The sequence below is a fragment of the Eretmochelys imbricata genome, chromosome 5 (genome assembly GCF_965152235.1).
Source record: "Eretmochelys imbricata isolate rEreImb1 chromosome 5, rEreImb1.hap1, whole genome shotgun sequence".
Taxonomy (NCBI): domain Eukaryota; kingdom Metazoa; phylum Chordata; order Testudines; family Cheloniidae; genus Eretmochelys; species Eretmochelys imbricata.
This window is the reverse complement of record NC_135576.1, coordinates 87937135-88081313: the sequence shown is the minus strand read 5'-3', so window position 1 is coordinate 88081313 and position 144179 is coordinate 87937135. Positions and strand designations below refer to the sequence as shown.

Sequence of the window (144179 nt, the reverse complement as noted above, 5' to 3'; positions counted from 1 at the left end):
AAACTCCCATTGAACTCAATGAAGCCAGAATTTCCCCACACTATTTAGTTTTTTTTTCCAAAGCAAACACATCACAACACCTTCCCCTCACACACACACATGAAAACTGAAAGTTTTCAGTTATTTGAAATTTTAGGCCCTTAACTGCCCTTTTACATGCTAATTAAGTATACTGGGTTCCATTTCTGCTATATTTCTTTCTAGCTACCCAAGCCAGTGTTGTATTACCACACTATGGTGATATGGGAGGTTTGTCATTAAACACAACCTGCATTATGCCCTGCTTTCCTCCCTCCCATGCCTTTACATTTTAATAAAGCAGCACAGAGTAGCAGTACTGCACAAGTGCCACGACCCTAGACCTGAACACTTGTCTTCACTACTGCTGCCACGGGTATTGGGGTAGGTCCTTTTGATTAGCAGTTTGGTAATGGTAGTTAAGGGGACTAAGAAGAAAATCAGTATTTAGAACTGGGCTGCTTTGCTCTAGATAGCTCATTATTTCAAAGAAGGGGAAAAAATTATCCTAGTCACCACTACAGAGCCTACCCATGGGGGGAAGTAAAAATTTTAGCATTGAAGACTCAGAGTATGGTGCAGGAATTGGGGTAAATGCCCAAAGAGCAAAAAGAGGTAGTGGTGAGAAATTATCATGAACAGAAGTCAGCTCTAACTTTGAGGACTGCTCTACATCTAAAACTTGGGTCAAACTAGCTTCATCATCAGGATTATGAAAAATTTCATACCCTGCACAACAGAGTTAAGTTAACCTAATCTCCACTGGAGATACAGGGCCTGTCTTCACGACAGGGGTAAATCGACCTAAGTTATGCTAGTCCAGCTACGTGAATAATGACGTAGCTTAGGTTGACTTACCCCGGTGTCTTTACTGCACTGTGTCAATGAGAGACTCTCTCCAGTCAACTTCCCTTAGTCTTCTCAGAGAGCTGGAGTACCACGGTTGACTGGAGAGTTCTCTGCCATTGATTTAGCGGGTCATAACTAGACCTGCAAAATCGATCCCTGCTTCACTAGATCCGCAAAATTGATCTCCCTGTAGTGAAGATCCCACAGTTAAGTCGATGGAAGAATTATTCCATTGACCTAACTACATCGAGTCTCAAGTGGAGGTAGCAAGTGTCTACACTATAGCAGAATAACTGTGGCACAACCATTATATCGTGTAGGGTCTGCCAGAGCTGTACACATTCACCAGTTTTATAAAGTGGCTCTTAAACAGTTAAGTAATCACTGCACAAAGGTATTTTAAAGTTAGCTAACTTGGGGTAGAATCATACTGCAGACAAGGCAGCTTGTAATTTCATGCAATTTGGCATGTCAAATTAAAGACTATGGGGCAACTTGGAGTTAATGTGACCTACTACCTAGTATGAAAGCTACATGCTGGCTTTGCTGCACTAGGATTTTACCTCAATTAGCTAACTCATCACTACAAAAAAGTGTGTTCTGAAGTCATGTGGTTGTGTTGTCTTCAGGGGCGGTGGGCAGGAATTACACAGGCTCAGATCAGCCAGTCATATGACACGTTTTGGATCATGATTTGTGTTTTCTATTAAGCAATCTCTAGAGGGTTTTTTTGGTGCCAACAATTAGAATTGTTATATGGAACTTTTTTCAGGTTTCAGAGTAACAGCCGTGTTAGTCTGTCTTTGCAAAAAGAAAAGGAGTACTTGTGGCACCTTAGAGACTAACCAATTTATTTGAGCATGAGCTTTCGTGAGCTACAGCTCACTTCATTGGATGCATGTAGCTCACGAAAGCTCATACTCAAATAAATTGGTTAGTCTCTAAGGTGCCACAAGTACTCCTTTTCTTTTATATGGAACTATAATTTATAGTTCTTCCCAAGTTCACTTCATTGTAAAACATGGAATCCAAGGATAAGGAATATATCATGTACATTGGGTAGGAATTTACTATATTCCACTTCAGATTCAATAAAGAGAACCCACTTGCACAGTTTAAGTGGTTGTCCTACCTTTCATATTTGCAGCTAAAACTGAAATATTACATCTTTTGTACATTAGTCTTCCCACTAAATTATTTCTTTAGTATTATCTTACAATGTTTTTGAGTGAGAGCTATTTAAAAAACCTCACTCCACTTCTGGGAAAGTCTTATGAAATCAAAGAGATGAAATCAGGAGAGTTATTATAGCAGTTACTCTAAAAAACCTACATAAAATTGAGAGAACAATACATATTTGCTATACATTTTAAAAACCAAACATCCTGTAGATTCCTACAGCGGAAGTCTCCCTTGAGTTCTATGGGACTGTTAAAAGAGCAGATAAAAACCAAACAGCACTATGAAAATTCGACTGGACTTTTCCCATGGGAAAAAAAGACTGAAGGTAAATTAAAAATAAAATCTTGATTACAAGCACAGAGACAAAACAGAACTTTTCTATTCCACTTTCATACCATAAAAATAGAATATAAACAGTGTAAAAAAACAGATATTTTCTGTTGGCTGCATCTTAGAACTCATGGAAAGTATTCGGAGAATCTCCTCTTCATATTTGTCTTCATCTGAAAGGAAGAATGAAACAAGTGGCTCTTTCAATGGTGAACCTGCACATCTTCTGGTTTTATTAAAAAAACTTGAGTCCTTGGAATGCATTTCTGCTGGGCAGTCAGTAGCACAGGGTGTTTAAAGGAGCTGTTTATGAATAGCTGCTAATACTGAACATTCACAAGATAAAAGAGTCTGAGCTTTTCCAGTCCTCACTATCATTCAGTCTGTAAACTCTAAATAGCTGGCAGAAGTCAAATTCTTTAACTGCAGGTCATCCAATTTACTAGCTTTGGCAACACAGAAATTTTGGATAAGAAGCTAACTCCTGTTTTATTTTGCAAGTCACATAATATTTGGTGTTTTTCTTAAGGCCTTAGCTGCTGGAATCAAACAATTGCATGAGAATCTCAGCTTTCATTAAAAAGAAAATAAAAATAAGCTTCTAACCCTCGTTACAGGGGGAAAAAAAAAATCTTAAAAACATTGAGCGTGTGCTTTAAAGGCACAGAAACTAGAACCCAAATTTTGGCTTAAAAAAAAACTTCTCATGATATTTTGTGACCTGACTCATGATTTTTGAATATCTGGAACTGGCATTAGTGCACACTATTGAAATTACAGTGATGGTGATAGTGCCCTCTTTTGAGAATAGTTACTAAACAGGTTCATCTTCCAAGACTTAAGACATTAAGTTTCCTGTTTCTAATGCTTACATTAAGTTTGTTTGCAGCCTAGAGCTTTAGAGCCTGTTTATGTTAAGGAGGAGGATGGAAGATTATGCATCTACTACCCCATTCTCTTAAGCAAATGTACTTACCACAACCATCTTGAAACATTTGTGGGATACAATGCAAAGTCCCATAAACACATTTGCATAGGGAACAATCTTTCTGTAGCCAGTTTCCATGGAGAACAGCACCACAGTCTCTGTTAAGAACAACAGATTTCAGATTTTAAAGGCGATCCCATTGGAACAAAATAGACCATTTTCATCAGTTCCTTTACCTTTTCCGTTCATCAAAGTCACAGTATCGCCCAGTGAAATGTTTTGGACATGCGCAAAAACTGCCTAGGATACAGGTTCCTCCATTTTTGCAGCAGTGTCTATTTAACTTCTTGCCTGGGGTTTTGAAAAAATAAATTGTTACACTTATTTGCATGCCTATCAGCATTTGACAGCTAAATGGGGATCCCTTTCACCTGCACTGAAATACATGGAACTAGACAGACAGTGAGAAATAGGTATTTTGTAAAGAATTAGAAGAAGTGTCCCTTCAACAAGAGATTACTTGAGTTTTGGACACCTATATCTTAGTACCAACACAGACTAGGAACCAAAGCAGCCCTTCAGTCCCATAATTTTCTCATGTTATTGTCTACCACACACTGAAATCAAAGAGGGGGAAAAAAACCTAGGTCGACAAAGTTGTTTTTAGTAAAATCAATCCCAATCCACAGTGATCAGGAAAACTTTACTAGCATGTGACTAGTATAATTTGGCAATGATATGGGGAAGGCCTTTTAGTATCTTTTCAGGTAAAGCTACAGCTAAAGGAAGAAGTGTCGAGAGATTTATTAAATGAGAAATTAGTGCCTTGCAGAAATTTTAAAGACTACTATGGAAAAACTATATTGGACTCATTTATTTATGCTTTTTCATCATCAAGAACAATTGTATGGCCTAATGCAGAGCAAAATATTTTCAAGATGCAGCAAGTAAATTTAATTTCCCACCCTACGCCCACTATTTAAAATGTATTTATTTAACTTAAGCCAATAGAGGATGCATGCATAGCAATCTCAATAGTTGGGGTCTGGAACAAAAGATTTTTAAAAAGACTCAATTAGCCTTGGGCAAATACTGTGAAGTGGTTACTCACTGGAATTGCATTGGCCAGTGATCATGCCTTTGTTGTAGGCTTTCCAAGGGCATCCTAGTAAATGAGTTTTTAGGCAGAAAGGTTTGCAGAAACATTGGATTTTACTTGGCTATTGGAGAACAATCAAAGAAAGTTCATCTTCCATGAGCATTCACATCAGAAATGTGACTTTAAAGAATAGAAACACAGGGAATAGAAACATATAGAGTGACTTAGGTGGCCCATGCCCAGATATGGGCTACAGACCAAGATTTATTTGTTTAATGTCTTTAATAAGTACTTGAGTGCACATAGACAGTTAGCAAAACAGAGCAGAGGTAATTTTCAAGTTAGTTATTCATTATGATTATTCACCCAGCACTCTCCTCACTATTCATACGGTAGAAAGACTGGTGCAGGTGCAGTTTTCCTAATTATACATAATGCAATAACTTACTGTCTGTGAGGCCAATAAAAGGTACACGAGATTGCAGCTCTGAAAAGCCATTTGTTTCATTAATGGTCTTCGGGGAAAAATCAAAATATCTCAGAGGTAGTTGTGTTCCAAGAACAGCCAGATTTGTCCTGTGCTTTGGGTTCCTTTCTTCATGCTCTTAATTTGCATATAGAGAAATACATTTATATAGTATAAGAATCAAAGGTAATATTTTAAAGACCCCTTTTGCCATTCAACCAATAAGATAAATCTCTTACCAGTTCCCAGTTCCAGCTTAACGGTGTCAGAAAACAGAGCCAAAATGAAAACCAATCTAAAGCAGATAGAGAACTCAGCTTAGTTGTAAAGAGGAAACAAAACTACAGTTTGAGAGAAGGGGGGAAAGGGGGTGGGGGAAGGGAGGGAAAAAACCAAACACATAATGCAGGTAAATATTCAGTTATTAAAATTTCAGCTCTCAAGTAAGTCTTAAGTAATTACTGCCAAGTGGAAAAAAATAAAGAAAACCTTTTTTTCTTTAAGATAAGAAAGAGTCAGTCAAAAAGTAGACTGTTGCAAAAATGATGTTCTCAATGTTTCTAACCTAGTTGGGACCCTCTTGCTCATTATCCTTCTGCCTCAGGAGACAAATGCTGTAAAAATAACTTCAGTATTCCACCAACAACTTAACAGGCACCTTCATTTACTGGCTGGGACCATCATCCACAGAGAAACCTTGGAAGCAACTTTCTTTGTTTTGTCTGGTCGAAACAAGCAGAGAACTGTTGGTGTTACTTCAGCTTTTCCTTGTAACAGCTCAATCAATAAACAATTGAAAGTCAATTATCACCTGTCTACCTCTCCTCCACACACTGATATCCCCACTAGAGCTCACCTAAACAGACAACAGAACTGAGCTTGTTGCTATCAATGAATACTGCCCCAGTTCTCCAGGCTCCACTGGTTCTGCAATGATTCCTATAGGCTGATGTAACTCCATTGGCTTGAGTGGAGTTAGTTGTTATTTACCCCTGTGTAAGCAGAGCTGGGCCCAATATCTTTTAGAAGGGCCAGCAGACAGACCCCTCAGGTGAATGCATATGACTCGTCTACTATTGTATGCAGCGTTGTAGCTGTGGTGGGCTCAGGATATTAGAGAGACAAGGCGGGTGAGGTAATATCTTTTGTTGGACCAACTTCTGTTGGTGAGAGACAAGCCACTGAGCTTACATACAGCTCTTCTTCAGGTCACAGAGCTCCATGTAAGCTCAAAAGCTTGTCTCACTCACCAACAGAAGTAGGTCCAATAAAATATATTATCTCACCCAACTAGTTTCACTTGCTGTTAAGTTACATGCTCACTGTGCACTGGTAAATGACTACACAGGGGCAAGGCAATGGAGAATCAAGGCTGGAAGTCTTGCTTCCACTAGGGAAATTTTTGCAAAGTTTCATACTGTTACTAATGATGGCCCAGGTCCACCAATGTTAGCAATGGTGGGAGCGCTCACGTTGATGGAGCATAACTGGTGTTAGTACTTTAAGTATTGCGTCATCTAACCTTGTTCGGAACAAATCTAACTGAATGTTTGCAAAATTTCCCTAGTGTAGTGTGGTCTTTGAAAAAAATCAACCAACTCTTTTCTCATGTGCAAAATTTTGTGAGCATTTTGTAAAATAACTTTCAAGTTAACTTTTGAACATGTAGCCCTGCATATTTAGATATAAATTGTTGTTTACTAAAATTTAGCTTCAGGCATTAACATGTATCCTGGAATGTCTCTTTGTTCCCCTGTCTTGATATGAAACAAAAAGAAATATACAGAGTACAAACCTTGTTTCTTCTAGAACATAGTAGAGGAAACATTTTCAAGTTGTAGGGTGCTGTGTAGCACTTCTTTGCATAGTTCCTCCCCGCCTTTCTTCTTTTAGTTTCTTGGTGTTAAATTGAACTGGCAGCATTACAGGCCATTTTAAATCAATGCTCTCAGAACTGCAAGAAGTGTGAAGCTGCCAGTGAAGAGTCAATGAGGAAGCAGTGATAGTAGTTATCAGCTCCTCCACATAAATATCCTGAGCATTAGAGCTGGGTGAACCTTCCAAGTCTGATTAAAAAGGGATTAATGAATTTTTTTGTAAGAGAACCAATTTGTGTGGGTTTATAAACCATAAAGTTTGAAGAGGTTTGTATTTAAATGAACCCAGTTTTCCACTGGGCAAATATTATTGCAAACCTTTAGGCAAGACCTGGGTTTGACAAATTCATAGTTTTTCATGGGTTTGCTCCATTTAATTAGTTTGCAAGCACTAGAAGGGGCTCAAGCTCAAATGCTAGACCCAAAATCTGACCAAAGGGAAACAGATGTATTATTATTTGTACAGTGCTGAAAGCATGGTAGGGACTTTACATGCAGTTATGAAGACAAGGGCGTTGATTCTCATTTCATTGATGTTAGCGTGATGGAGTTTCTACTGAGAGGAGAATGAGGCCCCTTGGGTTGGATCCTTGGCTGGTGTAAATTGGTGTGGTTCCAAAGATTTCAATGGCACTATTCTGATTTACACCAGTTGAGAATCTGATTCATAGTCTTTAATTACATATTTAGAAATTAAACCAGGTCTTCAGATGGTGTAAACTGGCACTATTCTGCTGAGGTCAATGGAGCAATGCAAGTTTACACTAGATGAGGATCTAACCCAATATTTTTCTGTAGGATCCCTGCCTCATCAAGTGTGCAGGTTAAACAGAGTGCAGTGAATGAGTCAGGGACATGGGAACTACACAGCCATTCTGCAAATCTATGTCTTATTTTGGCCAGATTCTTTTTTTGCAATTGCCAGGGTGTAAATCCGGACATAACTCTAATGGGCCTCAAAATGCAGAGACCTCAGAAACATCTGAACTCCTGGGAAGTGGAAAGGCCTAACTGGTGGAAACGTAAGATGGGAGTGAAAAAAATCTTGAAGCAAGAAGTAGTTTCCATAGACTTCCTGACTACACACAGGGATGTGTAGAGGAAAACTGGTACAAATTAAAGTTACCTATATTGGAAATAGCACAGGAAGTCCTAGAAGTGAGGAAATCAGTGCTAAAAAGGGTAAGAAGGGAGCATTGGTGGTAGACTCCTCAAGTTAAATAATTTGTTGAGAAGAACAAGGTAACTTTTAATAAGTGGCAGGCCAGTGGCTTGAGCAGTGATAAAATGGTGAATATGGAGTCAAAAAATGAGGCCAAAAGAAGAGTTGCAACCGCTAAAAATGTGACCCGTGACAAGCTATATAACTGACTAGAACACGAAGGAGGGAAGCTATCTACAAGCTAGGTAAGGAAACAGAGAAGACAAGGGATGTGAATGAGTTTGCTCATATTAGAAATGAACATGGGCTATTGCAAATGAATGGTCAATCAATCACTAAAATCTGGAGTAATTATTTTGAAAGAGTGATGACTGAAGTGAACCCCAGGGGGGAACTAAGGGCTAGTCGACACTCGAACCGCTACTGCGGGCAGCTGGAGCCATCTAGCTGCACTGCTGTGGCGCTGCTAGTGCAGATGGTCTGTGCTGACAGGAGAGAGGTCTCCCGTGGGCATAATTACTCCACCTCCCTGAGCGGCGGCAGCTGTGTCAGCAGAATTTAAATCGCTCGGGGTGGGAGGGTGATTTTTCCACACTCCTGAGTGACTTAAGTTATACTGAAGTAAGTGCTAGTGTGTACAAGCCCTAGAACCATGTAAACGGAACTGGGGAGTGATAGACTGGATACAGGAGGAAGAGGTTCTAGAATAGGCGCACTTAAGAAAATGAAAAAGGAGAAAGCACCTGGGCTAGATAAAGTACCAGTCGATGTACTGAGGTCAGTGGAAAGGGATGTCTGGGAGCTGAAATTAATAACTCTGCTAGACGCTAAAAAACATGGACTGAACAGAAACACTGGATTTATGGCTTATTACAACAATCTGTAACCCACTAACCCCCCTTTTTGTCCTATGACTGCAGAGGTGTTAATGGGCCACTTCACCTTGAATGGTCCCATAGAATATGTGCTAACTACTAACGCTAAACAATCCGTTCCATCTTGCCTTTAGCTGTGATGCTCCAGTACCTTTCCCAGATCTGAAGAAGAGCTCTGTGGCTCAAAAGCTTGTCTCTCTCACCAATTGATATTACAAAGTCTGCTGCAGTTTCCACGGTATGTATCTGATGAAGTGAGCTGTAGCTCACGAAAGCTCATGCTCAAATAAATTGGTTAGTCTCTAAGGTGCCACAAGTACTCCTTTTCTTTTTGCGAATACAGACTAACACGGCTGTTACTCTGAAACCTGTCTTCATCCAGTTTGTCTCTCTTGTATTTTACAAGACTGTTCAATGATATTTCTTAAGAGAGAGAAAATGCCAGATGAATGACATAAAAGCTTTGAAAAAACAACAAGGAGTTCAGTGGCACCTTAAAGCCTAACACATTTATTTGGGCATAAGCTTTCGTGGGTAAAAAACCCACTTCTTCAGGTGCATGAAAGCTTATGCCCAAATAAATGTGTTAGGCTTTAAGGTGCCACCGAACTCCTCGTTTTTGTGGATACAAACTAACATGGCTACCCCTCTGATACATAAAAGCTTGGTAGTGCTCATTTTTAAACATAAAGGGGATATTACACTGTGTGTGTGCTAGTTATTGCCCAATTCAGCTGATGTCACATGCTCTAAAAGTATGGGAGGACATTATTGAAATACATCTGCTTAAAACAATTGAAATTCAGAAGGGTCAGTGTAGATTTATGCTGGGATGAAGTACAACTGATGCCATATTTGTCCAACAAATCCTCATGGAGAAGTTTAGAGAAAAGGGCATGGTCTCTGTCACAGAGTGCTCCCTCAGCAGTGCGTCACCTCACAGCCATAAACCTGCCCAGACTGTTTTCCTTTCACCACACGTACCTTTTATGCCTTTGCTCTTTTTCACACAGAACATAATGCGCACAGCTTGTAGCAAGAGGTTTCCACACAGTCTCTCTCCTCACCACAGTTCACCTTCTGAACTCCCCCTTGCTTCCTGTTCCTTCTACTTATATCCTTCCAAATACAGCATTAGCCCAGTAATTACCACCCATATGCCCATAATCCCTCAACAGAAAGTGCTTAATTGCTCACACCTGCGTCTGGAGTCTTTTCATGCTGCAGCTCGTCAGTGATCAGGGTGCTGCTGCGGCTAGCACTCTGTCACAGTGGGCTTGGAGAAGATGTATGATTTTATACCAAGGGAATTGGCTTGGTGGAGTCTGTGATGGAGGAGTATGCTGGAAGGATATGTCCATCTTGTCCAGTTTATTTGTGGTGGAGTGACTGCCATAGTCAAAACCAAATGGGGCTACAGGAGGGAATTTCCAGATAATGTAGACCTGCAGCAGGGGCCAGTGTTGAGCCTCTTCTTTGTTTGCAGTTATCTTAGATGTGATAAGTGAGAATATATGAAGGTGGCTGCCTTAGAATATGCTGTTTTCTGATGACTTAGTGATATGTGCAGAAGATTGTGAGACCCTGGAATCCAGCTTTGAACAGTAGCAGCACAGTTTGGAGCAGGCGGGACTTAACGTTGATGTTGGTAAGACTGAGGCTATGATAACTGTGAGAGGAGGACCAATCACAAAAGATATTACAGGCAGAAAGCTTAAAAGAGAGAAAGAATTTAAATACCTAGGATGAATGGTTGCTGACAATGGTGGTCTCCAAAGTGATGCTGGCAATGTACCAAAGCTGCTTGGTGGGAGTTGACCCCAGTTCTCTGTGATAAAAAGATGACAATAAAGTTAAAAGGTAGAGTGTATACAACTGTAATTTGACCCATTCTAGTGCATAGAACAGAGACTTGGCCAGCCACAAGAAAATAAATCAGTATGTTTTCCACCAGGGAAATGAAGATATTGAGATGATGAAATGGTTGGACGCTTTGTGATAGGAAATGAAGTGAGGTTGTGAGAGGCTTAATGTGGGTTGCCCCAGTTGAAGACAGGGAAGTTGAGGGAAGCTACGCTACATTGCTATAGACATGTACAACAGACATCTGAGAGTTATATTGGTAACATGGCCCTTGAAATGATTGTGGATGGAAGATGACCAACGGGGAGGTCAGCAACTTGATACATAAACTGGATATAAGTGGACCTTAGAGAGAACAATTTGCATGACAGCCACATGTACAATCATGAGTTTTTTGGAAGAAAGCTATAAAAGTCAGTGACCCTGATTAGGGAAGTAGAAAGAAAGGAGAGGAGTAAATCTGGAGTAGATTTACATTGAATTTGCTCTAATGTAGCTGAAAGTACATATGAACCCTCAGGGAACAGGCTGGAAAATGTGTAGTAAATGATGCTGGTTTGCATAGTGAAAAAGGCAGAATTCCAGAGGACAGCGAATATAATAGCTGCAGAGGATGTGTGTGGTAGCAATCAGGAAATGCTAGGAATGTAGGCACAACAAATGATGCTTATTGTGACAGTTTTTACAACTTTTTTCCTCTTGTGATTTTTTTTGTTGTGAATATTCTTAAAAGGAAATTAAAATTAAGCAAACAGCCAACTGTGTTCACAAAGGACTAGATTTTGACTTTGACTACACACCCATATAGGGGAGTAAGAACCCAGACCTTTGGTCACAGTACACAGGTGTAAGTTGGCACTGTGCAGACACCAGTCCCCCCCAAGAGCAGCTGGGTGAGAAACAGGAGGGAATGGGAGAACCTTGGTTGTGGCCTTCCATCCCATGCACTAGCCAATGCAAATTACTATCCACCTGAAGCAATGGATAAGCAGGGAAGGAATTGTCCCTCAGACAGATGGTATGACTACTGGCAGCTTAGACACTATCTCTTATTGGTGGTGGTATTTTTATGATCCTCATTACTGTAATATCTGAGCATTTCACAATCTTTAATTAATGTATCCTCATAATAACCCTATGAGGTAGGAAAGTGCTACTATCCCATTTTACAGATGAGGAACTTAGGCATAGCGACATTGAGTGACCTTGGGCAAGGTCACTCAGGGCTTGTCTACACTTACCGGTGGATCAGTGAGTGGCGATCGATTCATTTGTAGTCAATTTAGCAGGTCTAGTGAAGATCCACTAAATTGATCACAGATTGCTCTCCTGTCGACTCCTGTACTGCACCGGATCGACAAGAGTAAGGGGAGTTGACAGGAGAGTGTCTCCCATCAACATTGCGTAGTGTGGACCCCGCAGTAAGTAGATCTAAGCTACGTCAATTTGAGTTACGCTATTCATGTAACTCAAATTGTGTAGCTTAGATCGAATTTCCCCTGTAGTGTAGAGAAGGCCTCAGGAAGTCTGTAGTAGAAGAGGGAACTGAATCCATGTCTCCTAAGTCCCAGATTAGTGCCCTAGCCACTGGACCATTCTTCCTTACTCAGAGCTGCACCTAAAGGCTCAATATAGCTCTTAGCTATGAAAAAATACACCTCCCCATAAGTTTTTGAATCTGCTAGTGCCTGGCACACAAAGATATAAACCGTCTTTAATGCTGAAAATATTCTTTCTTCAGTTTACATGCTATAAGCCTGTGATTTTTTGGAGCTAAATGTCTTTAGTTCTGATTCCCCTGCTGCCTGTTTGCAGGTTAGCAGTAATTATCAGTAGAGCTAGTTTAAAAAATTGAAACATTTTCCATTGAAAATTATTTTCATTCTTTGTTCATTTTTAACTTCTTGAAATTCTCTGACCAGCTCTAACCATGATGCCATTCTGCCATCATAAAAACTCTCAACTTTAGACATTTACCAGGATACAGTTATTTAGAAATCTGTAACAATGTCATTAAAATTGCACTGATGGTATGACTTATTAAAACTTCCTTTCCAAATCTAAACAATGAATGCTGGTTCTAATGGGACAACTCATTTCAACAAATTATATACTTAGTAACTGGTATTTTTTTTTTAAACATCACGTTCCTCCAGGTTAATCATTTTATAGTTATTGTTTAATCTGTGCGTATTGGAAGCCAGAAATCATTAGTTCTTTGCACATGGCTTCTTCATTCTTCCATGTAATTCATCATCTTGTGTGATGAGCTCTAAGTGTCTCCACTTATAATTACCTTTTGTAATTACCACGGCCCCACTTGTCATGTTTGCTCGACAGAGCAAAAGATAATATATGTAATGGTTAGAGCACCTTTTGTATTTACTGTTGACACTGATACAAAGCCCAGCTGCTTAAACCTGTACTTATAATGAGAAATTTTCTCTTTGGTGAGCTACTAGGAGAATGGGGAATGCGGTAGGCTTATGCCAGGGATGATACTCTATTTGCTGCTCTATATTTGTTTTCATGGTGTCCAACGCTTGTTAATTGGCTCCATGAATCATGTACAGAAGAAAACATTGACCATTTCAGAGTGAATTACCCTCTCAACCCTAATGTCAATACATTGCATGTTATGAATGGTCATAACATTAAAATTCAATTTTAACCACCTCCACCCCTCCTTTCTCATTCTTGGTCCTACTCTCTTTTTGTCCTCCTCCTCCCACAAATTACAAACTATCACAAAACATTAAAAAAAAAAAAAAACAACAAACCCAAACCTGCAGCCTCACATGAGTACATTGGTTTTCCTTCCTTTAAATGTCCTTTGCAGTTGTGATTTGATGTTAATAGTGGTGTGGAGACCTCAGGTACTGCCTCTTGGACTTTGATGCTGCCATTTCCCATGCTGCTTTGTTGTACATTTGGTTCTTCTCTTTGCCTGTAGTATGGGACAATATGTACGGCAGAGAAAGAAGGACTACATCACTAACTGGGCTCTGGCAGCACTAGAACTACGGTGAATCTTTTCCTATGAAACCTGAACCCAAGCAAAATTCACTAATCTTTTTTTCTTTACAACTCCAAATCCAGTTTTATTACCTTGTTCATTTGGGCAAACTTCTTCCTTTTCACATGGACACTTTGTCTGCTAATCCTTTTATCTGCACACAGAGTCACCATATTTACCTGAGCACTTGCTGACACATTTATTAGGTCATGGAAGTGTCAACTAAATTTAAATCTAATAAACAAGATGACACTGAGATGAGAACTTACACACTAAGCTTTTTTGCTGTTTTTATTTGGATATACTGTACTCCCAATGGGAGAGGGTCAGGTTCATTCCCAAGAAATAGATACTGCTTGTTCTTCTGTTCACAGTTTTTATAGGTCTGGATTAAAACTTTTCTTTTCCCTTGTTGCTCTCTACTTTATAAAGTTATGATCAACAATTTGGCCAAAGTACAAATACTGCTCTGGGGGAGCTTGCTGCCCTATGGTGAGACTTTCAGGCAACAATACACAGCAAAGCAAATCGCAACCTAGTTTTTAAAAACTGTTGGGCCAAATTTATCACTGAGGCCAATAAAGTTATGCCAGGGATAAATTTGTCTTAGTGGGTTCAGTGAATTGAACTACGTTGTGCCTTACTCTGTGTGTGACTTCACATGGTTTTATATGGAGCTGTGGATGCACCTCCATGGGCACGTGTACCCCTGGTTGAGAACCACTGATTTACCTCAATTTGCTAATCTATCTTAAAACTATGGCCTTGCTGTGCTAGGGTTTTATCTCATGTTAGTTATCATTAGTTCCTAGTGGAGACAAGATTTGTGAGGTATCTGGCACTAATAGGAGGTGTTTGTTTCCTGATATCAGTGTAAGCCCTTCCTCTCTGGCTTCTTGGCACCCGTGATCACTTCAGTCCTTACAAAAAGCTAACACCATTTTCCTTGTCTATCTTTTTGAATTCCTCAGTGACCCAAGTTCTCCACTGCATGGGGTCCTTGCCTTTTAGACCCCACAACACCTGACCCGTCTTTTCTTATCTTTCCTTGTCTCTTGTGTAAAATAATGCATGGCATGTCTACATATACTTACTGAAAGGTATGCTGAACTTATCAAAAGACAATGGATAGACCTGACTGGATATCAAGGATTGAATAATGGAGAGTTCTTTAGCTCAGTCGTACCCCAGCACTTTAAAGCAAAAATAATATTGCTCATGAATTAGCAGACATAGAGAACTCCTCTTTTTCATTCTGGGAGTGTTCCTTCTCCACTTTAGTCCCACCCAGAATGCTGCTGACTAAGGCCTGGTCTACACCTAAAATAGGTTACCCTAGCTATGTTGCACAGGGTTGTAGAAAAATTCACACCCCTAAGTGATGTAGGTAAGCTGACCTAAACTCTGATGTAGGCAATTGCTAATTTGACAGAAGAATTCTTCTGTCAATCTAGCTACTGCCTCTTGAGGGGGTGCATTTACTACAGTGATGGAAAAACACCTTCAGTCACTGTGGCAAGTGTCTACACTACAGAGCTAGAGTGGCGTAGCTGCAGCTCTACAGCTGTAGTGCTTGTAGTGTAAATATGCCCTAAGTGGAATGCTAATACAAACACCTGTGTACCAGATATGTGCAACTACGGCATAGAAGCCTTCATCCATCCATACGACATTTCCACATTCCAGTTGCACAACTCAGCGTGTACTGGAAAAAGGATCCTTTGCTGTATGTGTGTTTGTGTGTGTGTGTGTGAGAGAGAGAGAGAGAGAGAGAGAGAAATTGGATGTTTGTTTTCTTCATAGCATGACAATATTGTTGAAGGTAGAAAGGATCATATTTGGTGCTTATTGTTATGTATGTGAATTAAGTAGGTATTAATATAGTTTAGTCAGTAGATGGTGCTGTTTGTTCCATTGTTACACCCACTCCTGTTACAGCAGTCTGTCCTTGTCTGTGTGCTGCCTCTGAGCAGGTTCGGAATCATTCCTCTGAATTGCTGTTGTTTGTTAAAATGCAATGCTCCAGGGCATAAGCTGATCACTTTTGGGGATGTATGGTAGGATGTACTCTTCAGCGAGTCATTTCTCCCCATCAAACCTAATCTCTGAACAGGCTGCCAATGGTAGGATGTTGGTGTAGAGTAGATAGGCCAATGATCTGTTTCCTCTTCATAGCACTCCTGTTCTCTTGACAGAAAATTAGTGAGAAAGATAACTGTGCTGCTTCTATTTTTAGCCTTACTTGGAAAACAACACTTTCCCATCTATTGATCTCATTGCATTAGGCCTTGATGATGATGTGAACTCCTGGAAGAAGGTTCTGCTTCTTCACTGTTTTGATATGGACAGAAGGCAAGCTGCATCACTCGCTGTACTGCTGCCTCTGTTGAGGATATCGGTTGATTTTGGCTTCTACCAAAATGCCCTCCTATTTCAAGCACCACCAGAGTTCTGAGCAGTGATAGGTGAACAAATAAGACATAACAAATCAGTATTACACGAGGGGCCTTCTGCATGTTTGGTTTGTTGCATAATGAAATCAAATAAGAGTTCAATTGACTGATAACATTCCCATTACTCAGCTCAGAGAACACCTGTTAAGTGAGATTAGTCAGTTACCCTCAAGTGCCAGTGGAAGCAGTTCTAAGAAAGGGGCCTTGAGAATGAGCGTGGGGCTTTGTTCTGGATTTACGTCTGCACACATCCGCAATCATCAGGCATTAACAATATTATTATTATTATTTCTATAGTGCTTTGTGTTCTTTATAGCTTTGTTAGCTACCTCCCGTACAAGACTTGTGCAGTCATAGCATTGTTCTTCCTTCAAAAAGATTTGGAAAATGTTCAAGTATCTTGCAGAAATCTCCATTAAAATGCTGTGAGTCTCCCTTAAAACATTAGCAAAATCCTGCAGGAGCTCTTAGCAGGTTTTTGGCTGGTAATTTGCAGGTTATTGCAGATTTATCTATGGACATGTCACCTCCAAAAGAATAGCCTCCACAAGCCAAAATGACTTCTGATACTCTTTAATAGTATTGGGGATCAACTTTTTCTCTCATTCTCTTGTGGGCTTCTGAGAATTGCTTACTCTAAGAACCCTTGGGAACTGGGAATACTAATCATGTCTTAGCATGGATGCTCCAGACACATTTTAGAGCATCCGTCTCATAGCTGCAGCTAAGCCAGGAATTAAAAGTTGGCCCCGTTCCTCAGTACTCTTTCAGACTATATCAGGAAGGGCCAATTTCACAAGGTCAGAAGGGCATTGATACCTTTCTTTCAAATAGTTAATGAGCTGTCCTATTGGAATGATTTGAAGTGGGACTTGTGGATACTGTAGTGTCACTCTGCAGCTCTGTCAAGTACAGATGGCTCTTGAAGGCCATATGAATGCTGTGAAAATAAAGCAACAAGCAGAAATAATTTTGGTGGCCAAGTATTCTTGTCAACACTGAGTCTTGGTTAAGCACTGCACAGCTTTTTTAGTGACTGGAAAATCTACACAGCTAATTCCATCTTGTCTTCAGCCTGACACTGGGCCATTCTCATGGGGAATAGCTTCTGCTAGACATTTGTGAGAAGTGTATCTCCAAGGAGCTGTTGTTTGCTACACTATTGCACTAAAGCATTGCCTATACTAAGAGTTTTGAGAAAGTCTTTTACTGATCCATCTTTACTGGAGGTGGCAACAATGGCAAGCTCTGGTATAGAAGGGCACTGAAATTCTCTGGTGTTTTAACTATTGTGCTGTTTAGAATAGATCTGTTCTGAGCAGGATTCAATGACATGGTGGTAAAACCACCCGTGCATTGTCTACCCTAATGTTCTCTCTATTTCTACCAATGGTAGCACTGCACTGGGAGAATCTGGATCCCATATCACTCAGGGGTTGACCCTTCATCTCAGAGATCTTCTAGAGATTGTTAGCAAATGGAATATTTGCAGAACTTTATTACTTCCTATCTGAACAAGTGAGGGAGAGAGAGCAGAAGAACTGTTATGTCTATGCAGCTAATGTTTAATATTGTTTACTCAATAGATTGGGTTATTTGTTCCTGAGTTAATTGTAGACACTCATGCTGTTTGATACAAAATAATAGGCTAGCAGGTAGTGTTCAGATATAGTAATTGGAAGTTGTGCATGTGTTCTAAGCAGAATGAAAGTAAAAAGATGGGTTCTTTGAACCCCCTTGATCTGTCTTAATTCTTAATGGTTTGACTGGCTCTGTGAAACCAAAGGAGCAACTGGACACGGCTGAACAAGCTATTTTTGGAAACAGCTTTGGGAACTGAATACTCAGTACAGACTTTTTCAGATATGATGTGGATCAGGTTGTATTGTTAGTTGCCAAACTTTCTGGTATTCAATCATACAGCTAGTCTGAAGAATTAAATACCCATTATACAGATGGGAAGCTGGTTATAATGACACTGACCTCCTTTGTAAAGTGCTTTGAGATGTACGCCGGAAAATTGCTGTGTAAGAGCTAGGTATTATTATTATTTATTTATCTCTACAGACATTTCCTACAGCTCCCTGAACTGGTCCAAATCCTTCCTCGAACTGAACCCAGTGAGTTGTAGAGGGCTACAGTCTCTCACTTACACTTTCTTCTTTGGAGGCACAATCCTCTTTCTCAATTTATTCAACATCTATATGAATCAATTGTTGCAGCTGGGGAGGCAACATAACTTGAAGTGTCAGCTGTCTATTTCTGAGTCCCAGCTCTGCATCTCATTATAGCAAACATAAACAATGCCTTTCCCAATGCCTAGGCAACATTAACAGCTGAATGAATAGCAGTTGGTGGACCTGAAACAAGTCAAGAATCAGGCGATTTATTATTATTAATTAATAATACTGTAAAAACACATAATTACACTGTAATTACAATCAGGTCTTCACTTTTTCAGGACTAAAGGCAAAACTCCATTTTTAGTCCTGCAGTTCATGGACTTGATTCTCCTCTCTCACTGGTATAAATTAGGAGTGATTTCACTGAAGTCAGTGAAGTTATAGTGAATTAAAACTAATAAATGAAATAAGAATCAGGTCCAGCTGCTGTAATTAATACTTACAATTGCTGAGGCTGAAGAATAATGCCTATAGCTGGTCGAAAAATGTCAATTCGTTTTCATTTTTTTCATTTTTTTTTTTAATTCCTCATGAAATTCTTTTGGTTTCTTTTAAATGAAAAACTGAAATCAAACCTCAAAAGAGTTTGGTTTTCAAAAACTGTAATCAATGTTTTAGGTTTCAAAAACCAAATCAAGAATTTTTTTTTTACCAAAAACTAAACATTTTTTTTTCAGAATAGTTTTTTTGATTTCCCATTTTTTGATTTTAAATCATTAAAAATCCTACCAACTTCTGCAACATTTTCCTTTTAGTTGAAAAACCATTTTTGATTAAAAACGTATTTCCTCCTCCTGACAATTTCAGCCAAAATATATTCTTTTTAAAACAGAAAAATAAAAGGGGCACCAGCACAAAGATATAAAAATGTGAATAGAGAAAAGGCTGGCATCATCAAACGTAGAAAGTCCCATAGCAGAATTCCCAATAAATGAAATAGACCAGTGCACTCACAGAGTGAAAGTGTGTGTGTGTGAGAGAGAGACATACACACACACACACTTTCATAAGGAGAAGAAGAAAAAAAAAGGTATTTTTCTAGGAATTTTCCCCCAAATTGGACAGAAGTCACCATAGTTATTGTACAGATGTAGGTAAGAAAAAATCATCAGTGTAGACGAACAGAAATAGAAATGCTTCTGGTTACATTTCTACTGGCAAACATACAGCACTAGATTCTCAGGTATGTCTTGGCACATTCAAGCTTGAGGGGGAATAGGAGGTTTCCTCCAGGCTGCTGTGACTTGTGACAGCTAGAACACTGGAGTCCACTGTGACAGGTTCTCCCCGGCGTGCCACCTGGAGCTGGGGTACTACTGAGTTCCTTGACCCACCAGCCCAGGCTCCCTCTCACACTGTACTGCTGTGACAAGCTGCACAGCCATCCAGCCTGCACTTTCACCAGCATACATAAAAGTAGGGACACACCCAGCTGCAGTTACATGTACGCTCTCTGACCAGCCCCTGCATAGGAAGGCTACAGCTAAGGCAACTCCCAGCTCCTCAGGCATGCACCTCCTCTGGAGTATAAACCCAAAATTATACCGTCTTGCTCTGCGGAAGGAACTCTATAGCGTACGCTCATAAAATTCACCCTCTCCCTCAATGTGGAGAGGAATATGCAACAGCATTTGCCCATGAATTATGATTCCCACACACTTCACTCCAACTCACTGCTTTAGATAAAGCAAAAACAAGTTTATTAACTACAAAAGACTGATTTTAAGTGATTATAAGGGATAGCAAACAGATCAAAGCAGATTACCTAGCAAATAAACTGGGATTCAGGTTTAGTTTCAAGGCCTAATCAGGGCTAGGATTTGAGTTTGGGTTATGAACTTCCTCAATGTTTGTTCTCATGAGACTTTGTCCCTAAATAGTGGAGCTTACGAGAGATTAGTTACTCACAGAATCAGATGGTCACCATCTGGGGATAAAATCTCACAAGAACAGTTCTCAAGATATATTGGTCATGTCAGAACACAAAGTGTTAAAACTTTTTTTCTGGTTCTGGATCCAGCTCAGAACTAAAACAACTGGGGTGGGTTTGAATCTAAGAATTTCAATCTGAAAACCGCCACCCTGAAATTTATGGTGGTTCAGATTAGGAATTGATGTTTGCTCTTCCACCCATTGTAGCCCAGCATCTGATCTCTTTAGATTTGAACTCGAGAGAATATAATCAAAACAGAAGCATTTTTAGATGGGTCATTCTAAAATTAACCTTATAATCAGAGTTATAGCAAACAGCTTTTACCTACAGTTTAATTAAACTTCTAAATGGACCTGAAATAGAGGGAGTGGGGGTAGTGTTGATTGTCTTCACCTTTGAGGAGGATTTCCGGATCCCTTTCTCTTTTTATTTCCTTGTATTAACAGGTTTCTAGTCTATAAAAATTATGTTAATTGCAAGGATTTTACAATAACAATAGAAAACTGCTTAGCTAATTTCAAGTATGGATTACCCATGCCATTTTCAAGTGGAAAAGTACACAGGCACCTGTGTGGGGCTTAGATAACTGTAGGTACTGTAAGTACACAGGCACCTGTGTGGGGCTTAAATAACAGTAATGTTAGCTTTCTCACTTTTCCATAGTTCAAGTAAGATGCTATTCTATTAACACTGCTGTTTCTCATACTGTTGAGTCATGCAGTATAGATATTTTATCTTGCACATGTCTCTGTTCTCAGACCACAGATCATGTTATCACTGTACAAATATAGCATATTAGTGCATGTGGAAGGCTAGTCAGCTGTGGGGTTCAAACAGATCTGTCTCACCATGAACTATGTTGCTGCTGTAAACAACCTCAGAGTCCCCAGTTAACGAACCACAGTGCCTACCCAGGAGCTCTGGACACTTGTGTTCTTTTAGTTGTAGGTAAGTGGCAATTTTGCTGATTACAATTTACAGTTTCTTTGGATTCATGGGGTCAGGGTGGGAAGCGGGAAGGAGAAATTGTCATCAGGTCTTTGTTGCTTCTAATGAACTGCAAAAGAGAAAGATATATATATATATATATATATATATATATGAGAAAGATAATAGAGATGCAGCATATTACACCCTAAGCAATGTATATGTTTTATACTTTAAAGATAGCTGGCCAAATTCACCCCCGTGTAAGTCCACTGATTTCAACAGATTTACACATGGGACAAATTCAACCCAGTGTGTTGTATTATACACACACAATGCTTATGACTCCAGATATTTGCTCTCTCCATGTCTGCACTGTAATAAACCTTTGCTATTACATCTCAAGGACATGTGTTGGTGTGAAAATGATTTTCAATAAAATAAATGGTTGGAGAGATTGGTCATTTATTTCACTGGCTGTCAAAATTTACAGTAGAAAAAAAAAGTTATAGAACTTCAGCCTCTGAAGGCCAGTTACACCTAATCTAGCACTGGTAGAGAAAATCTAACAGCTAATAGATCGTTGTGAACAAAACATACCATTTTAAGTTAAACATAGTTGTTGTCTTTAGTAAAAGTATTTGTGTGGTGTCCATCGCTGTGATATGAGGGCATGTGTTCCTTACTGTAGGCTAAAATGGTACTGAACATCCCCACACCCCAAAAACTGTGAGCATGCACTGTGTGAACCTCTAGAGCAACTAACTCAGCATCTTTGAGAAGATCAGTTATGTGTGATAGCACCCAGTGCACAAAGGGTCAGATCCTGGGTGTTGGCTCCATCCCCTATGCACCTCTCTGACAGCACAAAGGAGACAGAGAACTGCGTTAATGAGGAAGCTGTGGACTGCCCTGATGGAAAATGAATCCCTGGGGGATGTAAACCTGGTGTCACCAGCTCTGTGCTACCTGGTCTCTACATACCAAGGCATGCAGAGGGCATTCTTGGGAAGGCTGAGAACATGTCTGTGATCAGGAGGAGGCAGAGCTGGAGTGTACTGTCCTCCAGAGCTCCTCAGCCAGTAGAGTGGTCCTGAGGTGACAACTCCTGATGGCATAATTTAGTCACTGGAGCAGGAGTAATTTAGAGCAGCCCTCTTTCTAACCTATCTAATTGGTGTGTCCTAAATTATTATACTGCACTCATCAACATGCCATCAGAGTATGAAGGAACTGAGCTGGCAAGACCACATTGCCCCTGGCTCCCATGATTTTGAGACCAACAGCTGAAGTGTTCCTTCCAAGTGCAGTACCTGGGGCAGATGTGGGGCCTGATTCTCTGTTTGGACATAGGCATTTTACTATGTTTCTGCAACATAAAAGGGTCTTAAACTGGCTGGGGAATACCTCTCATGAAAGGGAATGGTGCAGAACACTAGCAGAATGGCTTGCTGACATCCCCTTTCATAGATCCCTATGAAAATTAGTCAGCTCCTCAGTGAAGTCCAGTAAATAAAAGGAAGAAAATATACCACAAACATCAGCAAAATGTTTTTTTGCCTCCATTGTAGGAGAAAGAATCACTTCACTGAATAGATAGTCTGTCTGTTCACTGAGGTGCTGGGGAAATACATCTGTAATAAATCCCCTTGCAAATGTAACGTCTATCATACTTGATGACAAACACATTAGTGCTACAAGAGTTGACACGTATAAGGAATACTGTAATTCAACTGCTAATTAATCCATGATTAAAAGACCTAATTAATGAATAACCCAGTGAGAAACTGTCTCAGAATCAAGGTGCGAAGAGATAAATGATAACGGGGAATCTCATTTATGAGATCAGTTTATTTAACTAAGAGTAGAATTTGAACTGATTAAGTAATTGTGCTACAGTGATAGGCAATCTAGAAATATGTACATAGAAAACAATACAGGAGTCAAGCTCAGTTTTTGCATACCTGTTATCTGCACGTTTTTGTTATTGTTGGTGCTTAAAATAGCATTAACTTGATCTTTAATGGAAAAGTTAAAGGAAGAAATATCTAAGTGACTTATATCAACTTTATTATTAAATGGCCACTTTTATAATATGGCTTTTATTACGGTCTTTTCTTTTTTTAATGTATTGTTACTACAGTATAGCCACATGACATCCATCAGTAAGAACTGTGCTCAGAAGAAAGTAAATTGTAAGTGCCACACACAGCTGGGCCACTATATAAATAGGTGCTTAAATGAACTGGGGGCTTGGATGAGAGCTTGCTGGCTGCAGTTCACTCCCAACAAGACAGAAGTAATGATGGTGGGCTGGGAGAGGCAGATGGAAGAGTTGGTAGACCTTTTTACTCCTGGAGTCTTAAGTAATGGCTGCCCAAGAATTCTTTCTTCCATATCCACCAGGCAAGATGAGTGTGATTTATCTCTACAGTGTGGCTCTTGCCACAATTACCCATGCTTTCATTGCTTCAAAATTAGATAAATGGGTTGTGCTCAACACAGGGCTATGATTTGGTACCATTCAGAAGCTAAATCAGGATGCTGCCGCCTGTTTGTTAAGAGAAACTGCACATTTGGAGCACGTGCTCTGTGATCTGCACTGGTTTCCATGGAGCTTCTGAGTGGAATTCACAGTGTTAGTTTTAACTTATAAAGTCTTAAGTTGTTTGGGTCATGGTTACCTCAGATATCGCCACTCTTCCCATGATGTACTTCCACAGGTGAGTTTAACCAAAGTGCTTTAGCTGGAGCTCCCTCAGTATAAATGAGAGAGAGAGCTGCGGGCAGGGCATTCTCAGGGTATGTTTAAACTGAAAATGCTACAGTGGCGCACTGATGGGACGGCTTCTCCTGTCAGCAAAGGTAATCCACCTCCCAAGGAGGCAATAACTCGGTTGATGGAAGCGCTGTCTACACCAGGATTTTTTATGACCCTGAGAGACGTAGCTAAATTCCTAGTGTAGACCAGGCCTCTGTGAGGAGTCCTCAGTTCTGGCCCTTGCCTCTTCACTTGGTCTGTCAGGCCCAGATTTATTAATCTTCTGAACACATAGCAATGGCCATCTTTTTTCTCTCTTGGTTAAAGCTGGTGAGGATCGTGTGGGCTGAGGTTGATATCTTTATGTGTAGTTCTTGTTTATGGAGGAAATTGTGAGATTGTAAACTTCTTGGGGCAGGGACTGTCCTTTGGTTCTGTATTTGTACAGTACCTAACACAGTGGGATCCTAGTTCTCAAGTAGGGTTTCTAGGTGTTACCTTAATACTAATTTTTTATTTATGGGATAAGCACCTAGAACATTGGACAGGCAATTATAGATTTTTTTAAAAAATCTGTATGAGTCACAGCCTGTGGTGCCTGTTGTCATGCATGTCGGATACTTAGCAGATACTCATCCTGATGGTGGAGTTCTGCATAAATGCTACACTTATTTCAGTAAAATGAATGATAAATACCATCTCTTTATTCTTGGCCTTTTGGGCCCTGATTCTGCCAATGCTTATATACACAAATAGATTTATCCAAATGAGTACTCCCATTGATTTCAATGGACCTACTTGTTTGTAAAAGTACTCACATGAGTACAAGTTTGCAGGACTGGGCCCTAAGTTGTATTTCTGAAGAATAAGTAAAACAGAAAATTGATTCGCAATCCCTTTATGTCTGGAAAACAAATGTGAAAATAACAAAAGCAGAAAGAATGAGATATGAGAACAACAACATTCAACTTCTATAGCCTGCAGCTATGAGATAATGTTGGAACTACGCATTTATAATGGTACTTTAAAATAATTCAGCAGCTGATACCAGAAGAGGACATTTCACCCCCAATTTAATTATTTAAAAATAATATACACTACTTTGAAAAATAGTTGGTATGCAATGTATCATATTCCCTTAAATAGCAGGCAAAGATTTCACAATATTCTTTACAATAGCCATGAATTATAGTTAATGGATGAGCTTAGTTCCTAATCGAACTCTACTGAAATCAATAGATACACACCGGGGATGAATCTGGCCCAATGTGTTACATTTGAGGATATTGATTAAGGCCCACTAAATTGCCCATATGTGAGTGTGAATTACTAGTGGTAAGATTATCTGCTACCATCGACTCCCATATGCAGAACTCCTTTTTCCAGAGGTGATGCTATTGTAAATCATACTCTTGCTTTCTTTTTATGGTCCTGGAGCCTTTCTTCCCTTTGGAAGGCACTGTGCTTTCATTATACAGTAGTATATTACCAAAGAGCCTTGCTTTCATGATCTGTCTCACTAACACTTCATAAGACTGAGTGAACATTATAACAATGCATCATCCGAGAAAGGGGCTTTGATGATCTGTAATATAATTCAGAAGCAGACCTCATCCACGGAAGAAGGTATTCAGCTGCAAACTCAATACAGTTAAAGAGTAAACTTTGCAGACATTAGAGCAAATGCTCCTCTGGCCTGGATGGCGAAAGCCCACACAAGATAGGAAATATACTGGTTTCAGTGTATTCTTCTTCCTCACCCACTGCTTCCTTCTAGTTAGAGGCAGAAACTGTGTGCAGAGCTTGACAGCCCTCTCACTCATGGCAGAGACTACTCCCACATCTGCTGGTGCAAGGATGGGGAGGAAAGGGAACTGAGTTTTGTTCAGGATGACTGGGCACATGGGGGAGCACGATGAATCTGGGATGCGGAAAGGATTCCTGCCACCTTCCTCAAGTGAAGGTCTCTAGCAGCTACCCCAGCTACCTGTGAAGTAGAGAAGAGTATTTTCTCCTAAGTGGCAAACTGTAAATTGATAGTGAAGTTAGGTTATCTCTACACTAGCACTTATGTCAATATAACTTATGTCATTTGGGGTGTGAAAAAAATACCCCTCTGAGTGACATAAGTTACTCCAACAGAAGGGCTGGTGAAGCCAGCTCTAAGTTGGCAGGAGATGCTCTCCTGCTGACATAGCTACCGCCATTCATTGGAGGTGGTTTAATTATGTCAATGGGAGAGCAACATGAGCAATCTGCATCGGTACAGCTGTGCCACCGTCAGCTCGCTAGTGTAGACATGGCCTTAGTGTTTGTACAACACATCTGATTATAGACAAAGCTTTCCATAGAGGAGTAAAGTCAGTGTTCTTATGACATTGCTATTAATGGGGTTTTGACAGCTGTTGTCAGCAGTAAGTTAAAGAGACACTGGGAGCTATTTGTGGCTTCATTGTTAACACTCAGATATAAGCAAACAACAGAAGCTTCTTTACCGAAGCAGGAAAGGTAAAGTTCATACAGTCATTCAAAGATGCAAAAGACACTGGCATAGCAAAATACCTGACCTATCCCTATGCCTGAGTTCAGAGGCACTGTATCTTCATGATAGTACTTAGGATGTCTCTTACAGTATAACAAATAGGATATAACCCTACTTGTTGTTCTTATCAGTCTACATATGCCTAACTCACTGGTTAGGGGAGACTGGAGTGCTTTGTTGATAAACAATTTATTTTTGTCTTTCTTAATATGCCCTCTAGTATGGAGATATTTTGTAGGTTAAGAGAAAAAGAACATTAAGAAAAGGTAGAATAAAAGAAAAAAAATAGGGATTTGGTGACCATTCCCCCCCCCCCCCCAAGTGTTTTGACTCAAGGCCAGACTGTAAGTGACCCCAGTGAAAGGATAGGAGGCCTGGAAACAGTGATTAGAGTAAGAACTTGGAAAAATTAATAGCTGAAAGTTTGAAAAGACACACTAAGGCAAGGGACAGGCTATTTGTTCAACACTAGCTTGACAGCTCAAGGCCTTTGTGTCTTTTACTAATGAACAATGTAATAAAAGTGTCATCTAATGAAATCTCAAGTGAAGTTAAAAAAAGAGAAGAAATGATAGTTTTTATCTTGGTGGAAGCAATTATTTTTAAAAGGCTTTCAGAGTTCTGTTTTATAAGATTTCCTCATGTTGGCTCAGTGAACCATTTTATGAACATGTAGGCATAACAAAAGCCCTCTACAGATAGATTAGCTACATCTCATGATAAAAAAATCGAGTTGAGATGATTACATCTTCAGCAATGACTCTGAGTAAGAGAGAACAGTTCCAACACTGCTCCTATTAAAAGCAATGGGAATTTAGCCATTGACTTCACTAAGGACTTGTCTACACTGCGACGTTGTCGACAAAACTTGTCTTTCACAGGTACTTAACCCCCTCCCCCCCCGCGAAGATGCAAGTGGCAGTGTGAATGTGGCTTTGTCCGCAGGAGTGCTCTCCTCCTACAAAGCCAACGCTGCTTGCAGGGCTGGAAGTATTTTGTTGGCAAAAATGCCGACAAAATACCAACAGAGAGTGTTCACACACGCTGACTTTTAGCAACAAAGCTGCGTAGTGTAGACAAGCCCTAAGAGCAGGAGCAGTCTGCAGGTAATAGCCCTGTGTCTAATCTGTCTCTGCAGTTTCGGCTGGACACATCATACTTTACTTCCTGGCTTAGGCTCCAGTTCAGAACTGTACTCAATTGCTTGCTTAAAAGTAGGCATGTGAAGCACCTGGCTGAACTGAGGTCCTATTGCTATGTTCTACTAAACAACTGCCACATTTCACAAATTGCTGATTGCATTTCAGTAGTAGACGAAGTGATTTCTGTATCTGATGGGACTGATCCTGCAGCCCTTAATCACATGATGAACACTTACTTGTGCAAGTAGTCCCATTGATTGGAATAAGGATTAGTAGCATGAAAAAGGCTCAGTAGGATGATGACCTAAATTTGGTAAACGCTTTAGGATCATTTGAGATTGACAGGAACTTTATAAACTGTTATTATTACTATTAATTGTTAATGGAATCATTAACAAAAAAATCTTTTTCTTGGATGATACTTAATCAAGTTAATATTTCTTTGTCCATTTTTCCTCAAGCAAGCTGTAAGGAACTGGACCAGAATATTAATTTGTATTAATTGTTTTCTTCCCTTCTTATGATGACATCTTAATGATACACTTGTTTTTTACAGGAAAAGCTTAATGTCGGTAACATGGGACATCAGGTGATAATATTTGACATTTCTGTCGTAAGAGGCTTCTGGGAAACTCAAGTCAAGAAGTATAAAGAAACTCGAAAGAAGGAGAAGGAAAGATTAGCACAAAGCTCATTAGAGAAGTAAGCCAACCTACTACTCTTCTGTTTAACTGAATTCATTGACATATCTCAGAGTAGCAGCCGTGTTAGTCTGTATCTGCAAAAAGAAAAGGAGTACTTGTGGCACCTTAGAGACTAACAAATTTATTTGAGCATAAGCTTTCATGAGCTACAGCTCACTTCATCGGATGCATGCAGTGGAAGATACAGTGGGGAGATTTTATATACACAGAGAACATGAAACAATGGGTGTTACCATACACATTGTAACGAGAGTGATCAGGTAAGGTGAGCTATTACCAGCAGGAGAGGAAAAAAAACTTTGTGTAGTGATAATCAAGGTGGGCCATTTCCAGCAGTTGACAAGAACATCTGAGAAATAGTGGGGGTGGGAGAATAAACATGGGGAAATAATTTTACTTTGTGTAATGACCCATCCACTCCCAGTCTTTATTCAAGCCTAAGTTAATTGTATCCAGTTTGCAAATTAATTCCAATTCAGCAGTCTCTCATTGGAGTCTGTTTTTGAAGTTTTTTTGTTGAAGAATTGCCACTTTTAGGTCTGTAATCGAATGACCAAAGAGATTGAAGTGTTCTCCGACTGGTTTTTGAATGTTATAATTCTTGACGTCTGATTTGTGTCCATTTATTCTTTTACGTAGAGACTGTCCAGTGTGACCAATGTACATGGCAGAAGGGCATTGCTGGCACATGATGTAAATTGGTAGATGTGTAGGTGAACTATCAGTGATAGTATGGCTGATGTGATTAGGCCCTGTGATGGTGTCCCCTGAATCGATATGTGGACACAGTTAACACCGGGCTTTGTTGCAAGGATAGGTTCCTGGGTTAGTGTTTTGGTCAAAGCAGAAAGTCGGCACTTATGCAGGAATCATAGGACTTGACTGATACCATGTTTATTGCTCAGGGAAGAGAAAAAAAGAGAAAAGAATCTCTTTGCTGAAAAGTGCCTAGGGCTGAATGGTGCCTTTGGTGGAGGGACAGCATGAATCCCTAGAATGAAATCTGGCTGACCCAGCAGGAGTCACTCCTGAGTTCTCCAGTGCAGCTCATCCTGATATAGTAGCTACGTCACTGTTTAAAAGCCCAGGACAAGGCACATGACCGAAAGCACTCTTGGTCAAGGGGATCTGGCTATGGAGCAAACTTCCAGAGGAGATCAGGCGAACCCAGAATCTTTTGGAAATGCTGTAAAATCATCTTCTTTGAAAAAAGTTTTTCCAACATAAGAATGACACAACACTGACACTCCCTGCTGTCCCTAAATCACTACCAAACAAAGACAAAACTAATAAATAACATACCCTAAGCAGAGCTTTTGCCCCCAAAAGGAGACTATGCCAGAGAGTCCATGAAGTCCCACATGAATCTATTGCTATTGATTTTATGTAGGAGGGACTCAGATACTCTCATGATGGGTGGCAGTATAAAACCCTAAGACAGTTAAGCTACTTGAAGAGGGTGCAAAGTGCTTCTTTTTCTGTATCAGCCAACTTCTCTGATTGCTCTGGGGATGAGAGACAGTCCAGTGGCCTCACCTTCACTTTTCACCTTCTTGCCCCCTTTCAGGCAATTAGTGCCCAGAGTTGTTAGGAGGGACCAGGGCCTGCACTTTCCAGCCAGACTATTGCTGGCCCCTGCAAAGGTGTGCAAAAGGCAGGAAACGTCCATGCACCCTTTGGGCAGTGATGTAGTGGCTGGCCACAATCTGGCCTCTAATTTGTGCTGGCCACAATCTGGCTGCTCCATCTCTCTGTTTTTCTCTCTCTGACTCATTTGTACAGAGTGTCAGTTTTCTAAACATTCAGAACCAGAAACCATTTTGTTTCCTATTTGTGTTGGCTAGTGAAAAAGCAAATCACAACGGGCATTCAACAGAGATTAAAAAAAGAGGGCACCTTAATATGGTAAGGAGTAATGTTTTCTACTGCAATGCAGCTAATTTTAGCTACCTCACTTTTTGCCAGTGGACTAGAGCAAGACCCAGAGCACTCCTGTGAGTCATGTTTTCCATGAAGACAACAATCTCTCTGCAGTTGACATCTGTGCTTATCATTACCCATCTCTTCTACTGAAGTAATAGTGTTTGGTGATCTGTTCTGCCTTCATTCATTAACGAGGTTCCAAATTCCTTCATTATCTTTTCTGTACCAATGAGGGTAGGCCCAGGATTTGGTATAGAATACAGCAATATATAGCATATTAACTTTCTATATCCACAAGGGAAATTTTTTTAAGCTTGAAATTTATACAGTACTTTGTCCCACAACACTAGGCCAGATTCTGATGCTCTTAATTTATGTTGAGAAGCATCACACTCTCCAAATAATCCCATTGATTTCAATGGGAGTACTCTAGGAATAAGGTATTACTCAGTGTAAGTATATTAGAATCTACACCTGTGTTATTATGGATTGATACTGCAACTATTGAAATTAATTTCAAAACTCCCATTAATTCCAGTGGTCCAGGATCAAGCAGTTAAAACAATGTGGCCAAAGTCACAAAGAAAATGGCAATTAATGCAAAACTCACAATTAGAGGAAAAACCCTCTTGTCACATGACAGAATTTCCAGGAGACTTATGTGCTTAAAAACACATATATCAGCTACTGTTGCCTATTGTGTCTCCTGGGCCAGATTGTCAAAATTGCATTCAGCCCAGTTTTCAAATTCTCAGTAGCAACAACTGTTGATGGAGCCCTTTCAAAAATTCTAACCTTAATGCACCATCTTGCATTAGTGGATACTGCAAAGTCTCATTATCCCAGCATAATGACAGGTTTCAGAGTAACAGTCATGTTAGTCTGTATTCGCAAAAAGAAAAGGAGTACTTGTGGCACCTTAGAGACTAACCAATTTATTTGAGCATAAGCTTTCGTGAGCTACAGCTCACTTCATTGGATGCATAATGTGGAAAGTACACATTATCCCAGCAGGAGCTCCTCAAAGCTTAATGGCTTTTAAAGCAGGAGCAGGTGAGGTTGAAAGAAACCCCACTTACAATTGGTAGGGAGTTACCTTCTGAGGGCTATTAATCCCAAAGCTTTGTTCTCTGCTTTTAGTTTGTTTTAATACATGGCACTTACACAGTGTGTTATGCTTTCCACCAGAGTAACAGTTTTGCCTGTAAAGAAAAGAGCACTGACTGAATTCAGACAGTAAATCGATCTGCCGAGTACGAATTCAGACAGTAAGTCGATCTGCCGAGTAAATCGATCTTGCCATTTTTACAATCTCTCCCTGAGTAGAAGTTCAAGATAAATCTTCCTGTTTATATTTACAAGGTTATCCAGATCAGATTAAGAATCCCTGTTTTCAAGTTTATATAACAATCATTAACATGTGCAATAGTCACACAGTATTATGCCTGAAGTAGTCTCCTACTATACTGGGAGTAGGATTTGGCACCTATAAATATTCGTGTACTGTAAAGTCTAGTTTGTGACATGTAGCCACAATCCTTGAGGAGGGTGCACCATCCCAGAGAAGTGTTAGTGAGATTTTGCCTTAGACAGACACTATTTCTCCAGTACTGCTCCCTGCATGTGTTGTGTGTGTGTAAGGATTTGGAATCAGTGATTAGGCTGGTATAGAATTCCCCCCCACTCCATGGGCCAGTGTTGTGTGTGTATGGGGGCAAGCATTATTTATACATGACCCCGCCTCCTTCCTCCTCACCATCTTTTGGTCACCTACCTCCATGCAGCTATCAAGAGCAAGCATTCCTTGCTATCCACAGAGCACAGGGAGTGGGCTTGACTTTGGCCAGGTTTCTTGTGTGTTAACAATGGTCTGGTTTCTTGCATGCTCCTTCACCCCTGTGCAGGTGAGCAAGGGTAGCACACAATCTGTCCCTACTTATGTTGTATATATGTTCACATAATGTCTCTTTTTTATTCATCGTTGTCAAGGTTCCTTCCCCACTCTGAACTCTAGGGTACAGATGTGGGGACCTGCATGAAAGACTCCCTAAGCTTATTCTTACCAGCTTAGGTTAAAAACTTCCCCAAGGTACAAACTTTGCCTTGTCCTTGAACCCTATGCTGCCACCACCAAGTGTGATAAACAGAGAACAGGGAAAGAGCCCACTTAGAGACATCTTCCCCCAAAAATCCCCCCAAGCCCTACACCTCCTTTCCTGGGGAAGGCTTGATAAAAATCCTCACCAATTTGTACAGGTGACTACAGACCCAAACCCTTGGATCTTAAGAACAATGAAAAAGCAATCAGGATCTTAAAAGAAGAATTTTAATTAAAGAAAAGGTAAAAGAATCGCCTCTGTAAAATCAGGATGGTAAATATCTTACAGGGTAATCAGATTCAAAACACAGAGAATCCCTCTAGGCAAAACCTTAAGTTACAAAATGACACAAAAACAGGAATATACATTCCATCCAGCACAACTTATTTTACCAGCCATTAAACAAAGGAAATCTAATGCATTTCTATCTAGATTACTTACTAACTTAAGGAGTTATGAAGCTGCATTCCTGATCTGTTCTGGGCAAAAACATCACCCAGACAGACAGACTCTTTGTTCCCCCCCCTCCAAATTTTGAAAGTATCTTGTCTCCTCATTGGTCATTTTGGTCAGGTGCCAGCAAGGTTATCTTAGCTTCTTAACCCTTTACAGGTGAAAGGGTTTTGCCTCTGGCCAGGAGGGATTTTATAGCACTGTATACAGAAAGGTGGTTACCCTTCCCTTTATTTTTATGACAATCATACATACGCATGTCTGAGAAACCATCCATAAAAGCTGCCCACTAGAGAGACTATGATTGCTAACCACTTAAAAAAAAAGAGAGAGACAGAAACTCAGCTTTAGATTTTTCTGCTTATTGTTATCAATCAGAACATACATATGACTTTCCCAAAGGCCACTTCCAATGTGGAAAGAGCAGATGCCCATGCACCTAGTTTGTATTGATCACTGGGGCTCTGGATTATAAAGATCAGATTGGAAGTGAGTCCTTTGATTTGTTTTGATGCTTTGAAAGGCAAGAAAATATTTTGTGCATTTCCAAGTAACCCTCAACTACAAAGAATGTACCTGGGATTAAATTCCTAACAGGAGCTACTGTCTCCTTGTAAGGAGGAAAAAAAACCTCACTGATTTAGGCAGTCATATATAGGGCCAAATTCTGATACCCTTACTCACATTGAGTAGTTCCTTACTTCTCAAGTATTTCTACTGAAATCAATAGAAATACTCAATGCATACTCAGTGTGAGTAAGGGTATCAGAATATGGCCCACAGTGGTCATTTAGAAGTAGGGATTCAAAGAGAAGGCTGTTTCAAAGAGCAGTAGGTCAAAAGGGACCTTTTAGTGCACAGTAGCTGGGTCCACATGGTAATTTGGTGTGCGACAAACTAGTGCACTATCGATTTACACCCCAGCTTGCCACAAACTAAACCTCCATATGGACAAGCTCTGAGTTTAAAGGAACTTGCTATTATTTAGTCAAATTCTGTAAGCCTTAGTTGAAAGAAACTCTCAGTGAGTTTTGCTGGAGTAGAGAAAGCAGAATTTAGCTCTTAAAGGTTCTATAACAGTCTCACTGTGAAAAATGTAAGATTCTCCTCCATTTGTAATCCTCTGAGACACAAGATTTTACAAAGAGGAAACCTTACCTATGCAAACATGGATTTTGATAAAGGAATTCCATACATTTTTGAACTGTGTTTATGTTAAAAGTGGCAAAGATTATAAATCTTTTACTGAGAGTTCTACTCTAAAGTGTTAACAGCTTGTCAGCAAAACCTAATTCTGAAGTATGATGTTGTGAGAAATTGTGACGGGGTGTGTTGCCTCCCTGGATCCTATGATGAGGCCTTGGATAGCTGGGCCTTGGTCGACTTGACTTTGCCCAGGTGGATCCATCTCTTTCCCTGTTGGCTCTCCAGAGTTGTGAAATTAGAAAGAAAAGGATTAAGGAGTGGAGCCAATGGAGCTGGGCTACATAAACAATCAGGACCAAGCATAGGGTATGGAAGGGAAAAGAAAACAAGCAGGGGTGGGTTGTGGAATGAACCCAGTTCTAGAAGGAAGTAGAGTGTGTTGAATAAGTGCTATAGAGAGAATTATATTTATTATGCCCCTAGTGAAAGGAAAGATTTGCTGCTGTTGCTCTTCTATTTTTTATGTCTCACACCAGGAAAGGCTTTGTTTATTTGGGTATAGGTTGATTGAACCTCTGGTGGGGGATAGCTTTTGCTAGGACGAAGCTTTTTCTGCAAACTTGTTTCTGTTTTGGAGAGGAACTTAATGGATTGAAAAGAAACGGACTTTCTACGTAAGCAGTAAGGTTCTGTATGCTTCCCAAAACACCTGAAAGTTGTGTGTTGGTATTTCAATGCACTTGGGGAGACAGATGTATGTGAGGTGGCTTTCGGAAATGGAGATGGGTTAGATAAACTCAGAAAGCTGCGTGTATTGCTGAATAGTAGGGCACTTTTACAGGCCAGTGGGTAGCTTAGTGTTTTGCTTTTCTGTATCTTAAAACACTGGCCACAGTATTCTCCTCAGGAGTAAATGATTGTTCTATTCAAGATCCCCAAACCCATCAGAGAATCTCATCCTAAATTTTCTTGACCATGGCTTAAATTATAAGCCACAATATGTTAGAGATGTACAGTATTGTATGTTCACTACATCTGTATGGAAATCAATACAAATGCTAGAGAATAGAGCCAGCAGCTAATGCATGGGAATGGATTTGGTTTAATGCAATGTCAGTATCCAAATAAAGATTATCATTTTGAAAGGTAAATAATATTTCTTACAATACAGCTTCTAACTGGTTCTTCTACATTCTGATGATACTCAGTGATTTTTTGTTGCATCCTGTAATACTGAAGTGTAAATAGAAATCTGGCATGCTGTCAGAGAAGCTTCATGTAGTATGTTAAGTGCACTCATCATGTGGAAGTCTATCTCCACCTTCTGACTTCTTAAAAAAATAAAAATAAAAAGTAAGTACCATATAACTTACGCCATAACGTGCAATTAAAACACAAACACACTGTTAATACAAAACTAAGACTGCACCATTAAGCTCTGAAAAGTGTGGAAATGTCCAGTCTAGCCACCTAAGGTTCTCCCCTTGAAGTGGCTCAGTAAATACCCTTGGTTCATTCCCAGCCCACCAACAAAACATGAAGTCAATAAGGCAGAGCTTGCAGGAGCTGTCTCACTCATTTCTTATCTTCACTTACCTTTTCAGTGTGTAATTAAGTTAACCATGAATTGGACTCTTTCTGAATGTATGAAAAAAGCCTGGACAATATTCAGTTCATGTGCAGTGTGTAACTTTTTTTCAAAGGCTTATTACTTTATTGATCAATGATTACTCTCCCTAGAACACTCAAAGCATCTTCTCTATTTCTTTTCTGGACTTTAATGTTCTAGTTCCAGTTGTTTTACTGCTAGTGGCTATTATTTTTTAACCTGTAACAATTTTTATAATAGTTAAAGTATTTTATTTTTGGTCCTTCATTGAGCAAAAAATGGTTCAGCTATTTTTGAGACACTTTCTGAACAAACTTAGGTCAAATCAAGTGTTTAGAAAAATTATGAATACTTAAAAAATTGGAGGTTAGGACAGAAGTAATTATGCAAGGTTAACTACCATTTTAGCAATATAATTTTTTTTTGTTCATGTGCATTTGCTCATACAGATCTTTATACATAATATAATGGAATACAGTTATAAATGCAGTTTTCTGGCTGTTACATTCCAGCCCATATTCTTCAGCTACAATCCTGTACAACAGGGCAGCAGGTTAGGTTGGAAAGAAAACAATAATTGGAATTCTGGGGGGAAATTTCACGAAACAGAATTACTTAAACTGAAATTTGGCCCAGACTAACAATCCTAAACTTGCAAAAGATCCCATGGGATCATTTAATAAACCCAAGTGTCTAGGTCTCCAGATGAGTCTCACACAAGAAATGACATGTCAATTAATACAGTACCCTCAAGTAGTTTGCTAGGCTATTTTTTCAGCCTGATTTTTTTTCAGTGATTCTGAGGAAAAAGTGTCATGTCATGAAACATCACACCGCTTCCTAAAGCACTTGTCTCTTCCTTTGAGACCTCCCATCCAGCCACTGAGCAGGTCTTAAATTATGCTTGGAAAAGGATTTTAGCCACTCACCCTTAAAAATGAATGGTGTCCTCTCATCTAATGACTCTGAAATCCTTTTGGATGCTAAGTCCAGTCACCCTACTCATTTTCCAAACAGGTTACTCCTTCAAAGAATAACATTATTTATACTCAGCAATTATTTGTATTACTTCTAAAGTGAAATCTCTGGAGAATCTAAAATGGCAGCAGCACAGAACTTTCCCATCCTCATTGTGGGGAGAAATGTAGTTTGTTTAATCTTTACACATCAATATAACACAGGGATTTTGGATGGGGCGGGGGGGGAGGCTAGGTCTTACTGAAGACAAGATCAGCAATAACCAAAACAATAACACTTAAACAGATATTCACAGTCTCTGCTGATCCTCCTCCATACCTCAAAAATACTATCTTGAGGGCTTACTGAAAACTGATACTCGATTGGCCTATAGTGATGTTATCACAATGTTGACATATTTCTAGGGCAAGAGTGACTTCTGTTTCAGCAGGGTGTACTTATTCCTATACCTAGCTATCAACACATAAACATCCTCATTGAAGCCAGTGTAACTACTTCCATGCTTAACGTTAGGCATGTGCTTAAGTATTTTTCTGAATTGGGGCTTCAGCTCTCCCTTGAACGATCTCCATGCCCCAAAAGGAACACTCCCCTTTTTATGCTGTACTCATGCCACATGCCCAACTGCACTGGGCCCAATTGTGGCCAAATGATCTCTCAAACACCATGAGAATGATAGCCATCTCTTTAAAACAAATGAAACGTTCACTAAAGGTTAGGATGAGGATCAAGCTATTTCACAGCTTACTAACAGTAACACTGTTACTAATAATTAATAAAAAGAGCACAAAAAATAAACTTTAGGGATTATGGGGTTTGTATTTCTGTAACTATCTTACATGTTGCCATACTGGTCCTAGAATTACCCAGCGTTTTCAGAACCCAAAGGAGTGATAACTTAACTGTTTCTCTCAATAGCCAATAACAATTCATTATTCTCCTTATTAGCAAAGAAGCTTCAGCAAAAAAATTTCAAGGTCCGTTCTCTATATTTCTTCCCCCTTTTCATGAATCTGTCCTTTCACTTTATCTATCCCACTCCGTCAAACTGCAATGTGCAGCTGGTTTTGTTCTATCTGCCTTAGCAAGGACAAATTATTCCTATGTGGTGTCCTCGCTTCCATTTGGGGGTGGGGGTGAGGGGCGCTAAGTACGCAAGATGGCTGCAAGTTACGTCAAATCCAGTTTTCTCACAACACCAGCATATTAGAAAGACAAGGTGGATGAGTTAAGAAGTTGGTCCAATAAAAGATTTTCTCACCGTCTTATGTATTTGTTGTAGGGGAAAATGTGTTCCTGGGATTTCCAGGGCCTTTAAAAGAAAGCCAGTCTTCAAAACAAAGCATTTAGACTGGAAACCTACTTACTTACCTCAGAGAAATGTTAACAGAAATTAAAAGTGCCAAGTAGTTGCTGGTGGAATGTTTTCTTAAAACAACCCTCTCCCAACTGCTGCCCCTGCCAACCACCCAAGAATTTGTTGCACTGTTTTATAGAATTTTCTCATTCACAACAGAGGCATTTTTTTGCTTTTCAAAGGCATGCATGATAGCATTTGATAGCAGAACAGAATACATAATTTCCCTTATATGAGATTGTCAATCAGAGATAAAACAGTTTGTTTTGATAAGGGTTCCATAAGATTAATGGCAATCACATACTTTAACAGTGACTAGCTAGAGCAGAGTGATGAACCCCTAGTTGTGTTATACCAATAAAATAAAAACCAGCAGGATCTTATTAAAGGGAAAAAGGCAAAATGCCACATTTATTGTGAATACAGAAAGAATCATAGTAAGCAGTTAGTTATAGCTATAACATTCCATTCAATCTCATATTTATTCACACATTCATTCATACACACACACACACAGGTTCTGCAAGGTTATCATAGTTACCAGCCTTAGAGTTGCTCATGCCAAGCCACTGGCCAGGTGGCCTGGACATGAGGAGAGAGCAGGGTCTTGTCAGATGCTCATCTGATGCTCCTGGAAGTTGGTTTGCAGAATCAGACCCCAAAGTTCTCACTTCCAAGAGTCCATTTTTATAGGAATTTCTTCCGATGCCAGGCTGTGGGAATTGCTTCATCACGCTGTTGCTGAATCAATCAGCAGATGGCACATTCCTGATGCCTCTGTGCTGCCAGATGTTATCTTGTTCTTTGGTTCTCCCATTCTTGAGGCTGTTGGGTGGATTCCAGTCTGCACTCTGGGGGTCCTCTGGTTATTTCCACTTGATGTCTTCTTCAGCCGATGGACACTGGATTCATAGGCTGGCACTTCCCTGATCATTCAGTTATTATCCACACCAAGCATCCATCCACATACATCCTCTATCTCTATTTTAATCACAATTGTTAACAAAGCGAGATGAATACAACAAAAGGGCAAGGAGTCTCTGGGTGTTGTTTCTGTTGTTACAGAGTATTACTTTGAGTCTTTCTCTGTGTGAGTAGTTGTTGTTACAAAGAATTGCTTTGAGAACAGACTCTGTTTTAGAATGTACTAACACAATTAGCAGCTTGCAAGTTTCACACAGAGAGGGAGAGAAACAGTACCAAAACCCAAGAGACCTCTTAATTAGTAATACCCTGGAATTTAAACTATGGGGAATCAGACTCATTTGTGATTTTAATACAGAACTTCTTTAATATGATCCAACAGTTGTCCCTGTCACCTTGGTCTGATATTACCTGTAGCATACAAATGACAGATGTATCATTAAATTTAATGATGTTTATCAATTTGTCTGTGAAAATTCTTTGACTTCTTTACGGGGGATCAGATTAGACTAGGAGATTGAATAAAGAGCCAACCATTGATTTATAAGTAGGCTTGGCAGAATTTAAGTTTTATTTTTTCTAATTTTGATGGATAATATTAACATTAACTTTAAAGCAGTTTTTTTAGGTTTTTACCTATTTAAATTTTCACAGTTGTCAGTAATTAATGACAATAGAGATGGAGTTTCAAAAAGTTAAAGCTTTATAACTACTAAAACACAAAATGTCAACATCACATCAAAATATACACAATAAATATACTTAAATCAATCTCTAAGAAGTTGTCAAGAAGTACTTTTTTTACTTTGCCTATCTGTAAATTTAGATTATAGATGAATTTTTTTGTCTGATGTGAGTGTATGGTGAAAATCTGTGTTTACTGATAAAAATCAAATTCCTCCAAGCCTATATAGAAGTCTTTTTCTGTGCAAGGAAATCTATATTGATTCATATTTGGTTGTTGATGCAGCCCCAGTGGTACAAGCAATGATTGCAAGTGATTAGAACATCTGCCCTTGGAATTGACCATTTGTCTGTATTCTGACACATACTGGATAAAATCAGACATGTTTGTTGCCCCATTGGTATATAATTCACTCTCCATCCGCACGCAATATTTCTCTATGATGCTTAACCTTATGACCATGCGAGATCGTTCTTTAAAAGCTCTGAAGAGCATATTGCATTAAGCTGACATTAAAAGGCGATGTAAAATTTCTTCTTCGCTCTTACATCACTGTGTGATTATATTCATGCTGAATTTGTCACCAAGTTTGTAGTTGCAGTCAGTCCCTCTTTTGCTGAATCGATCAATGATTAAATTATCAGAGGTTTGGGTTTTGTTTAACTGCATTTTACTCAACTAACAATGTATTGTTGCCTTTAGATGTTTTTATTTTCTACATTTTATCTGTAAAATATCAGAGGAAAATACATTCTCTTGTCATTAATGCTTCCCTGGTTGTTACCACAGTTAAAGGATTTAGAGCTAAATCTTCCCCTTTGTGGGTTTTATTGTGTTGTCTCAAGTCCCCCTGGGTTGGGCATAATGGTCAGCATGGAGGTGGCCTGCTTCTGGGCTGGGGGAAGATTTTTTATGCTCCCTCCTCTTCTACTTACTTCAGGTTTCCTGAATTCAACCAGCTAGAAATGAAACAACCATTTATGGGACTGGCTGAGTAAAGGGCAAGCAAGGCACAAAAAAGCCAATTTTCAGTTCATTGAATTATCACAGTGAAATTTTTAATTCTTTGGTGGACGATCAAGGAATTCCACAGATGTGTGAGGATTGTGCCACAGAATCAAAATTCAACAATTATAGAATGCATATACCAGGAGGACAAGTGGAGGAGGAGAGTACGAGAAGGAGCAGCACAACAGTGGTATCTAAGTTAGGATTATTTCTAAGATATCAGAGAAGAAAACTCTAGGGGTTTGGGTACTTTTTAGTTTTCCCCTTTTTAATGGTTCAAACCCTGTTGTTTTTCTTTTTCCTCTTCCTTCTTTTTCCTTCTGGGGTTTATTTTAATTTTTCTCTGTACACTTCTGTCTTGCCCACCTTTTTGCTCACAACAACAAAAAGCTTTTATAGTTAATTAGATGCACTCACTGGTAGAATAATTTTAGAAAACAGTATGTAGGTGTCTTGGACCTATTTTCCCCAATGTATATTATAACAGTATTTTTTAGATTTTTCCTAGTTGTTCCTGTGTGAACTCTCTATTAACTCTTGCCTTTCCACTGTCTTTTTCCTGTTTTGCCAGTGATCTGTGGGTTCATAGAAGGGCTTGTCTCCATGACCAAGTTGCGTCAGTATAATTTAAATTGGCTTTTAAACCAATATGGTTAAACTGGGGCAAAAGGCTCTGTGGAGACTCTTCTTTTGGTATAAGAATGACTTATTTTGGTTTACGTACACCTGTTCGTTAATTGTCGTGAGCCAAACCAAAATAAGCTACCCTTAAACCAAAATATGTGTCTCTAAAATTAAATGCCACCCTCATTTATACTACTGCAAGTTTTTCACATAGTCAAGCCGTAAGTAACATTCATGTTGAAATTAGCGGGGGTAAAATATATTACCTGACCTTTAACTTCACCTTTTCTATGATGTACACACCGTAGTTTTTTCTTTTCTAGGTAAAAATTCTTTACTTGAATCTAAAAAGTCAGGGTAAAAAACATTTCCAGTGGCTGCAAGGAAAGCTATATTGATTCATATTTTGGTTTAGCAAAAGTTTTGAAAAATATTTTTCCAGTTGCTAAATTATGGGCATAAACCCAGGACCAATTTAAGGTCTTCATTGTATTCATATATATTTGTAACTTGTTTAGTGTGAGCCTACTCCTATTGAAATCAATGGCAAAATTCATGTAGGATAGGCTCTGTATATGTGCAGAATTTTCTGGAGCTGATCCTGTTCTCGTATGCATTAAAGAAGATCCTAGTCATCTGAATTCTACTATTCATCCTTACAAACCCAAGCATTACTCTTGGGCTAGGAGGTCTAAAAATGGCATCTAAATTTACATGCACAATTTGCATCTTTAGTCATGCATTTGCAAGTGCAAGCAAGACTTTTTTAGTGCAAAAATCAAATGGGTTGCCATCTGATTTGCGTGCATTCAAATGTTATTATTTACATGTGTGAAATGTCTGCACTAATTTGGAGGTTAGGAGACTAAGTCTCTTTTTAAAATATAAGACTTTAAGTATTTGAGTTCTGTTACTTGGATTCATAGAGACTCTTTATTTGCACTGTTTCAGGATAAAGCAGGAATGGGACTTTGCACTAGAGTGCAGAAAGAAAGGCATTCCACAATCTGCATACCTAAAGAACGGTTTCGTAGATACCACTGAGAAGCTCTTGGATAAAATTGCAAAGAACTCTCAGCTCTGTAAGAAGAGTACTTTGTCAGATGAAACAGACAAAGAAAGAAGCAAGTTTATTTTTCAACTTTCTGGAGAGCACTGGACGGTAAACTTAATCTGAGCCTTTTTCTGTGGTATTTGGCTGATTAGCATGACACATTTATTTATTTATTTATTTATTTTACTAACAAAACATTTTATGCCAAATCCTGACATTCTAGTCCATTCTGAGTAGTTTTTTACTGCATTAGAAGTGACAATAATATTACCTTCCTTTCTTGCTATAAGTTAATAACATTTTTAGTTTTAAAATATGTTGATCATTAGTTCTGCACTGATGTGTGTAATGTAGTCCTCTGGAAAGCTTAGTAGCAAACCATCACAATACAATGAGATTGTTCCCTAGTTCCACCTATTGTGAAAAGGAGATGGCAGTAACAGTATCTGCTTACGTTGGCTTGTCAATTACTTTTAAAATACCCAAAAGTTTGCTTGCATTCCTTGATGGTTCAGAGATAAATTTTGTTCTGCATTTGTTTAAAACAAAATCATAAGTAGAACTTACCAGTCATGGAGTGGTAGAAATAACACTTGGCATTGCTTTTCATGATACTTCAGTTTAGAAGTGAGATCAGGAGTCCACTTCCTCAACTGATGCCAGTCAGTTAGTAGTGGAGTTGGTTTCTAGAGAGATAAAAGTGTACTAAAGCATGTCCTATTTTCACAATCATAGATAATTCTTTAGGTGTGTATTATGAGAAAAAGGGGGAAATCATAAAGCTTCTCAGAGAGTAGCTTTTGTCTGCCTAGCTATTTAACTAGGGGCATGTCTACACTACTGCAGCAAGAGCTGCACAGCTACAGTGTAGATTGAGCTTGAAACTGTGGAATTCCTACAGAAATGAAGGACCATCACCTTCAGCTATAAGAGCAAGGCCATGCTTCGTTGACCTTGCCTTCTGTGATATAAACATATAGCAGCATCTACAGTTAAAAACCCTCAAACAAACCCTAATAAAACAAAGCACTTCACTGCACCCACTATTCTCTCCCTGGGGAGAGCATGAAAGAAAGAGTTAACCATACATGGCAGATGTTAGTCATAATGTAATGCACTACTGGAAGGTGCTCAACTATTAAGTTGATGAGGGTGGTAGAAGAACATGTATAGATTAGTTTCTGGAACCACAGTTTGGGTTGAAGTGTAGATTTCCGGTTCTCAGCTAGAGCTAACCCAGCAGCAAACAGTAAGTAATGAGTAGTGCTGGGACAGTGGATCTAGTGGATTGGTCTACAAAACCTTTTCCAAATAGTGTCATTTGAATATTCCAGGTTAGTGGGGTGTCCGTTTATATGGAAATATGTCCATCCAGGAATTAGCTATTATAGGGTGTACTCGCCATATAAGAAGGAAAACTTCTATGCCACTATAACATCAGAATTTATGCAGCCGATACATAACAGTCGTCCCAGATAAAATATTTTATATTGGGTTTCCACACGAGCCAGGGAAACAGAAAGAACTTTAGTGGATTTAAAAATAGCTTTCCAAGCAGTATTAGTGATATCAAAATCAAAATGGTTACTCCAGACCTCGGAGTATTGATGAGGAACTTATTCTGTATTCTCATCTGTTGTATGATTCAGTATGTAAGTCCCTTAATATTAAATAATATTAAATAATTTAGAGATGAAATAATATTTTCAGCATTTTACAGCTCTTTATATATGTCTATATTATTAGGAAGAAAACAGCTGTTGAAAGGAACAGAGTATTTCTATTTGAGTTGATAAGTGGTTATTACAATTGTACCTGAGACATCTTGAGACATCCTAATGACGCCCCTTGTCAACTAATGTCAAAAGGTTTTGTGTTTATGGTTGGTAAGAAACTAGGTATGCCCCAAACAGTCTGAGAAGTGATGAATACATTATGAATTTTAAAGCTTTACGTTTTCGTCTTTGAATTTTGTTAAAAATCGATGGGTTGTAAGTTGTAGTTTGTTGAATATTTTCCCCCAACTTCTTAAAAACAATTTTTTATAATTGATTGTAATGCTTTCCTTCTCCTCTTGCTTAATTGGTGTCATTGCCCAAATTTGTTATTATTTTAAATGAGAGGCTCCAAGTTCAGAAATGCAAGTAAAATAGGGAGACATTGAATGATCCCTTAGAATATGTGCTAACTACTTATGCTAAACTATCTATTCAACTTTGTATTTAGCTCTGACACTCTAAGTACCTTCCCAAACCTGAAGAAGAGCTCTGTGTAGCTCGAAAACTTGTCTCTCTCACCAACAGAAGTTGGCCCAATAAAAGATATTGCCTCACCCAGCTTGTCCAAATAAAATAGGAGGCAGAGCAAATAATGAACAACAGTGCAGCTAGTTTCAAAAGGATTTAAATCATTTGGGATTTAGGACAACAGATTGCAAATGCTGTTTAACATAGACCAATGTAAAATAATTAGTCCTGAAATCAGGAAATAAGGCCCAGTTTCTGTAAAGGTTTATGCAATTCTTTAAGCACATGAGAAGTCCCATATAACTCAAAACAATAGTTCAGCTCTTCAGCTGGTGAAGCAAGGTGATCTACTGGCTGGCACACTGTTAGCCGACGGCCAAGGATGTTTGGTGAGGTGCCAGCTATGCCCGTTTATACCATCCGTGACTTTAACCGCTAGGACGCACTGTCCCTTCGCGGCGGGCAGCCCGGGCTAGGCTGACGGATGCCCCAAGGTCCTAACCACCCGTGATTTTAACTGCTAGAGCTCAGAGCTCCTTCGCAGCGGGCAGCCAGGATTGACTGACAGGTGCCCCAAGAGTTTGCCCCGTGGAGGCAGCACAACTCAACGCTAGGCTCTTAGTACTCTCACCTAATGGCCAGGCTTTAGAGCCAAAACGGCTGAGGTTCTTTAATTGTGTTGGCTGCTTTACAGTAAACCAGAGAAAACAAGTCAGGCTTATGCATAAATGGTTACCAAAATTTATTAAGCTAGATTCTAATCATATGGTTACAAAATTGCTAGTGCCTACTTATTTAAATGTAGAGATGTTACACACACAAACAAGTTACAAAACTGAAGCCACAATCCCAAAGAAAGAAAACAAAGTATAGAGCTCTATTTCAAAATATGTGTACACTAAAGATAGGAGATCAGGTGTGGGTGCTTCTTACCCTCCTTGCATCTCTCGATTCCAGCGGTGCCAAGCCAGGATCGGTCACTCAATTCCGCGGAAAGACGAATAAGGGACAAGGCGTAGGGACCCTCTTAGCTGCAGAAGCCTTGGGAGGCTGTCACTTATCTGACCAGCAGATAGATAGTGAAAAGCACTCAAAAATCATGGTGCTGTAGGTCCCCTACTTATACCTCTGTACTCCTTTATTCTCTTTCTCCTTTCTTATGCCAAATTGAGGCTGGTCTGTCTGGGTGACGCCAGCTTTCGCAAGAGTAGTTTACACTTGCAAGGGAGAGAAACAATAAATATTGACTACTGGACATTTCTTTTATCAGGGTAAATATTTTCCCACCTAGGATGTTGGTGTGTGTGCATCACGCTATTTAGTAGGGCTAAGAGCCATGTCTGTCACAGGGCCTCTGCCTGCTGTGAGCTTAATCGTTGTATCTGCTCCCAGAGGCACATTGTAGCAGCACACCTGTGCTTTCACAGCTTCAAAGGCTGTGCTGGAATATATGTTAAGTGCCCTGTTCCGGCTTCCTCCTGTGTTTCCAGCAATGCTGGTCTGAGGGGGGGTGGGGCTGGCTGTCTGGCTACACACACTGAGTTGGCCTTCAGGAGATCTGGATTCTATTCCCAGATCTACCCATGATCTGCTATGTCACCTTGGGTAAATCACTTCATATGTTCCCTTCCCACCATTTATCTGTCTTGTCTATTCAGATTGTATGCTCTTTGGGGCAGGTGAAGTGTCTCTTATTATATATTGGTACAGTGTTTAGCACAATGGGGCCCAAATCAGTCGGGTTGTCTATGTGCTACTGCAATATAAATAATTTATGCCAGCTGAGGATCTGGCCCATTGTTTTATTTTAACTGTCTTTCCCTCTTTGCTTCCCTCCTTCTCCCTTCATTTTTTGGAGTCTTTTTCTCTCATTTGTCCTCCCATTGTATGACTCTTCTCTCTGCAGCTCTTTCACAGGTCTCCCTTTACAGAGCAATTCCCTCTCTATGTTATTTATCCTTATCTGCCCTTAGAGAATCTCCCAACTGAACCCCTGATGAAAAAATAACGTTGTAGTATGTCAAGGTTCTTTCCCCACTCTGAACTCCAGGGTACAGATGTGGGGACCTGCATGAAAACCTCCTAAGCTTATTTTTACCAGCTTAGGTTAAAACTTTCCCGAGGCACAAGCTATTTTACCTTTTGCCCTTCGACTTTATTGCTGCCACCACCAAGCGTCTAACAAATATTTAACAGGGAAAGAGCCTGCTTGGAAATGTCTTTCCCCCAAAAATCCTCCCCAAACTCTACACCCCCTTTCCTGGGGAAGGCTTGATAAAAATCCTCACCAATTTGCATAGGTGAACACAGACCCAAACCCTTGGATGTTAAGAACAATGAAGAAGCAATCAGGTTATTAAAAGAAGAATTTTTATTGAAGAAAAAGGAAAAAGAATCACCTATGTAAAATCAGGATGGTAAATACCTTACAGGGTAATCAGATTCAAAATATAGAAAATCCCTCTAGGCAAAACCTTAAGTTACAAAAAGACACAAAAACAGGTATATACATTCCATTCAGCACAACTTATTTTCTCAGCCATTTAAACAAAACAGAATCTAACGCATATCTAGCTAGATTACTTACTAAGTTCTCAGACTCCATTCCTTTTCTGTTCCACGCAAAAGCATCACACAGACAGAGAGAACCTTTTTTTCTCCCCCCCTCCAGTTTTGAAAGTATCTTGTCTCCTCATTGGTCCTTTTGGTCAGGTGCCAGCGAGGTTATCCTAGCTTCTTAACCCTTTACAGGTGAAAGGGTTTTTCCTCTGGCCAGGAGGGATTTTAAAGGTGTTTACCCTTCCCTTTATATTTATGACATAGTTCTTTTAGACTCTTAACAACACGTGTCTGAATCAGCTACCTAGCAGAGATTGACAACCAGTTGATAAAGCTCTTAGCTGAGATTCTTTGTGATTTTACCACAAACGTGTACCTACTGAATTAAATAAGTTCTTCAGAGAAAGCTTTAGCTACTGCAGATGGGTGAAGGTTGTAAAAACAAGACCAATGCCATAAATATTTATTTGAATTATTTAATGAATTTACTTTGATTGGCTTCTTGCCCTCTAAGTGTTTCATTCATTAGTTATTCACAGAAAGCAGTTTACCATCAAGAAGGGTTCGTGGAATCAGCAAATTTTAAGAGAATGTTGGAAAATTTTCAAGAAAAGCAACTTTTGAATTTGTGACTGTCAGCATTAGCACCAGAAAAAGTGCCTATGCTCATCCAGTCAGGCAGTAAGAGAACTGAAACACACACTTGGCTATATTGTTTTATGCCAGCTGGGGATCTTGACCCTTATTTCCAACAGTACATGTCCAGTAAAAAAAGCTTGAATATCAAATGCGTTCAACAAACTGCTTGCTAATGAGCTACAGTACAATAATTATTTATGAGCAAATCATGACCTCAGGTACAATTTATGAAGATTAAAATACATGAAATTCACAGAATAAATAATTTATTGCAAATTATTCTCTCAGGTTTACTTTGCAACTTTCAGTTACTTTGTGACTCAGTAAGGAGACTACTTCCATTTGTTAGTCCAAGCCTGCTGGTGACAGTGAGTTATGTGTTTGCCATAATAAGTCAAGTTTTGTTATGTGAAATAACCACACCAGAGGGGACAAATTCTGTCTCATCATTGTATCATTATTATACACCCACAGATGTTTTCTGAGATCATGAAGAACCTGCCCTGGTTAGGTAGTAGAGATGGGTCTGAGTCTTTAAAGTTTGGAACCAGCTCCAAACTTTCTCAAAACTAAGGGAGGTATTTGGATCCAGGCTGTCGGTTTGGTAGGTAGATTCTGTTCTCACTGGTGATACTTAAATAAGTGGTGGGTACCTTGGGGTATTGCCTTTAAATAGTTTTTCAAAATCGAGGCGTTCTGTGATAACATTTGTGAAAAAAAATTAATCGCAATTAATCACAGTTTTAATTGCACTGTTAAACAAAAGAATACCAATTGAAATGTATTACATATTTTGGATTTTTTTCTACATTTTCATATATATTGTATTCTGTGTTTTAATTGAAATCAAAGTGTATATTATTTTTGAATATAAATATTTGCATTGTAAAAATGATAAACAAAAGAAATAGTATTTTTCAACTCACCTCATACAAGTACCATAGTGAAATCTCTTTGTCATGAAAGTGCAACTTACAAACGTTGATTTTTTTTTGTTGTTATATAACTGCACTCCAAAACAAAACAATGTAAAACTTTGGAGCCTACAAGTCCATTCAGTCCTACTTCTTGTTCAGCCAGTTGATAAGACAAACAAGTTTGTTTACATTTCAGGAGATAATTCTGCCCTCTTCTTATTTACAATGTCACCAGAAAGTAAGAACAGGCATTTTCATGGCACTTTTGTAGCGGGCATTGCAAGGTATTTATGTGCCAGATATGCTAAATATTCATATGCCCCTTCATGCTTCGGCCACCATTCCAGAGGGCATGCTTCCATGCTGATGATGCTCTTAAACAAAATAATGCATTAATTAAATTTGTGACTGAACTCCTTGGGGGAGAATTGTATGTCCCTTCTCTGTTTTACCCGCATTCTGCCATATATTTCATGTTGTAGCAGTCTCGGATGATGACCCAGCACACGTTCATTTTAAGAATACTTTCATTGCAGATTTGACAAAATGCAAAGAAGGTATTAATGTGAGATTTCTAAAGATAGCTACAGCACTTGACCCAAGGTTTAAGAATCTGAAGTGCCTTCCAAAATCTGAGGCCTGGTGTACACTGTGAGTTTATGTTGGATTTAGCAGCATTAAATTGAATTAACCCTACACCCATCCACACAATGAAGCCATTTTTTCGACATAAAGGGCTCTTAAAACTGATTTCTGTACTCCTCCCCAACGAGGGAAATCGACATCGCCATTTCAAATTAGGGTTAGTGAGGACGCAATTTGAAGGTATTGGCCTCTGGGAGCTATCCCACAGTGCACCATTGTGACCACTCTGGACAGCACTCTGAACTCAGATGCCCTGGCCAAGTGCACAGGAAAAGCCCCAGGAACTTTTGAATCACATTTCCTGTTTGGCCAGGCGAGCTCATCAGCACAGGTAACCATGCAGTCCCAGAATCGAAAAAGAGCTCCAGCATGGACCCAACGGGAGGTAGTGGGTCTGATCGCTGTATAGGGAGAGGAATCCATGCTATCAGAACTACGTTCCAAAAGATGAAATGCCAAAACATTTCCAAAAATCTCCGAGGCCATGACAGACAGAGGCTACAGCAGGGATGCAACACAGTGCCGCGTGAAATTTAAGGAGCTCAGACAAGTGTACCAGAAAACCAAAGAATCAAACGGACTCTCCAGGACAGAGCCCCAGACATGCCGCTTCCACGCTGAGCTGCATGCAATTCTAGGGGGGGTCACCACCACTACCCCACCCTGTCCGTGGACTCTGATGATGGGGTACTCTCCGCCATGCCTGAGGATTTTGCGGATGAGGAAGATGAGGAGGAGGAGGAGGAACTTGAGGAGAGCACACAGCACACCGTTCTCCCCGACAGCCAGGATCTTTTTACCACCCTGACTGAAATACCCTCCCAACCCAAGCAAGCCGGAGAAGGGACCTCTGGTGAGTGTACCTTTTAAAATCTAATACATGTTATAAAAGCAAGCGTTTTTTAATGATTAAGTAGCCCTGAGGACTTGGGATTCATTCGTGGCCAGTACAGCTACTGGAAAAGTCTGTTAACATGTCTGGGGATGGAGCGGAAATCCTCCAGGGACATCTCCATGAAGCTCTCCTGGAGGTACTTTAAAAGCCTTTGCAGAAGGTTTCTGGGGAGAGCCGCCTTATTCCATCCTCCATGGCAGGACACTTTACCACGCCATGCTGGTAGCAAGTAATCTGGTATCATTGCATGACAAAGCCTGGCAGTGTATGGTCCCGGTGTTTGCTGGCATTCAAGCAACATCCGTTCTTTATCTCTCTGTGTTATCCTCAGGAGAGTGATATCGTTCACGGTAACCTGGTTGAAATTGGGGAATTTAATTAAGGGGACATTCAGAGGTGGCCGTTCCTAGTGGGCTGTTTGCCTGTGGCTGAAAAGAAATCCTCCCCACAGTTAGCCATGCGGTGGGAGTGGGAGGGCTTTGGTGCTGAGCTGTTTGCGTTTGGCTAGCAGCAATCTTCCCTGATACCAGCCACGCGGTGGGGTGAGGGGTAAAGCAACCATCCCAGAGAATTGGATGTTGGGGGGAGGTTAGTTTGGTTTCTGCTGCTGCACGTTAACAGGAAAACCACAGCACTAAATGGCCAATTCAACGTGCTTTGCTTGGTATGAGAGAAGAGGGCGCAGCTGTTATGAAGGTTGCAGAAACCAAAAGACTATGTCTTACCATGGCTGCCTGCAAGCCGAATTCTGTTGCCCGGCACTGCGTGTGTGATCTCTAACACCAAAACTGCAGGGACTCAATATAAGATACAAAATGCGACCTTGTACCAAAATCACATGTGATATGTAATGTGAATAGTGTTGTTCACCGTGAAAGAGTATAGCCATTGTTCTGTAAAATGTATCTTTTTAAATACTTCACTCCCTTTTTTCCTCCAGCAGCTGCAAATGTTTCAAGCCTCCCTTCTCCGTCCCAAAGGCTATCTCAGATAAGGTGGTGAAAAAAATGCACGCACAATGAAAAGTTCTCTGAGCTCATGCAGTCATCCGGCACTGACAGAGCTCAGCAGAATGTGTGGAGGGACACAATAGCAGAGTACAGGAAAGCGGCCGATGAACGTGAGGAGAGGTGGCGGCAGGAAGATCAGAGGAGGCATGACGCAACGCTGGGACTACTGCGGGATCAAAAGGACATGCTCCGGCGTCTGCTGGAGGTTCATGAACGGCAGCAGGATCACAGACTGCCACTGCAGCCCCTGTTTAACTGCCCTCCCTCCTCCCCAAGTTCCATAGCCTCCTCACCCAGATGCCCAAGAATGCAGGGGGGGCTTGGCTCTGGGCACTCAACCACTCCATCCCAGTGGACAGCCCAAGCAACAGAAGGCTGTCATTCAACAAGTTTTGAAGTGGCCTTTTCCTTCCCTCCTTCCCCCTCACCTGGGCTACCTTGTAAGTTATCTCTCTATTTTTATAATCAATTAATAAAGAATACATGTTTTTTAAAAGATAGTGACTTTATTTCCTTTGCAAGCAAGCTGTGATCGAAGGGGAGAGGGCGGGTGGCTTACAGGGAATTTAGAGGCAACCAAGGAGGTGGGTTTTCATCAAGGAGAAACAAACAGAAGTGTCACACAGTACCCTGGCCAGTCATGAAACTGGTTTTCAAAGCTTCTCTGATGCGCAGCGCTTTCTGCTGTGCTCTTCTAACTGTCCTGGTGTCTGGCTGTGCGTATTCAGCGGCCAGGCAATTTGCCTCAACTTCCCACCCTGCCATAAACGTCTCCCCCTTATTCTCACAGAGATTGTGGAGCACACAGCAAACAGCAATAACAATGGGAATTTTGGTTTTGCTGAGGTCTGAGTGAGTCAGTAAACTGCGCCAGCGACCCTTTAAACGTCCAAATGCACACTCTACCACCATTCTGCACTTGCCCAGCCTATAGTTGAACAGCTCCTTACTACTGTCCAGGGTGCCTGTGTATGGCTTCATGAGCCAGGCTGGGTCCCCAAGGAGACCTATAGGCATTTCAACATCCCCAACAGTTATTTTCTGGTCTGGGAAGTAAATCCCTTCCTGCAGCCATTTAAACAGACCAGAATTCCTGAAGACACGAGCGTCATGAACCTTTCCCGGCCATCCCATGTTGACGTTGGTGAAACGTCCCTTGATTACCTACTGACTGGTAGCTGTCTGGCATTGCAAGTTTCCATAAGGCTATTGCCACTCACTTGTGAACTGTGAGGGCTGCTCTCATCTTGGTATTCTTGCGCTTCAGGGCAGGGGAAAGCAAGTCACAAAGTTCCATGAAAGTACCCTTAGCATGCGAAAGTTTCAGAGCCACTGGGAATCATCCCAAACCTGCAACACTATGCAGTCCCACCACTCTGTGCTTGTTTCCCGGGCCCAGAATCGGCATTCCATGGCATGAGCCTGCCCCATTAACAGCAGGATCTCCAAATTGCCACAGACCACAGTTTAGGGAAATCTGTGTTCATGTCCTCATCACCGCGCGGCCATCGCCTCCTCTCCTGGATTTTCAGGTGCTGGTTCTGCATAAACTGCACATTAATGCGCGAGGTGTTTACAATGGTCATAACTGCTGCAGGCATGAGCATGAGCTGAATGGGCTCCATGCTTGCCGTGCTATGGCATCTGCTCGGGCAATCCAGGGAAAAGGGCACAAAATGACTGTCTGCCATTGCTTTCATGGAGGGAGGGAGGGTTGACTGACTACATTTACCCATAATCACCTGTGACAAATTTTTGGCCCCATCAGGCATTGGGAGCTCAGCCCAGATTTCCAGTGGGCAGTGGAGACTGTGGGAACTGTGGGATAGCTACCCACAGTGCACTGCTCGGAATGTCGACACTTGCCACGGTACTGTGGACGCACACCGCCGAGTTAATGTGCTTCGTGTGGACGCATGCACTCGACTTTAAACAATCTGTTCCCAAAAATTGACTTCTGTAAAATTAGAGTACTTTTGTAGTGTAGACATGGCCTGAGAGGGATGAGGTGTGGAACATGCTTTCAGAAGTCTTAAAAGAACAACACTCCAATGCGGAAACTACAGAACCCGAACCACCAAAAAAGAAAATAAACCTTCTGCTGGTGGCATCTGACTCATATAATGAAAATGAACATGTGTCAGTCTGCACTGCTTTGGATTGTTATCGACCAGAACCCGTCATCACCCGTCATCATGTCCCCTGGAATGGTGGTTGAAGAATGAAGGGACATATGAATCTTTAGTGCATCTGGCACGTAAATATCTTGCGATGCTGGCTACAACAGTGCCATGAGAATGCCTGTTCTCACTTTCAGGTGACACTGTAAACAAGAAGTGGGCAGCATTATCTCCTGCAAATGTAAACAAACTTGTTTGTCTGAGCGATTGGCTGAACAAGAAGTAGGACTGAGTGGACTTGCAGGCTCTAAAATTTTACATTGTTTTATTTTTAAATGCAGGTTTTTTGTATATAATTATACATTTGTAAGTTCACCTTTCATGATAAAGAGATTGCACTGCAGTACTTGTATTAGGTGAATTGAAAAATACTATTTATTTTGGTTTTTTTACAGTGAAAATACTTGTAATCAAAAATAAATATAAAGTGAGCACTGTACACTTTGTATCCTGTGTTGTAATTGAAATCAATATATCTGAAAACATCAAAAATACTTAAATAAATGGTATTCTATTATTGTTTAACAGTTGTGATTAATCGTGATTAATTTTTTTAATCGCTTGAGAGCCCTACTTGACACTAATATAGCAATCCTTAGTTCTTAATGAAAGATAAGTAAAATTTTCTAAGCCTTTCAGATTGATTCTGGACAATGGAATAAATCACTAAATTATTATTTATTCATTCACAAAGTTATGAAGGAGTCAGATGGCTGGGATCTGTGTCTGAGATAGCAGAGTAAAGCCCAGCATGTTGGATCAGTCTATCTCTAACAAAGAAAAAGGTTTTGCATGATTATCTTTTTACTTATGGAGAATATTCAGGATGAAATACTGGCCTCAGTAAAGCTGATGGGAATTTTGCCATGTGACTCCGATAGGACCAGGATTTCACCCTCAGTGCTCACTTTGATGAATTAGGAATAACAGATGTGAGGAGAATTTGTACAAGATGGAAAGAAATGGCAGACCAGTGAAGGACAGCAATAGAGCTAGGTCACAGCAGAGCCAGGGAACAAAGAAGTTTAATGTACTTTCTCTCTGCCATCCACTCTTCCCAACTTCCATGCAGCAGCTATCTGAACCTTGCCTCTGGGGTGGGAGGAGAGCATGCCAAAGACTGTCCCTCACAAGCAAGTGGGAATGATGTGGATGAGGAGAGGAGTATGCACCAGCCAGTGGGGGAAGAGAAGTACTTTGGCTTTGGTAAAGGGATAATGCAACGTCCGTCTAACCCTCAGGCCAAAGAGGAGCTCTGGAGGAACTGTAACTAAATGGAGTGTCTCAAATCTTTCTAGCTACTTATATGGCCCTCATTACCATCCTGTCTGAGCACTTCACAGTCTTTATCTTCACAACACCCCAGTGAGGTAAGGAAGTGCTGTTATCTCCATTTTACAGATGGGAAACTGAGACACAGAAAGGCTAAGTGACTTGCCCAACGTCAGACATTGTTGTCATATGTTGTAGAGAAGGCCTTTAAACCTGCATCTTGTAAATCCTAGGTGAGCCCCTTACCTACTGGGCCACCCAGCCACTTCCTTCTGAGAGCTCCTCCTTGGCTGGTACAAGTATGTGTTACCCCATAAGTTGAAGCTCCAAGTTAAGTCTCAGTGTAGCCCGTAATGGTGGGGAAAATCAAGAATGAGATGAAAGAAGAGCAGTAATAGTTTGAACCTTTATAATTTATTTATTTATAATAGATATAAAAATAACTACTGCACAGTTGGAGAGGTTGGGGGGAAGGAAAGGGTGGGTTAATCTTCCACAAGACTTTAGAAAGATTTCTCATTACCAGCCTTGAGGCAATTCAGGCACTTTATTTTTTAACTGCCATAAACTGACAAATATAAGATGGATCAAAATATGGTATATACCTCCTGGGCAAATGAAGCAAAAAATGAAACAATCAATATCAAAAAGAGAAGAGGAAAAAGAATTACATATAGACTCAATGTCTGCAGATTTACATATATATATATATATATATATATATATATATATGAAGTAATGGAATTAGAACTAGCATTAAATTATTCTTTAAAAAAAAATCCCAATGGTCAACATTTGAATGTCCGTTTCAATGTACTGCTAATCACATTAAGATGAATGATTTAGCTGTACATAAGTAGCACTATAACTGGGGCTTAATTAGGAGGAACCTATTAAAATATATCACCTTATTAATATTTTTGGGGAAGCTAACAAATTTAAAGAAACACTGAGGTTTCTGATCTTAAAAACAACTTAAAATTGTGGCCTTCACAGTTAAAGTTGCCTTTGTAATGTAAAATTCTAAAAGAACAAAACCAAACCCACACACAAAGATTTAAAGGGAGTAAAGGTGGAAACTATGAAAACTCATTTTATGAGGCAGAGTTACTGCTGCAGAGCTGGTGATGGCGCCTCAGCTAGATTATTTATTTCAGATGTTACCACTGCAGAATGATATAAAACCTAGCAGTAAGACTGCTAGATGATATGCTACTTTACAAAAATAGGGTCTAAAATTACCTAGTTTTCATCTTTATCAACTGATTTCTATCTGACCCAAGTTTAGGGTATTTGTTGCATAATTCAAACCATGAAAAGTTGGTCAGAATTGAAAACCAATTAACTAAAACAATTTAGTATGAATTCAAAGGCTTAAAAAACCTGCACTCCCCATCATTCAAAATGCCTGAAACACATCGGTTAAACTGAATGGAGTTTTGAAAATGACCCCAGTAGCAAATTCTTTGCCAAGTATTTGAAATAATTCTAGAAATTGGCAAGGCAAAAATTGCTTCTAATTTATGAGCTGTTTAAAGACACTATTTCCATGCTTCCTGGAGCCAAAAGAAAGATTTGGGGGTAACATTTTCAAAAGCACTTAGGAATCCTATTTCAGAAAGTGAAAGTCAATGGGACTTGGGCTCCTAAGTGCCCAGGTCACTTTATGAAAATGGAATTTAGACTTCCCAGTCACGTAGACACTTCTGAAAATTTTACCCATGATTTTGACCCAGGGTTGCTATGTTGCTGTATGACCAAGTTAAAAAGAATTTGCACTCTTCGGTCCCAGTGGGTATGTCTACATAGCAATTAGAGACTCACAGCTGGCCTGTGCCAGCTGACTCCGGCTGCGGGGCTCTTTATTGTGGTGTAGATGTTGGGGCTCGGGCTAGTGCCCGAATTCTCACTCTTCCCCTCGCAGGGTCCTAGAGCCCAAGCTTCAGCCTGAGCCCAAAAGTCTACACTGCAATTACACAGCCCCTTAGCCTGACACCTGCAAGCCCAAGTCAGCTGCCATGGTCCAGCCACAGGGTTTTAATTGCAGTGTAGACATACCCTATATTCCTTCTCAGCAGCAGACAAATTTGGAAACATTGATAAATGCTAAAAGGCAGATCTCAAAGGACCAGACTATTCTGGACCTGATTCAACAAAATACTTAAGCACATGCTGAAGTCAATAAGACTTAAGCATATGTTTTATTAAAGGAGCACGAGATTACTCATGTGCTAATAAATAAGCACCTGCTTTTGGCATTTACTGAATTTGTGGCCTCTATGACTAAACTTATTTGAGTTCAAGACTGAAGAAACCCAACATTAAAACTAGCATGAGAATATTAAATATTTTTATAGTGAAAACTAAGGGAGCAAACTTATATAGGAATGCAAACTTTTGCACAGAAGTGAATGTTTAATTCTACAGTTTAGTGAGGCCAAAGTTGTCAAATCAGGGTGCCTAACATTAAATGCCTAATTGTGTAAATAATGGCTTGTCAATATAACGGTGATGTAATGCACTCTATGGAGGTGTGATTACTAAAGCAAACTAATGTGTTGTACATTAATTGATCCATGCAGACTCAGCTGAAACACATCCATTCTTTTTCCATTGCTCATGAATAAAGTCTTAGGGAGTTGCTTTGTGAATAAGTCCACGGCTTTTGCTCTTTCTCCAAGACAAATTGAATATTCATACAGTGGGTTTGTTGAGAATACCCACATCCTTATTTAGGCAACACTCACAGTAAACAACCATCAACATATGCAGAAATAAATATTCCCTCCCTCTCCTTCCCCAGTTTAAGGTCATCACCTTCACTGACTTCTCATCTCAGGCATTGGCACCCTGACAGCAGCATTGTCTGGCTATGTAGACTCTCTCCTCAAGCCCTACACTACTAGCACTCCCAGCTATCTTCGACACACCACTGACTTCCTGAGTAAACTACAGTCCATCGGTGATCTTCCTGAAAACACCATCCTAGCCACTATGGATGTAGGAGCCCTCTACACTAACATTCCACACAAAGATGGACTACAAGCCGTCAGGAACACTATCCCCAATAATGTCACGGCAAACCTGGTGGCTGAACTTTGTGACTTTGTCCTCACCCATAACTATTTCATATTTGGGGACAATGTATACCTTCAAATCAGCGGCACTGCTATGGGTACCCGCATGGCCCCACAGTATGCCAACATTTTTATGGCTGACTTAGAACAACGCTTCCTCAGCTCTCATCCCCTAATGCCCCTACTCTACTTGCGCTACATTGATGACATCTTCATCATCTGGACCCATGGAAAAGAAGCCCTTCAGGAATTCCACCATGATTTCAACAATTTCCATCCCACCATCAACCTCAGCCTGGTCCAGTCCACACAAGAGATCCACTTCGTGGACACTATGGTGCTAATAAGCGATGGTCACATAAACACCACCCTATACCGGAAACCTACTGACTGCTATGCCTACCTACATGCCTCCAGCTTTCATTCGGACCACACCACACAATCTATTGTCTACAGTCAAGCTCTACGATACAACCGCATTTGTTCCAACTCCTCAGACAGAGACAAACACCTACAAGATCTCTATCAAGCATTCTTACAACTACAATACCCACCTGCTGAAGTGAAGAAACAGATTGACAGAGCCAGAAGAGTACCCAGAAGTTACCTACTACAGGACAGGCCCAACAAAGAAAAAAACAGAACGCCACTAGCCATCACCTTCAGCCCCCAACTAAAACCTCTCCAATGCATCTTCAAGAATCTACAACCTATCCTGAGCTGTAGCTCACGAAAGCTTATGCTCAAATAAATTTGTTAGTCTCTAAGGTGCCACAAGTCCTCCTTTTCTTTTTGTGGATACAGACGAACACGGCTGCTACTCTGAAACCTATCCTGAAGGACGACCCATCACTCTCACAGATCTTGGGAGACAGGCCAGTCCTTGCTTACAGACAGCCCCCAAACCTGAAGCAAATATTCACCAGCAACCGCACACCACACAACAGAACCACAAACCTGGGAACCTATCCTTGCAACAAAGCCCGTTGCCAACTGTGTCCACATATCTATTCAGGGGACACCATCATAGGGCCTAATCACATCAGCCACACTACCAGAGGCTCGTTCTCCTGCACATCTAGCAATGTGATATATGCCATCATGTGCCAGCAATGCCCCTCTGCCATGTACATTGGCCAAACTGAACAGTCTCTACGTAAAAGAATAAATGGACACAAATCAGACGTCAAGAATTATAACATTCAAAACCGGTTGGAGAATGCTTCAGTCTCTTTGGTCACTCGATTACAGACCTAAAAGTGGCAATTCTTCAACAAAAAACCTTCAAAAACAGACTCCAGTGAGAGACTGCTGAATTGGTAATAGCTCACCTTACCTGATCACTCTGGTTACAGTGTGTATGGTAACACGCATTGTTTCGTGTTTTCTGTGTATATGAATCTCCCCACTGTATTTTCCACTGAATGCATCCGATGAAGTGAGCTGTAGCTCACGAAAGCTTATGATCAAATAAATTTCTTAGTCTCTAAGGTGCCACAAGTACCCCTTTTCTTTTTGCGGATATAGACTCACACGGCTGCTACTCTGAAACCTGACTTCTCATAGTGACTTTGGTCACTCCTGTATGCTGGGTGAGTCCTGGCTTTCTCTACTTGTGGGGAAGTTCTTGGTTTGTCAAGTCACACTCCCTGCCTTGCTGGTTATGGTAGCACTTAAGCCTTCCAGAAGAAGGTTCTATTGAATTCCAACAAGTGAGCCTAATTTTGCCATCAGTTTTCTACATAGAGAAGTCTAATTGAAGTCACTGGGAGTTGTGTGTGTATACTAAAAGGCAAAATCTGACCTAGTGGCTTTGGATGGCGATCTGTCTGCACTCTTTTGAAGTCCGTTCAACACCTTTGTTTTTAACTTCTTTGCAAAGACAATATTTACTATCCTGTTGCAATAAATTGGAAATGATGTGCACTATGCATTGCAGCCCTATTGACCAAATACACTTTACAAAAGTACCTGGATAGGATGATTGAAAATGATCACTGGGAGGACAGGACCCACAGTTCAGACTGTCTGTTGTAAACCAATTTAGGTAGCAATGAGCAGTGGCAATGCTCCTCCTAGAAGGCAAACTCCTGGAAGGGATGTTAACAAAGTACCATCCTACCCCAAGAGAACCAAGGGAAATTAAGAGGATAGATGTTAGCCTGGCTTTAATTCAGAAATATGGAAAAATAAAACACTAGCCAAATGCTTTTGATCTATGTAATCTCATTTAATTACAGGAATTTCCAGATTCATTGGAAGAACAGACACATCTGAAAGAATGGCATATCTACAAAACACAGATACAAACCATTCCAGCCTACATTGCCCTGTTTCAAGAGCTGAAAGTATTGGAGTTATCAAATAACCAGATCACACATCTTCCAGTTGAAATTGGTATGTTGATTTGGATTTTGCTATTTAATTTTGTGGTTAAATGTGCAAATGCATGGTGGTCAATTGGCATGAAGCTCCTTCTTGTAAATATAGACCGACCCAGTCCCAAAATATGTTCTCTCTACTGTTTTCAGCAAATAGTTATGTCTGGATGTTTACTGTTTTTCTGATACTTTATATGTACTGAATCATGTATGATATTTTGCAGTCAAACCTGGCCAAAATAAAGAGAGAATGACACTCACCTATTGTTAAGTTGTTAGGCAGTGACTTTGGTTTCTATGGTGCGTTGTTTGTTTTTAAGTTCTACTTAAGAATGGACAGCGTTTTATGGCCCATTGTTGGGTTATCAACAATGAGAGCAACATCACGGAACACCAGCCTGAAACACACAAGGTAAAGTGCACGCGCGTACACACACACACACACACAAAATAAATAAAATAAAAATTCAGATACTAGCAATGGGGAAACCCACAACATATAATTTTGGATAAACGCCTTTTTTTAATCCATCCATTTCACCTCAGTAGTGAAGGGATCTTAAAAAAAGGGCTATTTCCAATCCAGGCAACCAGGGGTTTTGCTCAAGACCGAATTTAATTCTTAACTCATATAGTCTGGCTTTTATTACTTTTAAGTTTAAACACATGCTCATACTATTTGGCCTTTTAGTGGTTTACAGTGGTCTCTCAAAATTGTATTTTGTTTTTGAAAGATTCTACCAGTGTGAGAGAGCTTTGTTATACTTAAAATGAGGAACATTGCTGGAACTGGTACTATCAAAGCAGAAGAAACCCTCTGTGCAGCTAGAAACACAGTAAGGCTGTAGCCTACTCTAGGGCTTAGGCCAGGCAGAGAGATTTGAGTCTGCTATTGCTACCTACTCTTCTGGCCGTAGAGACTCGTGCTTTGAGATCGAGAGGTCCCAGGTCCATGCCCTGCAGATGACCCAACTGGGGTGTCAGTATATATATAGCTATATACAATGCCAGTATATTCATTCAAGTAAACGAGAAACAAGATTTAAAAAATGAAACGTCCCTCTTTTCAATTATCTGTCCCAGAATCTTATGCAATCTTTGCTGGAAAGACTGCAGCAGAGCTGCAGCGCAGTCATGGCAGTTAATCTGTCTCCCAAGAATTCTTCTATTGACCTAGCGCTGACTCCGCCGGGAGTTAGGTCGGCTTAGCCATTTTGCTCAGGGGTGTGGATTTTTCACCCCTCTGAGCAATGAAGCTGTGTCAACATAACTTTTTAGTGGAGACCTGGCCTTAGCTTTTATTTCTATTTCTTTTAGTTAGAGACTTGGTACTTGGAGTTCACTGCCAAATTTGGCTTTCCCAGCTGGTAGAGTAACACTGATACTTTTGATTTATTTATTTATTTACATTGTATTTTATATAGATAATTGCCCACTGACATAAAAAAATATTTTATAGGGGCATTCCGGTGGCTAAATAGTATAACAAATCATAAACAAGACATAAGGAGGAGATTATGAACATAAAATAAAAACTCACAGTCTGGCTGTTTTATCTGTATTTTAACCTTAAAACTGACATAGGCCAGTGGGCTTAATTGGTGGAAACATTCCACAAGGCGGCAGTAGGGAATAGGGGGAAAAATGATTCCAAAATTAGATTCTATGTGAGGTACCATGAAAAAAATGGTGAACCATAGTTGTCTTAAATTAACTAAAGACAGGACTGCCTAGACTATTGTATCCCATATTAAAAAAATACCACTGCTTAACCATTTGAAGCAGGTAAAGGCCATTAGAGTTTCTTCAGTCTGTGGTGATACTGGATATTAACAAAGAAGTCAGTCCTGCACATCAAAGCTGATTAAGAAAAGTAATAATATTTGTTTCAAGGAATAAAGACATAAAAGCAGGTATTACTGGCATGACCGGTTCTCTACAGAAGGATGATTTTGAAGCCATTCAAGACCTACTTTGGTAAATGAGGATAAAAAGTTTCAGATTTGTTTGCTACCAACCAATTATCTTTTTTTAAAAAATCCATTCATTGGACTAAATTTTGCCTTCAGTGATTTTCATGCAATTCCCAGTGAAAGAATTATTCTGGAGAAGTTCTATGACGTGTGTTACACAGGAAGTCAGACTAGATGATCATAATGATTCCTTCTGGCCTTGAAATCTATGAATAGCAGCTGCAGTTTCTCTGCTCTATGCGTGAAATTCAGCCCTGTGTGTAGGGACTGTGTGGGGTGTATAATTACCAATTAAGTTCTGTTTTGTGTTTTTTCAGCGGTGCTTAGCTTTGTGTGATCTCACTGCATAATGTTGAGTTTTGAAGGTTTGGGGCCCTACTATGCCAGTGTGAGGTCCTCCACACCACATAAGCCCTGTGCTGAGGGCGACTGTCTGCACAGCAGACAAGAGGGGTGTCTGCACAACCCTTACCTGCAGTGGAAAAGTCTACAGGTCAACTGTGCATAGGTTGGTCTTGAAGGCCGTGATAATGGATGGGCTGTGCGTCCCAGCAATCCAGATCTTGTGGTGTAATTGTCTGTGACATAAGGGCCTGATCTAAAACCCATTAAAGTAAATGGGAGTATTTGGGTCCCTTTGTATCAGGTGCCTCATGAGAAGAGGCTGCTGCTGCTATTTCAAGATATAAACTAGAATACCAGCTAAGGGGGAGGATTTCATCTCCCTAATAACTTTGCAATCTACCTGTTAGAACTGATTACTCAGGTTTTATGCAAGTGGAAAACTTTAAGCACAAGTCTTTCCATGCAAACCTCTGTGCGTGTTGGCAGGTATAAACAGAAAAATGCCCTTGACAACTGACTTCCTAAGGTGAGCCAGGCTGGCAGAGGGTCACTCCTGCAGACCCCGTAAACTAGATGGGATGGAGATTTGGGGGGATATCTAGCCAAATTTTCACATTATAGATTTTTTTGTTTCAAGAAAATCCCCAAGAAATTCTATACACAAAGCTGTATTTTGCTTTTTAAATAAAAGAATTGTAGGATATTGTGTTGCATTATTTTAAAAGTACTATGTGGTCATATAATTAGAGTGTTTTTTTGGGAACGGAGTTAAGATTGTGTGTTCAACCTTAACTTTGGCATTGCCTGATTTTAACTGTGAAATCTTGATATTCTCTCTAAAATAGGCTTTTTTTGTTTGTTTGTTTTTTTGGGGAGGGGGCGGGATGGAACATGTAATCAATTAGTTCAAGTCTAATCTAGAAAATAGAAAAGGAGTACTTGTGGCACCTTAGAGACTAACCAATTTATTTGAGCATGAGCTTTCGTGAGCTACAGCTCACTTCATCGGATGCATACCCTTTCCACGGTATGCATCCGATGAAGTGAGCTGTAGCTCACGAAAGCTCATGCTCAAATAAATTGGTTAGTCTCTAAGGTGCCACAAGTCCTCCTTTTCTTTTTGCGAATACAGACTAACACGGCTGTTACTCTGAAATCTAGAAAATGTACTTTAGTCTAAAAAAGCAGCTTGGCTTTTAAAATTTCTTTGACTATATAACATACTGGCTGAGACATCAGTTTTGAAACCACATAAGTGTGATCTTAATACCCATTGACTTAATGGGATGTACGTACACTCTTAATCTCTTTGCTGAAGCAGGGCCTGAATGTGTTTACCTCGCTCTAATGGCTAGTTTGCTACCACCTAGCAGAGCTGTTCCTTCAGCTCGTGTGGTGGAGAGTTGTGCTTTGGTATAGAAAGTCCTGGCTTCAATCCTTGCTGATGGATAACCGCTGGTAGGAGTTGTTCTTAGGGAAACAACTACTTCTTGCACCATTGAGCTGTTAAAAATAGCTCTCAGTGACATTATTCCCTGTTGTTTATTCTGTTCCTTTGACAAACATTCCATCACTTGGTAGTAAGTTTAAAAAGGAAGTGAAAACTTCCATTAAAGTGGCAGTTAAATTGATCATGCTGTTGATGATATGTGAATTATAGACTTGTAATTCACAAATTATCATCTCCCTTAAACATACCCAATCTTGTAGAAATCAGGGAGGTTTTTTTTTTCCATTTCAGGTTGAGTAATCATGGGTACTGTATTTGCATAGATAATATCCAGTTTGGCAATATTAACTCTAGCATTATAAGAACATAAAAACTTGTTAAATCAGGGGTATTTTTAGAAGTAAATTAAATAACAATAGCAAAATAACTGCTAGCAAGTATCAAGGTATCTTCATTAGGTTGGACGTAAGCCTGCTTGATGCTGTAACTTCAAGTTTGCTGTTTTATGCTCCTGTTGCAACCCTGGGAAACTTATGAACCATGGTGAATACTCTATACTCTGTTCGTAGCTTCATGATAATTCACAGTACGGAATGAAACATGCTGCTACAGGGATGGCTTTAGAGAATTGTTTACAATATTCCCTTTTGATTGTAAATGCTTTGGCTTTTAAGTAAACTTTGCATATGGAACTCCCCATTGGAATTCACTATGAACGTGATCCAAAGTCCACTGAAGCCAATGGAAAGACATCTGTTAGCTTCAATGATGAGACCACATGACTCTGTCTAAACTAGACATTTATAGACATGTACCATGAATCCAGTTGCACAAAACTCTGAGTGGGAAAAAAATAACAAATTACATTTTAAAATTGATTTTGAAATACCTAAAATTCTCAGTGTGCTATCTCAGTGAGCTTCCAGAATTAAGCTGGGAACTTAACCCCCCTTTTCCAATGTTATATAGTCCAGAGGAGGTACAGGATAGCAGATCTTAACTTTTTCACATGTTCAATACTGAATATTGTCCAGAGGAGGGTAACATTTGAAGAAAAACTCCATTTGGGGGAAGGTGGAAACATTTCTCTGGCAGGTTGACTTTTCAAAAAGTGGCAGTTGTTTGCAGCTGCTCACAGGTTCGGAATATTATAATAAATACTGGGAGACACGGATTTATGGGCAGAGGGGAAGTGAGGTTGTCATAAGACGATTTTTCCCATGGCTGTCTTCTCCACACGTGTTATATTCTATCTTATCTGTCTGTCTAATCTATCTTTTAATTTGCTTAAGATATCAAGAAGGTGAATAATACACTAAAATGTAAAAAACCAAACAAATAAACCCCCTCTGCGTTCTGGACAGCAAGGGACTTTGCCAAGGTCAATTAAAATAAATAAATAAAAATGTGCTTATTTACTTCCAAGGGCTTCAGATAGTGGCACTGTATAAATCAGAGCTCCCACTGTGAATTCTGACATGCACACTCCTCTTTATGTAAACTCTCTTTGCTAAAAAAATTGTATCTATTGATTTATCTTTTGGTTTTATGCTACCTCCCATCACTGTAGTATCTCAGAACCTTACAGATAAAATAAACTGGTAAAAGAAATATCCCCTGGTGGACGTACCTGGCTCTACTCTCCTTTTAAATAATAGGAAGATCTGGGTGGGGTGAGTGTAGAAAAGTTTTATCAAATAGAAATAATTTGCTGCATTCCTTAAAGGTGATTAGACTCCAGATTCCTCTGACCTTCTCCAGATGTTAATCTGACAGCTAGATCCCTTCCACTAAGAATGCTTTCTCCCTGGTTTCCACACACTTTGTATTGGACTTTGTGATCTCCATTGTCCCAGAAGAATACAACTGTTTTGGTGATCCACAGAGAGATTAGAATTGGTATTCCATTTTATCTGTTCAGAAAAAAAAATCATAGTCAGATAAAGTTTATATGGAGCCTTGATCCATCAAATTCCCTCCTCTCAAAACAAATAAAATCAAACCCCCACATTTGCCCTGTCCTCACCCCAGAGATTTCTTCCCACCACTCCTTGCACCGCTCTGATTCCTTGAACTTCCTCCTCAGTCCTCACAAATGGTTTCTTACTCTTAGTTCTTTTTCCCCAGGTGGAGTCTGTCTCCATCCTCCAACCCAAATGGACTTCCTTATCTTCCCCTTCCACACATTCTGCTAGAGAGGGACTTCTAGGTTCTCTTTGACTCACTACCATATCAGGAACCCTCTGACCCTAGACCCCCTCCCGCATCCCAAAGATAATATCTCAACATGTCCATGAAAATTAGCGCAATTGCAAATGGGATTGATACTGGCCTTCTGATTTTTTAAATCCAAAATTTTACATGTGGATACATAGAAACTGGACAAAGGGCAAAATTTCACTAACAAAGGTCACTTTGTTAAATAATAATGATAATTTTAAAAAATGATATTACTTTCTGAAGCACCACTCACAACCCCAAGCGTTGCCTATTTGTTATGCCACAGTCTGATGCCAAAGTAGATTGTTCAAGAAATCATAATCCCTCTCTTTTTCTGGGATACTTTGATTAGCAGTGAAATAATGAACAATGTTGACATTTAAATTGTCATCAGTAAGCTATAGAGTTTATACTCCTTGAAATGAAACGAGGCTGGAATCACTGGTGTACCAGAGAGGATGAGGAAAAGAGATAATTTACCATTTAATGGACCAAAAGAAGGTCTTGTGTCCAGCTAATTTGGCTTGACTATTTCAGACCAATGCAGACACCTGCTTTGCAGTTTTCTGTCGGCTTATAGGGGTGGAAGAACATTGGTGAAGAATAATGTCCTTAGGTGATAAAAACTACTTTATAATTTTGTCTACTTTTACTCTCTTAGCCACCCCCTTAGAAGCTCTAATGCAGGCTTGTCTACATCTTCAAGTGGCATGGCAATCACTATTGTGCTGCTTTGCATATTAAAAATTAAAAGTTATAGAGTTTAATTACTGGGTTTAATTTTTTTAAATAATGAGTTTAAAAAATTGCAATGAGAATATATGGTATCTCATGCAACAGCTGTGATGGCATAGCAGGTTCTAATTAAAAATAAAATATTCTTAGACATGAAATTGCCAGGGAAACTATGGGTTTCATTACTGCTTTAACTGCCTCTGCTTGGAAAATACAAGAAGATGTTAGCTGTTTAATGCTCTAATTTATATTTTTTATGGAATGGAAAACTCAGTGCACTAGCCTCATAAAGAGAAGTCAACCACAAAGCTGTACCAGCCACAAGTTTATTGTTGTGGTTTTTTTTTAATTGTGAATTTATGCTTGAACACCATCTGAATGAAGTATTGACACATGTGGGGCCAAATCCTGATCAGTTCCATGCAGCCAAAAACGGGGAGTATCCCTATAGGACTACATAAATGGGCTGCATTTCTGGCTGATCAGTCTCAGGGCTGGCTAGGCCTGGTACATAAGGTTTGGTTTTAGAGGGAAGGAGACACAAATACAGCAGTGCTTGTCCCCCTCATCCCGCTCAATCAGGCTGTTCCAGTAGGACAATTTTGTTAAGATTTCTCACTGTTGCTATCACCAGTTCAGCTTCACCAGTGGTAATGCTGCATCCTGCAGATCTACCCTGAGCAGGGTTAGACAACAAAGGGCTTAAAACACCAATGGGCCTCAGAAGCCTGATGTACATTAACACTCCACCTGCCAGTGGAGCAGAAATGGTAGTAGGGATGGCGAGAAATTTTTGCAAACATTTCCTGGCGGGGACCAAATTCTCCTCTGGTCTAAATGATTCCAACTCCTATTCACTTCAATGGGAGTTACTCCTGTTTTAAAGCCAGGAAGTAATTGGGTCCATGCTGAAAGAAATCTTTCCCATCAGACTCGATGTGTTCTTCCTCCACACATCTACAGCTCAATGATTTATTTTTTTATAATGAGGTGATAAATTGATGCAAGATAGGCTAAATAGTACAAATAATACCTTCATTTCTCTAAATCATGTTACACTGGATAGGCTAACATTATATTTTGATGCACTTCTAAATAGAATAAGCGGTTCACACATTAACAATTTAACACCCTAACTACTGCTATTATCCTCTTGCACCAGCCAAATGAATCTTGTGTGATAGTACTACACTGCCAAATCTATGTCTATTGTAGTCTAAAGGCTAATTCTTCTCTTGCCAGTTTAACTGAAACACTTAAGAGGAAAAAGGGAAAACAATAATTTCTTATGTGCATAGAGCTTAAATACTTACTCAGTTCTTCGTGAGGCAAAGCTTCACCAAGGCAATGGGAGTTTTGCCTGAGTAAAAGAACATAAATAAAAACTAAAGTCCAGGCCATGCCTCTTAGCTCAGTGAATCTGCCTCAGATGCCACAGAATAACGGTGGGGGCTTCTACTTCCATTGAACGATCCTAGGCCCTGTCCCGTGGAGGGTTCACTGTGGATATGGGGCTCAGTAGCTGGGGAGAATGTAGGCCAGGGCAGGCTGACATGGAGGCAGGCATATTATCTTCCCCTGCAATCTGTAGAGGCTCCCCTTGCAGAGGTTCCCCCATATAAGGACCCTCCACCTCCACCCTCACTGCTCCTTAGCACCAGGGCCGGATTAACTCTCCTGTGGCCTGGGGCTATTAGATTTTGTGGGCCCCTGTATACAAGTCTTTTTCTTAATTTAAAACAAAATGATCACAATTGTGGCATCGAGGCTACTAATGCTGTACTAAACTTAACTTAAAGTCGTTCTGTGGTTACATTCAGCCTTAAAACATGTAGAATGTAGTTAAGTTAATTCAAAATAACCTACTTCTTACCTTAGAACAGCTGTTATATTAGTTTATTTCTGGGAGGGAGTTTGGGTACAGGACGGGGCTCCAGGCTGGGGTAGAGTGTTGGGGTGCAGGAGAGGTTGAGGGGTATAGGCTCTGGGAGGGAGTTTGGTGCAGGAGGGTATTCTGACCTGGGGCAGAGGGTTGGGGTGCAGGAGGGGGTGTGAGGTGCAGGATCTGGCTGGGAAGCGCTTACCGCAGGTGGCTCCCGGCTGGCGGTGCAGCAGGGCTCAGGCAGGCTGCCTGCATGCTGTGGCCCCACGCCACTCTCTGAAGCAGCCACCAGGTGGCACATCTCTGTGGCCCCTGGTGGGGGTGGGGATGGGGGGAAGAGGCTCCACATGCTGCCCCCACCCCCAGCACCGTCCCCGCAGCTCCCATTGGCCAGGAACCCACTGGCCCCACTGTCTAGGAGCCGCTGCCAGAGGGATGTGCCAGTCACTTTTGGGAGCCACCCGAGGTAAGCACCACCCAGGGCCTGCACCCCTCACCCCCTCCTGCACCCAACCGCCCTGCCCCAGCCCAGAGCTCATACCCCGCACCCCCCCCCGCACCCAAACTCCCTCCCAGAGCCTGCACCCAGCAGTGCGTGGAGACTCATTGCCCCTTCCCCCAAGGGCTGCAGGGATGTACTGTCTGCTTCCGGGAGTGGAGCAGAACCAGGGCAGGTAGGTAGCCTGTTTCCTGGTGTGCTAGGAGGGAAAGGAGTTGAGGGAGGGAGGGGGAGGAGTTTCTCACTGGGGCCCGTGGACCCTCTGGAGTACCCTCGGGGACCCCAGTTTGACCCCACTTTGAGAAACGCTGCCCTAAGATATCATCAGTGCCTAAGATCCAGCTGACAAGGACCATAGCTTTCAATAAAGCAAATAATGTAATAACTACATTCTCCTTGTCTTTCATATCAGATATGAGCATCAAAGTCATCGAGATTACACAAAAGAGTGTATAATGCTTGATATTTGCCAAATGCAATTCTTGATGTCCTCCAGTAAGTTTGGTGGCAGGAGGAATCAATGACGATAAAGGCCATGCCAATTGTCACAGCACTCTCCAGCCAAAAGGCAAACTCTTTATTCCTTTCTAGCAGTAACCAGGGGTGAAAGTAAGTCGAGTGACTTACCGGTACGCCGGGGCCCCTGGAAGGAGCGGGGCCTAAGGCGGAAGGGGCGGGGCTGAGGGAGTCAGAGCCAGCCCCAGCCCACCCCTGTCCTTCTCCTTTTCGTCCTCCCCGCTGTCCCCTACCGGGGTAGCAGCAGCAGCCCAGGGCTCTGGGGGCTATTTAAAGGACCCGGGGCTCCCCTGCTTCTACTGCCCTGGTCCTTTAATTAGCCGCCAGAGCCCTGGGGAAGTGGCAGGGCTCCAGCAGCTATTTAAAGGGCCGTGGTGGCAGAGGCAACTGGAGCCCCAGCCCTTTAAATAGCCCCTGGAGCCCCCGCTACCCCAGGGCTCCGGGGGCTATTTAAAGGGCCCGCGGCTCCCCTTCTTCTACCACCCCGGTCCTTTAAATAGCCCCTGGAGCCCTGGGGTAGTGGCAGCGGGGCTCCAGCGGCTATTTAAAGGTCCAGGGCAGTAGAAGCAGGGAAGCCCCAGGCACTTTAAATAGCCACTGGAGCCCTGCAGCCGCTACCCCAGGGCTCCAGTAGCGGGGCTCTGGAGGCAATTTAAAGGACCTTGGGCTCCAGCCACTGCTGGGAGCCCCAGGCCCGTTAAATTGCCCCCGCGGAAGCCCGGCTGCCCCAGTACAGTGCACTAGCTCTAGCCAGTATGCCGTACCAGGGCGTACCAGCTTACTTTCACCTCCGGCAGTAACGGAGGGCCTAATTCTGCACATGATCCAGTTCCTATTGAAGTCAATGAGAGTTTTGTCATTAATGCCACTAGAAACATGATTAGACCTTTTGTGAGTTGCTGGGTCCTTTCAACTGCCATGGAACTCATTTGGAGTTGAGGGCATTCCACACCTTGACGGTCTGGCCCATAGTGACTTCAGTGATGTTTTGAAAAATATTTATGTCTGAATACTTTTTTTTGTAACTAACTGGCACATAGGATGGCTGTTCCTTTGCTAACCTGAATAGACCTTTGATTCTTTTGTGCTTCTGCCCTACTGATTTTAGCTCTTTATTTTAACAGGTTGTTTAAAACAACTGAAAGAACTCAATGTGAGTTTTAATAATTTGAAGAGCATCCCTCCAGAACTGGGAAACTGTGAGAATCTGGAAAAACTGGATTTGGCTGGAAATCTAGAACTTACAGAGCTCCCATTTGAAGTAAGATCTCCAACTGCATTTCTTGTATCTGATTTATTTGGGCTGTAAGGTATTTCATCACATGCAGCATAAACAGTGATTCTTACAAACTGATTTCACACACCATCACATACTTCAACAATACAGTTTTAGTAGCAATGTCATTGAAAATATCTTAGAACAGACAGAACAGAGCAGGGCCAAGCGTCTGAGTGTCACTTGACAAATGACTAAATCCTGCTCACATTTGCTCTAATGCATAAGGGAGGGAAAGGGGCCAAAAGAGATTTTGCATATTGTTCGTGGCTAAGGGAAGGTGACTGAAGGCTTCCTGCCATGAAACACAAGTGTGTGTTGACAGCTTTATCCATGTAATGTCCCAAGTTGCAACCCCATGTCTATGCGGTGATGGTTTGTTAAAGGAACATGGTGCTGTCCCAAGCCAATAATGCTGTATGCTGCCATGAGCAGCAAAAACTGGTTGGCAGAAATGTAGGTACTTACATTACTCCTGAGGATCAGTATGCTCTACTTACTGCATTGTGATAGTCCATGGAGAGACACCCAGCTCTGCAACAGCAGTACATCCCTTATGTTGGATGCCTGGTTGTCAACCACTGCTATACACACTCGACAGGTGTTTGCTATTTAAGGCAGCAATTTGGTCCAAAATATCTATGGTGAAATTAAACAAAGTTGCTAATTTCATTTTTAATCTAGAAATTTCCTGCATTTTGCCAATGTCACCATCACTTCTCTAAACCTGGAATTTTTAAAAACTTCTTGGTTCTGTTGTAGATCAGATGTTTGGGTGGACAGTAGGTGTTCAGTAGTGTAGTGTGGAGAAACTGAAGCAAATCACAAGCCTGTTTCCCACAACCTCACATCACAAGCAAACATTGCGTATGGACATAAGTTATAGTATCAGGCCAGCCAGCAATTCCCATGTGTGCCTGTCTCTATAATCTTTATCCTAGTAGTTAGGGTACCTGCCTGGGATATAGGGGATCTAAATTTGAATTCCCATTCTAGAGCTCACACTTGAACTCAGATCTCTCCCGCAACCCAGCTGTGTGCTTTAACCACCAGGCTGTAGACTATTTTGAGATGGTTGCTTTCAGTGTCTCCTACTGAAACTGTTCCACTTTATGTAAATATATAAATTTTCATTGGACCAGAGAGACAGAGAGAGTGGTTAATGCATTTACATGGGGATAGGATACGTGGATTTAAATGTTCTCTCTGTCTGATTCAGATAGACCGATAAATAGGCTATTTGCCTGGAAAATTTTAAATTTTAAATCACAGTTTTTTAAAGTAGTAACATTATCTTTGATAATGTAATGTGTGTCTGACATCTGACTGTTAGATGGGCAAGAGATGGTAACTAGGGTGACCAGATGCCCCAATTTTTATAGGGACAGCCCCGATATCTGGGGCTTTGTCTTATATAGGTGCCTATTTCCCTCCACTCCTGTCTCAGTTTTTCTCACATGCTGTCTGGTCACAATAATGATAACTGGCAATAATTGCTTCTTCATGAATGAAAACTATTGAAATAACTTGAATTGTGTTTGGAACCTGAGAGAGAAAGAGAAAGATATTTTGAAATGCTTATAATACCTGAAAGAAATTAACATATTTACTTCTGAAAATTACCAATCAGATGAAATGAATGATTCACAAGAGAAACATCACAACCTCCAGTAAGGCTATAGGGTACTGTGTATGGTGTGTGTGTAGGTGTGTGTACAGAAAAATTACCCCCAAAGATATTTTTTATTAATAGATTGTCATTTGGAAAGTTTAACTTTTATTTGACTTTCAAAATCCTTAACAAATCTTCCTTGGAAGGTTACAGAAATGTGCAACTTGAAGAAAGCAGGTAACATTCTCCTCCATAAAACTTGCTTGAGAGAAAAATGGCAAACTTCAACGCATCAGAAATGATCAAAGTCTAATTTTACCTTGGTATTGTACATAGAATAATGGCCAGGGAGAAGCAGATAATATATATAATGATGGATTCAGGGAGATTGATAACATGCCTGTAATTCAGTCAAGAGTTTCTGACAGTACCATAAAAAGTTTATGAGATCATCAGAACTCTGAGACTGAATTACATCTTGAGTAATCAGTCTCCCTACTCTCTTTCTATCCATTTTTTTATGACAGCTGTAGAATATATAGAAGTTTTTGAGCTTTTAAAGCAATTTATTGAGGAATTTTATAAGGAGAGAATTCTGGATTTTTAAACAGACACAGAAAGAAAATATTACAAACTAACTGAATTAGAGGGGAAAAATTCAGTTGTGTGTGTCATATATTACCTGCTACCACTTTCTGCATAAAGGTGGCAAAAGCATTGTGCACATTCAGTCTGATACACCTGCGAATTCCATGTACAAATCATGTATTTGCACCACCAAATACCCATTTGACAACCAGCTGTCCAATCTGTGGGCACACCCACTGTGTTCTGGGACTGCAATATGTGTTCATGCATTTTTGCAGGTGCACCAGTTGCTCCTGTTTTTAACATTTCATCCATAATGACAAAGGATGTGCATAGGCCCCAGAATTTGCAAGTCAGCTATATATGAAGTCAACACATAACTGCTATATGTCAGGAATTTTCTGTAGTTTTTATGGTGTCAAATACTGAGAGGTGCTGAGCACCTGCAACTCACATTATTTCAGTGTAAGATCCAGCTGCTAACAGATGTGCAGCACCTTTAAAGATAAGGACCATTAACAATACAGTACATGATGACTTAGGTCTTTTACATCACATTTAGTTCGGTGTATGGGATAATATACCATAGAAACCATATATAGTTAAGTCTTTTTTTCACAGAACAGCTCTGCTTGAAGCTGAGATTCACTGAAGTCAATTAAACTGCAGTGTGAATATTGATATCATTCTGGACTTCTATATCATTATTCCATATCAAAAAAATCTCCCCAAAAGTCTATGTTAAAAGAGCATTATGGTTGCAAACTCAAGAACTCAAAAGTTAGGAAATACCAGAATTAACGCACACTTAATTCTGCCCCCTTTTCCAGATGCATTATGGTATAGACCTTAATGACAGGAGCTTATACTTTTTTTAACTTGTGCTTGTAGCGCTTTACTAGTAAAGGAAAACCAGCATACTATCCTGGCCAATCGCTTTTAGTGTGCGTGCTGATGCCACTATGAATGAAACTAGCTAGCTTGGTACTGGACAGTTTTCCTGCTATAGCTGTATCTACATTAGGGGCTTCTGTAACTTGGCACCCTGTGTCAATCAGGGATTACACCTCTTCACACCCCTGACTGACGTAGCTCTGCTGACAGAAGTTTGTAGCATAGACCTGGCACCAGCGTCAATAAGGACTGCTTTGTGTGAGTTACAGTTGGTAGGATCGTGGCCTTTGTCTCTGTTGTCTGTTTGTCTCTCCTTCTCTATCCTCCACAATGGGCACAAAGTCCTCACAAAGTATCATAGATTCATTGTCTTCTATGGAGCTGTGACAATTGCTTCTTTGCCCTAAAATCATGCTTTCTTCACATTTGAATATATCTGGACGAGAAAGATAGATTTATTTATTTACTTTATAAACATCCCCCCCCCCAACATTTTGCTAACACATTTGAATGAACATATTTTAAAGGTCTCATGTAGACAGCACAAGTTATATTTTAATATGTCTTATCTGGTTCAGGTGAAACCAAGCTAACTCTACAATGCTAATTTTTTAAAAATGTTTTTATTCTAGTCTAGACATACTTTTTGTGTGCATATACAACTGAGTGGAAACAGCTTGAATCCTAATGTCCCAAGCTCTGGGATTGGAGCAACAATGACTTGGAATCCCAGCACTTCAGACCCTACATTTCAAGTCATTTTAACTCAGCGCTATACACACACACAGTTGGGCAGAAAACAATGCAGGGTGGAGGGATAATTTATCCCATGTGCCTTTAAAACAAGCAAAGAAAATCTTCTTCCAAAAGCTACGGCATGTTTGATTGCATGTCACAGGCACTCCCTACGTAGTTGGCTATCTGCATTATTTCATAATAGTGTTCTTTACTGGGATAACAATGATACATTGTGGTTAAGACACAGAACCGAAAATCTGGAGATTGAGATTCCATCACAGATTCCTTGTATTACCTTGAACAAGTCACTAAAGTTGTTTGTGCCTCAGTTTCCTCATATGTGAAATGGGAATTATAATACTCACCTACATAGCAGGGGGATTATAAAGATAAATTAATTAATGATCACAATGTACTCTGACACTCTAAGAAGGAATGCATTATACAGACATAATTCTTCTCTCACTGACACCACTGTCAATCAGGAGTAACTCTACTGACGACTATGGAGTAAAATGTGTGAGAGAGAAGAATTAAGACCAAGAAATGTGAAGTATTAGTCTAACTAACTATTGACTCTAGATGCTGTTGATATGTTGTTACACATTGTGCAATTAATTTGTTTTCCTAAGAATTATAGATAAGTGTAAATTAAATACATGCCATAGTGTGCATTCATATATTTGTGTATGTATAAAAACTGATCTGACTTCAATCCTAAGTGTACTGCTTTCAGAAGGCAATGCTTTCAACTGTTATGTTACTGCATCACACAGTCACCATTTCCAATGCTGGAACAGCTCTTCCTAAGTACTCTTTTTGTGCTGGTATTTCATAGTGATACCTGCACTATGTGGAAGGGCCCGATCTCTAGTCAGTTCAAACTCCCTTGCCTTTAGAGGCATTCCTATTACTTATTTTATTGATTTTAATTCACTCAGTCCATCTCTGATAGGAAATATTTAAGAAGAGTTTTAAGCAGCTACTTTGGATTTTCGGTTCAAGAAAATCAAATTTAAAAATGATAACCGAGGGTGCAGCCTGGTTTTCTGAACTTCGTATGCAGTGAATAATGTATGCTGCTGTTATGGGGGATCCCAGCAGTCACTTAGATGTCCCTTTGTGCAGCCTGAACAATGCAGAGAGAGTGAAATGGGGTAGAGAATCTGCTCCTGCTCCAGCATATGAATATTTTGTCAGAGAAGAGCATCCTAAAATATCTTGAGAGGGAGTGAAAAGTATGTGTGTGTATACATAATATCTTGAGCACCTTGAATAAATTAATCAAAATGAGTAAATTTAGCTCTAAGCAGCATAAGGAATCATAGTGTGGTTTGTTTATTTTTAACGTAAGGTGCAACACTTCTGCAGAGTGAGCGTGTGTGTGTGCGCATCTGTGTTTTCATGTGCATGCATATGTATTTTAATTTTATTACTTAATATCCGGCCTCCAAAGTTCAGAGGGCTAGGAGATCATGTTTTCTTTTTGACATGCCATAATCTCAGTGTAACAGGTGGTAATCTTGTTTTGCATTATTGCTGCACAGATGGGTTCAAATAAACTGGAAACACTGGTCAATAGTTCCCAGAGGCCTTCTTACTTTAATCAGTCAGAAAGGAAAAAGGCTCACCTTTCCTCTGAACTTCACCTTCCTGTTATATTTCTCCTTGAGCAGCCATGTTACTAGCCTGTTCACCGTTTACAGGATGCAAGACCTTTACCTTGTTACAGGAGTTTTGCCTGAGTAAGGAGTGAAGTATTGGATCATAAGTAAAAAATGAACTTTATTAGTGCCCAAATCATTTGAGTTTGGTTTGTCCATGTACAGGTTCAGAACCACAAAACTGTGTGCATTGGCTATTCCTTCAGTGAGGAGGTAGCAAGTCAGTGGCAAAAGGCCTACTGTGCGTGAAATCCAGCTTCTACTGAAATCTGTTGCAATGGGACAAGCATTTCACTGTGTATGTTTTGCAGTTTAAGAAAGGTACAGTTGCTTAGCCTTGCTGACTTTCTGTTTGAGAGAATTTTATTTTGCTTTGGTTGTTCAATCAATGCACATGCTCGCCTGCGAAGATTAAAAGCTTTTTTTGTATGGCAAATCCACCTAACGCTCACGCCAAGTTTCACACTATCATAGCATTTGCCAAAATGCTGTCAATCCAAGGCAAAGAACAGCTGCTTTGTGAAAGTGGCATAAGATATAATACCAGACATTAGCAGGAGTGTGTGAAAATTGAAAGGGGATGGGTGCAAAAGTGTTAGGTATGGGAGGAGATACACAAAGGCATTAGCACTGCATGAGTTCTTATAAATGTTTTTAAAAGACAAGAGACTAAAGAAGGACATGAAAATGCGTTAGGAAACAGGATTATGTAGTAAGACAAAGGAATGTCTGTGTCAATTGATGTAGTTCTTGACCACGTGATTCAAAAATCTTATAATTAATATAACATCACTCCAAAGACATGGCATTCTCTACCAGAGCAAATCGTTTGCCAATAATAGCTCTGCCTTGTTAGAGAACTGATCCCTGTATACCTTTGTATTGTGATACCAGTGACCTTTACCTTTCACTTGAATTTTAAACAAAAGTAGCATCTGCTTCTACAAGCAGAGTTTAAATGGCACCAAAAAACTTTGTATAAACAAAGAATTACTAGTGGTGACCAAATGCTACCAAAAACTGAGCAAAAGAGAATTATGTGAACATTAGAATGTCACTAATTCATTAGAAAAATTTGGATTTAATTTTAAAAAGGTTTTGTTCTCTATAAATGAGGGGCAGGGTTTTCAAAAGTGTTCTGAATTGGCCCAACCTTGCTGTCTTTTAAAGTAAAAAATTAAACCTTGTTACAGGAGTTTTGCCTTAGTAAGGAGTGAAGTATTGGATCATAAGTAAAAAATGAACAATTCAGCAGGAGGAAAAGTTAGACCAGCTCTGAGTGTTTGTGAAAATCCTACCCTCAAATGTTACCTATTCACGCAAGCTAGAAAATCAGAGCCAGATTCTGCCAGATCCATAAATAGTTGTACAGTGATGGGAGAGGGAATGCAGAACTTTCCCTCGTTTGCATGGCCTACATAAAGAGAACACAGGGACTGCATTCTCTGTCTCTTTCTTTCGCTGGGGATGTACAGCACCTCAAGGGGGTGAAGAGGGTCCGGGAAAAAGCAAGTCACTTCTCCACAATGGCCCATAGAGTGAAAATGGGAAGGATAGCATAACGGGTTCCTGATCATGACTGGAGTCTCTGGGCATAACCAAATATTAAATAGGAATGTATTAAATTAATTACTGAGTACATTCAACTCAGTTATCAGCTAATTACAGGCTAGTTACATGATTGCAAGTTTCATTTTTATAGCTGTCAGCAACATTTAATATTGTTAACCATGAATTTTTGTATATCCTCAACAGTCTCTTGTGAGGGTGGACAGGAAGATGGGATGCAGCGCTATCAGTCAGGTGCAAAGTGTTAGTGGCTGCAGATGGTGCACTATGGGCTTAAATTCTGTCACCTGAGCCTGGGGCCTGCTGGGTATGCCCAGTTAATGAGGCTAGTTGGGCTGTGGCAGAATTGCCTGATTTGCTGGCCTGCCCTGTTGGCTGGAAGGAGCCATCAGGTGTGCATTTAAGCTTAGCAGTAGTGGTGGCAGGCTGCTGGAAACATAATGCTTAACGCCTGCAGCTGTAATCGCTTCTGTGCCTGCCTTGTTCCCGGTCCCGCTCCTGCCTTATTTTTGACCAGCTCCAGCCCTGCTGCCTTGCTCCAGCTCTGACTCCTTATCGCTGGCAGTGGCTTTGAACTTAGGCTCTGTTTGTGGCCTCTGTGATGCTTTGGGGTTTCACCTAGACCATTAAGGGGTTCTGTCATTGCCTGCCCTGGAACCCTAGGTGCTTCTGTGCTGTGTGGCTTTGGCTCTGAGCACTGACACTAGCAGCCTGCTTACAATACAATGTCTTCACCCTGGCTTCCATCAGCCTGGTTACTCCTTGCAGAGTGACAGCAACAGCCTTTCCAGTCCCAAGTCTGTCCAAAACCATCTCCCTTGCAGTGTTCAGTCCCTATCACTGGATACTCAGAAATTATTACATTCGCTGCCTCCAAAGAGACAGAGCTGACACCAGCCTGTTAGTTTAGCTGAGGATTTCATCCTTCAGTTTAATACACAGCACTGAGATGGTTTTGTAATAAAACAAGAATGTTTATTAACAAAGAACCGAAATTTGAATGACAATAACCAGATATGGCTACAGTGAAACAAAACAAAACACACTTTTTAGTGACTAAAACAACTTCAGCAAGTTACAATCTTTGTCTAAGCGGGTTTCTCACCTATAGTGAGTTCCAGCTACTCTTGGTTTTCAGGCCAAGAAGATCTACTTTTCATGAGCTCAAGGGGCGCTGCTTCCCCTTTGTCACCCAGGTGATGGATGATGAAAAGGCTTTTTTTTTTTTTGGACTTTGCTTATAATTCCCAAAGTCTATTGTCTCTGTTTCAAGAGCCAGAAAGCTTCCTGGGAGTGCAGGCTCCATCCCCTGTCATGATCATTAAGCGGTCTTCCCCCTCTTAAGCTTGATGGCTTAGTTTAACTTACACGTAGATGTACTTTTCATTGTCCTCCTGAGATATTACCTGTCTGTTTACATTGGAGACACTGGAAAACAGAGGAAACAATGATCTTTATCTTGGATTGGTTGGTCTTATACACAGCTTGCTGAACACCTTTTAAGAACGTATTTTCAACACAGATCTAAAGTTCTTTATACACCGCCAGTACCTACATCACACAATAATATTCATGACCAATGTGTTATCAGTTTGCATATCATAGAATCATAGAAGATGAGGGTTGGAAGAGGCCTCGGGAGGTCATCCAGTCTAACCCCCTGTTCAAGCAGGACCAACCCCAACTAAATCATATGACACCTCACTAAATATAACATCTTACATGACACCTTTTAGATACAGATTATGTCAACAGTGTGTTAAGGCAATAAGTATGTCAGGCTTGATGTGAGTTATGGTTTGATGTGCCCTCTGCCAGTGGTAATGAAAGGCTCCCAGCCTCTGACTGCCACTGATCTGACCTCCAGGCCTGACTGCCCATGCCCCAGATCGTGACGCACAGCTCCATATTATTTTTCCATTTTACCTGGATGATGCTGTATCTGTACCTTTTCAGTGTCAGGCAAAGTTTGGGACTTAAAGGTGAACAAGTTGGCTGACACAGAGCCTACATATAATAGAAGTGATGCTAGTGGCTTGGCGGAAGTAGACTGAAGATACAGAGTGGTTACTGTTCCTGTTGTTGAAGAGGTTCGTCATAAGAACATAAGAATGTTCATACTGGGTCAGACCAATGGTCCATCTAGCCCAGTAATGCCAGATGTGTCAAAGGGAATGAATAGAACAGGACAATTATCAAGTGTCCACACACTATGCAAGAGTTTTACAACTGTGGGTGATTCTGGGCCCCCAAATGAATCCAAGGAGGCATTGTTTGCTAAAAGTGAAGGCTTCTGTCTATGTCTGATTAGGTGCATGTTGTGAACTTTTCTTTTCCATGTATGTATTGGTTGTTTGCTCCAACCTCCTTCTGCCTCACTCCCTCATTGTCTCTCTGTGGCCAGCTTCATTCTCCCTGTCCCTCTTTATGTTCCCCTCAATCATTATATCTTTTCCTTTCCTCTCAGAACCTAGCAGAAGACACCCAGTACCTCACAGAGCTGGGCCCTGTAATATATCAGAAGTGACATGGAAAGGACAATGAATCTTATATTATGAAATTGATGGCTGGTAAATTTAGAACAAATGTAAAGAAATGCTTCTTCATACAGCCGATAGGCAACCTATGAAATTCATTGCTGCAGCATGCCATTGAGCCAGTTATTGTGGCTGAATACTAGAAAGCCCTGGAAAATTTTATGAACAATATCATTTATAGTTATGCAGGCTATGATAAGGTTAATTAAATCTCATTCTTCAGGGTATAAGCAGATAACTTCAGGGATAAAGAAAGATTTTTGTCAGCATGTAAAGTTTTGCAAAATTGATGTTTGATATTTTTGTTTTATTGTTTTTTTCCCCTTTCTCTGACATATCAGATATTGGCCACTGCTAGAGATAGTCTGTTGGACTGATCTGATATTGCTAATCCTATGTTGCAATGTTTTTACTAGAATGAATTAGTAGTTAGATATTTGGAGGGTCAGGTGTGTGTCTTAGCCCCTGTTCCACCAGTTGTGCTTTTGTTGCAGTTGTTGTTTATTTCTGGAGATCTCTCTTGGGGCAGGAAAAGGGTTAAAGAAAGTCTTATTCCCTGAAATTACTTTTAATATAGTTGAAAGATTTTCATCCTCAGAAGCTGGCACCAAGACCTCAGAATATTACATAATACAAAATGGTCTCTAAAAGATGGCTAGAGGCAATAAAAAAATTTACAGGCACTTGATTGAAGGACCTACTGTTGCAGTGAAGAACAGATGGAGTCCAGGAGCTACAGTACAATTTAAAAAAACAAGGTTCTTAGAAAACAAATAATCTTAATGTTTCCCAATGATCATACTACATTACCAAAACAAATCTTGAAAGTTGAACAGGACTGTTAAAAATAAATTGGGAAGCAGAGTGGTCTGAACAGATGTGTCATAGGATTGAGAATCAGGAAACCTGGGTTTTATGAAGAGACTCTTACTCTATTTGTATAGCACTTAGCACAATGGGACCTGGATCTCAGTTGAGGGCCTTTATGTGCTACTGTAATAGAAAAAAATATATATTTTATCAAGGATCAGATTTTCAAAAGAGCTCAGCACCCAGTGGCTCCCAGTCAGACACCTAAATTAAGTGGAAAGATTTTCAAAAGTATTGCAATGCCATTGAGATGCCAACTTCTGAGGATGAAAACAATGGGAACTACTGGGTACGGCAGACTCTTCTGAAAATCTGGCTATTTCTTTTAGGTTCCCAAATGACAGTTGTGCGTTTCGAAAATTTGAGCTTGATTGTAGAAGCTGAACACTTTTGAAAATCTGGCTCTACATTTAAGAGTAGAGGGCATCAACATTAATTTGGATGCTGTTGACTGTAAGAAGCATGGGGGATCTGTAAGTTGTCTAGAACTACTGCTTTAATGCAGTGATGTTATCTTATAAGAAGATAAATAGCAATCAATTATGTACATTTTTAATTTCCTGAGTTTCCATTGGCTGTGGCACAGCATTTTAAAATTGCATAAAGGAGCTTGTGCATCTTCATGATCTGGTCTCTCCTGACTGCTCTCCAGCTTTGCTGCAGAAAGGAATGTATTCATGGGAAGTCAGAGAGGAGTCAGTGCTTTGAAATGTGATTTTTGTTTTCTTAGACCTCAGTCCAATACATCACTTAAGCACATGCTTAATTTTAATGGGAGCAGTCCTATTGCAGTTAAGCAAATGCTTAAAGGCTTTGGGGGTTCAAGGTCTTATTTCTTGGCAGATTCTACACTGAATGCTAATCATATCTATATCTTCACCCCAGAAGAGCCTTCAAACATTTTAGTCCAAAGGAATTGCTGAATTAGTAATACATTCAGAATTTATATATATAGGATTATTATCCAGATCAGATCAGTCGTCCATCTAGTTCAATATCCTATCTGACTGTGGCTTCTAACAGATTCCTCAAAAGGTTGTGTCCCTATCATGGATCATAATGGAATAACCAGCCCCTTGGAGAAATTTTTTCCTAGCCCCAGGCAGGTAGTAGTTGACTTATGTCCTGAAGCATGAAGGTTTATGTCCCTTATTTTTCTATCCTATCTAATGTACCTGTGGATGTTTTCATTATCTGTATAAATGTCAAATCCTCTTCAGAATCCTGCTAATCTCTTTGACTCAGTAATACACTTATAAAGTTTGCAGACGATACCAAGCTGGGAGGGGTTGCAAGTGCTTTGGAGGATAGGATTATAATTCAAAATGATCTGAACAAACTGAAGAAATGGTCTGACATAAATAGGATGAAATTCAATAAGGACAAATACAAAGTACTCCACTTAGGAAGGAACACTCAGTTCCACACATACAAAATAGGAAATGACTGCCTAGGAAGGAGTACTGCGGATCTGGGGTCATAGTGGACCACAAACTAAATATGAGTCAACCATGTAACACTGTTGCAAAAAAAAGGAACATCAATCTGGGATGTATTAGCAAGAGTGTTGTAAGCAAGACACGAGAAGTTATTCTTCCTCTCTACTCCATGCTGATTAGGCCTCAATTGGAGTATTGTGTCCAGTTCTGGGCACCACATTTCAGGAAAGATGTGGACAAATTGGATAAAGTCCAGAGAAGAGCAACAAAAATGATTTAAAGGTCTAGAAAACATGTCGTGTGAGGGAAGATTGAAAAAATTGGGTTTGTTTAATCTGGAAAAGAGAAGACTGAGAGGGGACATGATAATAGTTTTCAAGAACATAAAAGGTTGTTACAAGAAGGAGGGAGAAAAATTGTTCTTCTTAACCACTGAGGATAGGACAAGAAGCCATGGACTTAAATTGCAGCAAGGGAGGTTTAGCTTGGACATCAGGAAAAACTTCCTAACTGTCAGGGTGGTTAAGCACTGGAATAAATTGCCTAGGGAGGTTGTGGAATCTCCATTATTGGAGATTTTTAAGAGCAGGTTAGGCAAACAGCTGTCAGGGATGGTCTAGATAATACTTAGTCTTGCCATGAGTGCAGGGGACTGGAGTAGATGACCTCTCGAGGTCCCTTCCAGTCCTATGATTCTATAGCAGCAAGTTCCATAGGTTAATTATGTAAAGAAAACTATTTCCTTTTTGGATTCATTGGAATCCTTCTTGTTCTTGTGTTTATAAGGGAATATATATAGGAGCAGCTGATTTACCATTTCTCTATTGTTCATTGTTCTGAAAATTTATTTTTCTTCATCAGCTCTTTAAACTAAAGTGTTATCGTCTGTTCAATTTTTCTTCAGCTTGATTGAGATCTTTGGGTATTACTGCAAATATTCAGTAAAGATGATAGAGAAAATTTCTTTCCATTCCTCTGATAGTTTTTGTTGTTCATCCCTGGACCCCTTCTATTTTTGCTGTATCTTTCTTGAAGACAGAGTGACCGGACGGGAACATAGTATTGCAGGTCAAGGTGTACTATTGATATATATAGTGGCACTATAATAATTTCGCTGTTCTAATATATCCCATTCCTTATGTATTAAAGTAGTATTTTCTTTGACCACCAGTGTACATTGAACAGAAGTTTTCATTCACCAAAATAATTATCTTTCCATCCCCCCCTGGGTTCCAGTTAATTTAGTAATCAGCAATGTGCATGTTAGTAATTGACATTATTTCTTCCAGTGTATATTTGTCAACACTGAATTTCATATACCATCATGTAAACTCAAATATTTCAGATATGTACCATTAATCATAATGAATTTTGTTCACTTAAATATTTGTTCATTATCCACAGTTTCCTTACCCCAACCCCATGTTCTGATATATCCGTGTTACACTGTAGGTATTACTGAAATGCTATCTGCACAGAAAATATTCTGTGACAGTATACAAATTATACACAACTATGCAGAACTATTCAATTGGCTAATACAGATTAACGCTTCTGGGACTACACATCATCAGCAATTGCACAGAGCTAAGCAAAGAAAAGTTTAGGCAACACATTAGAAAAAGGTTCCGAGAGGACATGGGTTGTGAAATAGACTTTTTTGGAAGGTGCATATGGACAGCACAAAACTGGCAGCCTGGGGGAGGAGTGGCTAAGGTAGCTTTGAGCCTTGGCTCATCTGGGGGTTCGAGAAGCTCCTGACATTACTTAGACTGCACTCGGAGCATATCCAAGTTATAGCTGCTTCTCTGGACTGCCCGATGGGTGGCAGCACTGCTTGGAATTTCTGAAGCACTGTGTGCTGTGACTCCACCTCAAGGTGCCTCTCCCACCCTTGGCATGCCCCCTACACCAGGGCTTGTGAGGGGGTCCTTGGAAGGCAGCCTTCTGGTTGTCTCTGCAGTGTCTGTGCTGGAGGAAACCACCCTCAGCTGGAACTTGGGTTTTTTTAGGACCCCTTTATCCTGCTCCAGACCTTTAACTGGGGTAAAAGAGCCAGCACAGGGGTGAGGACCTCATTCTTTGATTTTACATAGGAATATTTATACAACTGTATGGTTTCAGAGTAGCAGCCGTGTTAGTCTGTATTCGCAAAAAGAAAAGGAGTACGTAATTCTGTTTGATTAACTGCTTCTCCATATACAGATTGCTTGTTCAGGGCTGAGCCAGCTGGCTAAATATTGAGCAGGATAATTTATTATTATTTTATTTTACTTTATTTATTACTAATCTAAAGAAGTAAATGTTCTAGCATCTAAGTCAATTGTATTTCCATCAGCAGACATTTGTAACAAATGAATATGTTTGTGAATTCTGATAACACAATGTATTCTGTGGGCTGTTTGTGTCTTTGGGATACAGCCCCGAGTTAGGGTGGTGCAGACTGGCAGTGACCCAGTGGGAACTGCTGGAGGCTTTGTGCTGAGGGCTGACTCCTTGGTGTACAAGAAGGTCCTTGTAAGGTAGCCTTATGGGTGTCTCCTCATGAGCACTGTGCCAATTGTCGAGAGGGGGCAGTGTGCACACTCTTCTTCAGCCAGCCACTTCTCCCAGCCAGGGAAGAGAGGAGTGGAACCATAGTTCCATCTCCTCTTTCTGAATCCCCTAGTGGTACATGCCTTATAGAGTTTTTGTGCATGCATACAGGGGCAGAACATAAAGAAATCTGTTACATGTTACAAATATTGAGAATTGTGTGGCTAGAAAAAGAATAATGCAGGATAATAAACAGGGTAGATGAGATGAAAACATTCCATGCTAGCCTGGTGGTGGTAATTAATTGAAGCACAGTAAAAGCAGGTTTCAGCGTAACAGCCGTGTTAGTCTGTATTCGCAAAAAGAAAAGGAGTACTTGTGGCACCTTAGAGACTAACCAATTTATTTGAGCATAAGCTTTCGTGAGCTACAGCATCACTTGCATCCGATGAAGTGAGCTGTAGCTCACGAAAGCTTATGCTCAAATAAATTGGTTAGTCTCTAAGGTGCCACAAGTCCTCCTTTTCTTTTTACAGTAAAAGCAGTTACTCCACTCAAGGCCATTCTAGCTATAATTGGATCTGTGCATAAAAAGTTTAAAAAGAAAATCTCTGGAATGGAAGTGCAAATCTGAGAGCACTCTGCGTGGGTGAAGGAGGTAGACTGCTGAAATCCTGGCAGGGGACAAGACTATGAATTGCCAGGTTAATTGTTGAAATTTTGCCCAATTTCAGGCTCATGAAATGTGGCGGTCACACCCAAAGGCAGATTCTGTGGATCTACCTACATTAAGAAAATGAGCCATATTTGACGATAGACTTTCAGGCAGCACTGAAAAGGTCGTCCACTGATGTGGACTGGGTCAGCTGAGTTTTACACCTGATCTCTTAAAGAGTGGGACAGGTTTATCCCTGGTGTGACTCCACTGAATTTTGGGATTTTGGCTATGAAAGTGTCGGCTTAGGAAGCAGCAAGACCAACCCTAATTGTGGAAGCTTTTCCACCAAAGACTGTGCGGGATAGGGTGACCAGATGTCCTGATTTTATAGGGACAGTCCTGATTTTTGGTTCTTTTTCTTATATGGGCTCCTATTACCCCCCAACCCATCCCAATTTTTAACATTTGCTGTCTGGTCACCCTAGAGCGGGAGTACTTTTGCCTGCTCTCCTAATTATTATTTATCTACATGTCTGTGGTGCTCATCAACATAGTAGATAAGGACCTCTCAAAGGCTAGTGAACTAAGGTTGACAAAGCCATTGTGAGGTATAGAGAAAGTATTATCACTCCCATTTCTACAGATAAGGATACTGAAGCAGAGTGTGATTGATTCCCAGTATGATACAGGAAGTCTGACACTTAGGAATGGAACCCAAAGATTTTAACTTCTAGTCCTGTTCCATAACTACAAGACCATTTTTATTCCTCTGTTCTCAGCTCCTAAAACAGGGGGACTGTTCCTGAATTTTACCTCTAAAAGTTTTGTTTTAAACTATGATTAATTAATAAAAACAATTTATTCTTTAAAACAAAGACGTTTACTTTTATAGAACAGCTGGTCTCTGATTGGCTGAAGCACCCCAAAAGCCTGGTTTCTTAGTTAATCAGAATCAACAATTCCACAGTGGTACAGTAAGCTATTGTTACTGCACAACACCAATATCCATCAGACAAAATATATCTCCTGTATATCAGTCAGCAACTGTAACAGTACTGAGGCACAGGATCAGTGCCTTTCAGCTTTGCCTTAACATTTCTCATCTTTTTTTTAATTTTTTTTAGCATCCGCCAATATTATCCTATGACAACATTCTATTGTACTGTACTGTCTCTTTAAATGTCCTCTGTATATCTTCTAAAGTGAGTCGTTACTAGTTTACCAACCTAAAAGAAAACTGTCAACCAGTGCTTTACAGTTCTTAGTGCATTTGTCATCTTCTTGGTTTATAATATTCTTTCTGGCTGCTTGAAAATAAAATTTACTTCCTTCTGATTTTTTTTTCATTCTCCCTGTGGCAAATATTGATTGATTTACTGTGTGTTTCTGTAAGATCTAAAATGAATATGACCATTTTTAACAAACAAAATGACAACTTTAGTGGATATAGTGCCTGGTTGTGCCAAAATGTTTTTGTTTGTGTGTTTATATCATTACGTCTGTGTCACTCTAATCGTATTTCTCCATTAATTGCTGCTGCAGTGTGCAGAGGGAGCATAACAAAATGGTGCATTTGTACCTGTTCTGTTATAAAAGTGGACATACATTTTTTTTCATTTATTGGTGATGGAGCAGAATATATTTTAAAAGAGATCTTTGAAAATCAAAAGATATTTACCACCAGAACATTACTTAGAGGTCAAACAATATGCAATACTATTAACAAGGCTCTTCTAACTAGTGTTTTTAATTAAAGAATATGAAAAATAAGCCCTTGGTGCGAATTTCAAGGTCCAGGTAAGTAAGTGGGAGTTTTGTTATTGACTTCAGTGGGGCTAGATTTTCACCCCCTCATGTTCCTACGCTACATGATTTGGAGATCTAGAAAACAGAGCTATTTTGCGTTGGCAAATTGCATCAATATGTGTAGATTACATGTGGTTGGAGTACTAGCAGTATGAAGATTTATAATTTATAACTCTAATCAACAGGAAGTAACCTTTTGGGATATTGGCCCTTGATATGGCCCAAATCCAGCAAAGCACTTAGGCACATGCTTAATTTTAAGCACCTTTGTAGTCCCATTGACTGAAATGGATTTACATACTTAAATGTAAGTGTGTGCTTAAATTTCTTGCTGGATCAGGTCTTCATGCAGAATAGTGCTTTTGTTATTACCACACAGTTCTTCAGTCATGTATGTATGATCAAGGGATGAAACAAAAGTACAGGAGTCAGTGGAACAAAGGAAAAATGTAAAACCAATTAAAACACTTCCACACATCATGGCTTTTTATGGCTGTTTGCATAGTCTAGTAATCCTGCTGCTTTTACTGTCAGTGGTAGTTTGGCTGTTGACTTTGTCTACATTGTGATCAGACGTATGACTGCCTCTAGACATCCCTGTGCTAGCTCTGATCGAGCTAGCTTGTGTAGCAATAGCAATGCAAGCGTGCTTGGGACCGGGGGTACTTGTGGGCTAATCTCTGCTGCCACCTATGCTGCTGCAACTTCACTGCTATTGTTGTTCCAGCTAGTTAGATCAAAGCTAGCTCGGATATGTCTCTACATGCTGTTGTCACACCACTGACTGCACTGCAGATATACTCAACGGGAGAAGGATTGGTTCTGTCCGAGCTACAGAATTAACACTGGATCAGAGACCATCATTTTATTATACAGTGTGCGCACAGTACCTAGCACAGTATGGCTGGGTTCTCCAGGTGCTACTGCAATATAAATAAATAATAAAAACAATGAGTACATGGTTGTTTTTCTTCTCACCACCAGCGTAGTCCTGATGGCATTTTTACATTCTACTGTAGGTCATGTACCAATGTTACAGCAATAATTAGTATTTTATATGCAGCCGGTTTACTCATTCTTTGAAATATTTGGCATTTTTGTTTGTTTCTCAAATCACACATGAGACATTTTACTTCATCACTGTTTTCTTTAAGTGATATGTAATTTTTTAAAGATAAAAGGGTGAAAGGAAATAGAGCCAACATTTTAAAACTTGGGTGCCTAAAGTTAAACTCCTGAATTCACAATTAGGCATCAAAATAAATGTGGCCTGATTTTCAGCTGTGCTGCTCTGATTGACTCCAGTGGTACAAGACAAGGGTGTCCAATGCCTCTGAAAATCTTTTGGGACCAATTTAACATGCTTTAATTACCAGAATTCTGTCGTCTAGTTAGGAACCTGCCCCTATGTTAAGACTTTGGGGTGAGTTTCTTTATGTTACTGTCAAGATCCTGGGTTGATGAAATCACAAATTCTAACCCTAGGAATGGTTTTGCCGCAGTCTCATCTAGCATCCTGTCTCTGGTGGAGAATAGGGTATGCTTCTTGTTACCAACTCCCTGCAAACTGCTGTACTCTTCTGCAAAAAACCTTGGTGGTAATAATAATAATAATTAATAATTAATTTTTAAAAATACATACAAAAGAAATGTTAAGGGTGTGGTTTAAACTGACAAGAGCCAGTTAGCTAAGAGTTAAAGAATTGACCTGAGTTGTTCTCTTGTCATCAGTATTGCAGCACAGATGTGTCCCAATCCTGCAAGTTACTGAGTGCCTCCTGCAAGGTGTTGAGTGCCATCCAAACTTGGCAGGAGAGGTTGGGTGACATCCTGGCCTCATTAAAATCAATGATACCAAACTCATGTTGACTTCAATGGAGCCAGGATTTTCTTGCAAAATTGGGCTCCTCATGTGTTAGGTCACCAATTGTTTGGAGAGAACTGAAAGCAGTTGAGCATAGCTGGGTTAATTCTCTGTATTTCCTGGCTTATGTTGGTTTTAGTCAGATTGTTTCTGCCACAGAATATTTGTATTTAATTTAATGTTGGGTTTTTTTGGCTAGGTATTGACATAATTTCAGATTTTTGCATTTGCTGATGCCGTGAAATGGGCAGCTCATACTAAAACCACAAGCAACAGACCTTATCAGTAAATCCCTTTCAATGACAAAAATAAAGCAGAAATAAAAACCCACCCATTAATCAAACAACTCATTCAACTCAGGGACACGGTGTCCTTTTCTCTCAACTGAAACTTTAACTGTCAGAGAAGAGAAAAGCAGTGGAGCTGTGGAATGCTGCAAAGGCTATTTTCTTTAAAAGCAAAATTATTAAGATAAGAAGCAATATGGGTAGTTTGTCAAATAAAGATGACAATTATGATTAACAGTAAGGACCGCAATAACTGTGGCCAGGTAGTTTGACTGTCAAATGCAGCTAGTGTTTAAAATGGAGCTTGCATAAAGCCTATATTCTGACTGATTCAAAGTCAGATAACAAAGTTAAACAGCAAAAATAAACCGCTTAAATAAAAATGATAAGGTTGGCAGGCTTGTTTATAAACGAAATGTTGTAGGAGGTGCAAAAATCCATTAGTCTTTCAAAAGGAAATAAATATATATAGCATTTTCTTTAGTAAATATAAAAAGTAGCTGCCATAATTTCCAGTGTGTCATATTCCCCAGGGGTTTGTTGGTAGCATTCTAGTGACAGATTAAATCAAAACTCTATTTTGCTGGAACACTGTGTAGAAACCATATAGATTTAGTTTCCTATTGCCCTAAAAGAAAGCGCAATGAGGGCTTGTAGCCTAGACGATATAATTAGAGCCCCATATATTGTGTTGCATGCCCAACCAAAGTTTTGTATCAAGACAATCATATTTCTGTGCCAAATTCATTTTTGTGGGATTATAAACTCTGAAGAAAAACAAAATTAAATATTAAAATGATCTTTTGGCAATAGCATATAATAAATGGAAAAATAGCTATTCTCATAACATGCAGTCATGCAGCATCAATATATTTGAAAATGTAGAAAAACATCCAAAAATATTTAATAAATTTCAATTGGTATTCTATTGTTTAACAGTGTGATTAAAACTGTGAATAATCATGTTTAATTTTTTAAATTGCAATTAATTTTTTTGAGTTAATCGTGTGAGTTAACTGCGATTAATCGACGGCCCTACTGTAAATAATGGATTTAGTACACAGAGCCCTTCATTTAACACATTTAATTCTTAAACTGGTCTACTTTACATTTGTAGTTAACTTTGGATACATTAGCAGTTTATTATTTAAAAATGTTATTCCTTTGACAGGTCTTCTAATAAAAGGATTTAGTGCATTATATATATATATATATATATATTTAGTTTGAGACTCAGAAAATGTATTTTTAAACAGCTTTACTTAAAAAAATATTGGATTATATTCTAGGCTGATGTGAACTGGTAAAGTTGCAGTTCTCAAGTGGTCTTTTGGCTAAACATTTTCAATGCATTACATGGGTTTATAGTCAAAGAAGTCTATTTAAAGTAAATAGAAGATATATTGATAAAACCTCCATGGTGTTTTTAAAAATGACTGTTTAGTATCTATATAGTGTGTAATAACTAAGTCTATTAGTTATCAAAACAGTTTTATTTACTGGTTGTTAGTTTTCTGTACTATTTTGAGGAAAGGCCAGGGTCAATACCTTGTCCCAGTTGCTGTTTTCCCAGACTCCAGGCTTTTTAAAAGGGGAAATAACATTTCATTTTAGAGGTCTCTCTGGTGGATTTAGAGGTGTTGAAAAGTTTTGGAGGGAATTATGTCTGGTATCCCTCTACCTGAACAATGATGGGTGTGATGTGTGTGGCATAAAGCTGAGTACAAATCAGAAACATTATACAATCCTGAATGCTCCAAGTGATCTGGAGAAGCAATAATATTTATTTGAAGAGTTTAATGATTTGCTCATAAGATATTCTGTAGAATGTACCTAAAATACTGCATTGTTTCTTTCCAGTTAAGTAACTTGAAACAAGTCACATTTGTGGATGTGTCAGCAAACAAGTTCCCCACTATTCCAATTTGTATACTCCGGATGTCAAGTTTGCACTGGCTGGATATTAGCAACAACAAACTGAAAGATCTCCCACAAGATATAGACAGGTAGTTCCTTACATTTCATAAATAAGCTCATGAACTAGAAAATTTGTCTAGAAAGTAACATGACAGTAACCAGCAAATTTGAATTTACCAATTATTGTTTGAAAGGGACATCATCACTGGAAAACTTCATTTCGATCTGCAAATGTATCTAGTATTTTACAAGTAAAGCCTATCATTTCCATTACTGAAAGATATTGGAGAACAAAATATATTTTCCTCAGTTTTCCAGTTTGTTACCACATGGTGTGTAGTCAATGTCCCTGTTTTGTGGTTAGCTAGTTGCTCTTCCTGTCTTATTCCTGAGCAACATAATGTTCTGTGTAGAGATAGAAGCGGCAAACTTGCAACTGACGGGGCAGCAGCTGTGCAGTTACACAGAAAGGAATCCGAGGTGGGGAGAAAGGTCAAGCCAAAGCATGCTTAATGTGGCTCATAGAGCCTGATAAACATCAGCAGGGAAGCAAACTTATCTGTATGAATTTTAAATTTCCACCTTCCTCCCAACAAAATCATTACAAATCCTTGCTATTGGGCTTGTAATTTCACTTCCCAGCTCCTGTAATATTCTTGGATGGAGATTATTTGGCTCCCCCAATTTGGCCAGTGAGCTGTTTGAGTTTGACTTCCACCTCAGATGTGGTATTTTCTACTTCCATGTCCTCGTTTCCATTAGCCACCCTAGCAGTACCCCAAGGCTCCTCATTACCCTTATTAAAAGCTGAGGCAAATATTCATTTAGGTGTTGGGCCTTGCCTATATCATCTTTGATCTCCACCCCATCCTCAGAGCTTAGCAGTCCCACTTCTTTTCTTGTTTTCTTTTTATTTATATGGCTAAAGAACCTTGGGTTTAATTGTTTTTAATTTCCTTTGCAAGGTGCAACTCTGCTTGGCTTTTGGCAGTTCTCACTTTTTTCCCCTACACCTGCTGACCTCCAAGAGGTAGCATTCCTTGCTGATCCATACCATCTTCCATTCCTTTTAGGATTTCTGCTTTCTCTTAATAACCTGTTTGAGATGCTTGTTCATCTAGTTTGTTCTGCAACCCTTCCCCACAATTTCCCCCCATCCTTGCTTGGGATGCTGGCTCCAGATAGCTTATGCAACTTTGACTTAAAGGAATTACAAGCCTTTTCCACATTCAGATCCTTTTGTTCTTCAGTCCAGTCCACTTCCCTAAATACCTCCCATAAGTTTTTTAAGATTGCCATTTTGAAATCAAGGATCTCAGTTACATACCTATTTTTATCCTTCCATTTAGTTTAAACTGAATTAGCTCATGATCACTTGAATCAAGAACGACGACCAATTCATCTGTGAAGTCCTTGGTACTTACTAATACTAAATCTAAAATGGCATCACCTGTTGTTGGTTCAGTGACTTTGATGCAAGAAATCTGTCAGCTATCACATCCAGGAATATCTGGGCTCTAACATTATTAGTAGCACTTGTCCTCCAATGGATATCCAAGAAATTAAAGGTTTCAGAGTAGCAGCCGTGTTAGTCTGTATTCGCAAAAAGAAAAGGAGTACTTGTGGCACCTTAGAGACTAACACATTTATTTGAGCATAAGCTTTCATGAGCTACAGTTCACTTCATCGGATGCATTCAGTGAATGCATCCGATGAAGTGAGCTGTAGAATGCATCCGATGAAGTGAGCTGTAGCTCACGAAAGCTTATGCTCAAATAAATTTGTTAGTCTCTAAGGTGCCACAAGTACTCCTTTGCTTTTTAAGAAATTAAAGTTTCCTATAATCACACAATTCCAAGTAGTATTTATTTCATTACAAATATTAAAGAGGTCTCTATCCGTATCCATATCAGATCCTGGGGGGCTGTAGCATACCCCAAGATCTATCCTAGTGGAGCATTAGTTAGATTTCTTCCCCAAAGTGATTTTGAACCAAATAGATTCCATTTTATCCATTCCATCACTTCTAATTTCTTTACAGTGTACCTCATCATTAATATACAATGCTACTCCACTATTTTTTTTCTCTCTTTCCTGAACAGGAAATACCCTTCAATAGCTATAATCTAGCCACGACTACTAGTCTACCATTTTTCTGTTATCCCTATAATATCTGGTTTCACTCTCTCTCTTGCTTTTTCCAGGGTCACACCGTGCTCACGGGCTACTACTTGGCTTTCTTGCTTCATTTCCTTTGCTTCTTTCTCTCTGTTCTTGCCTGTGACCTCAGTATTTGTTTGTCACACACCCCTCCCGACCCAAAGCAATACTCAGCCCATAAGCTCCTGAGTGAGTTCATACACACCTTTGGTCTCAGATGGGACATATGTTTACAGTTATGATAACTGAAGCGTGAGTTCATGCCTATCAACATCAATGGGGTTTTAACCCAACCCATTACAAAGTTTCTTCCAGCTGGTAACCTAGCATTGCTAACTCCAAATATTAAAACTCTCAGCTAGGCCCCTCTAAATCAAGAGATTGGATTAAAAATAATGAATTTTAATATATATACATTTTGGGTTTTTTTTATTAACCTTCTGGTTTTTGAGATTTCAGACTTGCTTCAGTCTTTTCTCTGCAAGTATGAGGATTAGAAACTTTTACTCTTTCTCTCTCTATATATAATGTTGAGATTATTCTGCAATCTGCTGATTCCAGCCACTGGAGCTTTAAGAAAAACACCAAATATCAGGAGGTTCACAATAAAAATCATGAGCGTTAGCAACACTGTCTAATGTGCTGAAGCATCACCTGCCATACCTTCTGGAACTCAAAGGAAATGTGTGAGTCTCTCATGCAATACAGCTGCATCACTATTCTCACAGTAGAACCAGCACCTATACTGGGTGAATGAGAAAAACAATAGTTCCTCGGGTTTTATAGTTCTGGCCCCCACATTCACTCTCAAGAGCAAATGTTCAGCCGCAAATTACTATTGTGTGAAGAAAGGACAAGGGGCACAACACAAGTGAACGGTTTCAGAGTAGCAGTCATGTTAGTCTGTATCTGCAAAAAGAAAAGGAGGACTTGTGGCATCTTAGAGACTAACAAATTTATTTGAGCATAAGCTTTCGTGAGCTACAGCTCACTTCATCGGATGCATGCAGTGGAAGATACAGTGGGGAGATTTTATATACACAGAGAACATGAAACAATGGGTGTTACACATTGTAACGAGAGTGATCAGGTAAGGTGAGCTATTACCAGTGGGGGGGGGGGGCGGGGGGGGAATCTTTTTAGTGATAATCAAGGTGGGCCATTTCCAGCAGTTGACAAGAACATCTGAGGAATGGGGTGTGGGGCGGGGGGGAATAAACATGGACTGAAGGCAAAAATACATTACATAATCTACATACCACACAGACTATGCTGACAGCTTGTGCCACACACTCTCAAAAAAACTGCAGAACCACCTTATCAATAATCCTCCACAGCAAATAGGGAAAGATTAAGAATGAGCTCTCAAAACTGGATACTCTCATAAAAAACAACCTTCCACACAAACTTCCTCATGGCTGGTCTTTACAAAAACTAGACAAGCCATTTACAACACACACTTTGCTTCTCTACAAAAGAAAAAGGACACTAAACTTTCTAAACTACTACATGCCACAAGGGGCCACAACAGTCATTCGCTTAACCCACCCAGCAATATTGTTAATCTATCCAACTGTACTCTTAGCCCAGCAGAAGAATCTGTCCTGTCTTGGGGCCTCTCCTTCAGCCCCTCCATCCCCACAAACATGATACAGTTCTGTGGTGACCTAGAATCCTATTTTCGATGACTCCGACTCAAGGAATATTTCCAACACACCTCTGAACAACATACTAACCCACAGAGAGCTTCCTACCAAGACTACAAAAAGAAGGATTCTGGGTGGACTCCTCCTGAAGGTTGAAACAACAGACTGGACTTCTACAAAGAGTGCTTCTGCCGACGTGCACGGGCTGAAATTGTGGAAAAGCAGCATCACTTGCCCCATAACCTCAGCCGTGCAAAACAAAAATAGTTATGTAATGCCATTCACAACCTCAGAAACAACTCTGACATCATAATCAAAAAGGCTGACAAAGGAGGTGCTGTTGTCATCATGAATAGGTCGGAATATGAACAAGAGGCTGCTAGGCAGCTCTCCAACACCACTTTCTACAAGCCATTACCCTCTGATCCCTCTGAGGGTTACCAAAAGAAACTACAGCATTTGCTCAAGAAACTCCCTGAAAAAGCACAAAAACAAATCCGCACAGACACACCCCTGGAACCCCGACCTGGCATATTCTATCTGCTACCCAAGATCCATAAACCTGGAAATCCTGGAAGCCCCATCATCTCAGGCATTGGCACCCTGACAGCAGGATTGTCTGGCTCCCTCCTCAGGCCCTACGCTACCAGCACTCCCAGCTACTTTCGAGACACCACTGACTTCCTGAGGAAACTACAATCCATCGGTGATCTTCCTGAAAACATCATCCTAGCCACTATGGATGTAGAAGCCCTCTACACCAACATTCCACACAAAGATGGACTACAAGCCATCAGGAACAGTATCCCCGATAAAGTCACGGCAAACCTGGTGGCTGAACTTTGTGACTTTGTCCTCACCCATAACTATTTCATATTTGGGGACAATGTATACCTTCAAATCAGCGGCACTGCTATGGTATAACCCGCATGTGTTATACCAATAAAATAAAAACCAGCAGGATCTTATTAAAGGGGAAAAGGCAAAATGCCACATTTATTGTGAATACAGAAAGAATCATAGTAAGCAGTTAGTTATAGCTATAACATTCCATTCAATTTCATATTTATTCACACATTCATTCATACAAACACACACACACACAGATTCTGCAAGGTTGTTATCATAGTTACCAGCCTTAGAGTTGCTCATGCCAAGCCACTGGCCAGGTGGCCTGGACATGAGGAGGGAGCAGGGCCTTGTCAGATTCTCATCTGATGCTTCTGGAAGTTAGTTTGCAGAAGCAGACTCCAAAGTTCTCACTTTCTAGAGTCCATTTTTATAGGAATTTCTTCCTATGCCAGTCTATGGGAATTGCTTCATCATGCTGTTGCTGAATCAATCAGCAGATGTCACATTCCTGATGGCTCCGTGCTGCCAGATGTTATCTTGTTCTTTGGTTCTCCCATTCTTGAGGCTGTTGGGTGGATTCCAGTCTGTCCTCCGGGCGTCCTCTGGTTATTTCCACTTGACTCCTTCTTCAGCCGATGGACACTGGATTCTTAGGCTGACAGCTCCCTGATCATTCAGTTATTATCCACACCAAGCATCCATCCACATACATCCTCTACCTCTATTTTAATCACAATTGTTAACAAAGCGAGATGAATACAACAAAAGGGCGGGGAGTCTCTGGGTGATGTTTCTGTTGTTACAGAGTATTGCTTTGCGTGTCTCTCTGTGTGAGTAGTTGTTGTTACAAATAATTGCTTTGAGAACAGACTCTGTTTTAGAATGTACTAACACAATTAGCAGCTTGCAAGTTTCACACATAGAGGGAGAGAAACAGTACCAAAAACCAAGAGACCTCTTAATTAGTAATACCCTGGAATTTAAACTATGGGGAATCAAACTCATTTGTGATTTTAATACAGAACTTCTTTAATATGATCCAACACATGGCCCCACAGTATGCCAACATTTTTATGGCTGACTTAGAACAACGTTTCCTCAGCTCTCATCCCCTAATGCCCCTACTCTATTTGTACTGCATTGATGACATCTTCATCATTTGGACCCATGGAAAAGAAGCTTTTGAGGAATTCCACCGTGATTTCAACAATTTCCATCCCACCATCAACCTCAGCCTGGACCAGTCCACACAAGAGATCCACTTCCTGGGCACTACAGTGCTAATAAGCGATGGTCACATAAACACCACCCTATACCGGAAACCTACTGACTGCTATTCCTACCTACATGCCTCCAGCTTTCATCCGGACCATACCACACGATCCATTGTCTACAGCCAAGCTCTACGATACAACCGTATTTGCTCCAACCCCTCAGACAGAGACAAACCCCTACAAGATCTCTATCAAGTGTTCTTACAACTACAATACCCACTTGCGGAAGTGAAGAAACAGATTGATAAAGCCAGAAGGGTACCTAGAAGTCACCTACTACAGGACAGGCCCAACGAAGAAAATAACAGAACGCCACTAGCCATCACCTTCAGCCCCCAACTAAAACCTCTCCAACACATCATCAAGGATCTACAACCTATCCTGAAGGATGACCCATCACTCTCACAGATCTCGGGAGACAGGCCAGTCCTTGCTTACAGACAGCCCCCCAACCGGAAGCAAATACTCACCAGCAACCACACACCACATAACAGAACCACTAACCCAGGAACCTATCCTTGCAACAAAGCCCGTTGCCAACTGTGTCCACATATCTATTCAGGGGACACCATCATAGGGCCAAATCATAACAGCCACGCTATTAGAGGCTTGTTCACCTGCACATCTACCAATGTGATATATGCCATCATGTGCCAGCAATACCCCTCTGCCGTGTACATTGGCCAAAATGGATAGTCTCTACATAAAAGAATAAATGGACACAAATCAGATGTCAAGAATTATTACATTCAAAAACCAGTCGGAGAGCACTTCAATCTGTTTGGTCACTCGATTACAGACCTAAAAGTGGCAATTCTTCAACAAAAAACCTTCAAAAACAGACTCCAACGAGAGACTGCTGAATTGGAATTAATTTGCAAACTGGATACAATTAACTTAGGCTTGAATAAAGACTGGGAGTGGATGGGTCATTACACAAAGTAAAACTATTTCCCCATGTTTATTCCCACCCACACTGTTCCCCAGACGTTCTTGTCAACTGCTGGAAATGGCCCACCTTGATTATCACTACAAAAGGTCCCCCCCACCTCGGGCTCGCCTGCTGGTAAAAGCTCACTTTAAGTGATCACTCTCGTTACAGTGTGTATGGTAACACCCATTGTTTCATGGTCTCTGTGTATATAAATCTCCCCACTGTATTTTCCACTGAATGCATCCGATAAGTGAGCTGTAGCTCACGAAAGCTTATGCTCAAATAAATTTGTTAGTCTCTAAGGTGCCACAAGTCCTCCTTTTCTTTTAACACAAATGAAAGGAGCCTACTCCCTAAACCACAACATTAGGTCCTTTACATTGATTTCAGTCGTACTTGTATATTTGGGGAAACAAAATAAAGGCCAAATCCTGGTCACATGTCTCTTATAAGTAGTTTCCATATATATTTTTGTTCCCACCTATATTTTCATGACTTTCTGACAGAATGAGATACATGAGAACTTTGCATCACATTGTGTGGCATGGCATCGTGTGCACACACCTTCACTGCACCACGAAAGTGCACACTGCTACTCTAGCTTCTGATTTGGGCACAACTTTTAGTTCTTCTCACAGGTGTATTATTAGCATCTATCTTGTCAAACCATGCATGAAACTTCCCATTGAAGTCAATGGAGTGTTCTGTGAAAAATACAAAACAGCATAAGGAAAAGCATATGGTTCATGTGAATATTTGCATACTTCTTTCCCAGAGGAAGCAATTAACAGTTGGTGTTTGAATAGATACACATATATAATAAAAGATCTTTAAAATATATTGTATTTTTAAGACATGTTTCTCTGTTATGCTTCCTTAGGCTCGATGAACTGCAGACATTTCTCCTGCAGAAAAACAAGTTGACTTATCTTCCACGCGCTTTGCTCAACATGCCAAAGCTCAGTTTGCTGGTGGTTAGTGGGGATGATCTGGTCGAGATACCCACAGATGTTTGTGAATCACCCACAGGTTTAAAGTAAGTAATAGTTAGGGAGAAATGAATATACTCAAAAGTAGAAAGGTACGTGACCCAGTGCAGTAATGGTCCTCAAAACAGTTTTACAATTCTCTTTTCCTTTCCTTTTATTGGATTCTGCGTTCATGCTTGCTGGGCTGGGTATGTTGTTACCTGTGCAACTTTCACCAAACCTGGGGCAAAATTCTGACCTCATTTGTATGAGAGCCACTCTTTAAGGGCAAGGAAATCACTGAAGTCCAGTGAGGAATTGTACAAGTTTACCTCAGGGTTCTGATATTTCACCTACTACCAAGGTGTGCTTTTGTACTTGTACTGAGACTTTATTGCCTCATCAACATTCAGTGCTTGTGTCGGTTTAATAATGTGTATATTCTTGGTTGAGAGACTGTATCCTATAATTGCAGATCGATGGATTCGTAAGTCCTTCCCATTTGTAACTGTGATAATCCTATGTCTTGATTTGACACTCAGGATTTAGGACCTGAAGTCATCTGAATATGAACGAGCAGTTCCTGGTAGTGTTACTATGCCATATGATTAATTGGAATGATATTTTTTCTTTTGACGACAGTGGAAATTTCACTGATTAATTAATTTTTGTTGCTTTAAAGAGATGGCCCAGATTTTCAGAATTATGTACTCATACTTTGTGCATGGAATTACTGAGCAGTTTGTGCAACCATGTGATTTTCATTTTCAAAGTATTGGTTTAGTATATTTACAAACATGACAAAAAAGCATGCAGACTGAACTTCTCTGTTGTAATGGATGTTGGGAAGTAACTCTAACTCCCAAGGGTGTGCATCATCAACTAAGGAATTCTGACTAAATCCTGGAATGCTGTGAAACATGGATAGGATGGGATCTATGTTGAAGTTTCTTGTTCTGATCAGGAGTTGCTGTACAATTCTGGGACAGCTGGTCAGATGTTGTGAAGTGTGATATGTACAGACGCCCCAAAATGCTAAAACTCTATTCCGACAGAAAAAAATATTGCAGTATGGATGTACTGAATTGTATTAGGGAGAACAGAGTGTAAAGACAGTGCTACCTAAAATATTTACTTGCTCCATAATAGAAAGACTATAAAACACTTTTGTTCAATTACTTAAGCATAGGTTCTTCACAACTCCCCCTCTGCCTGCAAGGTGCTACTTTTAAGTAAGGTTAACTGGCTAATAAAACTGACTGGCCTGTTGGTCACATGCATGGACTCTATGTGAGATCCACCCAAACAAGACAAGTTAGTAAATATGATTTCTAGAGCTAATCAATTCAAACTGTTTGTAATTTCAGAAGGGGGGAAAAATGTGTAACATAATCCATAGTTGACATATAGCAAACTACATTCGGCTGCTCATGTTAAGAAGTTATCCTTTCATGTTAATATTTCTTTTTCTACAGATTTATAAGCCTTAAGGATAATCCTCTTGAAACAATCTTGTATCACAATACCGAAGACATCATAGAAAGTGAACGTGATCGGGAGCAATTTGAGAAAGAATTTATGAAAGCTTACATTGCAGATATAAAAGAAAGAGGTATATGCACTAAATTTTTAGTAAATCTCCCATTATTTCTGATATAAATGTAGATTTCATAAAGATTTCCTGGCCACATCAAAATAATATGCTTGGATTTATACAGAGATCAACAATATCCTGAATCTTTATAAAAAGTGAAGACAAGTGTAAGAGCACAATTGTATGTAAGAGCACATGAAATATGCAATTTTAAAAGCTGTAGAAGTTCTATATGCTATTGGACAAGGGTGAAAATTCTTTTGTGTCTTTTTTTCAAAAGAAGATGAGCTTTCAGATCTGTTTTGATGAGAGATGCCGGAATCAGAGCCCTGGATCTGAACAAACATATACAAACTCTGTGGAGGGGTCAAAATTCCTTATGGTTAGGGCCCTACCAAAGTCATGGTACATTTTGGTGATAGTTTAAAAATCGTAAGTTTCATGATTTCAGCTATTTAAATTTGAAATTTCAGTGTTGTAATTTTAGGGGTCTTGACTCATAAAGGAGTTGTGTGGGGGTTGCAAGGTTATTTTTAGGGTGGGGGTTGTGGTACTGCTAGACTTACTTCTGTGCTGCTGCCGGCGGTGGCGCTGCCTTCAGAGCTGGGCATCTGGAGAGCAGTGGCTGCTGGCCGGGAGCCCAGCTCTGAAGGCAGAGCCACCGGCAGCAGCAGCACAGAAGTAGGGATGGCCTGGTATGGTATTGCCACCCTTCCTTCTGCGCTGCTGCCTGTAGAGATGGGCCCTCAATCAGCAGCCGCCCCTCTCTGGCTGCCCAGCTCTGAAGATAGCAGTGCAGAAGTAAGGGTGACATGGTATGGTATTGCACTGCCTTCAGAGCTGGTGCCCAGCTAACAGCTGCTGTTCTCCAGCCACCGTGATCTGAAAGCAGAGAGACGTAAGGGTGGCAATACCATAACCCCCCTAAAATAACCTTGTGATCTCCCCTGCAACTCCCTTTTGGGTCAGGACCCCCAATTAGAGAAATGCTGGTTTCCCCTGTGAAATCTGTGTAGTATAGGGTAAAAGCACACAAAAGACCAGATTTCATGGGGAAAGATCAGATTTCACGGCCCGCGATGCATTTTTCATGGCCATGAATTTGGTAGGGCCCTAATTATGGTGGTTATTATGCCAAGATGCCCTGAGTAGAGAACAGGCCCACACTGAACGTGGAATTATACTCTAGAGCTGGGTCACCCCCTCCGCTCCCTTAGCAGCACCACTACTGAGGGGGAAAAAAACAGAAAATATCAGATCAGAATTTGGCCTTAAAGGCCTGGGAGATGTGTACAAAACAAGGGTGTAGTGCATGACTAGTGGGGATGTCCTATGTGAGGAAGTCCATTCATTTGTGGTGTTCCTGGGTTATTTGGTTCGATCTGGGATAATTGACAGATTTTTTTTAAATGAATATATCTTTAAAAATTGTCCTGGGAGCCCAGGGCATTGGATATATACTCATTTATTTTGGTGCAAATATAAATTTATTATTATTATTAATAAAAACACTATGGTGTTTTGTTGGTTTTTTTTGGTAAAAGTGAACTGCAAATCAATAAATATATATTTTAAAATTGTTTCTACAAGTGCTAATCCTGTGAAGTCAGACAGGCACAAAATACATTCACCCTTGTAGATGGAGTTTCAATTTTAAGGCAAGAACTTTAAGGCCAGTTATGATCATTTAGGTTGACATTCTGCATAACACAGACCAACAGAATCTATGAAAACTAGTACACAAATAATTTGCTGTTATAGTTCACCTTTGAAATAAAATGAAGACATTGAGCTATTTCTGGGCAAGGTTTAAATATAACTGTTTACTTGATGAACATATAGCTGAAATTTTAAATAGTATACTTTTTCTCCTTTTACAGAATCTATGCCTTGCTATACTACAAAGGTATCATTTAGTCTCCAGCTCTGAAGATCAGAAATCTCTAAGACACTGAAAGATACTAAAAAAACTCTATTTTTGTCTATGTGAATGGAAAATATTGATATCATGGAGAGTCATAAGCAGCTCTTAAATAATGATCACAGAATTTCTTATTTGTTACCAGACTTGTTTTCAACAGCTACAGACAAAATTTCAAGGACTAAATAGTTTTCATCGGATGGAATTTCACATTTTAAATTAACATTTATTTCCAAGTCAACAGCAACAAGCACTAAATTATACACCGCTAAGGCCCTCATCATGCAAACACTTATACATGTGCTGTACTTCACAACTGTGAATAGTACTATTGAAATCAATGGGGTTACAGTAGTAAAGTTAAGCAGGTATATGTTTGCAGGAAAGGGGCCTTAAACAATATCTGGTTTACATTCTGTTGTGGTTCAGCTGAAAAAAGATTTGTTCCTGTGCAAACAGTGGAAGTGTTAATGCTTTAGAAAATGCATGTGATCTATTATATTTTAAAGACCAAATGACTAATTCAATTGTTTGCAATAGTTCTTAATGGTAGGTTTAAATACGTTGTTTACGGGTGATGTGTTTACTTTCTGCAGTTCAGAAAGGTCCTTCTCCGGTTTCTCAGTTTAAATAAATTCCAGCAAGTAGACACTCAGTATGGAGTCTGTGAAAATAATGTTGCTTTTTTCAATTATATTACAAGCATTTAAATTATCAGAAATATTAGTTCACAGGTGACTGGAATTTTTGCGGTAAGCAATTTTTAAATAATAGTTTGGCAATGGCTTAATAGGACTTTAAAAGAAAAATAATCTCTGGGAAGAAGTTTGAATGACTAAAACATCATGAAAATATTTAAAAACCAAGCACTTTGACTAATATTGATAGTTCTGAATTACAGTATTTTTGTTGGTATAACAATGACTTTTTTTTTGTAATGCTAATGCTTTAGTTCTATAAGTAGGACGATTTTGCTGGTTATGATATTTGTTTTGCTTGTTTTGTAATCTGTTATACATAATTCCGTAAGTGTACATACTGTAGAATGATTTAGTTTTGGATATGAATATTTTTCAGGTATTAAATCAACTTTTAATCTAAAAATACTAATTGAAACTTGAAGCCATTTAATTAAAATCATCCTAAACTGTGTAACTCTGAATGGGGGAGAAACATGTAATAAAGAGTAGTAACATCATGAGGATGACATATTACAGACGAGTGATAGCTCTGTTATAGCCAGAGAGGTAAAGACAAGTTTCTGGTTAAAGTTCACCAACACTTCATGGTGAGCAAACAAGAGTATCAGAAATATTACTTACAGAGGTCATTAAAATATTTTTAGTGCATGTATAAGAACAATTTTGAAAATATGATTTTACAATATTAAATTATTTTTCTACATTTGTTACACTGGTAAAGATAAGGTAAGATTCATTGGTAAAATACCTCAGATAAATCATATGGTGTGAAAATAATACAACTTATTAAACTCTAAGGCCCTGATCCTGTAAACACTTACCAACATGCTCAACGTTAACTATATAACCGTATGACTACTCATTTGCATCACACATGAGTACATAGATCATACCACTAAAATGATATAAGGGATACGAAAGTTACTGCATGACGTTAGAAAGGGAGAAAAGGCAGATTGTATTTAATTAATACTTTATGGCATGGAAAGTCATAGAATACATCAATATTATTTTAGTTTCTCTCCTTTGTTTACTGATTTTGTGTAAACAGCAATTGTGGAATGCCAGTTTTCAGCAAATACATATTTTTGTTGCTTGTACCCTTATTATGGCTTTTGCTAAACAGAGTATTTTAAATCAATTTATTTTCAGGTTTAAAGACTTAGGTGATACAATTATTCTCTTACATGTTGTTATAAAGTACAGTAAATAAAATCATGTATGGGATTACTTTTAAAACTGGGATCATCTTGCTGATCTTCTAACAAATGCTAGGTAACACGGCCTTAGAGGTTTTATATATTTATGTGTTTTATGAAGACTTAAAAAATTTACCACACACCATCTGGATTGAGGACTAACCTATTAGACTTGGGCCAGATCGACTGGTAACACACAAATCAGGTGCACCATTCCCTGGCTATCAGCTATTGGTAATGGGAAAAAGAGTGGGATTTTGGTCCCTACTTGGGTCCTGTATCTTTCACATCAGCAGTGGATAGCAAGTGTTTTGTAAATGTGAAGTTCCGCCCCTTCTAGCTGCTAGGGGCTTTCTGTCTTTTTCGCCTCACCCAGAGCTTCCTGACTGCTGTGAGAGGTGAGAGAAGTATTGCTATTCTACTCCCCCCTGGACCTTCTAATTTTTTGAGTCCTCCTCCAAGCTAGTGAGTAACTCCTGTGCCTGCCTCCGCTACTGTTTACAGCTTTCCCAAGTAGCAACAATAAAGTTAAACTGTCCCAATTCTTGGCAGCTGAGACTCCCATGGTTGCTTGTAGTATCAAGAGTATATCTTTTACATTCTTCAGAGCTGACCTACTTGTCAAATATACACTTTTGTGCTGCTGCTATTCCAGTTTAAAAAAGGGTCTGGATTTTTTGGTGCAAGCAAAGTGACTACACTTGTTCTTTATGTATTTGGTGCAGTGCTCATGCTCGGAGATGCATAAGGGTCTGGAGATTCAGTCAGTCATTCTCTATACTCGTGGCGCAATTGGGGCCAAAATTAGACAGGATTCTGTTTTTATCTTGGAGTTACTCTAGATTTATCCCAGTGTAATTGAGGGCAGCATTCACTGTTGCTAGCTCATAATTAAGCCTGTAAGTCTTTCACAGAAGTCACGGGTTCTGTGACTTTCCGGGCCCTCCATGACTTCCGCAGCTGCAGCAGCTGGCCCCAGGGCCTTACTCATACTACTTGGCATTTTTCCTTAAAGCCCCAGCTCTTGGAGTCAAGTACAGAGGATTCTGCTTATTAACAACCTCTTGGCTCCCAGAAAAACGTTGCTCTTATCCAAGAGTTGCCAATAAGTGAAAGACAAAGTAGTAGTAGGATGAGGTAGTAGTGACCTGTTTCTGTTGGTGAAAGAGAGACAAGCGTTTTATATCCTTGGACCAACACAGCTACAACAACAGAGCATAAAATAAGTGAAAGGCAGGTTTGTGGGGCTTCAATCAGGGAAGAAAGTGCTGGGATGTGCCTTTAGCGACTGGGGACTACAAACCTGCCTGTGGCCAGGGACACATGTGCCCCACAAGTGTCATGTGACTAGAGCACCCACATCACCACCCAATGGGGGAGCCTCTGCCAGAGTCCGGGTGCTGTGGGCTGGGAAGGGAGCATGCAACCAGGACAACAGCGGGCTGAGGGCCTGATGCAGGGGTTTCCAAGGGGAGCTGGAGGCCTGTGGAGATGGATGGTACTTCTCCCTGTGGTCTCCCTGCCCTGACGTTTGGGCGCGGCATATCCCAGCACCTCCTTCCCTCCACCCCTGCCAACCTGCCTGCAGCCGGAGCCGTTCTTTCAAAAAAGTTGTTCCTGAGCAGCAGGCCTGTTGCTACTATCCGAATCCCATTCACATTCAAGTCAATGGGCGGGGATCATTTCTGGGCATGTTGCTATTAAGCAAATGTTGTTAATATGGCCACTGCTAGGAAGTGACACCCCCCAAATTCGGTGAGACCCTCACTTTTCATCTTCGATCGTTCCTAACCCTCCCGCCTGCAGAGACCGGCTGGACTTTCTCGCCCTAGGTTATCCTGCAGGTTCAAGAAGCAAAAGACAAAGAGCCACCCCCTCCCCCCGTTATTTTTAAAAGACTCTCACAGCTTTTAAGCCAAGCCCATGATGTTGTGGGGGCTGACTCATGAGCTGGGAGGACCCCAGCCCCGTTGGCAATGCTGGAGCGGCTCTGTGGCTGCGTGTTTCTTCCCGAGCTCCGCTTGCGGCTCAGGCGGATACAGGGATTAACAACGCACCGGGCACCGCAAGGCCTCCTGCGGCCTTAGGCAGCCCCAGCGCCCAGGGGTTGAGCAGCGGGGGCGCGTCCCCCCTTCCGTGGCTCCGCCCGGCGCGCTCTCCCCAGCGGCGGGAAGCCGGCGCCAAAGCTCCGGGGAGGCGCCCGGCGGGCGGGAGGGGGAAGCGAGCACAGCAGGGCGCGGCGGCTGGGGGAAATCCCCGCGCTGCCGCAGGTGCGGGCAGGCCGCTAATGCGCCCGGCGTTAGGCGCTAGGGCTAGGTGGGGACGCGCGGGCTCCCGGCAGCATGGCAGAGCGGCTCTTCTGTAAGGGGGTGTCCGCGGTGATCAGCTGCGCGGGCTGCGAGAGGTGAGTGCCGCTCCGGAGGCGAGCCCGGCTGCCGCCCGTCAGAGCGGGGCCCTAGGGTCGTTATTTGCCGTCGCCGCCGCCTGGGCTCCAGGGGGGCTCGGCAGAGCCTGCAAAGGGAAGCCAGGTGCGAAGAAGGGGTGTGGAGGAAGTGCGGGAACGGGCCGCTCCCGGGCGAGCCGGGGCAATGAGCTGCCCACGCTCGCCCGTGCTGTCTCCGTGCAGGGGGCCGCAGCGGCAGCCTGGGCCCGCCTCGCTCGGCCCCCCCGAAGTTGTTTTCCCGCTTTGTGGTGCGCAGAGCAGGGTGTGAGCGCTGGCAAAGGGATTTGTGTGCGCTCAGAGTCACAGCCCAGAGAAGGCTTTCCAAAGCACCCAAGGGGTTTAGGAGTACAGGCTCATGGACCTTCATTGGAAACTTGCCCCAAGCCTCTCGCATTTTGTCTTCAGAAATATTGGGACAGGCAATATTGCTAATTGGGGTCACTAGCCCCAGCCTCACCCAAGCTGACAAACTCAGAACACTTTATTTGTAGTATTAAAAAACTGTCCTGCCTTCCTCTTCTAATCATAGAATCATAGAATATCAGGGTTGGAAGGGACCCCTGAAGGTCATCTAGTCCAACCCCCTGCTCGAAGCAGGACCAATTCCCAGTTAAATCATCCCAGCCAGGGCTTTGTCAAGCCTGACCTTAAAAACTTCCAAGGAAGGAGATTCCACCACCTCCCTAGGGACTCAGAAGGTGTATGATAAATGTTTGGAGCCCTATACATGAGAGAAACAGTCTCATGAGGAGCGCTAGCAGGGCAGTAAGAGCCTAGAAAGATTACTAGGGAAGGTGGTACACTTGGGTATGTCTACACTGCAATAAAACCATGGCTGGCCCGTGTAGCTGACGCAAGGTAACGGGGTTCAGGCTGTGGGAGGGGGCTATAAAATTGCAGTGTACGTGTTCGGGCTCCCTTGTGGTACACTGCAATTTCATAGCCCCCATCTACACTGCAATTTCATAGCCCCATAGCTGGAGCCCTGCAATCCTGAGTCAGCTGACATGAACCAGCCGTGGGTGTTTTATTGCAGTGTAGACATATCCTTGGATGTTATAGCTTTCAGTCGGCTAGCACTGTAAGAAAATATCATACACAGCTCTATTGCTTTGCAGTGTAGATTCATCTGCACTGGGCTTTTGCTCTGGGAGTGCACCAAAAGTATTCCATGATCCCATGGGCTGACTGTTCTCAGGACACTCTAGTTTGTGGACAGTAAAATTTTCCCACGCTGCACCACGAACGAAAGACTAGCGTGGCCACATTTTGGGAGGGCAATAGGAAGTTTGGGATACGGGTGTTTGGACTCAGTCTCACATAATGTAGTGTAGACTCTAGAATCCCAGGTTGGGACCCAGGGTTCAACAGTTCTTAATCTGGGGTTACAGATATGTGTCAATGCTCAAGCTGTAGGTTAACAAACCCAGCATCTGCTAACTCGAGATGTACTAACCCTCTGAATGATGACCCCTCAAACACTATAGGACACAGTAATTATAACTTTTGATTTCTAAATACTGTATAAGTAAAGAAGCACATATTCAAATTCCCCCAAGTCAGCTGTGCTAATTGTCACTTCAAATGTTTTTGTCATGGGATACCATTTTTTTCTTTAATTTTAGTGGATTTAGTTCGAAATTAACTAAATTTTGGACACTAAATTCTGTTATTTAATTAACAAAACAAATACTGGGCAGCAGCAATACAAACTTCCCCATACTGCCCTACCAACATGTCTCAACCCTGAAACGGGGGTGGGAGGTGTCAAGGTTCCTTTCCCACTCTGAACTCTAGGGTACAGATGTGGGGACCTGCATGAAAACCTCCAAAGCTTACTTTTACCAGCTTAGGTTAAAACTTCCCCAAGGTACAAACTATTTTACCTTTTGCCCTTGGACTTCCACTGCCACCACCAAACGTCTGAGTGGGTTTATTTTATTAGGAAAGAGCCCATTTGGAAACATCTTTTTCCCCCCAAAATCCTCCCAACCCTTGCACCCCGCTTCCTGGGGAAGGTTTCATAAAAATCCTCACCAATTTGCATAGGTGACCACAGACCCAAACCCTTGGATCTTAAGAACAATGAAAAAAGCATTCATTTCTTACAAGAAGAATTTTAATAGAAGAAACGGTAAAAAAGAATCATCTCTGTAAAATCAGGATGGTAAATACCTTACAGGGTAATTAGATTCAAAACATAGAGAATTCCTCTAGGCTAAACCTTAAGTTACAAAAAGACACACAGACAGGAATATCCATTCTATTCAGCACAGCTTAATTTCTCAGCCATTTAAAGAAATCCTAATCTCTCGCATATCTAGCTAGACTACTTACTAAGTTCTAAGACTCCATTCCTGTTCTGTCCCCGGCAAAAGCATCACACAGACAGACTTTGTTTCTCCCTCCCTCCAGCTTTTGAAAGTATCTTGTCTCCTCATTGGTCATTTTGGTCAGGTGCCAGCAAGGTTATCCTAGCTTCTTAACCCTTTAGAGGTGAAAGGGTTTTTCCTCTGGCAGGAGGGATTTAAAGGTGTTTACCATTCCCTTTATATTTATGACAGGAGGCATCTTTAAGGGTAAGAGAGCTCCATTGTATTTTACTGTAGCAGTGGCTTACATGTATGCAAGACTTGAAAATTGCTCTTGCCAAAAGGGATTCCATTGTAGCCCTATAACCTGCTTATCTGAGAGCAGCACTTCCATGACACTTATCACCATTTCATCACTGTAGCCCTGCTTTAAGGACTTGGGCTGAGCGAGGAGCATATGACTGATCGCAAGAGTGCTTCTAGCATAGCCTAACACAGAATACTCATGGACAAGGGCAGTAGGGGGCGCTCCAATGTATATGCCATGGCATTATAGGGACTAATTGGAAGAGACTATTCACATTTAAGATTGTAGACCGCCTTCTGTTTATGTCTAAAATAGGCCCCCCTCTATGAAATGGTCTTTCAATTTCAAATCTGTACCTGGCATATGTGTGTACTTTTTTTTAGCTAAATTTGGGGAAATCAGAAGTAATTTCTGAGATAAGGGAGTTTGAGAAAATCAGATGTGCATTGCCTCACAGGTATTTTGTATTTATCTAGTGTGCAAATGATGTGATGGACTTTGAAAACCTCTGAAAAGTTCTGATGGGCTTTTACTCTGTTGCTCAAGTACTGTACCTTCCCTCCAGCATGACTATCCTCTCCTCTTCTCGTAACTTGGTTTAATACACTTATACTTACTGGTATATGACTCCTTTTGTGTTCACAAGGAGCTACAAGTATTCTAAACGTGTTGTGGACTCCTCATGTCTCTGAGACCAGATCTACACTAGGAATTTACATCGGTATAGGTACGATTCTCAAGGGGGTGAAAAAATCTACAGCCCTGGAATACACAGCTATATCAACCTAACCCCTGGCATAGACGGTGCTAGGTCGATGGAAGATTTCTTCCGTCAACCTAGCTATTGCCTCTCGAGGAGGTGGATTATCTACACTGATGGGAGCCACACCATTGCTGTGTTTTAAGCATAAACATACCCTTTAGGCCTCATGTAGACTTCAGGGGAATTAGTAATCTGCCATATTCCCTGAGACAAAGGTGAAATTTCTCCATCACAAGTGCAAAACACCACCTTGTAAATGCATCACCTCCCATTTCCTCTTGCATGTCTAGGCTTCATGTATTTGGTCCTTCAGCGATTCTAAATTCCACAGGATCCTTAGCAGTGTTGATGGGTTCAATTCTGATGACTCTCAATCAGATAGATAGATCAGCACTATACAGAAAGGGTTAATACTTTACCCAATCTGGAGAACAGGCATGCAGCTTATATCTTCACTGTTCCAAAACTATTAGCTCAATTTTGCTCATAGTTCTGCCTCACTTGTTTACAACAGAGAGTGATTTTACTGTATTACCACAAACCTTTCATCCCTTTTCTTATCTAGTTTTCTACATATTTTGAAGTTCACACAGACCTCTGTAATAATTATCCCTAGAAGATAACAAGCTGCTTCTAGCACACTGCTTATTTTTGACAATACTTCTGACAGATTCTGCATACACAAACAGATTACATACAGTTTACTTGCTAATAAGTTTCCACAATATAGTGTGGCATGAGTACAAAACATTCTGTAAAATACAACATGTTTATACAACTTAGCATGCTTACAAAACTTTCTGAGAAATCTATGATATTGTCTAACGGTAGAACCACCTTGTCTAAAGAAATGGAGGAATTCTTGAGGCTTTGCTTCCACAGGATAACTGGAACATTCTGACTTCTTAAGTCCAATGCTGAGACTGTTAGTTCTGAAATTTAACCATCAGTATATGCCGCTTTGAGGAATTTATGGTGCGGTTGTAGCAAGGCAGGGGACCACAAGATGCTAATTACCATACTATAATTTCATGTAGGATATAATTAAATTTATATAATTGGAGAATAAACAATTTCCTGTCACAACAGTACCATTTTTTTTAAACTTTATTAAAAATAATTAAGAAACTGTTCAATCTTGCCTGCATCCCTTTATACTCACTGTATTTGCTCCTGTAGCGCTGTCTGACTTGGATTAATATGATCTGTCATGGTGGCCCCATTGATGTCGCCAGTCTGGAGCCTTTCAAATCTTGTACTCCTGGCTCCTAATTGCCAGTATGCTATTGCATTCTTGATAACATTTTATGGGAGTGATATAACACAGTTGAGACAGGGAAAATATTTTACTTTAGCTTTTAATTAGCTTTAATTTAGGGCAGACTGATTGCTAAAATTGCATTTTTCAGAAGAGCTCAACTCCCATTTAGGAATCAAAATAACTGGCCAGATTTTCAGAAATTATCACCACATTTGACGCTGAGTTGTTTTGAAACTCTAGCACGTATTTAGGTACCTAAATGGGAGCTGACCCCTGAGTAGGTCCTGAGCTCTTCTGAAAATTTGGCTCTCAGCATTGAAAATAGAGGATGTAGCTAGTACTGTAGTTTTTATTCATGGTTTAGTGTTCTCCGTGTCTCTCAAGGTGAACTAACCACAGTATGGAAAGGCCTGGGGAATTTAAGGTCTTGTCTGCTAGAGATCTGCCACTGCTGTTTCTGGTGGCTGGATAATGCGCAGACCCTTTCCTGTAGGGGCTCCCCATTCCTCTGAGAGTGTGAATACTCATTGCTAAGAAAGATTTTAAAAAAAATAAATAAAAAATGTAACTTCTGAGAGTTCATGCCAAGTAGTTTTATAGGCTACTAAGTCATTAGAAGAAAGTATTGATAAAAAGTTGAAACTTTGTTCCATTTATTTCTGAACTTAAGGAAAAAGTTGTAATGGTTGAAGAATCTCTTCAGTCCATGGAGTCACGACTACAACGCTAGCCAGTATTAAAACACCCAAAATGAAAACAAGAAACAGTTAGTTAATATTGTGGAAATCTAATATGCGGAAATCTAAAAGTATTAGATCTGAAAGAGTATCTGTAGGTAGAAACAATACAGAGGATTAAGTTGTGCTGGTAACAATAGTAGAAAATAGGGCAACAATTCTGAGAAGACTCATTGCATGTGCTTAACTTTGTGCACTGAGAGACGTCAGTCTTCATTAAATATTGAGTAGGTGTTTTGATTACTGAACCTATTGACTGGTTAGGCATTTGCAACTTCAGTCAAACGTTAATCAAGTTGTCCAGCCATACATAATTTTATTCCTAGCAAGAATGGAACTGTAGTACAGTTTTTCTTTTTGTTTTGTTTTTTTTAACACCATGTTACAATACATTTGTAGAAAGCATGAGTTCAGATGTTAATGTAGACCTTTTCATGAAATGTCTCTTGTTGAGTGTGAGATTCTCTGTTTATATTGTAGGAGGGCTGATATAAGGCTAACTGTTGAAACTTGTACATCATCCAGTCCTATCCGTAAGAAGGTATGCTCTGAATCAAAAGATTTTCTTGTATGTCTGCTATCTTTTGTGTGCTAAAATAGAATGTAAACTGCCTTGATGCAGTGACACAGGCTTTTTGCATTGCTTAAGTTTCTATGAGTTGCTATGAGATTCTATGAGTTGCTTTTTTGTAAACCATATAATCTTGTTTAAGTGTACTGTGATGAGTTTAGGGATCATACAAAATATTATTCTGATGATTTAAAATACACATTGTAGATAAACTTGACTACACTTGTCAATGTGAGTCACCACTAATGATCTGCTATTATTTACCAAAATAAAAAAAGTCTGAACCAAAGGTGTGATTAAAAACACCACTTTAGTCACCTTGTACTTTATATCTTAATTGTAGATCATTTGTCTTCTTTGTAAATGTAAACTTTTTACGTGTCATGTCTCCTGTATACTTTATGGTGCCAAGAGGCACATTGTTAATGTTCAACAAATAATGTTAATATAATTCTACCCCAACTTTGACAGGAACTTACAGTACGTATTACAGATGATGCAGATCCATTATTCTTGTATTCTCTTGCTATAGGAGAGGAAGATTTTCAGAGGTAATTGCTATCTTGCTGCTTTTCTCTGAGAAACAATGGAACTTGCTATCATTAACTGTGAATGTTGTTTTAAGAACAAATATGTACAGTGTTCTGTGTTTCTTACTTCATTTACTGTTACTACAAAACCTTTGAAGTTTACATACCCCCTGCATTGTGTTGTCATTTTAATATAATTTAATTACTGGTGTAGGTGTCAGCACTTGAGTTCGGAAGCAGATTCTGTTCTGAAAGATTTCTTTGTATCATAGAGGAGTATAAGTATAGGGAATGAGATGATGATCCTTCTTTAAAGTATTGTATTAATAAATAATGTAAAACTTCTGTTAACATAGTAAAAAGTTGTCCTTGTTAGTTATGCTGCCTAACAGAATTAATTCGGTTCTTTGAAAGTTCTAGTTTATGCTGTTGAAAATTAATTTTGTGAACTTTTGGGTTGTGTTCATATAGTGTCTGAAGTTATGGTGCATATAGTATTGCTGTCTTTACTAAAGTCCGTGTCTGGTGGCTTTTTTACATAGGTGGGAGTTGGTATTAAAAAAGAAATAAGATTCTTTTCTCTTAAACTGTTTTGTAGTAACTGTCTTTGTGTGTTCTCAAAGATATGGCTGTCTCATTTACTACCCAGATCCTACTTTAATAGGAGGGAAGAAACTGAAACCTCCTAATAAGAGAGTACAGAGGAAAAACTGCCCAACTAAGGGAAACTGCTAATGACAAAAACATTGATGTTTGAGTAATACAGCACTACCACCCAGATCCCATTTAGAAAAGCTAATTTGTTTTATAGGCTGATAATGTTTAAGAATAAGGATTATTTTCCCTTGACTGTTATTCTTTACCATTGCCATCCTTTTGTTTCCTTCACAGTTTAAAGAGCCAACAAGGACTGCTTATAGATTTTTCAGCTTTTCCCCAGAAATTCATTGATTTGTTAGAACAATGCTTTTTGGAACAAGGCAAACAAGTGCCTCGGTAAGGCAGTTTCATTATTTTGGTAGAATTTGGATTAGAAAGGAGCTTTCAATAAATGCAAATCCTTACCTGAGGGAGCATTTCAGTGCAACTCTCACAGTTGGTTGTATGGGTGCTTGGATATCGTGGTGATGATGAGTAATGCCTTTACAAGTGCCAGAGATGGGGGTAGCCAGGGGAGCTGCTCATGTGGTTTAACATTTGCAAAGTTCCTTAACTCTGCTAAGAAAAAATGGTAGAGGAAGACCACTTTGCAGTCCTACTGGTAATTTAAAAACTAAAATTCTCTTTCCTTGTCAACACCACTATTCTCCCCATCATTCAGGCCTGCAGTGTGGATGTTGACTTGATTCCTACATCGCCTCACACATCCAGGCTATATCTAAATCTTGCCGCCACTTCCTCAGCTTTTCCAAGATTTCTCTTTCCATCCTGTCAAACAAATCTCCCATTCAGGCCCTCACTGTATGTCACTTTGCCTACTGCAACAACTTCCTCTCTGGTATCCCTGAAATCCACATTTTCTCTTTCTGCTCCCTGCAAGATATTGCAGCAAAGGCCATTTTCATTGCCTCTTGTTTTGATCACGTTACTGCCCACTTTCAACCCTTCCACTTTTTCCCCATTCACTACTGCATCAGATTAAAGCATCTCGTTACCATCTTCAAAGTTCTACATAACTCTGCCCTCTCTTACTTATTATCTGAGCTTGTCTCAATTTGTGTTACCTGCCATCCTTGATCACCTGTTCTCGGCTTCATGCATAAGCATCTGTGGGTATGTCTCCACTGCAATCAGGAGGTGTGATTGTAGCATCAAAGCTAGTTCAACAACAATAGCAGTGAAGGTGTGGCAGCACAGGCAGGCGCATTAGCGAGTCCTGCCTGCCCATGTCTATAGGTGAGTACTCAAGTAGCCACTGCCTGGGCTGCTGCTGCTTTTGGTACTTGAGCTAACTTTAATGCTGTAATCACATTTCCCAGTTGCAGTGCAGACATATCCTGAGTGCCATCTTTCATGCTGCCCTTGTGCATTGTATCTTGGAAAAGATGTTTGGGGAGTATCTATCCTAGCCTTTTCAAATACATTAGCTCCCTCGAGTTAACCGTGTGGTGTAGATGAGGCCTAAAGGTTTTTAGTCTTCATGTGTGTTAGCAGGTTGAGGTAAACACAAAGGGAGAACCTAGGGTTCACCTTGACCTGCTAGCATATGTAAAAACTACAATTGTCTTGTTTTTACTATAATTTTACCTTGTTACCATGTGTTAGTAACCATGCAACAGACCTTTTTTCCTAGTGAAGACAAATCCTGAGGGGCTACAACATGGCACCCAGCACTATTATTGTGTTAAACTGTGTATGCTAGATGTTAAGTGTTGAATCAAATCATGCTAGCTAACTCAGTTTAGAGAAAAACCAAACACTTTTTTCCTTTAGTCTGTTTCTCATGCAGATAGAACAATTTTGTACTTCTTGCTCCTTGACTAGTGCAGCACATCTAGGGCCTGTCTGTAATGGAGAAAGCTGGGTCTAAAACTCATTTGAAAACATAGTTTAAAAAGGGCTTTCTCAAGACCAGATTTGAACATAATTTAGCTGCCTGTCTCTAGACAGTCAACCTTGTTGTTCAAACAATTTTCCGAATTGATGTGGATTGTCCACTCTGGTGGCCACCCTGTTGAGAGCTGGTCAAGAGGTGGCTCTTGATTGAATTCGCAGATATCTCAGTGTATCTATAAAATAATGGTGGGAGAAGCCCAGGGAGTCAGTGAGGTTTAAATGGTTGTAACCTTCTTGATTCAAGAGACTGTTGGTTTTAATACTTGCCTTTTTTTGGTGTGTTTATAGGTTTTTAATTCAACTTGTAACATCTTCTCCAGCATTGGACTGCATGCCTGCATGTTTAAATGTAGTGGAAACCAATCCATTCAAACATCTCACTCACTTGTCTCTAAAGCTTTTGGCAGGAAGTGACAGTGACATCAAGAAATATCTTGCCATCTGCATTAAAAATTTAAAAGTTAGCTTTAAGTCTTTCTTTTATTAAGAATTAACACAAGTACTATCAATTAAAGCCCTTGTAGATCAGATAGAACAAGATAAGTCTTGAACCTTAGTATGATCCATGAAGGTCCATCCTTCCATGTAGAGCCCCATTGACCTGAATGGGTTTCCCAGTGGGGGTAATGGTCCACACATGCAAATCCAATTCCAAGGTCAAGCGCCAAATTAGAGGATATTTAAAGCATATGATTAGTACATGGCTAGCTCTTATTGCTAAGCTGGTGCTGTGCATATACCATATGTATAAACAGTTAGCCTGATTCTCATCTTATTGGGTGTAACTCAGGTGACTTCAAGAGAGTTGTCTTTGTTTTTTTTTACCAGTTTAAATTAGATGGAAAATTGGGCCCAATGTCTTAGATGTATATAGATGCAAGTTTTTATCTTCTTGTATATTTATGCTTGAAAATTAATAAGCAGTAACATTAGAAAGTTTCCATTCAATAGGCCTGCCTAGTATAACTAGACTGCAGTGGTTTGAAAACTATACTACGAGAGGGAAAAACTAGAGATGCTGAATGTGTTAAACCTCTAATTAGTTCCAGATTTCTTTCTGGATCTTAAACTAATGAATCTCCCTCAACTCCCTATGAGGATAATTTGTAGCAAAAGGGAAGTTTGTGCTATGGGAAAGAATTCCCGCCTCTTCAAATCTAGGTTGGTGCAAGTAGGTCCCTTACAGGTGGTATATATGCTCTTTGCTTCATAAGGATGTTTTCCCCCACCCATCTGCTATTTTAAAATCTCTTAAATGGAGTGTGACTCTAATAACAGCTAAGTCTGACTTTCAAACTATGATGAACAAGTGGGTTTGAAGTTAGGCATAATTCTTTTCTTTCTAGAAGAAACAGAGAAATAAATACATAAGACCAGCAAATTTGCATGGAAAATAAAAAAATATTTAAGTGCTTTAGAGATCTTCCTTTTTAAATCAAATCTATTACGCTATTGTGAGCAAATTTCTTTCCTCCATTCCTGCCTTCCCCAATCCTATAACGTATATATTTTTCATTACACTTTTATTGTAATATATATAATATATTTAATTTTGCTAGTGGTTTGGAAGGAGACTTCCTAATTTACTGTATACTGTCACCACTGATAGTAATAATATGGCCATTTTACATATTGGTAAAGGTTCTTATTATAAAGTAAAAATCTGTAATTTTAGTGTGGACTGCTTAATATTATAGTTTTGTGGGGGTTCGGTGTTTTTTAATAGATGGAAAACAGTATCTTGGAAGATAAGCTACACAGATCAGAAGAGGGGCTTTCGAAAAGGCTAACCGTAACAGAGCAGGTAGGAAGCAGCCTTTATTTTTAAAAAAGCAAACCAAACCCTGAAAGTGTGGTGCTAAATCTATACCAAATTGACTTTTTTTAAAAAATATAACTGCTATACAAACAGAAATCAGCATGTGATATTTTCAGGCTTTGGCAGAAAAAAGTAAGGAACTGCATAAACTGCAAAATGAATGGGCATCACAGACCACTTCACTGACTGATAAGTACTCCCAGGAAATCACAGCAGAAAAGGAGAAAGTGCTACAGGTAAGTAGAAATATAGCCATTTGTCTCAGGTAGAGTAGCACCAGAATACTGCATATCTATAGCATAGATATGCAAAAGTACTTTTTGGCAATCTGTTGAAGTAAATAGGCCCTCATCTAATAGCTTCTTCTAAAAAAGAGACTGCCTGAACTCTACAGTGAAGGGGAAATGTGTAAATGTTGAGTTTTAATATTGTCTGTATCTCTTGTGAGCCTGGTGTGCGTTTTTTTAACTGTATTTAATTGAATTTTAAATTAACATATCTGTGTGTAAAATTAGATGTTTGTCTGTATGCTGTATATATACATGACTTCACTAATATCCTTCTCTTCCTGCTTAAGATTCAAGCACAGTACCACCTTCAGCATGAACAGCAAAAGAAAGAGATGGAAGCAACTTGCAACAGAAAAGTACATCACTTAGAAACCAGGGTATCTGAATTGGAAACTGTTAATAAGGATCTCACAGAGAGAAAATACAGGTCTGAATCTTCTATAAGGGAGCTGAAATCCAAACTTGCAGGACTTGAAGAGGTATAGTAAAACTAGTATAATAAATGGTATACTTACTGGGGAATTAAAATTGTGTTACTAGTAACATTTTGCCTTTAAAAATTGATTCACTTAATGAATTCCAGTAAACTTAAAAGTCTTTTTGTGTCAGATATTTAGCTGATGTAAATCAGCATAGCTCAGCTTTAGTCAGTTCACATCAGCTAAGGATCTGGCCCCTTATTTTGATACACTTAGACTGGGATTTTAGACCCTTTTGAATATCCAAACCTTAATATATTGTTACAGCCTGCTGCAAAGTAGGTGGAGAGAATAAATAAAGCATGTAAAATTGCTACAGAAGTAGTTCTGACTCTAAATAAAGTCTGTACTGAAATGTTTCCTCCAACCCAAACATGTAGCTGCTGCATAATTATTGACCATAATTGTATGTTTATTTCTATTATGCAAATCCTTGCACTCTGGCTCAGGAAAATCTATTTGCATAAGCATTGTATAGCTGTTTCTGAATAACCATATAGCAATTATCCAAACCCCTCCATGATAACTGGCTCTTGCTCTCAGAATGCCCCATCCTTATACCTGTATCAAACCCATTTGCCTAAACATTTACTCCTCTTTCTGTGCTATTGCTTCCATCTAACCCCACATATTAAATACAACTTAATTTAAGGAAGAGATCACTCTTAATTAAGGAGGGAGGGAGATAAAGTATTTGTGGGAACCAAAGGCTAATTAGGGAGAGAGGATTCAGGCTTTTAGGTTCTGGACCCACAATGCTTATTGAAAGAAATGTGACTGTTTGTTTTTTTATATATTAAAATACTTAACTTTGGTGATATGTTCTCTTGATTTGATTTAATATATTCTTACTAATATTCAACTAAAAATAGGTCAAATCAAAACCTTTAGTAGTACTATTGAATTTGGGTTCGATCATCAAATTTAATACCAAAATGATCAGCTCTTATAAATTCTAAAGAGGACCTTAGGAAAGTGACTGTCTGTTAATAATCCAAAGTAGAAGAATTTTATTAAAGTCAATCAAATCTGTAATTTGGAGTTGGTTAAATGTCTTAATACAGAAAACAAATTATTATCTAATGTTTGAAACACAACATCAGTGCCAGTTTTAAAACTTTCTTCTTAAAATTCAGTTATGTACTGGCTAACCCTTTTCTCCCTTCTTCAGGTGACCTGAAAAAGAGCTCTGTGTAAACTGGAAAGCTTATCTCTCTTACCAACAGAAGCTGGTCCCAGAAAAAATACTACCTTGCCCATCTTGTGTCTCATATATCTTGGGACTGATTCTGCTACAACACATCATCCTTAGTTTAGCATCAGTTTTGTGAAAAGTCCCATTTAAATTAGCAATTTAAAAAATATTCAGTGGTTTACATACTGCAGAGACTGGCTGTCTGACCCCTGAAAAATATCAGAAAGCCAGATACATGAGACCACCTTGAGGAAGCTGACAGTCTGATCCAGGTGAAAGTCTAGGGATGTCACCAGTTTAAGGAAAACTTGACACACACATCCTATAAAAACAGCTGATTGCTGGGGCTCTTTCCCAACAGTTGGTTCCTCAACATTCATCTATCGATCAGCAGGATGAAAATTTAAGCTTGAACAATTTATGACTTGTATCATTCTTGCAAATCAGACAGTACAGTAATCTTTCTCTTTTGGAACTGGGTTATAAATCAATCAGCTTGTCTTTTGTAATCTTCATCTTGATAGATTTTAGAAAATAATTACTTTAGCATGATAAAACCCATTTAAGAAATAAAAATGTTCAAAGATTTCTGCATTGCCATATAAGCTATTTCTCTAACACCTTTATTGAGGCATGGGGGAGAGATAGGGTCTTATGCTGTAGGAGTCATGCTTGCCATGTGTGTATATAAATGGATAGCTAGAGGCATTCACTAGCCAGCGAGAAAGGTAGTGAGAATGAAGTGCTCATTCAACAATAATAATAATAATAATAAATCTGAAGATGTTGCCTGTTAACTTGGTAATAACCATGGGCCAGAGCATATACTTCAGTGACAAAACCCCCTCGGTGGGGTACCAAAGGGAAGACAAAAATCTTTTGTTGAGAGAGGGGTAAGGATTTCTACCCTACAGAAATGAGCTTGTAGGCTCACCTAATAAAGTAATGCCCATGGCTTCGGACTCTGTGGATCTGAGTTTGCATGAGGTGAGGGTTGGTTTGAGGGTTAGTTCTTGAAAGGCTTCATGTAGAGCGGGGCTGCATCAGTGTCATGTGAGAGAGGAGATCGTTCCTGAAGCGCACCCCAACCTGCTTTCTGTCACCAGCTGAGCTGGTCAATGGCCTGTCAGCTGGCTGTTTTGCTGACATTTACAAAAAAGCTAGAGAAAACATGGTGTTCTTGTAATACAGGACAAGAACATTGGGAAAGGTCCTGAAAGTAGGACAATCCTGTTTCAGTGACATATGGTTACGTTGTTGATAAACTGAAATTGTGTAGTTCATTCATATTGATGTACAGTAAGATGTGAGCATGGCAGATAAGAGTTAGTTAATGTTTTTTGGTGGAAGGGAATGAACAGGCATTAATGTTTTGTGGACTTTGCAGACCCTGATAGTGTCACTGCTAACTTTGCAAAAGGGAATTCCCCTGAGCATGATCTCTGGTACCCTGATGTAAAAAGAGATGGTCTCCAGCTGACGTAAAGTTTAATTTTAGTTCTTCTCAACAAAACTTTCAGATATAACCTAGCAAATTATTTGGGTGCCCCGCAAAAAAAAAGACATGAGGGGGTGGAGGAAACTAATCAACTTCTTTCATGCCTCATAGTCCTTGGCAAAAACATTTAAAAAATCTAAATAGAATCTATACTGCTACTATTTAAAATTAGATTATAAGCTCTTGTGCAGGGATCAGTCACTGGATTTGTTCTGTAAAGTGCCTAGCAAATTTCTGAAACAATACTGAATCCAGTGTGTGCATGCAATGTTACCTCTAATGTGGCAGTGTCCTGGTCAGCCATATTGAGAGGCAAGATACTCAGATTGACACTGTGTCTTGAGTTATAGGCAGGAGCAGGAAAATTGGGTTTTATCTTTATTATTTTTATTTCCCCATTTCTCTGGCATTGTTTCTAGAAACTTCTATTTGAAATGGATGGGGAAGAAATAGAGAGAAACCTGCTTGTGTGACCACCTTCTCAACAGCTACCATTGGGATTCTGTTTTAAGGCCTGGCCAATATTTTTGACTCTATTCAGCAATAATTATTTTTTGCATAGGTATGGTCTATTCAAGTCTAAATTGCAAATCTTTATTAAAGCATGCTCGATCACTAACCCATAATGGTACAACCTTGATTGTCTAAATCTGCTATTCTTTATTACAATAACAGAGTTTTGGATCATACCATCATCTTCTAATTATAATGAAAAGTCATTACAGTTCTGATAATGTGTGCCCAAGATATCTGGGTAATCAATGGTACTGTAAGGTTATGATGTTGTTTCAATGGCATAGGTGTTGCCCCTTCCACTCTACACTCAGCCGTGAGAGTAGAACTTGGAGACCAGCTGCGTTGTTGCTGAACAGCAGCACAAAATAGAACAGTGTGTCGCTGGAGAGGCTGTGGCCCTCCAGTCCCTAGAGCTCTTGAGTAGAGTTGAGCAGGAAATGTTTCCTGTTTTGTGAAAATTTTCACAACTTCAGAATTTTTTCCTTTTGCACATCAGGACAAAGTTGGGACCTTCCCCCCTTTTTTTGGGGTGGGGGGGAAGCAGAGAAGGGGGAAAAAAAGTGAGAGATATAGAGACCTACTTTAGAATAGCCAGTAGCCTAGTGGTTAGGGTGGGAGACCTGGGTTCAAGTCCCTGCTCTGTCTGATTTTGAAGTGACATGGGATGAAAAACTGTATTCTGAGCCAGCCAGAGCAAGGACTTCAACCTGGGCCTCCCACATCCCAAATGAGTGCCCTCCCCACAAGGCCATTGGCTATTCTGAGGAAGGTTGGTCTATCTGTCTCTTTTCCTGCCCCTTACCTCCCAAGCCTGGGCTATTGGCTGAGGTGGTTTCTCTGGTTTTCACTCTGACCCTTTCCTGCAAAAAATTTGCATTTTTTGACCGCGGTGGTGGTTTAAAAAAACCCAACCTCATAAGACCTGATTTAGTCTTGCATGATCCAAGCTTTGGAGTGCTCCATGTTGTATTGGAGGTAAAGACATGCACAATCAGAAACCCATCACTGTTGTTAAGCTCTGGAACCCTTTAAGATAAGAGGGATCACTATGGAGAAGATGATGGGGCCCCATTAATTCAAATAACATAACAATTCTCCTTCCTCACTGCTGAAATCCTCCTCTTTCATTGACAAAGATATTCAGCCTCACCCTCCGACCTACCAACTTTCACGCTCCATGACACTGTTTGAGGCACCCCATTTTTACCTGCTATTTAATCTAATTCTTTTAATGTAGTACTATAGTTATATACCATTAGCAGTGGTGGTAGGCTTCCATTAGAGTGAATTGAACAAGATGTTGTCTCTTTAGTTATTATACATGCCATATGTACAATTATTCCACCTCAATTAAATTTTAATTGACCAGAAAGGGAGACATGCACACACTTGTTTGCAGTTAGTAAGAGGATTTGATTTTTTTTTCTTTTCACAAACATTTGCATGTAGAAGGAGGTTGCCTAACCAAAGGCATATGACAAGATAGATGAGAATTGTTCTGAAATCAGTACAGACGAACTTCTCCCCGCCCCATTTGCATAACTGAATAAAATGAACAGGTTACTCCACAATAAAAGAAGAATAATGGAAAAATGATTGGGCTTTTTGAGAATAAAGTGTAGTCACAGTGCAGTTTTGTGTGTGTTTTTCTGCTGTCAACTGTGTGCAATTTTCTCTGACCTCTACTCTATGCCTGTGGTCTCCATTAGCACAGTAGCAACATTGGTATGTTGCCGGCGTGATATTTTGTTTCTTTCCTTGTGTTGTGAATAGAATTCTACAGTTATTTGTCACTTGTTCACACAGAGGTGTTGCAAGGGCTAGGTAGTATTGCTTTTGAGGCAAAGCCAAATGGGGCTTTTGTAAAGGTTTGCTTAAGAATCTACTAGAGACATCTTGAGTTCTATTATTGTGAAAAATATGATCACAAATTCCACTGACAAATATAATAACTGTACTATAGTAACTGTAATTTGCTTCAAGCACTGATACTCAGGTGTTCAGTTTCAAAGACAAAATCATATAGTTAGGTGAGGATTGTTAAATTATTCTTACATCTTTATTCTTAATGCATCTGCATAACTTTTTTAATTATTGGTATTAATTGGCTAGCACCAAAGCATGCCAAGTGCTGTACAAACATACAAGAAAACACTGTCCTTGCCTCAGAAACATTTACACTTGGATTATAAGTTATCATAAAAGTGTAAGGAGGTTTTTATGAGGTTCCCCACTGGACCAGAGTGATTTGCAGAGAAGCTAATAGCCTATGAGGAAAATTTTGGCTAGAGAAGAATAGAAATATAATGAAGATGAGTCTGTCTAAAGGCTAATCCCTTGGATAGAGCTGACCAAACTCATTATAATTTTTCATTAGTTTTTCGTCTACAGCTCTCCAGTCCTCACAGAGAACTGCTTGGCTGCTCATCCTAAAATTTTTCCATAACACTTTAATGTAAAGACTTACTGTTTTTCTTCTATTTTTCCTCTGAACCTTCATTTGATAGGAGTATCAGAGGGCAAAACAAGAAGTTCTGTCCCTTGCAAGAGAAAATTCAACTCTTGACACAGAGTGCCATGAAAACGAGAAACTACTAAACCAGCTAAGAACACGCATTGCAGTCCTGGAACAAGAAGTGAAGGATAAAGAGCAAGTAGTAATAAGAAGCACAGATGTCTGTGAAAGTGCACAAGAACACAAGGTTGGCAATAGAAACTCATTGCTTGAAAGATGTTCCCTAAAGGTGTAAAACATCCATATCTTGAAGATTTGTTTAAATATTCCTTTGGAAAGTAAACCAGTTTTGAAATGATGTAGTGTTAATGTGAGGATTATGGCTTAAAACCAAAAAAGTCTTATTTTGTCAGGGTGTGTATGTTGGCACGTCTACACTATAAACGTAAGCTGACCTATGTTAGGTCAACTTACAGCGACCGCAGTAATTACTGAAGTGGTTCATGTCCACACCGCCCTTCTTCTGTCAGTGGTACACATCCTCAGTAGGAACGCTTTGCCCCTCTTAAGTCGGTGAATGTGGGGGCTAAGAGCCAGGGCTCTCTGCTCTGGATGCAGATCCCCACCGGTAGTCTGGCTCCCTGCTCCCCTCTCTACTTGGCTCCTGCTTCCCACTGGGCTTCTTGGCTCCCCATTGGGAGTGGGGCAGCTGCTTCAGGCTTCATGGCTGTGTGCTCCCAGAGTGGGGAGCCAGGGACGTGGGGGGCAGCCGGGCTCTCACCGACCCAGACTCTGGGCATGGAGCGCCCCACTGAGTGAAGCTGTGCTCCCTGTGGGGAGGCATTGGCCAGGATGCCCAGAGTGGATGCTGTGTTCCCAGGCGGGAGCCATGAAATTGACAAGAATGATAGCCAATAGATGTAAGTAACGCAGCGTCTACAGGGACGCTTCATCACCCTAACTGCACCAGCATAAATCCTATAACTCTCTGGAGGTGGAATTGTTATGTTGATGTAGTAGGGCATTTACATCAGTGGGAGCAAGGCTGTAGTGTGTACACAGACATAAATAGGTCAATGTAAGCTGCCTTATGTTGACCTAATGCTCTAGTGTAGACCAGGCCACTGTGTATGTGTGTACATATATAGAGAGAGATATAATACTCCCCCCCCCGGCTCCCACCAATTAATTTCTTTTTAAACAGAGTTTCCTTTAAATTTGAAACAATGCAATATGGCTACAGTCAAATTTGTTTGTCTAATTTTATTTTTTAAAACGAAAATACATTAATGAATTCAGTGCTCATGAAATAATTGATAGCCTTGGAAACTGAAGTCCTATTTACAGACTGGGCAGCAGCAGTGTACGTTTCCCCATGCTGCCCTGCTCACGTACATTTAACATTGAGATAGAAGATCTACTCTAAAGTGAGCCTTCTTCACCAGGTCTTCCTTGCAAGTGCAGCCTCTGGTCTCTTTCTGTGTTTGCCAGCAAGGATGACGATTGAGATGGTGCTTTCTGAGAGAAGACTAGTGGAGAATTGTCCATCAGGACAGTCTTCAGCTGACTTTTTTTACTTTTTAACCAGCAGAGGCACCGACTTTTTGATTTTTCTGGGTGGTGCTCGACCCTGCCCTCCACTCCAGGCCCCGCCCCCCACTCCAACCCTTCCTCCAAGGCCCCATCCCCACACCACTTCCTGCCCCTGCCCCTCTCTCTCCCCCCCGCACCTCCTGCCCGCTGCTGAACAGCTGATCCTCAGTGGGTGGGAGGTGCTGGACGGGTTGGGGAGGAGCTGATCCGTGGCACCTGCCGGTGGGTGCTAAGCATCCACTATTTTTTTCCGTTGGTGCTCCAGCCCTGTACCACCCACAGAAGTGGCACCTATGTTAACCAGATCTCCTTCGTAGGCTGTCAAAGGTTGCCACTGAACAGGACTAATGTCAATTGGTGACCTAGAAATAAAATGCACACTCTCCCATTACTAATCCCTGGAGTCTTGCAGTCACCAACCCCACTAAACAACATCTCAGCATTTGGCTGTGTTGACATTGTCCTGTCATGAATACAAAACTATCTTTCAGAAAAAGTTGGAAGAATCTCTGGAGATGAAACAACTTCAAATTGGAAAATTTGAAACCACTGTGAAGTCTATTTCTGAGGAACTTCTGAAAGTAAGACACTTAGGAGCATTTGCTAAATTTAATCTATGGGGCAAGTTTGTTGTTCACCCAAACTTTTTTTTTTTTTTTTGGGTGTGGGTAGGCTAATGAAATTATCAAAAAGCTCCAGGGAGAGATGAAGAAACTAATGGAGAAGATGAAGTTAAAAAATGCAGTGACACTGCAACAGGAAAAAATATTAGGAGAAAAAGAGCAAACCCTCCAAAAGGAGAGATTGGAGCTTAATAATGTGAAATGGGCTCTTCAACAAAAAGAGGAAGAGGTAAAGATCATACCATGTCTGTGTATATATGTTGCATGGAAAAGTACAGAGCAATGCCAATATTTAATGTTTACGTACAGTATGCAAGCTTTACCACAATCACCTGGAAGGCAGAAAGCAAATTTAAAAAAAAAAAAGAAAGAAAGTGATAACCTAACTCCCCGCCCCCATCCCGTAAATGTCAGCGTCTGTTCTTGGTATCATCATGATTGTTATGGGAGAAAATATAGGAATAGAAACGTTGTTATTGGTGTTGGTCTAATTCTTCTTCATTTGGCAACAGTTTTTTCTCTTATTTTTCTTTTGAAGACTAGATTGCTCAGATTAATGAATTATTTACTATAAATTCATTCTCTTCCCAGGTCTTGAAGTTGCAAGAGCAGCTGGACATCACTGTTCAGAAATTGGAAGAAAGCAAACAGCTGCTGAAAACTAATGAGAATGGTAAGGAGAGTAAAAGCACCCTTTAGAATGATCATGTAAACTATCTAATAAGGCACAGGTTTTCATTCAAAACATTTTATATTCCATGGGCATTTTAGTTTTGCTACTTCTCCAGTCTGTTATGAGCTGAAACCAATTTCAAGGGCAAAGTTTGATCTTTGAATTGGAAAAGGTGGGTATGTAATTTCTCTGTGTGCATATTGAGGCATGAGTCAAATTCTAATTTGTTAAAGTACTATAAAAATGGATTAACCCCACTGAAGTCAGTAGAGTAACGGAGATCAGAATCTGGTACAAAATCTTTATTGTAAGACTATACTGTAGTACAGTATATAACTGTGTGGGAGGGGAAACCAAGAGTATTACAATTAAAAATCATATAGATATGTCAAAGTCACATTAATGATAGCTGAATAACAACTCTGCCACTCCAACCCCGTCCAAGACCTATGTATCAGGAAACAAAGCACATTGACTTCAATGGGAGCTGAAGGTGCTTGCCACCTCACACTCAGTGCTCAGCACTGCAGGACTGGGTTCAGTTGCGTCCCCATTATATGTGGTGATAATCCCTAGAACTTCATCTAATTGACTTCTGTCATAATCATACAGCAAAGGGTAGCCTAGAATTCCTCCTTACCTGTAAGGGGTTAAGAAGCTCAAATAACCTGGTTGGCACTTTTCCAATGGGGAAAGAAGATACTTTCAAATCTGGAATGGGGGAGGTGGGGGCGGCGGGAGGGAAGACTTTGTGTGTGCTCTTTGTCTGTGTGTTCTCTGGGGAAGCAGAGAAGCATCAGGTCAGAAAACTCTTTCTCCTAAAATGAGTCTCAGTATTGCAAGAAGAGTAAGTAAACAAGGCAAGGCACGTTAGATTATCTTTTGTTTTTAGCTTGTGAATTTTGCCTGTGCTAAGAGGGAGATTTATCCCTGTGTTTTTAAAGATACAAAAAAAAAAAAAAAGTTTTGCCTAGAGGGGAATCCTCTGTGTGTTAAATCTGATTACCCTGTAAAATTACCTTCCATCCTGATTTTATAGAGGTGCTTCTTTTACTTTTTTTTTTCTTTATTATAAAGTTCTGTTTTTTTTCTGGTTTACATATTTGGTTGGTATATTATTCTCAAGCCTCCCCAGGAAAGGGGTGAAGGGATTTGGGGGGATATTTTAGGGAAACAGGAACTCCAAGTGGTCCTTCTCCTGAATCTTTGTCTAACTCACTTGGTGGTGGCAGCAGTACCCATCCAAGGACAAAGAAGGATTTGTGCCTTGGGGAAGTTTTTAACTAAGCTGGTAGAAATAAGCTTAGAGGGTCTTTCATGTGGGTCCCCACATCTGTACCCTAGAGTTCAGAGTGGGGAGGGAACCCTGACAACTTCTTTCAGTCAACCTGACTTCAGCACTTAGTATTGTAAATAACTTGTGTGCATGTTTAATATACAATATGATAGATGTTGTGACCAATGTATTTTGATTACTGTTGGCTTTCTGAAAATTCATATGCTGTATAAGTAGTGCAATTCCATTTACAGTATATTGAAATTAGCTCAATTGGCTTTGCTTGCATCATCCTAAAAGTTAAGGCATTAATTCATTGTCCTATCTTTAGTGCTCAGTTACAAAAATACAGGCAAGTATATTAGAGTATGAGACAAATCAGAAATCTGTTACATTTTATGTAGAGCTGAATGTTCATTTCATGCATTTTTTTCCTTGTAGTAATTTCCTGGCTAAATAAACAACTGAATGAGAATAAAATTGCATCTATGCATGGGGCATCAGGTCCCAGTGATATGCCATGTGCTGGAAGTGCCGCCAATTCAGCAGCCTTGCAGAATGGCCTGGTAAGTATTTGTGCTGTACGACACTGAACTGTGGTTGGGAAATCTTTTTGATTATTTATACGCACAAAACTACAGTAAGTGTCAGATCTGAATGAAAACTGAACAAAGCCACACAGTTCTAAACATGCCCATCTCTCGTTCCTGGGGCAAGATTCTTGGCCTTGCCTGTAGCTGTTTGGTTTGCATTGTCTCAGCAGCACAAAGCCAGTGTAAACTGGCTGAGGAGCAGCTGAGGATTTCTTCTGAGTCACAAAGAGGAGTTGTTGGGGTTGAGTGGAGTATATAGAGCTCCTCTTGATTTTCAGCAATTTAAAGCAGCTTTTAAACTACGCTAACCTATGTTGGGGGCTGTTTCTTGGCCTCTTTTTTTTTTTTTCCCCTCTTCCCCCCCCCCCATTGTATTAGCTTTATGCCCACTCTGCTCCCTATCTTTCCACATACCTACCTTTGTCAGCTGTGCTCAGTATTCAGAGTAACAGCCGTGTTAGTCTGTATTCGCAAAAAGAAAAGGAGTACTTGTGGCACCTTAGAGACTAACCAATTTATTTGAGCGTGAGCTTTCGTGAGCTACAGCTCACTTCATCGGATGCATATGCATCCGATGAAGTGAGCTGTAGTTCACGAAAGCTCACGCTCAAATAAATTGGTTAGTCTCTAAGGTGCCACAAGTACTCTTTTTCTTTGTGCTCAGTATCTATCCCTTGGGGTTCAGGTGAGCATGGGTGATGGTTGAGATCTGACTGGGAAGGAAAAACCAAATGTGCAGTGGTCGCATGTGAAATTTCTTCCATTTTGAAGGATTCTAGTAGAGTGAGAGTGAGTTCCTACACTTAACCTGAGGGATATGGCTGAGCTAGTTACCCCCTATCAAAGTGATCAAAACTATACAATGGTTACACTTTTATATCGCTTCAATAGACACAGGAGGAAATAATAAAGTGGCTGGCCTCCTTTTCATTCAGCAGATGTACTGCCATATTGGAAACAGACATTATCCTGTCTGTGAGACTGCTGAACTTTAGATACTGCTGGACGTAGGAGGAGTTTTCCAGAAAGGTGTCCATTACTGGTATACATCTGGACAATGGAATTGTCAGCAGTGCAGAAAATTTAGCGTGTTATCTTCATGCAGTTTCTTCGTGATCTTTTATCACTTCAGAATCAGCAGGAAAAGATATGTAGCCTCTATCCAGTACATTTTGGCTCATAATGCAAACAAGAAAGGATTAAAAATTGTAAGTAAAATAGTCAATAGAGAAACGTTAAATGAAGTCTGAGGTTGTGTAGTGCTTTCCAAAGTATAAATCCCCCTACTGTGTTCGTGTATATATCCAAATGATACTTGTCTGAAGAAAAGAGCTGCTGTTCAGGAATTTTGAGGTGTATAACAGATGGTACTAAACTGAAGCTGTGGATGATATTCAAAGCAGAAGAAAAAAAATCTTAAAATGATATTGACAGGTGGTACAGAGGTGAAAATGCATCCCAGTGGCTCAGTGATGAAATAGAGTGGTGTACTATGGAAAATTAGACCAGGAGGACGTTAACAAGCATTTCACTTCTTTCAGGGCCATCTGGGAGATGGCTTCTTACAAATGTAAAAAAGAAAATCAATATGCTTCTTAATTCTAAGGGCTGCTTACCCTTACTCAGTCTCTGCAGCCAACTGACAAATCCATTAATGAGTGAGTAGTACACAGCTGAAATAATAGAGGCACTGTGCTTTGTTAGATGGCTGACATAAGTTTGGCTCCAACTTTTAAATTGCCTCAGAAATAATGTGTACATTTAAAAACCGTTGCCTCTAGAGTTCAGCGTGAACATAATTCGTGAAGAATAAAATTTTCTTTTAAATGGCAAAGGTAATATTGTGGCTGTTATAAATGCAATACAGTAGAGCCAGATTGTAGAAAGAAATTGTGTCCAGCCGTGGTCCAGCTGTGTGCAACCACTTTTTTTCTTTTCTTTTTTTTTTTTTTACTAAGAGCGAGTTATTTTAATTTCCAACTTTGTCTGTTTCTCAAACACCCAAGCGAGTCTGAAACTTCTCCTGCATATCCTTTGCCCACCACTAGCTAATGTCAGACTGTTCAGAAGAGTGTTTTCACCTTACAATCTAGTAAAGGGACAGTTTGGTTGATTGGTTGGTTTAGGGTTTTTGAGTCTGTTTAAAAATAAATAAATAAATAAAATCTGTGGCTGGGAAGACTTCCTCAAATATTATCACTCTAATTTATAACAAAAGCCTTTAGGAGCTGCCCCAACGGTCATCTGTCTTGAAGGCGTTGCCCCCATTTTCCTCAGTGCTTTTTGGCTTTTTCATTTGTTGATTTGTTCTGAGGAAGTGGGGATTTAAAATCTGCATGACCCCTCCATTTCCAGAGTAGTGAGAGACAGATTCTTTTGCTCTGCTGACATTTTAAAATTCTTCTCCATCCGCAGCTTGCTGACAGTCAGATGGGAGGTGAAGGGACCCAACTCTAGGGATTCTCTGAATTTACTGAGTCCCTAGATTGCCATATACAGAGATCCATACTTAATTTGGTATTTTACAGCTGTCAGAGTGGGATTATGTTATCCCTTTAGGAATAGTGAACTGACTGCACTGCTGCGGAACCCAAGAAAATGTCTGGGGTTTTCATTGGCCAGGAGCCAAGCGAGCTAATTTTTTGTCGAACAATCTATGCAGGAGTTGTCATAATGGGTCCTTTTTACTAAGGATTTCAATATTACAATCACCTTGGGTCTGAATTGAAGAAATTAAATTGTAATTTATGAATCTGTGTACCTCTCTAGCTAGATCACTACTGTCAAAATATTTGCAGGAAAATGATTTGGGTAAAACTCTTCAGTCTGTTCTCTTGATGATAGATACAGCTGTATGGCTCAATTATCTTTTATCCACTTAACATTTTTTGGCTGAGAAGAATTTACTTCCTTGAAAATTAGGCTACATGGTGCTAGATGGGTTAAGATGCTTTGCAGGATGTGTGTGCGCTATGATGCCTCTGAAAATAAGTGATATAAATATTTTCTTAATTGGCAGTTATCTATAAAAATAACCTAGCGACGAGTAAAATTCCAAAAGATTTCCATGATGGTGTTGGGAGACACCAGATGATGCTATGATAGTCTAACAAGTCATGTTTGACTGTGTAGGACTTTTTGGGTCTTGCGGGGGGCGGGGGATCACACTGTTCAGTGTGTGGAGTTTTAGTTTGTTATAAAAACCTGATTTGATTTGCTTCCTAAATCTTGTACAGAAATAACTTGTTAGTCTGTAGGCATCAGCTCTTACCTATGTCATGAAAGCAAACCAGTTCCTTAAACAAGGTAGAATTTTCAAGAGCGCTTAAGGAACTTAAGAGCAAAACCCCACTTTTGAAAATGGAATTTTGGCTCCTAACACAGCGTAAGCTCTTTTTTTTTCAAAATTTTACTCAAGTTGTCTAACTTCATAGTTTCAGAAAACCTGTAAGAACAGTGCATCCTTAAAAAAATCAAACAAATAAACTAAAACAAAACAAACAAAACTGGTGAGGTAAGGCTGACTAGACTAAACTGGAAAAGTATGAATATTCTTAGGGAGAGGAAAAAATTTGAACAGCCAGTGGAGCTTCTTCTCAAGGGTCTCCTAAAATTCAAAGCTGAGGAGCAAAAATGCTGTTATCTAATTCTTTGGGGAAGAAGAGGAGGTAGAGATGTTTATAATACTTGGATAGATGTATCTGCTGAAGAGAAAAGAAAGCTAAGGGCATATTACAATAGGTTTTGAAACTTTGTAAAAGCTAACCCATTGTTAGTATAATATTCCCTACATTTTTAAAACTAAACACAGGTTCCAGCTGAATCCATAGAGTAATCTGAGACAGAGTTAAAGTTCTTGGCTAAGGGCAGAGAAATTACTTATATGAACAGAGTGATTTGGGAAAGGATAATGTTTGTGACTGATTCACTAAAAGTTGTGAAAAGCTGGTAAATCAGGAAGCTGAATAAAGATTAGACAGTATTAGAACACAAGAAAAGGCTGAAGTCCAGTTAAAATTTATGACTAACATTTTCAAACTTGGATCCCTAAATTCACATATGGACATTTGTCAGTGGTTTGAATTTTCAGAGTTGCTGAGCATCCAGAACTCTCAGCTGAAGTCCGCTGGAAACTCCCACTGTTCAGCACCTCTGAAAATCATGATATTTAGGTGTCCTGTATATAGATATGTGTGCCTCACTCAAACTTGAAGATTTTTGGCCCATATATAAAAGGAGACCGGATAATGCCTCACCATGTAATACCCGAAAAGCATCTGTGAACAACTGAAGCTCTTACTCTTCATACCTTTCATCCAGATATTGTTTCATATTTGAGATAAGCCAATAGAAGTTTGTTTTTTTTTCAGCATAACATATAAGTACAAGGAAAATGCAAATAACTAAAACATGCACTCAGATTTACAATCAGTGCTTGGTCTCCGAACATGCCTGATCTTAAATTGGTCAGATTGTGTGTGTGTGTTTTGTTTTGTGTTTTTAAAGATGGACAAAACACTTCCAAGTTCCAGTGGCATTTACCACCTGCTAAGTTACAAGATGTAATGATAGAATACAAAGATATATATTTAATGGAAGTTTCCTGGGAGGGTACTAATCTTGAGGTGAACCTCCTATAAATCCCATGTTACGTACTACTCAAAAATTCCCGTTGCACTGCAAGACTGGTTGGATAAAGAGCTTTGGAGATTGACAAATTGCCTCTAATTTTTTCAGAGGTGGTTGATCATATGTAGTGGGAAAACACCATGGAGATAGTGGAAAAACCACTTGCAGTAGAGCTGAAGCTGTGCTGTGTTAATGCCATGCTGATTTAGGCAGTAGAGTTAGAAGATTACATGATGCTTGTGCATTTGATGGTATGATATGAGAAAATGGAGAGATGGCATGCCTGTGTTTTAAATGTTTTGGATGGATAATCTGAATACTAGCAAATAAGACCAGAAAGAGGAAATTCATTGATAACCATGTTTAATAATCCACAATAGCAATGTAGAATCACCTGCTTATCCTATTTATTCATCCCAAGTAGTGTTTTGAAAAAAGTAGGAAAAACTACTGTCTGGCTCCATGACATCAGAGCTGTTGTGAATTTTATATATTGTAATTTTGAGCTATTGTGGAAAATATGAATTATGAAACAATCTATTAATTCCTCATTAGAGCAACTGAAGGAAAGTGTTTAGTTACGTTTTCTCAGCTGAGGGAATAGAGCCCAAACCTGCAAAAGTGGCAGCATGAAAGAAGGACAGCAGAGAACAGTAAGGTTTAAAATTCCATGCATAGCTAGGGTTATGCAATATAGTTAGGCAAAGTAGTAAGCTTGGCACTACTGAAACAAAGCTACCACAATCCTATGTGGTATTGATGATGGAAAGTTCTCCTACTAAAACTCAGGAAGTTGATTTTTAATCCATTTGGTTCTGATTAAGGCTCATTATGTTTGTCCCTCTCCCCCCAACTAAAAGATGCTTTTCTTTATTGGGAGGGTGATGCAAAACCTTTCACTAAATGTAAAGTTTTTTGAATGAGAGATCTGTATTCTTTTGTCCCCTTATTCCCATTTCAAATTTTCTTCCTTCATTCTCAGTCCAGCTAACATTGTTGCTTAAATTACTGACACCTTCTCTCTTCTCCCCCCCCACCCCATTTTTCACCCAATAAATTCAGTGTTCTCCATCCGCAATTGGGGCTTCTTTCTGCTCATTCCCTGATCAGCCAAAGTACTGCATGATTGGGGGTCTCTGCTGTATAAGGGCCCTGTAGCTATCTTGGGTTGGAGGGGATACGTTGCCTTCCTTATAAATTATGTAAGCGCCAAAGGTGTAAAGTCTGAACAGAGCAGCTTCTCTTAGTGAAAAGTTGCACTAATGAAACTAAATCAATTTCAAAAGCTTTTTAATTCTGACACAGATGAAGCCCTTACTTTTGGGAGACGGGATAAAAGTAGGATGGGAATCTCTTAACACAGTTATGGAAAGGGGCGTGCCAGATTTCATAAAAGCAAATATGAAGTTCTGTAGATTAACACAAGCTCCTTAACTAACAAACATTTTTAATTGAAAACCAACCACAAAAGAGAAAGCTATCTGAACACCTTTATCTTCTGAAAGAAGTGAAAGTATGACCTAACGAGCACTTGGAAAAAAGTGTTATGGTGAAAGGCTGGGACTAAACTTACAAATGACAAGATTGTCTTTATTAAAAAAAGAGAGGTCACTGACATTTCCTTTATCTGGCCTCAAAAATACCCTGTCCTGGAACTACTTTCAAGCTCAGTTGACCTCTCGTAACATTATATCCGAAGAGGCCCATGCTTTCATTTTACTATGAAGGGGACTCTTTTTTTCTAAAACTTTTGGTTCTCTCCATTGGGGAAAAAATGCACAGTGGAAGGGGCTTTTCCACCTTGAAAACCTTAATAAAGGGTGGGCACCTCTTTTTTTTAGGTAAGGGGAAAAGATGGGCATTTGTCACACTTTTTTTTTTTCTATTTGCTTAGTGTTCCTTTTTCTATTTAGCTTGGCAACAAAGCGTGTACTGTGGACCTATAATATGTTTCTTGCCTAGCACATACTTAAACATTAAAAAAAGTATGTGGATGAAGGGTTTGGGTTTGTTCTTTTTTGTTTGGGGTAAAACTGACCTTTCTGCCCTACTATACTTCAGACTTTTGAAGGAGTTCTATCACAAAAATATCAAGACAACTTACGCGTATTTGGGAGGCTTGTTTCCTATTGTCATATTTTACTTTTAAACAGTCTTTTCTTCCACTTATTTTTGTTTGTTTCCCTTACAGCCTCAGCTTCTACTTTATAACAGTCCTTTCTCTGTCCCTGTGATGCCTCCACCAATTAGCACTGCTTCCCTTTCTAATAACTGTGAAGGCTCTGTTCCTCTGCGAATGAATATCCCATGTGCGGTCACCAGTGCTGCAAGATATAATCCACAGGCAGGCATATATACTTTTATTTTTCACCTCCTTTGCACTATAACGTATTCTGCTGAAGTGTCCTAGCTTTTAACAGCTTAATTCTCCATTGTGATTTGCCTCTGGATAAAGCACAGCAGAACACTAATGTTAACATGGAATGTTTTGACACTAACTGCATTAGAGAGCTGAAGCTGTGCTTAATGTAAATGTTGAAAAATAGAACACTTAGAAATGGCCAATACTCTTATCTAAGTATTCCCCTCTGCCCAATAGTTTTGACTTATGTCATAAATACAACACAATGACAAATGTGTTAGGAAAACATTACTAACCATTTTTGACAGATTATGCCCACAGACTACATGAGAAGAGTTGGGTAAACTGTTTTGGAGGAAACGGGAAAGAAGCATTTTTCTTAACTATTTTTGCTTATTTGTTCCTCTGGAAAAATTAACTATGAGCCAATTTATATATCTGAAAAAGAATTATTTTCATTTTTCTAAAACTGTACAATAAATGGCTTTTATCTTGTAACTTTCACTGCCTCCCTACACTCTACCCACTAATCCATTTCTGCTAGGGACTATTACTTATATTCTAAATCTCTAGGCAGCTTTTAAGCAGTCGGCCTTTTTTTTTAATTAACAAAAGGAATCTGGTACAAGAAATGTTCTCCCTATCCCTCCCCAAGCAAAACTATCACTAGTCTGTGGCTCAAGCCTGACAAAATCCATTCTTGTGTCTGGTACCTGACAATTCATCAGAGCTAGAAATGTCTATAGCCCACAGAAGAACTGGGATCTCAGATCTTGTAATAGTATAAAGAATCTGTTCCTGGCCTCAGCCAGCTGCAGTATATTGGGCCTTACAAGTGCAACATTTGACATGTAGTAGTCTGTTTTTTAAGTTGTAAAATGTATCATTTGATCTACCTCCCATTTGGAGAGTTAGACTTGAAGCCAAAATTCTTTTAGTACATAGTTGGAGGATATGAAAAACAGAATTTTTTTTAAAAAAATTAGCTTTATAGGTGAAGAGTATGAAAACAATAAATTTAGCTTTAACTGTTTTTTAAAAAAAGTAGCATAAGAAAAATATGTAAATGTGTGTTTAATTTGAAGCATCTATTGACAATTGTGAGGCAACATTCAAAAAATGCAGTAATCTCCAACTTGTCGCAGTAAAGCTTTATCTCTCCAACTCTTAGGTTACCTTGAGATTAATTATTCATATAATGTATTTATTTTTAGAGGTATTAAAATCAGCCCATTGCCTAAGCCTCTAGTTGCATTTACAGCAATAAATTCAATAATACAGATATTATACTGTTCCAAAATGGGTACCTCAGGCATTCCCTCACCGATGCAGTTTCCTTTGAAGAACACAAACTAGGGGCCTTTTCGTGCTCCTGTTGGATTCAATGAGTGTTTTGTCATTGGCTTCAGTAGAAGCAGAATCTGCCTCCAGAAGCCAGTGGACGTGACTTTTCACTGCACTACATCAGTTTGAGGCATGTACTTTCATGGAAGACAATGGAGTCATGCAAGCATAAAACAAGTGTAGTACAGCAGAGATCTAGGCCTGATGTCCCTGAGCAGTTACCCAAGTGACCTTTTAAAAAATAAGGGACTTCAAAAATCACAACATATGGTTTAATGGTACAATGATGATTGTATTATATTTGGGAGAGGAAAAACGTGTGCTGTCTATGGTGATGGGAGCCGTATTAAACACACAAGTCTTGTCCAATGTTTTTGTTTTTCACTCTCTAAATTGTATAGGTTTGCATCAACTTATCAGAAAATTCCACCAGCACTCCATTACATGAGACAAGACCTTGTCCACCAACCTCCACTCCTTTAGTGCCCCCAAACTCAGGCCATGTGTAAGTTGTGGGTTTTTTTGTTTTTTTTTTCTTTTTTTCCTTTTGTTTTTTTGCTGAGTGATATAACAGACTACATCATTTTATGGTAACTTCTAAAGACAGAGAGATTACACAAGTCCTTTTTCACTTTTAACTTTGTGTGTGAGGAAAAAGGCTTTTATGAAAAAATCACACATTTGGCCAATGTCAAATTGTTCCTGTGTTATAAGTAACATCAGTCTGAAATTTCAGGCTGCGCTATACTGGCTGCGGCTTGATTCTTTCCTTCAAGGAATCCTTGGGACATCCCATTTGTTTGCCAGGAGAATGTTCAAAAGTGCCAGGGAAGATCTGGGAAAAGAATTAAACTCTGCAGAGAAGTCTCTCATCTTTTTTGTTTGTTTTTGTTTAACCCCCCTCTTCAGGTCCAACAATCCTGGCAGTGGATTTTCTCTCTAATATCTATTAGGAGGCCAAGCACACTGGCATTTAGGAACTCCCACTGAGAACCCCTCATGGAACTGTGTGCCTTTTTTAAATTCAAAAGGTTGCCTGCTAATTAGATTTTACTTGGGCACTTCTCCAAATAACTTCTAATTCTCTTCAGAATGATTTGGTATGTGGGCAGTTCTAATCTGACCTGAGCTTGTTTGTTGTCCTTGGAGTCAGGATTCCCATTCACACACCACCACAACTTCATGAATGGAAATATAACTGTCAAGAGCAAAGAAAGTAAAGATAAGGTTAGAAAGTATTTTGCCTCTAGAAACGCTTTTCAAGAAAGTGAATTGTCTGGCTTGGAGGCAGATAGCACACTATTTCCAAAGTAAAGTGAAGCCTCCTTATAGTTCTGTGAAGGTAGAGTCCAGCACACTTGCTGTTGCCCAAGCAAACCCCCAGCTAAGCCACAGGAGGAGGATATAGGGGACTGTGCTGCTTGTCTGAGATGTGGGCTGTGGAACCTAACTGTTCAGCCATCTTCAGTCAGTGTCCACTGTTTCCACCACCTCCTCTAATGGTGGCAAGACCTTGGAGCTAAATAGAAGACTCTACCAAGAAAAATGAAACAAAAACGCTTTCTGGAAAGAGAAGAGAAAATGGAAGCAAGAACCTAATGGCTGCAACATCAGCCAGAATATTTTAGCAGTGTATATTATTTATTGAACTCCAGTATTGTACTTTTTGTGAGGCAAGAATAGAGCTGATATTCATCTCCACAGTAAATGATTTTTTTCGTTTGGTTTCAAAAGATTATAGCCATTATTCTGACCTAAACCCAAGCTTCAAAGAGAGAGAGAGAGACACTTTGAGGATGTGAGAAGAGCTGTTACACTAATTTTTCCAAGTAATTTTTTTCTTTGTTCCTCTTATCCTGCAGTATAAAGGGGGGAAAATATTTAAATTAATTCCTTGCTTCATCAGAATTTGCATAATAGAAGCTTTTATGGCAACACTTTTCACTCCAGCACCATATCACAGCTCATTAAAATAGAGGAACACTGATACCTTTTGCAGAAAGAGTACATGCCATATAAGGCAGCCAACTTGATCCTCTGTGTGCACATTTTCAAGGCTCTACAAAAATAGAGATTCAGGGTGGGATTTTTCAAAAGCACTTGACATTGTCCTAATTCTGTTCCCATTGAACTCAGTGGGAGTTTTACCACTGAGTTCATTGGCAGAAGGGTTACGTCAGTGTTGGTTGGCTGGTTTTGAATGCTTCAAGTGATTCATCTTGTGGTGAAGTGCTGGATGGTGTGGGTGCCTCAGTTTTTATTTTTTCCCCTTCTCAGTTACAAATGTCTCAAGTTTTACATGAATCCGTTACATTTATTTTTAGCTCATTAGGTCAGTTCATTGCCTATAATATTCCACTATGAGGATTGTTGGACATAGAGTCAGACACAGGAAATTTATCTCCTTTCTGCTGCAAAAAGTACTTCCACCTGTACTGTAAATTCCAAATATTTCCCCATTTTGTGACTATCAAGATGGTGTGCATTTTACCACCACACCCTAACGTAAGTCTTAATTGTCAGAAAAAATATGTTGTGGTTTTTTGTGTGGTAAGAGTGGTTAGATGGTATTTTAGAGGGTGAGGGAAAAATTCTGAATGATCCAAGCTTGTGACAATGGAAATAAATTTAAATGTGTGTTAGGTATTTGGTAAAACTGCTCTGGATTTTTAATCGGCTTCCCCCCATCCCCAAGCAATTTACTTCTTTTATAAATTTTGTTTAGTGACTTTACTGTTTATCTAAAATTGATAGATAATTTGATTTTATTATTAATGCCAATGACCTCTTTGTACATAGTAACAGAATTTTGTCATTTTCAAAGGTATCCTGACTGTGAGCCTTGTGTTACTAGCCATAGCCTGTAAATGGTGATGGGTGCTGTTAGCTCTCTGTTTGTTTTAGGTTAAGAAATCATTCTTTTTAGGATTCCTAGTCAGAGTCCAAATAGATGCAATGTTTCAGTAGCTGCAGAATGAAAGTAATGAACTGTATAACTCCTATTGTTTACAGTCCACTGTTTTGCAACTGAAGTTGGTTGAACTATGCATTTACTTTGTGCCTCTTCTCCTAACCAAATAAATAAAAATACAGCTATCAGGAATACATTATAGTGTATTACTTCTGCACATTGTAAGAATAAAGGCTAATAACTAGAAAACTGGGGAGGAGGAGGGGTGGCATTAGAGAGCATATAATTTAAAAAGGATATTAATTACAGGCAGCTTGCTCCCTTTTGAATAACTTTTTCCCCTGAACACATTTTGATATTTCAGTGAGCCACTTGGTTTAGACATGAAATATTTGAAGAAAGATGGCAACTTGCCTTTGAGAGGACTAAAACCTTTGTCTGTAGCAAACACAGGTAAATGATCTGATTGAGTGCAACTGTTTGAAAGATGACTTGTTTGTTTGACCCAATTAGCCAGCAGTTCAGGGCTGTTGGGTGCTACCATAATGTAAATGTTTAGTAGTAATACCCTATGTTTCAGTGGTCACCATTTATATAGTCGCTATTTGATGTAGCATGATATCTTAAGATACCTCAGTTGTTTCCTGTTCGATGTGTAGGGGAATACTGAGGTAGGTCAGGTTTCGCTGTTTGACACACAGTAGTATTTTAATGGAGACAATACGAATGTCTGGTGGAGTTACTTCTAGAGATGGACCTGAACTGCTAAGTTCTGATCTGAACTTCCTCAGTCTAGAGGAATAGAAACAGCATTTTGGAGTTTTGGTTCAGGCCCATTTCTACTCTTCAGCAAATTTATGTTATTAGAATAGAACAGTTTAAAGTATATTATTGGCCAAATCTGAAAGTTTGTAGTATGAGGTCCTGATTCAGCAAAATACTTAAGCAGGCACCTAACTTTTTAAGCACGTGAATAGCCCTGTTGACTTCAGTGGGATTACTCACATACTTAAAGTTGATTATCTGCTTGTGTATGTGGTTGAATCAGAGACCAAATGATTTTTTTTGAGGGGAGGGGGAGGATAGCAGGGGAGGAAGCTTACTATATGCTGAACTTAACTACCTTTTCAAAACAATTTTAATATGAATAATTGTTTGTATATACATTTAACCACCTTACAAAGAGTGCAACACCTGATTGAATTTTTTTAAAAATTTTTTCAGTGTTATCAAGAGCTATGTTACCCAAGCAAGGAAATCCACCTGTGATATCTGCTTACTTCCCAGGGCAACAGACTAGACTTCCTGCATCATAAGTTCCAATTTTATTTAGTGGGTTGCAAACAGAAAGGCGTGCACATGTTAATGGAAGCAGCATCAAATATATACATCTGATTTAGCATGTCTAATGTAAAAGAAAAAAGAGGTGCTTGAGCAACACTGTCATACATTTGACTTTATAGTCCGTCTGGACTTGGTAATTTTTTTCTGTAAAGTCTGTGCTCATTAAAACTGCCAAAATAGGATCTGGAGGTAAAGCCAGCTATTAAAAAACCTAATGATTTCATTTCTAGATCTGTGTCTTTAAAATGAGATGATGTTTTTGATTTATTTTGTTTAATATAAAGCAATAGCTGATTGACTCTTCAAAGACACACAGCTGTGCAAGCTGACTGAAAGCATTTGTTTCATGTGCTTTTGGTGCTTAGAGCTGTGTGTATGTTCACACCTTACTACAGGATGTACCAGTTTTTTTCCCTTGTGCTTTGAAGTGCTTTTCATAATCCTCAAATTGTGAATTTCTAAGAACAACTCTTTTTTTAAAATGGCAAATTACAGCAGGACTACTCCAATGTGTGTGCAATATTTATTCTGTGATGTACTAAAGATGACCTTTGTTGATAACTGTTCTCTCTGTGGGGGAAGTTATTTCTGCAAGCCTGGGTTTTTGTTGTGGATTTTATTTATTTATTTATTTTTTTAAAAACTGCATTCTATTTAAGAATTTTTGCACAAAAACTCTTAAACTTTGAAACATCCATTTTATATTATCTATGGAAAGACTACAAAGTTAAAGTGCCTATTTTATTATGTATTTTATAACTGGGGTCCAACAGTTATCTAATATTTCTATTTTTAATAGATATTTGTGTCTAACATTTACTGTCAAAACTTAGAGATTTCTAGTAACAGACAACGGATTCAATGAATTCTAGATGCTGAAAATTTGTGTACTGTACCATTCTAAAAATAGTTAGTTTTGATAGATTAGGGTGGGTATAGACTCTCAGAGGGTGCAACTCCATTTACTTATATCAGTTCTTTATTTGACCGTTTGTTCTCCAGACCATGTTAAATCAAACATATTGGATCCACCTTTTTCAAAATGTTTAAAAACTGGGGTCTATTGGCAAAATGTTACAAGATCTGTATTTTATATGAAACTCAATACAACCAACCCATTTTGTGAGAGATTCAAGATGTCCGTGAAAGGATCTGCCTTTCATCTGATAAGGATTTGCCCATCTATGTTCCAACATATCTACAAGTCATTTTCCCTCTTTCCCCCACACACTTATTTTTTTTTTCTTTTTCTTCTATAACATGTAGAGTCCTTGTCCTGATTTCTAAGAAATGATCCAGATATCACTGCAGTATCTCCTCCCATTTTCAGACAGTTCTAACTTGATCTGTTGTGAATAAATATTTGCAGTCTCAAGAGAAAGCATAGTTTGCAGTTGATACTCCAGTAGCTTTGATCTATGATAATTTTTTCCTTTTGATTCAATAGCCTACTTTTTGGGAGACATGAAATTGGTCATTGGATTATTAAAGTGAGACAGATCTGCTCTAAATTGATGCTCTACCGTAACCTTCAAAACAATGTTAAAATGTAATACCTGGAACTCTGCAGTTTTATTTTCTTGTCAGTATTATAAACGTTAACCTTTTTCTAAACTTACTTTTCATGTAGACCATATATGGGGTTGTGGGGAGCAGCAGCGGGTAGAACTAGTTTCTGTTAACCCTAATTACTATCCATGCTATGCCATACTTTCATTTCTGGAACTTGCAAATGCATCTCATGTTTGGATCCAGAAAAATTGGGGGGGTATTCATAATTGCAGTATTTTTTGCTTGATCTCTTCTTCTGTGGGTTATTTTATATGAGAGGATTTTGCATGTCTCAAAGAACTGACTGAGGGTTTGGAATGTGCCTCACCTGTCACTTGATGCCTAACTTGTGTTTCAATGTGTTGTCTGTCTGGCAGCACGTCAAAAGTGTGCATAAAAATGTTACAATTTTGTATTTGTTTTACATTATGTTG

At 39.9% G+C, this 144179-nt stretch overlaps 2 protein-coding genes across 2 annotated transcripts; both read left to right on the top strand.

Annotated features, from left to right (window-relative positions):
* The first annotated feature begins 28183 nt into the window (after positions 1-28183).
* On the top strand, positions 28184-103223 carry LRRC2 (leucine rich repeat containing 2). Its single transcript, XM_077816379.1, has 8 exons — positions 28184-28308; positions 42068-42278; positions 59851-60007; positions 70736-70872; positions 91809-91954; positions 99612-99767; positions 101175-101311; positions 103174-103223. Exons 1-8 carry the CDS (start codon positions 28184-28186, stop codon positions 103221-103223), a joined length of 1119 nt encoding a protein of 372 aa, XP_077672505.1.
* Positions 103224-107456: 4233 nt separating this feature from the next.
* LOC144264621 (spindle assembly abnormal protein 6 homolog) lies at positions 107457-142166 on the top strand. Its single transcript, XM_077816378.1, has 17 exons — positions 107457-107518; positions 113418-113478; positions 113980-114059; positions 114930-115034; positions 116883-117054; positions 118321-118398; positions 118530-118649; positions 118991-119182; positions 124899-125093; positions 126931-127020; positions 127112-127291; positions 127654-127735; positions 129453-129577; positions 136425-136577; positions 138341-138444; positions 141215-141303; positions 142075-142166. Exons 1-17 carry the CDS (start codon positions 107457-107459, stop codon positions 142164-142166), a joined length of 1980 nt encoding a protein of 659 aa, XP_077672504.1.
* The last annotated feature ends 2013 nt before the right edge of the window (positions 142167-144179 follow it).

Coding starts and splice junctions, on each gene's coding strand:
- LRRC2 (XM_077816379.1), top strand. CDS start 28,184: ATGGGACATCAGGTGATAATATTTGACATTTCTGTCGTAAGAGGCTTC. Junction 91,955..99,611: donor CTCCCACAAGATATAGACAG/GTAGTTCCTTAC, acceptor ATGCTTCCTTAG/GCTCGATGAACTGCAGACAT. Junction 99,768..101,174: donor GAATCACCCACAGGTTTAAA/GTAAGTAATAGT, acceptor CTTTTTCTACAG/ATTTATAAGCCTTAAGGATA.
- LOC144264621 (XM_077816378.1), top strand. CDS start 107,457: ATGGCAGAGCGGCTCTTCTGTAAGGGGGTGTCCGCGGTGATCAGCTGC. Junction 114,060..114,929: donor GGAGAGGAAGATTTTCAGAG/GTAATTGCTATC, acceptor TTTCCTTCACAG/TTTAAAGAGCCAACAAGGAC. Junction 125,094..126,930: donor AAAGTGCACAAGAACACAAG/GTTGGCAATAGA, acceptor ACTATCTTTCAG/AAAAAGTTGGAAGAATCTCT.